We start from the raw sequence: 112500 nt of genomic DNA, 5'->3' as shown, positions 1-112500 counted from the left end.
CTGTCTAGATGTCTGACCAATGTAAAAAGCTTGACAGGTACATGTTGCAAGATAATCAGTCCAATCTGTACTGCAATTACCAAAACAACGGATATTGTATAGCTGTCCAGTATTCCTACTGGTGAATGTTTTAGTTTTGAATACATAATTGCAAAAACTGCAGTATCCACAAGGGTATGATCCAACTAGTTTTTCACCTGTTAAAGTCCTCTGATGAGGGGTATCATCCCTTGATGTTATTCTCTTATAGTGAGAGAAATGAGATCCCAGTGTCTTACCCTTTCTGTATGAAAAAGAGCACCTATCCCCCAAGTGGTCCTCTAATAAAGTATGAGATTTGAGTATGTTCCAATGTTTATTCACAATGTCTATAAGATGCATGGTATTTCTGCCGTATGTAGTAACAAATCTCAAGATCTCCTGATTGGTCTGCCTATGATATTTACAATATTCCAATAGTGTATCCCTGGTCTGATTTTTGCTCCATTGCATAGCTGAACAAACCGTATGTCTGGAATAGCCCCCAGTAAGAAACCTATTGGCAAGTTCCTCATGATGTTGTCTCAAATCCTGTTCAGTTGAACATATCCTTTTAACCCATAAGAACTGGGATTTAGGAATATTGTTTATAGTATGCTTAGGATGTAAACTGTTGGCATGTAGCAAGGTGTTGTACTCCGGAAATTTACGGTATACAGAAGTTTTGAGAGTATTATCTGATTGACGTTGTAAAAAAACGTCAAGAAAATGTATTTCATTATGATGGTAATCTACCGTAAATTCCGCGCCCCATATGTTTCCATTAAGATGTTCAACAAACTCCTGTAGATAATCACTTCCCCCTTTCCAAACAAGCCAACAATCATCCAAGTACCTTCTCCAGATGTCAATTTCAGGTATATATATATTGTGAAGCTCATCATAGATGATATGTTCCTCCACATACCCCATGTAGAGGTCAGCATAAATAGGTGCAAATGAAGCACCCATAGCTGTACCCTGTATCTGCCAATAGCAATCCTGTTTAAAATAAAAAACATTCTTTGTGAGAATGTGTTCAGCCATACAGATCAATAATGTATTAAAGCCAGGGGGATAAATACTGGCTTTATTCAGCCAAAAGTCCAATGCAGCTAATCCCGCCCAGTGTGGCTTGTTTGGAAAGGGGGAAGTGATTATCTACAGGAGTTTTTTTACATTAAGAAGATTCGTGGTCTGCACTCTTGTAAGAGGAGAGGCTGGACTCTGCCCTTCTGAGCTGGGAATTTCTGGTTAAAGGCTTATAGTGCCTGCATATTTCAACTGTTTCTTACTGAAATTAGGTACACCTTGTTTGCTGTAGCATAGACTAGATCCAGGCCTACTGAATCTAGCTTTGTTTGTATGCTTGTTGGTTGTTTGCTTGTTATTTCCCTGAAATGCTAATACCACCTAAAATGCGGCTTTTCAGTGCTTCTGTGGATCCCTAGTGATATCTGCATTGCTTACTGTATTTATTTCCTTGTTTCACTTAAAAGAAAGTTACTGTTTATCATTTTTGTATTTAAGTTACCTGTAATACATTGCATTTAAGTTACCTGGCACTTGCTCACTAAAGCAATTATGTAAGTCAGCACTAAAAAATTAAAAGCATGACACCCTCACAAACTCCCCTTGAGTACCTTGTTCCCCATTGGCCCTTTTTTTTCAATTATAAAGGAATTCCCAATACTATTCTAGTATGTCCAAAGGTCAGTTGTCAATCTCCTCTCCGGTCCAGCTGGTGAATCTGGGAATCTTGAGGCAATGTTACAACTGCCTCATGTACACAGACAACCCTCTCCTCCTCCCAACAAACTCCAACACGTGAGAGATGCATCCATATAGACAAACTGGAGGCTAAGCTCTCTCAACTCAGTACTGGCGTAACCAGTCAGGAGGAGAAGGAAACCACACTCATTACAATTCCAGTCTCACATAGACCTACCAGGACAGCAAACCAAACATATAAACACACAAAAACATACTCGGAGGCTCTAAATAAAAATCTGCCTAAGCAGCAGAGACCTCCAAAGCAGACACCCAAGCAACTGCTACCCCAAAACAAAACACGTGCAACACATAGCTCACAAAGCCAGTGTGCCGAACAGTCACAGCCCTTAAGGCTAAACAACCCACCTGATACACTTGTAATAGGTGACTCTATCGTCAGGCACACTGACGTCCCGCTCACCAGGCTGAACAAGGAGAAGGTCACGGTGAGCTGCCTGTCGGGCGCTAGGATCCACCACATAACACAAGCTCTCAGGTCACCTCAAGGCAAGTACAAATATGACTCAGTCATTGTCCATGCTGGTGTGAATGACCTGAGATGTACCTCCCTGGACTACATGAAAAGAGACATAGAGGAGCTCTCTGAGCATGTGGCCCAGGCCGGTATGACCCTGACCTTGAGTAGCATCTTACCCTCACCAAGAATGAAGCCACAATATGAAGACAAGATGATCAATTTCAACAATTGGCTTAAGTATTGGTGTCATTCAAAGGGGATCCAATGTCTGTCAGCCTGGGATGACATGCTCAACAAGCCACGATGCTTCACTAGGGACGGCTTGCACCTGTCACCCCTGGGTTTTTGGATATTGGCAAAGGCTCTTGCTACCCCCATAGTGCCTTTTTTAGGCAAGGCTCAAAAGACAAACCCACCTCCATAGGTATCACAAGGGATAAGAAACTAAGAGTAATGCTACTCAACGCCAGAAGTCTAAACCTCAAGATGCATGCACTCGAAACTCTTCTTAGCATGGAGAACATCGATATCTGTACAGTAACAGAAACCTGGTTCAAGGCTTCCAAGAGCACCCCAGCACTACCAGGTTATACCTCATACCATGCTTTTCGGCCCCAAAACTTGGACCGAACCACAAAAGGAGGGTGAGTATCAATATTCATCAAAGATACCCACACCTCGAGGTTGGTGGCACAGCGCGAAGTATCAGAGACTATCCATGTGCAACTAACAGTGGGTAAAACTGCCTTCCAGTTTATAGCCTGCTACAGACCACCCTCCCAAACTCAGGAACCCCACTCAGCCTTCCTGAGAACACTGAAAAATATGAAGGTCTCTCCAAACACCATTATATTGGGTGACTTCAACTACCCAAACATAGACTGGGAGCATTACTCTAGCTCCAACACCCTAGCCCAAAGGTTCCTAGAATTTATAAACTCAAATGCTATGGAACAACTTGTTACCACTCCCACAAGAGGGGATAACATACTGGACCTGATCATCACCAACATGGGGACTCTATGCTCCAGACCAGAAGTGTATCCCTCACTGGTAAGATCGGACCATAAACTAATCTCACTGGATATTCACATCCTGACCCCACCTCCTGCCCAGAAAACCACAGTGAAAAACTTCTCTAAAGCAAATTTCACACTCCTCAAAACTGAGGTGGAATCCTTCAAAGCCCCCGGGCCTGTGGAAAATAAGGCCCAGACCGCAGAATCCTTTATAAATGCATTCTATGAACACCTTCAGGAATGCATGGATCATGCAATCTCAAATAAAACCAAGAACCAATCCTCCAAAGGCAGACGTCCTGTCTGGTGGACCCCAGCCATAAACAAACTATACAATAGAAGGAGGAAGCTACTAAATGATAGAGCAAAATCCCAAAAAGGGAAGGTATCTCTGATCAGTATTAGCAAAAAACTACAGGCACTCATAAAATCATCTAAGGCCAGCTTCAAGAGAAAAATTGCACAGGACACTAAGGATAATCACAAGGCTTTCTTTAGTTATGTTAGGAACCTGGGTGGGAATTCCCAGATATGCTCAGAATTAGTCCAAAATGACAAAAAATACACCGAACCCACAGACATTGCCAACATCCTAGCTGACAGGTTCAGCGCAAACCTCTCCCCCCCATCCCCACCAAAAGGGCAAATATCTATCCCAGCAGAGTGCTGCCCCCCTGACATCTCAGATGCTCAGGTAAGAGCTGCCCTCTCCAAAGCAAAAACACAGCATCAATGGGACCAGACGGTGTCCCGGGCTGCGTCCTACATGAACTCCAAGAAGAGCTAAACCCAAACATAAAACTACTGTTCAATCTCAGCCTTACTACAGGATATGTACCCAAAGAGTGGCGTACAGCAACGGTGGTCCCTCTCCACAAAGGTGGTGCCTCAACGGATCCTGGAAACTATCACCCCATAAGCCTGACTAGCTTGGTCTGCAAAGCTATGGAAAGGATCATCATGGACCTCATAAATATAGATATTGGGGACCTACAGACACTGGATCCTACCCAGTTCGGCTTTGTTAAGGGCAGATCCTGCCTCTTAAACCTGGTCAATTTCTTTGAAACAGTCACCAAGGCCATTGACGAGGGGAAGGTGGTCCACACAGCCTACCTGGACCTCACAAAAGCCTTCGATACAGTATCCCACTTGGGCATTATAGATAAGCTTACCAGCTTAAATATAAACCCCTATGTCACTAGATGGGTTGCAAACTGGCTCAAGGACAGAACCCACATGGTTAGAATTGCTGGAGCCATGTCAGACTCCAAACCAGTTACAAGTGGCGTCCCACAAGGCTCAGTCCTGGGACCTCTCTTGTTCAGTATATATTTCTTAGAGGTACAGGCCAACATGGAAGGACTGTGGCTGACCAAGTTCGCAGATGACTGCAAACTGGGCGCCATAATCGACTCTCCAGCCGACACAAGCATCCTCCAAAAGGGCCTCATAGAAACAGACAACTGGTGCCAGAGCCATGGCCTCAAGCTAAATGCCAAAAAGTGTATAGTCATCCCCTTTGGCAAAACAAAGTGCCCACAAATTACCACATAGGTGGTAATCCATTAAGTACAGAAGAAGTAAATAGTGACCTGGGGACCCAAGTTGATAGCAGTCTCTCATTTGACAACCACGTGGCCAAAGTGGTTAGAAAAACATTTTATATAGCCCACCTAATCATGAAGGGATTCACATCTAGATCATGGGAGGTCATCGTGCCTCTTTACTCATCCCTCATCAGGCCCATAATTGAGTACAATGCCCCTTTTGGGATGTAGCTTACCAGACACCTGCAGCAACTGGAAAGACCCCAAAAGTACCTCACCAAGAGGATCAAAGGGCTCAAACAGATGCCATATGCTGCCCGGTTAAAGAAACTCCAGCTCTACTCAGTGGCATACCGCCTGTTCAGGGGCGATCTGTGCCTGACATATAAAGCCATGTCCAACCTGGAATTAATGGACATGCTGCACCTCAGAAAATCCAAATCCCATCGAGCTATGCACTCGAGAGACTTGAACCTCAGCACTGAAATAAATAGGACATGCTGGAGGGACAGATTCATAACCCAGAGGCTCCCTTCACTCTGGAATAAAATCCCAGTCCAGGTTAGGCAGAGTCCCTCATTGACTCTCTTCAAGAGGAATCTTGATGAGTGGATGGGAGATCGTAGGTTTAACCCGGGTATCACTTCTGTGTTACTGTTAGACAGAGGCACAGTATACTAACCTCGAAAAAGGGCATAGCAAAATTAATTTAAAATGGGTGGCGAAAGCCAAGCACATTCTGGCTAGGCTTATAAATGCGAAAACCAAAAAGGAACCAGGAGCAGTACAACTTTCACCAATGAAACCAAAACGCCACAGGATACTGAACTTTAATACACTGAACTTAAATACACGTAAAGCGCTTTTCGTCTGCTCAAAAAGCAGACTTCATCAGACGAAATATAAAACATAATGATGTGCTTTTATAGTGAAAATGACATCACCAAATACATCAATTAAACAATATACACCTTAAATTCAATTATTTAAAGGAAACTTATTTCATCTATACGTAGTAGCTTAACCCCACTAAGCTCCATGTTAATTTAAAATACATACAAGTGTAAGTAATTAATTTAAAAATACCTAACATTTATAAAATAAATAGACTATAAAAATGTGTTTAAATCTAACTAGAATTAATATCTTAATCGTGTACAATATAAATATATATATAAATAATGTCCATACATATGTAAATAACAGAATACCCACATAAACTATTCTTCAATAATATTCTGTATTATTGTATATGGACTATTATGACTATTAGGCTTATAAATGCCCTAGGGCAGATAGCCTAGTATGAACCTATGAACCTATAAAAAAAGCATTATGAGCCAGTTTTGTGTCTTTTGAAGATAAAAATAAAAGTAATAGCTGTAAACTATGTACCCACACAAAAATTGGCTCAGCAATGCACATATTTATGGGGACATGATAAAATGAAGTTCTTAGAAGCATTGTTTAAAATGATTCTGTTATGGCAGCTAAGAATATGTGGGAAGAGACTAAACAAAAGATAAAAATCCTGAGAAACTGGAGGGTGTGTTTTTTGGATATGGATAGCAAGATACAAGCAGTGAAAATGTTTTTCCTCCCAGGTTAGGCATGTTTTTATCAACCAGAAGAGAAGTTGTGGATAGCAATTAATAAAGAGTTGAAATATTTTATCAATAGGAAGAGGGCAAGAGTCAAGTGGGATAAGTTAATCCTTCCAATAGAACATGGTGGGGGTATTTCTGAGCTACCCAGTTAAAGGTTCTATACACAGCACAAGCAGAAAGCTAGGATTTAAAGTGGAAAGGGATGATGATGAAACAGGAGGGAAGCTCAAGAAATAAGGAGAGAGTGGGATTTTCGATGCAGATCCTAAGGGAGAATAACAATAATCATACAGAATATTATATTCATAAAGCAGCAGAAAGTATTCTAAGAACTAAGCTAACACAAGAATTGAGAAAGACTATTGATTCTGCTGATAGGCGTGACTGCAATTATGGTTGCAGAGAATAAATAAGAGGAGGGTGGAATTTGCAGGAGAAAACTGGCAAAGGAAACAAGGTTTTGGGAGCAAATAATTAGAGAGGAAAAGGTAATAGAATAGGAAGAGGCTAAGGATACATCTAGACTGCTGCTGCTATCAAGGACTGATGTCAGAGTATAAGCAAAGAGAAAGAAATCCTAAGTGAAAGGCCAGCACTGGTGTCAGAACAATGGACTACAATTAAATGACAAGAAATGCATAATGCTAGCCTTTGGGAAGTCATCCACCCCTGGTAATTATCATATTGACAACATAACCCTAAGAGTTGACTGAGTAGTCGGTGAAGGGCATCCACATTGGGAAGTATAACAAGTACACACACTGTAAAGTACAATTTCACTTAAGAGCACACAGAGAAAACAGTCAGTCTGGGGCTGGTTTCTCCCTTTCTCTCCATATCCCCAGTAAGACTCCCCACTGGCACAGCTATAGAATCCAGATCTCAGCGTAGTGGTCAAGCTAAAACCTCCAGCACCCTCTCTGTCCAACCAGTGCTTCATGTCCCTGCCAACGTAGCTGACACATACACACTTTGAGATAAGAGTTATATACAACCACACAGAGACTCCTGGGGAAGGCTGGCACAGGTTCTCCGGCTATGCCCCTTCCTGCTAGTCTATAAGGTAGCCACTAACCATTAATATCAGCTACTAAAAAGGCCCTTACCACAGAGTGTCCAATTATTACTGTGCAATATTATTATCCAAATAGTAAGTGTGACCCAGGGCTAAAGCTACTGAAGTGGCTTGGACAGTATCACTATATACATGCAATGTACTCTAGAGCTTAAATTATCTCTACATAAAACAGCCACAATTGAAATGTTTAAAAATATGTAATAATAAATAATAAAACACAAGACAGTACTTTTTACTACACAGTGCTAGTCAACAGTTCAGAGATCACAGGAAAATGCTTAAAATAATACAGTAGAATATTTCTGACATAAATACAGAAAACAGCTAGACTAAACTTACTATTTTCTATCTATATCTAAGAGCAATCACAGTTCTAAATAAACTTACATATAGAGCAAAAGCAGAGTACTGGTGTGTTGTTGTCAGATTTAGAAAAAATCCAAAATGCTCTCTCTCTGTTTCTGAGAAAGTCCTTTAAATTAATAATACATCCTGCTGACTCATTTTAGATAACATCATTCTTAACAATTCTGTGCTCTTCCAGGCTAACAGAAACTCTACATTTACATTTCTTAGTAAGCTTCAACCTGGTCAGGAGACCACAGCAATTAAAGACATTATATATGTGAAATCTAGCAACTAACTCTCGTCTCAAAACAATAGAAAGAATCTGGTGGTTCAGACAGCACGGCTCTGAGTCCTGAGATCAAACAGTCATAAAATGCTTGACTTATCATCTTTCTTACAGTAGAGTGCACTGTTACATTTTTGCAGTTCAACATCCAATACAGTCTTCTCACATTTAACAGAACAAGCCTATGGCTTTTATTAATATTTACAAAGACATATAATTATCTAAAAAATTCTATCTAGCTAGGCTAGCAGCCTTCACCCCCCCCCCCGAGAACTCAAGCTAGTTTTTCAAGTGTCCCTTGAGAAACGTTGCTTGAGAGGGTTAGGTCTCTCTGAGTATACCTTACCCCAATCCCTGTCTTGAGAGCCCATCTGCAGTGGCGCTGCTACTCCCACTGCGGTACTTCACTGACATATCATATGCTAGGCTCCATCTTAGCAACTTGGCATTTTGCTGGTTGGCTCTGTTTAGCCATGTTACGGGATTGTGATCTGTCACTACAGTGAATTTTCTTCCATACAGATAAGGCTGAAGTTTCTGAAGTTCCCACACTATGGCTAGACATTCCTTTTCTACAGCTGCATAGCATTCCCCCCTGGGTTGAAGCCTATGACTGAGATAAACCACTGGGTGTTCTTCTCCCTCTGAAGAAATCTGGCTAAGTACAGCCCCTACCAAATGGTTTGAAGCATCCACCTGCACAACAAATTATTTGCTGTAATCTGGACTGGCTAACACATGGGGTCCTCCCAAAGCTTCTTTAAGCTGTGGTCCACACTACCTTATCTGGCCTGTTCTTCCTTGTCAGGTCTGTGAGGGGAGCAGCTATGGTACTATAATTGGGAACAAACTTTCTGTAGTACTCTGCTGTCCCTAAGAATGCCCTCACCTGCTTTTTGGTAACAGGTTCAGGTCAAGCCTGAATGGCTTCTACTTTGGCAGCTTCTGGCCTGATCTTACCACTCCCCACTCTATGTCCCAGGTAGGATACCTGTGCCATACCCACTTGCCATTTGCTGGGGTTAATGATCAGCCCTGACCACTGTAGTCTGCCCAGCACCTCCCTGACATTTTGAAGGTGCTCTTGCCAGGAATGGCTGCAGATGGCAATATCATTTAGGTAAGCAAGGGCAAACCCTCCTGCTCCTTCTAGGATATGATCTACCAGCCTCTGGAAAGTTGTTGGGGCATTTTTCATCCCAAAGTGCATCTTTGTGAACTCATACAAGCCAAAAGGAGTCACAAAGGCTGACCTCTCTCTAGCACTGGGAGTCAAGGGCACCTGCCAGTAACCCTTTGTAAGATCAATGGTGGTAAGATACTTAGCCCCACCCAGCTGTTCTAGGGCCTCATCTGTCCTAGGCATGGGGTAAGCATCTCACTCTGTGTGACTATTTAATTTCCTGTAGTCCACACAGAACCTGGTGCTGCCATCCTTCTTTGGCACCAGCACCACTGGGGAGGCCCAGGGACTGTTGGACTCTTAAATTACCTCTAGTTCCAACATTTCCTGTATATCCTCCCTTAGAGTCTGTTTGACTCTCTCAGGCACCCTATAAGGGCCCTGCCTAATAGGCCTTTGGGGTCCTGTATCCATCTGGTGCTGCACCAGGTGGGTGCACACTAGTTTCACAGTGAACATGTCCCCAAACTCCTGTAACACTGCTCGGATTTCTCACACTTATGTAGGGGATTGCTGCTGGGACATTGCTACCCCTTCCACTGAGGTGTCAGTCCAATCCGCAGTGAGGAGATCAGTCCTCAGAGCTCCCTCAGACTCCTCCTGCCATCCACTGCAACCACTCAGCACAAGGGCCTCCCTAACATGGTAAGATTTCATCATGTTAACAAGGTACAATTTGTGCCCCTGCCTCCTGCCTAGATGTTCCACCATGTAGTTAACATCACTTACCTTTCATACCACCTTGTAGGGTCCCTCCCAAGCTGCTTGCAGCTTGTTGTGTTGGACAGCAATGAGAACCACTACCTGCTGCCCTATAGCAAACTCTTTAGCTCAAGCATTCCTGTCATACCATACCTTTTTCTGTTGTTGGGATTCTGCCAAGTTCTCCTGGGCCAAGCCCATGAGTTCCCTGAGCCTTGCCCTGAGATTTAGGACATATGCCACAACAGACTCCTTGTGAGATTCCCACTCACCCTCCCACTCATCACAAATTAAGTCTAGAGGTCCCCTCACCCTATGCCCATACAGCAACACAAAGGGTGAAAAACCTGTTGATTCCTGGGGAACCTCTCTGTAAGCAAACAACAGATTGGGCAAATATTTGTCCCACTCCCTCTTAAACTGGCATGCAAATGCCAGTAGCATGGACTTGATTGTAGAGTTTAACCTCTCAACAAGACCATTTGTCTGGGGATGGTAGGGGGTGGTCTTTAGGTGCTTCACCCCACAGTAATTCCACAGACAAGCCATCAGGTCTGACATGAAATTGGCACCTCTGTCAGTCAGTATTTCTTTTGGGAAACCTACCCTGCTGAAAATCTCTAACAAAGCATTTGCCACATTTTCTGCCTTAATGGAGGACAAAGCCACTGCCTCAGGGTATCTTGTAGCATAATCTACTACCACTAGGATATACTTTTTCCCTGTGGAACTTGGGGTACTCAGAGGCCCCACAATATCCATAGCTACCCTCTGAAATGGCTCCTCAATCACAGGCAAAGGCATCAAAGGAGCTATCACCTTGTCTCCTGCCTTGCCTACCTTTTGGCACTGCTCACAGGTCCTGCAGTACCCTGTTACATCTCTGGAAATTCCAGGCCAATAGAAGTTCTGCATAATACATCTCTTTGTACGTTTTATGCTCATAGGACCTGCAAAGGGAAAATCATGGGCTATGGCTAGAAGTACCAGATGGTAGGCTCTGGGCACTACCAACTGCTGTATCCTCTCATCTTCTAGCCCTCCATCGTTGGTCCACTCTCTATACAGTAACGCTTTGTCCCAGTATACAGATTCCCCCTTCCCTTGAGAATCAGGTGCCTCACAAGCTACCTGCCTCAGGCCTTGCAACGTAGGATCTGAGAGCTGAGCCTGTCTCAACTCTCTCTTTGTAACCTTTCCCAGCTGCCCTTCCACAGGACGTCTAGCATCCTCTGACAGTGATGCCTCACTGTCAGCCTGGGTACTACTACTACTCACCTCTGCCTTTGCAGTCACTCTGTCCAAGGGAACATCAGTACTCACAAGCAGCTGTGGCTCACCTTCAGTCTCATTGCTACAGAATAGCACCCTCCCTGAAGTAACCACCTCACCAGTCCTGGCTGCAAGTATGCGATCTGACTGGGTCTCCCCCAGGCTACCAGACCACATGCCTGTCTCGAAGCCTGACTGCATGTATTTGCATTAACACATAGTACTGCCTCATCAAAATCCTTCCCTATCAGGACATGTGCAGGATGGTAGTTTGGCACCCCTGTTGTCTCAAGACAACCTACTATTTGGCATTTTGTCTTTCCCACTTACTGGCTCTCTCACCTTTTGTTCCCCACCTTGCCTCCATGGACATCTGTATGCCACATGGCCCCACTGGTTGCATTCAGAACATTTAACCTTAGGTCCTGAATGTGTACCTGGACTAGTGGCTTCCCCTGCTATTGGCAGATTTTGTTGGGGCAGTCTAGGCTACCCACCATGGGTTCCTTTAGACCCATGAGCAGTACTGGGGGTCCCTTTCCTCTGCAGGGATGCCCTGCTTGCTAGGGATAGGTCTCCCTTCTTCCCCAACTCATCTGAAGTAGCACATTGTCTATCAGCTAACCAGATCCTCATGTCCTTAGGCAAAGTGCTAAGGGCTTGTTCCCTCACCAAAAGGTCTGCCAGCCCTTCAAAAATGGTGACCTGACATCCACTCACCCACCTATGAAAATAAGTGCTCAGTTCAGCAACACATTCACACACACTTTCATCTGCCTTGCGTCTATGCTCACAAAACCTTTTCCTATAAGTTTCAGGTGTTAGCTTAAATATTTTAACAGACAATTCTTAACAGCAGTATAATCAAAACATTTTGATCAGAATGGTTAGACAACAAACTTACACTTTACCATGAAGTAAGAGGGTCAGGAACCGTACCCAGAGCCTTTGATCAACATCATACTGTTTACATACCCTCTCAAACATATGAATGTATCAAAATTATCTCCCTCTGTAAACTGCAGAAGAATTTTACTGATGTTTGTGCTTCTGGGGTCCAGTTACTCCCTTCCCCATTACCTCCATGACTCTGGTGAAGAGTCAGCATCTCCTTTTCGTGCTGCCTCTGCCTCTCCTTCTCCTCAGTTTCCAGGCATAGCGGTTTCTCATTCTCCTCAGCTTGTAGATGTCTCAGTCTCTCTGCTGCTTCTGTTTCCAAAGGCCTGGCCTCCAACTCAAGTCTCTTTAGCTCCAGATGGATTTTTAAGTTGTCTGCAGAAAGGTTGAGTTGTCCATTCTCTGAGTGTTGTACATCTCTGCGTCCAGTCTGATCACCCTCCTGATTGCTGTTTTCTGATGCAGCTGTGCCCAGAGCTGCAATTATTTCTGCCTTAGTCAGGTTTCCATGCATCAGTCCCTTAGCCTGGCACATCTCAGCCAACTGGCTCTTTGACAGCTTGCCATACTCCTCTGCTGACATGCTTGCCTGCTCTCCCTGACTAACTAAGTTAACAAAAGAAATAAAACAATTGTGATCTGAACTCTGAATATTCACTGCGTGGCTGATTTACACTGCAAAAACACCTTCAGAGATCACTGTACACAAGCTACAGGAATTCACTATCCACACCACTACAAGCCAATTGCTAACCAATTAATATATGGTGTGGAAATCCCACCACTGCCAAACAATTGATATGTGATGGTGATGCCCGTGCACTGGCCCACTAATCAAGGAGCCTCAATTCTCACCACTAAAACCAGTGAGGGGCGTCCACATTGAGAAGGATAACAAATGCACACACAGTAAAGTACAAATTCCCTTAAGAGCACACAGACGTCACAGTCAGTCTGGGGCTGGTTTCTCCCTTTCTCTCCAGATCCCCAGAAAGACTCACTGCTGGCACAGCTATAGGGTCCAGATCTCAGCATAGTGGTCAAGCTAAAACCTCCAGCACCCTCTCTGTCCAACCAGTGCTTTGTGTCCCTGACCAAGTAGCTGACACACACACACTTTGAGATAAGAGTTATATACAACTATACAGACACTCCTGGAGAATTCTGGCACAGGTTCTCCAGCTATGCCCTTTCCTGCCAGTCTATAAGGTAGTATCAGCTACCACCAGCCACTAATAAAAGGCTACAAAAAAGGCCCTTACCAAAGGGTGTAAAAATTAGTACTGTGCAATATTATTATCCAAATAATGTGTGACCCAAGGCTAAAGCTATTGGAGTGACTTGGACAGTATCACTATATACATGCAATGTACTTTAGAGCTTAAATTATCTGTACACAAAACAGCCACAATTGAAAGGTTTAAAAATATTTAATAATAAATAATGAAAACACAAGACAATACTTCTTAATACACAGTGCTGCTCAAGAGTTCAGAGATCACAGGAAAATTCTTAAAATAATACAGTAGAATAGTTCTGACGTCAGTACAGAAAACAGCTAGACTAAACTTATTGTTTTCTATCTATATCTAAGAGCAATCACAGTTCTAAATAAACTTACATATAGAGCAAAAGCAGAGTACTGGTGTGTTGTTGTCAGCTTTAGACAAAATCCAAAATGCTCTCTCTCTCTGTTTCTGAGAAAGTCCTTTAAATTAATAATAACATCCTGCTGACTCTTTTTAGATTACATAATTCTTAAAAATTCTCTGGTTTCCCAGGCTAACAGAAACTCTACATTTACATTTCTTGGTAAGCTTGCACCTGGTCAGGAAACCACAGCAATTAAAGACATTTTATATGTAAAATCTAGCAATTAACTCTGGTCTCAAAACAATAGAAATAATCGGCTGGTTCAGACACCACCGCTCTGAGCCCTGTGGTCAGTCATAAAATGCTTGACTTATCAGTTTTCTTACAGCAGAGTGCACTGCTGTTACATTTTTGCAGTTCATCATCCAATACAGTATTCTCACATTTAAGAGAATAAGCCTATGGCTTTTATTAATATTTACAAAGACAAAATTATCTAAAAAATTCTATCTGGCTAGCTAGCAGCCTTCACATATCTTCAAATCAGAGTATAGGCAAAGAGAAAGAAATCCTAAGTGAAAGACCAGCACTGTTGTCAGAACAATGGACTAAAATTAAATGACAAGAAATGCATAATGATATCCTTTGGGAAGTCATCCACCCCGGTAACTATCATATTGACAATATAACCCTAAGAGGTGACCGAGTGGTCAGGGACTTGGGGATGCAAATAGTAATTTAGCCTTTTACTGTTGTGTATGTGTACAGCAGTGAGGAAATCATTCCATGTTGTGCAACTTATAAACAAAGGTATAGCATCTAGGTCCAAGGAAGTCATTATTCCACTGTATTCTTTATTCGTCAGACCTATCATTGATTACAATGCCCTCTATGGTATGTACCTAGCCAGGCACATCCAATAATTAGAATGTCTACAGAGGTTACTCATTAAAAAATTAAAAGAATACATGGCGTAAACAACATGTCCTGTGCAGGATCTATCTCTGTATTCTGTCTTCTACAGGTTGTTGAGAGGAGATCTACGCCTGCTATACAAGGCATTGTCAGACTCTGCCCTGTATCTCTACAAAACAAATTACACCAAAATTACCAGTTCTAAAGACTTAACCCTTGCCTCTGATATAAATAGGACCTGCTGGAGAGACATGTATGTATCCCAAAGAATACTGCTTCTCTGGAACAGGCTCCCCATCTATGTGAAGCAGAGATCCTCTCTAACCCATTTCAAGTGTAACTTGGACAATTGGATGGGGGAACAGGAAATTCACCACTGGTTTGGCATCTGTGTCTCTAATGGAAACAGGGAGCCATGGTTCATCTCCAAGGCCACTACTTGTAAATGTTTCATCTCCCATACCCCTGCTTACACTTATCAAGGGTACAAGAAAATGTCCACGGTTTAGGATGCATGGGTAGGCATAAAAAGGCCCTTGTGGTCATTAGCCTAATAAACACCTATAAACTCTGACATACTAACAATGATATGTGGTAAGTATTTTAGGAGACAGAGAAGAGATACAACTATTGAAGTGAACATTTCTGAATATTTTTAATAACTACTGCATAAGACAGAAGTACTATAATTCTGGCAAACTCCCAGATGGAGACAATATTAAAGCCAAAGTGTAGAAAAAAGAAATTAATAAATTAAGCTTGGCAGTTTCTTCAAAAATAGTGGCATAATTTTGGGTCCGGAACTGTCTCTCCAGTGAAAATGCCTTAGGCAAGGAAAGAAGTGGCAAAGCCATAATAACTGAATACTGGCATGCTAAAATACAAAATATGATGTACGGTACAAATAACAAAAGTTTATACAGGACATAAGATAAAGTCAGTCCAATCAGGATGGGGAGGGTGACAATTCCTGCCTTGCGGTCAGTCTGCATATCTCTGGTGTTGTTGCTGTGCATCATAGCCTCTCCACTTAGGGCAAGAGGAACTGAATATAGAATTGGTGCAACAGACAGATGTCCCACTTGGGCAGAATAAGCAAATGTCACTAACAGCGGTCCGCACATGGTTACCATGACAACATCACCAAGAGCCAAGTATTTCAAGCCAATACCTGTTAAAAGCAAAATAAATGGTTAGTGTTAGTACAATAATTCAAATAAATATTCAAGCACACTTGCTCTCCTCTGAAAAATACAAAAAATTATTTTTTTTAAAAGTCATGGCTACAATTTTTAACATAAAATATGTCTTTAAAATACAGCCATTGACAGAATAGATGCTGTCATTGATATAAGGAATATCTGAGAAGTAAGAACTCTGCCATACTGACATTAAATTTAACTTATTTTAGTCTGCAGGATTGTATCCAACCCATCCTCCTTTTTTATTTAATCCCCTTTTTCTATAAATTTTTTAATCCTTTGTTAAATGTATTAGTTCCAGTAGACTAGTATTCTCCTTTTAGGAAATACCTGAGATGGTATTTATTGTACTAGGGGAAATTTTGCCAGCGCATCGGTGATCTTTCTGGGAGAATAGGTGCCCTGACATATTTTACATCTACCAGAGCTAACACCACCTCACGCAGATGGTGCCACGGTTTAATGTCTCATCCAAAGGACAGCACACTCAGGAGTGTAGCACACCTGTTATACCGCAGCATCAGTAATCCTTCTATCCGGTGTGGGAATAGAACTCACAGCTTTCTTCTCCAAAGGCAAGTGCACTACCTGTTGTGACAGTGCCACTGCAAAGCTACATTAAAACTGTTTGTTAAATGTTATACAGACTGTACAGCACACTCAAACATAATACCATACAGTGGTGTGTGTGTGTGTGTGTGTGTGTGTGTGTGTGTGTGTGTGTGTGCGCGTGTGTGTGTGTGTGTGCGTGTGTGTGTGTGTGTGCGTGTGTGCGTGTGTGCGTGTGTGTGTGTGTATGGGTCTACTTCAGTAGACCGAAAATCCATTAAATAGAAACTTACTTGATCAAGACGACAACACAGAAAACTTACTTTAACATACTTTTACATCATCGGAATATTAATCCAGGAGAAGAGGCATGGGCAAATTTGCCCTTTTCCCCACTATAGTGCAATCTCAGACTTGGCATATTTTGTTAGAGGGATGTGGGGGTGAAGCCCCCCACTTGGGTATATTTGCCATGCTTCTGTGTGTTTTTTTAAATGTTAGCCAACTGCCTCTTTTCCCGGATTAAAATTCTGGTGATTTGAACATTCGTTGAATAGAACGTTCTGTGTTGTCGTCTTGAGTAAATCAAATTCTGGTAAGTGAAACTTTGTTCACCTGACATAGACACATGTGTATATGTATCTATCTATATCTCTATACCTATATCTATATGTGTGTTTGTGTGTGTTTACAAAGATCTATCTCCATATAAATCCACAGTTCAATGAGCATGCTCTGAGACATAACCTGAAAGCTTGCAAAATAAAGAGAATATTTTTTATAGGGGACAAGTCTCCCTGCCCCCCAGGTGAGGGCTGTACGGCTGTACCCTCCACACCCCTTGCTAATTAAATATGCAGTCTCAGAGTTCACACTATACTGAGGGAAGGGGTATATTCCCCACCCTATTGATTTCACACAAAAGTCAATCAGATTTCCCATCAACCAAATTAAACAGGTAGGAAAGTTGACAACCTTTTTACTAGCTGTTCAGTTTATTTATTTACAAAGTTGCTCAATTCAAGTGTGTGTGTGTGTGTGTGTGTGTGTGTGTGTGTGTGTGTGTGTGTGTGTGTGTGTGTGTGTGTGTGTGTATGTGCGTAGAGGAGTAGGTAGGTCATTGGACCCCAGGGCAGGAATCTCATTTTAACCCCACCCCACCACCACCATCTACAGGACAATTTTTTTTTTGAACAGGTGTTGGAAAAATGCCTTGGCAACAACTTTTCACAGAAACATAGACCAAGAGGTACAAAATCATTTAAAGAAACCACACAAATATTAAAAATAAAGCAGAATTCACCACAATCCACCTGTCTTTGCAGGTACAGTCCAAATGCCAAGAGCAACATAACAAATTATACTATTAATAGCTTAGTACGTATGAATTCAACACAAGAAACCATGAACTAACTGTGGCTGTGGCAGAGACAGAAAAATCAAAGACATGCCAAAGACATGCATCTGGAGCATTTCGGCTCCCGGCCTCCTCAAACAAAACAGGCTCTATGGAACCTTGACATTCCCAGTCAACAACAAAAATAAATAAATAAAATAAATCATGACCCAAGGGAGAAGTAAGTATACATCCTGACCCTTCAAAATATATCTATAATGTACACTGCATAAAACGTTTAGTGTGCATTGTGACACCATTTGTACCTAAAGTATACATCAACAGCTACATTAGCTCTGGAGATGTGCTATATAGTAGTTCAGTGGCTAAAAAATGGAACTCTGTCCCCACTAGCATTCAAAACACATCATCCAAAGCCTCCTTTAAAGACCTCATCTGGCAACATCTCAAGCAAAGATGGCAGTGCCATGATTGCTCCCCAGGCTAGTGAAAGCGGATAACATATACATACTAAATCTAGAGCACTTGATAATAGTTTTCAGTCTTACTCACAAACACTGACTAATCTACAATGTATGTACTGTACCTGTGTACTATGTATGTATTATACCTGTGTTCCAAATTTCAGCTGTACACCACAAATCTATTAATTACCTTTATTTTTAAAATTAATATTTTTTGTTTGTTTCTCTCCACTGTAACTGTTTATGTGCTGCATACCACTGTAAAAACATGTCTCTTGTAATTTGTGTGTATACTGATCATGTCTAAATAACTAAATGTGTCTGTAATTTTTCTTTGTGGAGCTTTTCTCCCCAGGCCTCTGCTGAAATAGGGCCTTTTTGGCTCAGACAGACACCCCCGGTTAACAAATGTAAAATAAATAAATAAATAATACTGGCAGATAACCAGTGCTATTTCAATGACCACTGGATCGTCTAGAGAGCAGTGTGTGTTTTATTGTCTGATAACAGCATCCCCAGGGGCATAATGAGATGCTAGACATTTACACAGTGTGTGTTTACTGTTTAGCAACAGGGGTGTGATCTACTACACAATATAGACTGTACCTCTGAGTGCCTTTTCAGTTATAAAATGACTCCCAAACTTAACAAATAAAGATAAATCAAAGTGTAAGCAAGTAAGCAAAAGAAGAAATCAAAAATTATTGGGGAAAAGTGGCCCTTTGGATTAAACTGCTTCTGACAGTATGAGTCATACTGGGTTTATCTCATACACACAAGGTACAGGGTGTGATTCTTATTGGGATGAGAAATTTGGCAAGGCTTTAAATGGCCCACAAGGGTAGTTAGCCTAGTACTAATGTATGAACTTACACACACATACACACACACACACACACACACACACACACACACACACACACACACACACACACACACACATGATTATTCTGATACTGCACAAATCAAATCATGCAAGCAATATATATCCAACTCTCATGCTAGTCATCAATAAAGGAAGTATCTGAGCTAAAATTAACTTAATTTCACTGGCCCTCTTTAAGAGAAATCTTGACAAGTGGGTGGGCAATAAGAAGTTCACCCTGAGGATCACTTCAGTGGCCTTGCTTGATAGGGGTACTAGGAACTAACTTTGGGTGGCGTGATGCCAAGGAACCTTCTTGGGCTAGGCTTATATAGGCTCCAGGGCCATTGGCCTAGTACACACCTATTTATTTTAATTAAAACACAGATTTTATAAAAGCCCAGTAATAATCCTAAATATCTAATCCCATAACTATTTGTGTACTACATTACGTATCCCTCTGCTGTATTATGATACTCTTCAGCTGCTTAAACACCAAACAAAGAGGGAAGGTTTCCAAAGCCCTACACCAATCTCTGGCTCAAGCATACAGTGTAATACTTTGGGCAGCAAATCTGCAGTAATCATGATTAGTCCAAAGTACTCTAATGGAGATTTCAAGAAGGCTGTTCTCACTGAAAATGGTACACCTTGTTTGCTGTAGCATAGACTAGATCCAGGCCTGCTGAATCTAGCTTTATCTGTATAACTTGAGCATCCAGGCATTCTTTAAAGTATTCAATTGTATTTATTACTGCTTGGTAGTAACTTGATTAAAGTGTAGCTATCATTCTAAATCTTTTGGATTAAGCACTTGGGCTTCAGACCAGTTGTTTTACATTAGGAAGGTTTGTGGCCTGCACTGTGGTGGCAGGACAGGTAGCTTACATCCTTCTAAGTTGGGAACTGCTGATTGAGGGCTCAGTGTCTGTTATTCTAAAAGTGTATTAGTTCTGGTTTAAGCACTTGGGCTTCAGGCCAGTTATTTTACATTAAGAAGGTTCGTGGTCTGCACTGTTGTGGGAGGAGAGGCTGGATTCTGCCCTTCTGAGCTGGGAATTTCTGGTTAAAGGCTTATAGTGCCTGCATATTTGAACTGTTTCTTACTGAAATTGGTACACCTTGTTTAATGTAGTATTGACTAGATCCAGGCCTGCTGAATCTAGCTTTGTTTGTATGCTTGTTGTTTGTTTGCTTGTTATTTCCCTGAAACACTAATTTCACCTAAAATGCGGCTTTTCAGTGCTTCTGTGGATCCCTAGTGATATCTGCATTGCTTACTGTACTTATGTCCTTGTTTCACTTGAAAGAAAGTTACTGTTTGTCATTTTTGCATTTAAGTTACTTGTAACACATTGCATTTAAGTTACCTGGCAATTGCTCACTAAAGCAATTATATAAGTCAGCACTAAAAATTAAAAGCACTACACCCTCACAAACTCCCCTTGAGTACCTTGTTCCCCATTGGCCCTTTTTTCAATTATAAAGGAATTCCCAATACTATTCTAGCATGTCCAAAGGTCAGTTGTCAATCTCCTCTCTGGTCCAGCTGGTGAATCTGGGAATCTTGAGGCAATGTTACAACTGCCTCATGTACACAGACAACCCTCTCCTCCTCCCAACAAATTCCAACACATGTGAGAGATGCAACCATATAGCCAAACTGGAGGCTAAGCTCTCTCAACTCAGTACTGGCGTAACCAGTCAGGAAGAGAAGGAAACCACAATTACTACAATTCCAGTCTCACACAGACCTACCACTACAGCAAACCAAACACAAAAACACACAAAAACATACTTGGAGGCTCTAAATAAAAATCTGCCTAAGCAGCAGAGACCTCCAAAGCAGACACCCAAGCAACCACTACCCCAAAACAAAACACGTGCAACACATAGCTCACAAAGCCAGTGTGCCAAACAGTCACAGCCCTTAAGGGTAAACAACACACCTGGTACACTTGTAATAGGTGACTCTATCGTCAGGCACACTAACGTCCCGCTCACCAGGCTGAACAAGGAGAAGGTCATGGTGAGCTGCCTGTCGGGCGCTAGGATCTGCCACATAACACAAGCACTCAGGTCACTCCAAGGCAAGTACAAATATGACTCAGTCATTGTCCATGCTGGTGTGAATGACCTGAGACGTACCTCCCTGGACTACATGAAAAGAGACATAGAGGAGCTCTCTGAGTATGTAGCCCAGGCTGGTATGACCCTGACCTTGAGTAGCATCTTACCCTCACCAAGAATGATGCCACAATATGAAGACAAGATGATCAATTTCAACAACTGGCTTAAGTATTGGTGTCATTCAAAGGGGATCCAATGCCTGTCAGCCTGGGATGACATGCTCGACAAGCCACGATGCTTCGCTAGGGATGGCTTGCACCTGTCACCCCTGGGCTTTCAGATATTGGCAAAGGCTCTTGCCACCCCCATAGTGCCTTTTTTAGGCAAGGCTCAAAAGACAAACCCACCTCCATAGGTATCACAAGGTATAAGAAACTAAAAGTAATGCTACTCAACACCAGAAGTCTAAACTTCAAGATGCACGCACTCAAAACTCTCCTTAGCATGGAGAACATTGATATCTGTGCAGTAACAGAAACTTGGTTCAAGGCTCCCAAGAGTACCCCAGCACTACCAGGTTATACCTCATACCATGTTTTTCGGCCCCAAAATTTGGACCGAACCACAAAAGGAGGGGGAGTATCAATATTCGTCAAAGATACCCACACCTCCAGGTTGGTGGCACAGCACGAAGTATCAGAGACTATCCATGTGCAACTAACAGTGGGTAAAACTGCCTTCCAGTTTATAGCCTGCTACAGACCACCCTCCCAAGCCCAGGAACCCCACTCGGCCTTCCTGAGAACACTGGAAAATATGAAGGTCTCTCCAAACACCATTATATTGGGTGACTTCAACTACCCTAACATAGACTGGGAGCATTACTCTAGCTCCAACACCCTAGCCCAAAGATTCCTAAAATTTATAAACTCAAATGCTATGGAACAACTTGTTACCATTCCCACAAGAGGGGAAAACATACTGGACCTGATCATCACCAACATGGGGACTCTATGCTCCAGACCAGAAGTGTATCCCTCGCTGGTAAGATCAGACCATAAACTAATCTCACTAGATATTCACATCCCGACCCCAGCCCCTGCCCAGAAAACCACAGTGAAAAACTTCTCTAAAGCAAATTTCACTCTCCTCAAAACCGAGGTGGAATCATTCAAAGTCCCTGGGCCTGTGGAAAATAAGGCCCAGACTGCTGAATCTTTTATAAACGCATTCTATGAACACTTTCAGGAATGCATGGATCATGCAATCCCAAATAAAACCAAGACCCAATCCTCCAAGGTTAGGCATCCTGTCTGGTGGACCCCAGCCATAAACAAACTATACAATAGAAGGAGGAAGCTACTACATGATAGAGCAAAATCCCAAAAAGGGAAGGCATCTCTGATCAGTATTAGCAAAAAACTACGGGCACTCATAAAATCGTCTAAGGCCAGCTTCGAGAGAAAAATTGCACAGGACACTAAGGATAATCACAAGGCTTTCTTTAGTTATGTTAGGAACCTGGGTGGGAATTCCCAGATATGCTCAGAATTAGTCCAAAATGACAAAAAATACACCAAACCCACAGACATTGCAAACATCCTAGCTGACAGGTTCAGTGCAAACTTCTCCCCCCCTTCCCCACCAAAAGGGCAAATATCTATCCCAGCAGAGTGCTGCCCCCCTGACATCTCAGATGCTCAGGTAAGAGTCACCCTCTCCAAAGCAAAAAACACAGCATCAATGGGACCAGACGGTGTCCCGAGCTGCGTCCTATATGAACTCCAAGAAGAACTAAACCCAAACATAAAACTACTGCTCAATCTCAGCCTTACAACAGGATATGTACCCAAAGAGTGGCGTACAGCAACAGTGGTCCCTCTGTACAAAGGTGGTGCCTCAACGGATCCTGGAAACTATCGCCCTATAAGCCTGACTAGCTTGGTCTGCATAGCTATGTAAAGGATTATCATGGACCTCATAAATAAAGATATTGGGGACCTACAGACAGTGGATCCTACCCAGTTCGACTTTGTTAAGGGCAGATCCTGCCTCTTAAACCTGGTTGATTTATTTGAAACAGTCACCATAGGTTCATAGGTTCATACTAGGCTATCTGCCCTAGGGCATTTATAAGCCTAGCCAGAGTGTGTATGGCTTTCACCACCCATTTTAAATTAATTTTGCTATGCCCTTTTTCGAGGTTAGTATACTGTGCCTCTGTCTAACAGTGACACAGAAGTGATACCTGGGGTGCCAAGGCCATTGACGAGGGGAAGGTGGTCCTCACAGCCTACCTGGACCTTGCAAAAGCCTTCGATACAATACCCCACTTGGGCATTATAGATAAGCTCACCAGCTTAAATATAAACCCCTATGTCACTAGATGGGTTGCAAACTGGCTCAAGGACAGAATCCACATGGTTAGAATTGCTGGAGCCATGTCAGACTACAAACCAGTTACAAGTGGTGTCCCACAAGGCTCAGTCCTGGGACCTCTCTTGTTCGGTATATATTTCTCGGAGGTACAGGCTAACATGGAAGGACTGTGGCTGACCAAGTTCACAGATGACTGCAGACTGGGCGCCATAATCGACTCTCCAGCCGACACAAGCATCCTACAAAAGGGCCTCATAGAAACAGACAACTGGTGCCAGAGCCATGGCCTCAAGCTAAATGCAAAAAAGTGTATAGTCATCCCCTTTGGCAAAAACAAAGTGCCCACAAATTACCACATAGGTGGTAATCCATTAAGTATGGAAGAAGTAATTAGGGACCTGGGTACCCAAGTTGATAGCAATCTCTCATTTGACAACCACGTGGCCAAAGTGGTTAGAAAAATATTTTATATAGCCCACCTAATCATGAAGGGATTCACATCTAGATCAGGGGAGGTCATCGTGCCTCTTTACTCATCCCTCATCAGGCCCATAATTGAGTACAATGCCCCTTTGGGATGTACCTTACCAGACACCTGCAGCAATTGGAAAGACCCCAAAAGTACCTCACCAAGAGGATCAAAGGGCTCAAACAGATGCCATATGCTGCCCGGTTAAAGAAACTCCAGCTCTACTCAGTGGCATACCGCCTGCTCAGAGGCGATCTGTGCCTGACGTATAAAGCCATGTCCAACCCGGAATTAATGGACATGCTGCACCTCAGAAAATCCAAATCCCATCGAGCTACGCTCTTGAGAGACTTGAACCTCAGCACTGAAATAAATAGGACATGCTGGAGGGACAGATTCATAACCCAGAGGCTCCCTTCACTCTGGAATAAAATCTCAGTCCAGGTTAGGCAGAGTCCCTCATTGACTCTCTTCAAGAGGAATCTTGATGAGTGGATGGGAGATTGTAGGTTTACCCCGGGTATCACTTCTGTGTCACTGTTAGACAGAGGCAGAGTATACTAACCTTGAAAAAGGGCATAGCGAAATTCATTTAAAATGGGTGGCGAAAGCCAAATGCATTCTGGCTAGGCTTATAAATGCCCTAGGGCAGATAGCCTAGTATGCACCTATGAACCTATGAACCTATGAATACAGAGTACAGTCAGGCCTCATTTTTTATTGATTTTTCTTCTTAGTTCACCCAGGCAAAAAAATGGGCTTATACATTATAGAACAACATGTGCTGAATACTTAGGCCTGACCCCTGACCACACCTCTCAGCTTCCAGACTGTTGCAGAATTTCCAGATTTTCACCTAATACATTTTTGGCTTTTTGGCAAATCTGTGAGGATTGAACTCATTAAATATTGACATATATTTGTGTTTTGGACTTCATTCTTATTCAGAAAATGCATATTAATACAAATCCTATCATTCTAGCCTCTTTCTAAGTTTAAACTTTGTAAGAGCAATATTTAAAACCTGTCCATTTTGGGCCTGTAACCCCATTATTTTAGACTTTGTCCAGATTTCTTGTGATAAGAAGCTAAGAGGAACGCTCCCCTGTCCCTGCTTTCATAAGAGGCAGAGACATAATTACCTTTTTCAGTAACGAAGAAGAGACCGGTAATATAAATGTGGAGTGTGTGGGTGGCATACCCCAATATTGGGGATGTAGGAAGCCTGTCCCTCCCTGAAAAAGACACTTAAATTTCATTGAGATCTATATTCATGGGGTTTAATCTTCAGTGAGGGAAGGATTTACTATATCCTTGTTTTAAAATCAAGAAGAACATGCATTAAAATAATTCTTGGATTTGCTGCATTGCTGCCTATAAACAGTGTAGCTGCGTGTTTGCTTTCTTTCTTTAAATGTCATGGCGATTTCTTGAGTAGTTTGTCCGTGTACACAAATGACCCCTTCAGTACTTTGTCCAAGTAAGCACAAGAACAAAAATGAAACATTTCACCCCAACAACCCCTTCAGTAGTCTATCAGGGTAATCACAAGAACTCCACAAAAACACCAAAATGAAACATTTCCCCCAGTGACCCCTTCAGTAGTCTGTCTAAGTATGAAAATCACCAAAATAAAACATTTCCCCCAAAGACCCCTTCACTAGTATGTCCAAGTATGCAAAAGTACCAAAATGAAACATTTCCCCGAATAACCCCTTCAGTAGTCTGTCCAAGTATGCATATGCACCAAAATGAAATATTTCCCCCAAAGACCTCTTCACTAGTATGTCCAAGTATGCAAAAGTACCAAAAATGAACAAGTAAGTAACCTTACTTACTTCACAGACTTGATTTTTTCTTCCTAGTCTCTGTCCACACACACCAAATGGACCCACAGTGATCAATTTCAATTGATAAAATACTATATCCCTCAGCTCACTATGGGCACCAATGATACAGCCCAAGACACTATCTTTCTTGCACTGCAAGATCACTTATGCAAGTGGAGAAGGCACATAGAAGCATCTCAGACATCTATTTGGAAATAAAACAGCAAGTATTTGACTAAAATATATAAAATATATAAAACAGCAAGTACTTGACTAAAATTATATATTTTTTTCATTTTACATAGGCGAGTTGAGTCCCGGACAAGACACCGCCTAGGGCGCTTACCCCATTACTCCATCCCAGCTACTCTGGTATGTGAGTGTGTGTGTGTGTGTGTGTGTGTGTGTGTGTGTGTGTGTGTGTGTGTGTGTGTGTGTGTGTGTGTGTGTGTGTGTGTGTGTGTGTGTGTGTGTGTGTGTGTGTGTGTGTGCAGTCAAGGCATTTCAGTATTACTATACAACTACATTTCCTTATTTTAAATGCCCTTTCATGGTATATTCAAAAATCTTTCTAATTTTCAAAAAAAAATCTTTCCAATTGACTTCTAATACTCTGTTGTAACAGATATCTGTTAGAAACCATAATGTCATTTCTTACGTTGAAGTACAACTTTATCCTCTAGCTTTTTTCAGTATATATGCAGCCAGAATTTCACATAACTCTCACCTGTCGACAGAAGCATAGGTGGCTCAGCCAGCACCCCACCCCTCAAAAAAAAAAAAAAAAGTGCTTTACTGTATCTGTATTAAGCTGATCTACTGATTGGCTTATTACAGATCCACACCACCCCCCTGCCCCCCCCCCAAGATTTTCCAATGAAGGGCAACAAAAAAAACAGACATTACTTCTATTGCCACACCAACCAGGGGACAAGATGCAGAACACAGCCCCTCCCTCCTGCTCAGCCATGTAGGTACTGTTTCTATGCCCTGCCCAACTCTCCTCCTTTTATTAAATAAATAATTGTTCTTATAATTTGTAGCAAATTTCTTGTTACAAATATAGTAAACATTTATACCCTGCATGCACAGAGTGCTGCGTTGCTCAAGTTTTAGCAAAAAAATCTTGTTATAAATTGTAGCAAACAGTTGATCAATTTATACCCTGACTGTGTGGCGTGCCACAGTGCTCAGAGTTTAGTTAAAAAAATAGATTTTGTTCTACCTTTTAAACTGTAGTGACCTGTTTGCTACAATGTAGTAAGCAGTTGCTACAATTTAGACCACACACAGAGCACGACAGGGCTCAGGTGTGACTGCAAATGCAATACCAACTTCTTAAAGCTAGTATTGCATTAGATATCAGCATCAGCTGACTGTGCCCACCAATACTGTGTGCCTGGGGCAGTTGCCCCTCTCACCTTGCCCTAGCTACACTACTGCCTGTCAAGATTAATTCTGCCATTTCTGATATCAGCGAAGATCCTGTAGGCATAATCAGAGTCTGAAGCTGAAACTGTAAGCACTTGACTCCAGAGATTGCCAGAGACTAGCAGTTAAGGCAATAGATTAAGGCTATGCCCAGTTAAGAAGCTCCTGTTTGTAGTACAGAGTTTGATTCCTCCAGCCTTCATTTGCCTACTGTGCGACTCTGAGTAAGTTACTTAACAATACACTGATCTGGGGAAGTTCGGAAATTCATCTAGACTTTTCAATAGCCTCCTGGACTGCATGCCTATCAACTACTTCATTATCCATATCCTTTATTAAATGTAAAGAGTACATTCCTTCTATTCCAGGGATTTCCAGTGGCAACTTTGGTGGAATCTCCATATTTTTCAAGGAACATATTACCTCCGGGTAGATTCTAGGGACTCACAAACTTAATTTAGTGAACTTCAAATCACTCTAGGTAGGATTATTTATCAACTAAAAGCCTGTTACAGAGCACCCACTTTGTCCCCTAATGACCATGTAAGATTCCTCGGTGTTCTAAATTATCTCCCTATTAGCAAAAAGACTGTTATTCTGGGTGACTTTAACTACCATTCAATGAACTGGGACACGTATACCTCCAATAAAGGATATGCCCAAAAATTCCCTTGAGCAGTAGTTAAATAAACCAAATAAAGTATACAGTGTTCTTGACCCGATTCTTATAGATATGGCTGACCTATGCATTACTCCTCAGGTATCTCCCTCCGCAGTGAAGCCTGACTAAAAGCTTCAGACGTTCTCCTTTAAACTCCTAAAAGCTCCTAGAAAAAAAAAACACAGAATTTAAGGACTACAAGCATGCTAGCCTCAACCAACTCTAATAAACATGCTAGCCTCAACCAGCTCTATGACAAAATAATAAAATTCCCTTAAGACTGCAAATCACATGACCTTAACATAGTAACAAGTTTCTCTGAGGAACTGTCTACCATTTTAAAGCATGCACAGAGCTAGCACTCCCCACCAACACCAAGTATCATGAAAAATAAAAAAAAACACACACCTTGGTGGACCATGGCCATAAATAAACTACACAATAAAAGAAAGAAACTCCTTAAATTATTCAGTAGACCCAAAACCAGTGTTCTCAAGTTTAATATCAAAAGCATTACAAAGTACCAGGTAACAGTAATAGGTCTACTAAAGAAGCACAGCAGAAAAGCATATGGGCACAAAAGAAGACTACACAGTGAGCCAAAAGCCACAGTACGCCACAGTGAACCAAAAGCCATAGTTCTCCACAATGAACCAAAATCCACAGTGCAGTGGGTGATGCCATTCCATAATGGTGGCCTTACAAGTTACCCAGATAATTATAGACCTATGAAGCTAACAAGCCTCATCAAAGAGCCATGTGACATACTTTGACCTCATAAACTATTATATCAAAAGTCCTCTTAGACTTGACATCCAACAATTTAACTTTTCAAAGGGTAAATCCTGTTTATTTAATCTGATAAAGATCTTTGAAGAGGGTTACAGAGACTGTAGATCATGGCCATGCAGTGCACTTATTTTGTTTTGACCTGGCCAAGACCTTCAATGCCATTTCTCATACTGGCATTATATGAAATGGTTTTAAAATTGACCCCTGTGTAGTAATAAGGATAGCAAACTAGGTGAACACTAGAACCCAAATAATGAGACTTGTAGATGCCTCATCAGAAAGCATGAAAGTGACCAGTGGTGTCCTACAGGGCTTGGTTTGGTACTTCTCCTTTTGGGATTTACATTTTAGAGCTTCAGAGAGCCAAGCAATCTGGCTGACAAAGTTTACATACAACTGTAAACTGGGGGTTACTGTTAAATAACCCTCTGAGACCCAAACTTTTCATAATGGAGTCTCCCTAGTAAACTAAACATGGATTCAGGCTTACTTCTAAAAGTGTAGTATCATTAGTTTGGTAGAGAGCTCTACCCTCATCACACTATGTAGGCAACAAAAAAGTATGAAACGAAAATGTAGACAGAGAACTTGGAATTTGAGTTAATGGCTCCCTTTCTTTTTTCCATGATGTGACAACAGTTGCCAGGAAAATTTTTATATTAGCCCTGCTAATTCCTAAAGGAATATCATCAGGATCTAAAGAGGTAATCACTCCCTTATAGTTCTTCAGGCCAGTTATAGGTTCATAGGTTGGTACTAGGCTATCGGCCCTAGGGCCTATACAAGCCTAGCCATAACATTTCCCTGGCTATTTCTTCCCAGAATATTTACTTCCCCGGTCCCCTGTCTAGCAGGGTGATTGACGTGATCCCTGGGGTGAATTTCCTATCTCCCATCCAGTTGTCAAGGTTCCTTTTGAAGAGGCCAAAGAGGCGCTCAGCTTGATATGTATGGGCAGTCTATTCCAGAGTATGGGGAATCTCTGGGTCAGGAATCTATCCCTCCAGCATGTTTTGTTCATTGTGATGACCAGGTTTAGATCCCTGAAGCATGTGGCTCTGAGGGATTGGGATTTCTTTAAGTGTAGCATGTCCAACAGCACTAGGTTTGACATGGCCTTGTATGTTAAGCAGAGATCGCCTCTGAGTAGGCAATATGTGACAGAGTATATATGGAGTTTTTTTTTAGATGGTCAGCATAGGGCATCTGCTTTAGGCCTGTGATTCTTTTAGTGAGGTATTTCTGTGGCTTTTCCAGTTGTTACAGGTGTCTTGTGAGGTATATACCAAATGGGGCGTTGTACTCTATAATGGGTCTAATGAGGGATGAGTACAGTGGGACAATGACCTCCTTTTTTCTGGATGAAAAGCCCTTAGTGATGAGGTGTGCCACATAGAAAGATTTCCTGATTGTTGTGGCTATGTGATTGTCGAAGGTGAGACCACTGTCCACCTGTGTCCCTATGTCCCTTATCACACTTTCAGTGTTTGGTGTACTGCCACTTATGTGGTAATTCATGGATACTTGGATTTTCCCAAAGGAAATAACTAAAAATTTCTTGGCATTGAGCTTGAGCCCATGGCTCCGGCATCAAGCATCTGTTTCTGTAAGCCCTTTTGTAGAATAGCCACATCATTTCGGGATTCAATAATGGCTCCCAGTTTGCAGTCATCTGCGAAGTTTGTTAGCCAGAGTCCCTTACTGCTGGTCTGTACTTCAGAGAAGTAGATGCCAAACAAGAGCGATCCCAGGACTGAACCCTGAGGTACTCCGCTTGTCACTTGTCTGGAGCTGGATTTTGAGTCAGCTACTTTTACAGTGTGGGTTCTGTCAGTAAGCCAGTTGGCAACCCATCGAGTGACGTAGGGATTAATGGTCAGCTTAGTAAGTTTATCTATGATTCCAGAGTAGGGGGTGGTGTTGAAGGCCTTGGCAGGGTCCAGATAGGCTGTGTGGACCACCTTACCCTTGTCCACAGCTCTGGAGACTGATTCGAAGAAGTCAGTCAGGTTGAGGAGACAAGATCGGCCCTTTACAAAGCCAAACTGGGTGGGGTCCAGTGTTTGAAGGTTGCCAATGTCTTTGTTTATAAGTTCCATGATAATGCGTTCTATGGCTTTGCAGATCAGGCTCATCAGACTAATGGGACGATAGTTCCTGGGATCCAAGGTGGATCCCCCCTTGTGGAGTGGGATAACTGTAGCTGTGCGCCACTCATTGGGAACCAAGTCTGAGGTGAGGCTATGATTAAATATGACACTTAGGTGGGGTGCCAGTTCGTTTTGTAGTTCATGTATTACACAGCCCGGGATGTCATCTGGTCCCATGGATGCTGTATTCTTAGCTTTGTAGAGCGCATCTTTTACCTGTGTGGCCATGATTACCAGAATCTGGCAATCTTATGATATTGAGATGGGCCCTTTAGGGGGTGAGAGGGGGGTGAAGTTGGCACTGAATCGATCTGCCAGGATATTGGCAATATCCTTGGGATCACTATTTTCTATGCCATTCTGTGCTGCTCAGAGTAGATCTGAGCATTGCCATTTAGATTCTTGACATAACTATAGAATGCCTTGTGGTTGTCCTTGGAGCCATTGGCAATTTTATTTTTGTAACTAGCTTTGGAGGATTTTTATGAGGGATCTCAGCATCTTACTGAGGCAGGTAAGGGAGTTTTTTGCATCCTGGGATTTTCCTCTTTTCTGCAACAGTTTCTTCCTTCTGTTGTATAGTTTGTTTATGGCAGGAGACCACCAGGTTGGGTTCCTTTTTTTGGAGGAGACCATGTTGGTTCTGTTTGGAATGGCATGATTCATGCACGAGTGGATGTGCTCATACAGTGCCTTAGTGGAGGATTCGGCAGTCGAACTTTCAATTCCCATCTGCATGGGTGTCATGAAGTTTGTCACTTCTGACTTGAGTAGCATGAAGTTGGCTTTGGAGAAGTTTTTAATGGAGGTTTCCCTACTGGGGGGGTGGGGGTGGGATGTGGACGTCAAGGGTGATTAGCTTATGGTCAGACCTGACCAACTAGGGGGTGACTACTGGTTTGGTGCATCGATCTCCCATGTTGGTGATGACCAGGTCTAGTATATTTAAGCCCCTGTTGGGACTATGGATTAGTTGGTCCAGGGCATTGGAATTTATGAATTCCAAGAACCGTTGGGCAAAGATGTTGGTACCAGAGTAGTTTTCCCAATTAATGGCAGGGTAGTTGAAATCACCCAGTATTAGGGTGTTTGGTTGTATCTTAATATTTCCTAGTATGTTTAGAAAGGTGTAGTGAGAATCTTGGGGCATGGTGGGGGATCTGTAGCAAGCTGCAATTTGTATTGCAGTCTTACCTAGTGTTAGTTGCACCTGTAGGATTTCAGATGCATTGTGTTGGGCAACTAGCCTGGAGGTGTGAATATCTTTGGTGAATATGGATACTCCTCCACTTTTAGTGCTTCGGTCCTGGTTTGGTGGCCAAAACATGTGGTAAGAGTTCTAGCCTGGTATTACATGGGTGCTCTCTGGATCCTTGAACCAGGTCTCAGTTACTGCACAGATATCAATGTTCTCCATTTTTAGAAGTGCCTCGAGAGAGTGCATTTTGAGGTTTAGACTTCTAGCATTGAATAGCATTACCTTCATATTTTGCATGCTTGTATCTGCTACAGTGGTGGTTTTGTCCTTTGAGTTTTGCCTAAAAAGGCACTATAGGAGTGGCAAGAGCCTTAGCCAGTAACCTGAATCCCAGGGGTGACAGTTGCAGACCATCTCTGACAAAGCATCATGGTCTGTCGATCATGTCATCCCAGGCGGACAGATACTGGATCCCCTTTGAATGACACCAGAAACTTAGCCAATTGTTGAAGTCAATCATTTTGTCCTACTATCAAGTGCAATATCCCATTTAGGTTGCATCTCACTAAGCACATTATACAGTGAGGAAGACCCCAAAAGTCCTAACTAAAAAGATCTCAGACCTAAAGTCCCTGAGCTACTAAGAAGAGAGTTGGGATGCACCATACTTTTTATTCAGTGTCTTATAGACTTTTGAGGGGAGTTCTTTGTCTCACTTGCTGTACCATCAGAGACCCAATTGTCCTGGAACTCCTGCATCCTTGCAAGTCCAATATCACCAACACTACTAGAACCAGGGACCAAAATTTCACCATGAGATAAATAAAACATGATGGAGAGGCAGGTTTATAACTCAGCACCGCCTACTCCTGGAATGAATTTTCCCTGCATTCTAAGTAGTGACTGGATAAAATATTCACAAAATTAACTTCTGGAATGGCTAGTATGAGTCCCTGCAGAAAGGAGGTGTGGCAGGGGGGAGGGAATTGGCAATGTGAACATGATCATATGACTCTATAATCTATGAATCTCTGCAGAGCTCCAGCTCTGAAAAATGTGATATAAGCTAACCATTGATTTGACAAATCCAGCACTCAGTGTCTTTTATAATCTATGTTTTGCCACTGTCCTCTGTGGCAAAAAGAGATAAACCCCTCACTGTAGCCCAGATGATCCACTGATCCAGGTTTAATTAGCAGTTTTGGTGTTTGAGGTGCTGGTAGGGAGAATAGACATTCTTATCATGGGGAAAGGGACTATACAGGGCATCTCTCTCTCCCTATTCTCTCTGTCTCTCTGTCTCTCTCTCTCTCTCTCTCTTTCATTCTCTATCTCTATTTTAGAGTTCTGGCATTGGCCAAAATTTAGACAGATTATGCCAGTTTGAATGGGTCGGAGAGCAGTTGTGGGTCATCCCTAAGAGCTCTGGCTACTCCATATTGCATGTCAAGCCTAACACCAGTTGTCACTGGCACATAGAAGGAGGGTTTTAGGGCTAAAGAACATCTCAGTACCATTCAGGATGATGAAACCTTTGGTAGTTCAACCATTCCTTCTGGCAATGAGAGAAATAATGAACTGTGAATTTGAGCCCTTACCCCAGGGGAACAAATAGGAAAGTTGAATAAGCCAGGATGAAGGCCAGGTACTGGACTGATATGTCATCTATGAAGAATCTTGACTTTGGCTTTGTATGCAAAGGATGAATTTGTTAACGTTTATGTTGTTTCCCAGGAATTCTCACATCAAGTCTTACTCGAAGACTTTGCCATCACCTTTCTCCATCGCTCACTAGTTGTAGCTATCAAACCAGTGATACTCCAAACATTCAGACAATAAGGTATATATCTCTTTGCCTACTCTTTGCTCCATATTGTTCTGTTCTAAGAGAGTTAGTATCATATATTCCATTTTTCCTTTCCCCTTCATTCTTCTAGGTTCATAGGTTTACATTTTTATTTATTTTATTTTTATTTTACATTTGTTGACCGGGCTAGTCCAGCTGGATATATGTCCATTTTCAGTAGAGGCCCGGGGAGAAAAGCTCCAATGGTTATTACAAGTTTAAACAGAAAATAGGCAATACAAGATTAAAATTTATAAACAGGGTTAGTTAATATATGTAATATATAACATGTATATATTTGGGTGACAACCACTAGGGCCTTTATAAGCCTAGTCATGCAACCCAACCCAGTTGTGTCCCTGTGTATCATGGAGGTTTATTTGGAGGGGATATATTAGTTAGGGAGTTTCAAGAGGTTATGGGGAGGTAAGTCAGTTTGGGCATTACTGTCTGCCTCTTTGCATCAGAGATGAGGGGCCAGACTCAGGGTGAATTTCCAATTTCCCATTCATTGGTCAAGGTTACACTTAAATAGAGTTAGGGATGGACTTTGCTTCACATGGAGGAGGAGACTGTTCCAAAGTATGGGAATCCTTTGAGACACATATCTATCTCTCTAATATTCCTACCCTTCCTACTGTATGGCGCCGTGATTCCCATCAACCTACAGTCCACCATCAGATTGAAAATGGAATGTTGCTACAACAAAGTGGCCAAGTTTGCCACTAACTCACAGACCAATACACATCATTGTAGAGCATTACATATGCTATTATGGCTCAAACCCCCTAACCATCTACATTACATCCAGTTCATAATCTTGCACAGCAACATTAATAAACCCTTTGCATGCCCAGCCATGAGTCGTATAGTAAATCCTTACACCCTAACAGAACCCTAAGATCTGAAGAGAAAAAGTTCCTAGTTGTTTACAAACCATCAAATGTACCAGGACAAAGCCTATATTCTTACTCCATAGCTAAACTCTGCAACTCTCTCCTCCTATCCACAAGGGCTATTTCTAACCTAGAAGCTTTTAAAACCTCCCTAAAACAACATCTAAACAATATATGGCTATGCTCATGCTCAACTCAAAGCTAAACGTACCTCACAGTTTCCATTTAACTAACCTACTTCTGGCAAACTTAACTTTTAGATTTCCTCTCTCACACAATTTCCAAAAAAAAAAAAACTGCTGACCTTCCAGCTAATCCCATCCCATACAGTTTTCCCTCATCCCTCTACTATGCTTCCTCTCTTCTTTTACATTATATTGACCACAGAACAGCTTATATCTCTATCAGTTTACAAGAAAGAACTATAGAATTCCAGGCATCACCCCATCCAAGAATGGTAATTTTCTGTCTTCCTTGATACTGAAGAAAATAATCTATTTGTATCTGCTCCTGGACAATTTACAAATATTACTCTATAGTTCACATGTTATGGATGTATGTCTTTCCGTTTGAATTTATGTGTTTTATGTCTATATATGGATATATAAATTGTATTCACTCTGTATAAGAAGTTAAACAATTTGGATGTCTGTGTCTCTTTATGAAGTTAAACTACTTATTCACTGTATAAAACAGGAATTTAGTAAAATGTAGATTATACATAATTTCTCTGTTAATTTTGAAGCTTTTCTTCCTGGGCCTCTGCTGAAAAGGGTTTCTTTTGGACCCAGACAGACTTTCTCAGCAAACAAATGTCAAATAAATAAATCCAGCCCACCTTATACTCCATTTATCTGCTTTTTGGAGGATTATGTTAGAGTAATAATTCTAACATTCTGGAGTATGTCAGCTGTCTAAATTATCTACTGAATAGGGCTTTACATAACTGGTGTAGGTTTTTATGAACGGAGTGTAATGGAGTGTATCACAAGTTGTTTCTTCTCTGTTACTTAAGTCTTAATCTTTTTTTTATAATGTAGTAGTATAGAGATGGTGATATCAGGGTTTGTTAGTTTTATCCTTTATTTTTGTTTTTGGGTTAGTTGCCATTCTTTTATTGGCAAGTTCTAATTAGTATTTTTTAATCTATTTTATTTTATTTTAACAATTTTTCATTCTGATAAGATCAAGTTTCATATGGATGGAGTTGATTTAGGCAAGCATTTTTTTCCCATTGTAGTGAAAGGAAATGTGTATAGTTTTAGTTAACTTTATTAAGTTAATGTAGGTTTCAGTTTAAGAAATTGTTTCACATGGGCTAGAGTGTTTTGAGTCTCAATGTCTAAATTTTGCATGTCTATGTCCAAAATCTTAAGAGAAACACTCAACAATGTGGTGAGTCTGCTGTAGATGGCATTACCTATACTCAGCCAGAAGAAATATCAAACCTGCTGGCCAATAAATTCAGCTTAAATTTCACCCCCTTATTACTTCCATTCACTTCCCATGAAACACCCCCTATGATTCCTTTGCTTGTCATCGCAAAAGAACAGGTTATCACTGTGCTCTCTAAAGCTAGAAACACGTCATCAGTGGGCCATGATGGAATCCCAGAGTGCCTATTAAATAGCTTGAAACATGACCTAGCATACCCACTCAGATCTGTATTTAACCACAGTCTCCAGAAAGCCTTTGTTCCAGTAGAGTGGAGGACACCAACAGATATCCCTCTGCACAAGGAAGGACCATCAACGAACCCAGGAAACTACCGACCCATAAGTCTGACTGGCCTCATATGCAAGGCTACAGAAAGGATAATCATGGACCTAATTAACAATGACATAGGAAATCTCCAGATTCTAAACTCAAGCCAGTCTGGCTTCATCAAGGGCAGGTCCTGCCTGCTTAGTCATGTGAACTTCTTTGAGGTCACCAAGGCCATGGATGAGAGTAAGAGTGCATACCGCCTACCTTGACCTCACTACACAGTACCCCACTTGGCTGTTATTAACAAAATTCACAAAAGTGGGCATAAACCTCTAAGGTACCACATGGATAGCCAAATGGCTCATGGATAGGACACATGTTATTAGATTGGGGGAATACACATCCAGCATGAGGCCATTCACAACAGGGCTCAGTGCCAGGCTCCCTCATGTTTGGGATATACTTCTCAGATGTGAAGGCAAATGTAGATGACCTTTGGCTGACCAAGTTTGCTGATGACTGCAAGTGGGGGGTGTAAGGATAATAGTATTCTGTTTTCATTTAGTATAGTCACTGTCTTTTCAAAACTGTTGCTAGCATGATTATTAGCTTGAATAAGAAGCTGCAAAAATAATATGAAATATAAAGGGTTAATTTAGAAATAGTATAAAATGCAGAAAAATAGTAAGTGTGCTGGCAAACATATATAGCTTAATTGCGACCCCTAACCGGGAAAAGCCGAAAGAGGAAGAAGAAGAAGATATTGGCATCCATGCATAAAGGAGTATGTTACTGAGAAACAAAATTTGTAAAAATAGCCAGGCAGATAGCGGTTGGAAAGACAGCAGCAAAATAAGAGATGTAACATCAAGCAAGATAAAGCTGGAACACTGACTTCAGATAAGGCAGGAACATCAAGTTTTGGATAATGCAAGACTGAGTTTCTCAGGACCACTGGACTTCAGAAAACCAAAGACAATCATAAATTAAGAGAACAAAGGAAGACTGTTCTACAACAGACTGAGAAAAATATCAGACTTTGTTATAAATATGAGTGTGTATAAACAAGCTTTGGGAACTTGCCATAGAGAGCTGACAGTATCTGTATAGCATGCTTGTAGATCCAAAAGAAGAATGTAATAGTAAAAGCATGTTAACTGAAGCAGTTTGCCTCAGTGTATTCATTGTACTTAGTACAATACAGTAATAAAGTAGTTGGTCACAATAAATGGTTAAGTACTGTGGTATGGCGTCTATGTCATATAATCGAAAGCTTACAAGTCCAAAGCACACAACTTCGAACTGCAAACCTCAAAAGCTTACAAAATCGAATCTACAAAAAAAAATACTAAATACCCCCCAAAAAATGCTCAATGCAGGGAGCCAAGCCCCCCTGCACCTCCCACACCCCCACTACTTAAATATACCAACTCGGAGATCGCACTACAGTGCAGTAAAGGAAAATCTTCCCTTCCCGCACTCTATGGCGATCTCCGTTCTACGGTTCAACGTTTTTGCACTTCGAGGTTTGAAGTTCTAAGTTGTGAGCTTCGGACTTATCAACCTTCGATGTTCTGATATAAACCCATGGTATGCATGCATGCAAATGCAAGTAACAAGAAACCAACAGAAGGCAACATATATTTTTTTCAAGGGACAATCATTGACTCCACAAATTATGCTGTTATCCTACTCAAAGGACTGACATAGACTAATGACTGGTGTCTGAGCCATGGCCTCAAACTAAATGTCAAGTAATGCATAAGAATACCCTTTGAGAAATCAAATACCAATGCAAATTACATTGATAGCACCCACTAAAAGTGGACCCAGTGGTAACAGATCTGAGTATTTAAATAGAACTGAATTCTGAATTTTGACTACCATGTATACACAGTGCTGAGGAAATCCTTCTATATGGCTCAACTTATGAGTAAGGGCATGGCATCCAAATCTAAGGATGTCATAGTACCACTGTACTCAGCCCTCATCAAACCAATAATCAAATACAACCCACCTTTTAGCATGTACCTCACCAGCGACCTGCAACAGCTGGACTATCCTCAGAGGTTTTTCACCAAAAAAATGCAGGGTTTAACCAACATGTCATATGCGGACTGATTAAAAGCCCTATAACTGTATTTAGTTTCTTACCGATTACTGATGGGGGTTCTATCCCTGACCTATAAGACAGTCCTTCACCCAGCCCTTATGGAAATGCTGCAAATTCACAAAACTAACTGCACAGAGTTACCCTCTCAAAGGTTATAACCCTGATCTCTCACACAAATGGATCATTCTGGAGAGATAGATATGTGTCAAAGATTGCCCCTATTCTGTAATAGGCTTCCTATTCTCCAGAAGCAGAGCCCTTCCTTGATCTGTAAAATTTGTCAAAACTCCGCTTGCTGAACCTTGTTATCTTCCCCTAGGGATAGAAAAATTGAATAAAATCTGGATAAAAATGGCAAGGCTTGTAAGGGCTGTTGGTCTAGTAATCTAGTAATCTCCTATGAACCTATTAACCTTCTGTCACATACTACACCTGAAAACCTGTGCCAGTTTGCTGCCGCTCCTGATTCTATCTTTGACCTCCTCATTCATATTTCCCTTCTCCTCAGCTACCCTTCCCAGATACTCGAAGCTGTTAACCTGTTCAGCTGTTTTCCTCTCTATCTAAATCTGCAGCTTCTTCTGATTTCCCCTATTAGCTGCCATTACAACTGTCCTATTTGTACTCAGTTTCATCCCATGTGCCTTTAGTTTCACATTCCATTCCTATATTCTTTGCTGAAGTTTTTTAGAGTCTGCCTGTAATGCTACATCAGCTGCATATATAGTAGTAGCTTTGTTGACCTATTCCCTTTGACCTGTTTGCTAATGTAGTCCATCACCAGTATGAACAGCAGTGGGCTCAGAGATGGCAATTGGTCTCTGGATTTAGTATTATATTATAGGTAAATAGATATGTAGATATACACACATATACATAAACACACATGCACACACACACACACACACACACACACACACACACACACACACATATACATAAAATGTATGTGTGTGAATGCTGGCAAGCCATGAAGGACCGCGAAGGTATGCTAATGAGCTTCATCTGATTTATATATTTATTTATTGATTGATTGATTGGTATTTGTGTACTGGGAATGTCCACTGGGCCAAGCACAGCCCATTTTCAGTGGAGGCCTGGGGAGAAAAGCTCCACAAGAAACACAAGCAGAATATATAGTACATCAAAAGGCACACATTAAAAGTATATATAGCATAGAAACATTTCTAAACAGTAGTACATTTAGAGTATATACACACATACCATGCACACTTATACCATGTATACCAATAAATAAATAAATATTCGTTAAAAACTGAAGTAAAAGTTAATACACTAGACATGTAAAACGTAGACATTGAGAATCCTAAAACACTATAGCCCATGTGAAACAATTTGCTAAGTTGAAACCTACATTTACCTCAATAAAAAAAACTGAAACTACACACATTTCCCTTTCACTACAATGGAAAAAATAAAATGCTTTGTGGTTATCCTTTGCTTGAGAAGCTATTTTTATCTCATATTTAGCTTTTGAAGACTTGATTAGTTCCCTGATTTGCCTGTTGAGACTAATGAGGGATTTATTTCTCTGTTGTGCACCCTGCCACTTACTTCTAGACAGGATTTTCTTCCTTCTGTTGTATAGTGTATCTATGCCAGGTGTCTACCAGGGTGACTTGTTTTTCCTGGACAAATCTGGGTTTAGTTTGGTCTGGTACTGCCATTTCAATGCAGGTGTTACGTGGTTGTACAAGGTAGTCATGTATACGTTTGCATAGGACTCCATGTTTTGGGGATTAGGGAGCTTTAAAATTACCTATGTTATCACTAATAAAATAGCTAATAAAAGATAATTTGCCTTGGAAAAATTCTTTAGGGTTTTACGGTTTGATGGGGGTTCTACAATTACATTTATTTCAAAGGAGATCGATTTATGATCCTATCTTACCAATAAGGACATTACACTTGGGTTGTGCAGCAATATCCCATGTTTGTGAGCAGTATGTCAAGGATATTTGAGCACCTAATGGGAGTGCAGACCAGCTGTTCCAGAGAATTTGCATTGACAAAGTCCAAGAATCTCTGAGCCTGCATGTTAGTGGTAGTGTAAGTTTCCCAGTTTAGGGAGAGGTACTTAAAATCGTCCATGAATAGTGTGTTTGGCTGAATGTGAAGTGATTCTAGTAACTTCAGTTATGCGTAGTGGTTTTCATGGTTCATGGTTAGGGACCTGTAGCTTGCAATGATACGGTGGGGGATTTTGCCTATGGTCAGCTGGATATGGAGTAACTTAAGTGAGTCATCCTGCTTGACCAAACTTCAGATGTGATTGTTTTTTATATACAAGGATATACCTCCTCCTTTCATTGTTTCCTTTTTGGAGGGTGGTCTGATTGTGTGATAGCCATTGTAGCTTTGCACTGCCAGGGTGCATTTTGTAGCCTGGAACCACATCTCTGTAACTGCACAGACATCAGCATTCTCCATGGTGAATAGAGCTTCCAGGGAGTGCAGCTTTTTGTTAAGACTCCTAGCACTGAGCAGTAGTACCTTCAGCTTGGCATTACCAGAATTTGTTATGCTGGTCTGGTAGGTCTGTTGGTTTGGCACTGCCTAAAAAGGCACTATGGGGTGGCTAATGCCTTGGCCAGTATTTAGTAGTATAATGAGGACTATGCCAGGATTTCAAAGTTTTTATCATTTAGCTGCCTTTTTAATTACTTTGATCTTATTTTATTAATACTGTGGCCCATTTTGCCATTAATGTTGTTTTCTAGTTGGTTATTTACTTTTTATTTGGTTGTTCGGGAGTATTGTTGAACGTGAGTACAGGCTCAACCCAGCTTGCGTACTGCACTTGTTAACAAGAAACAGAAAGAGCATAAAGTGCATATTGCATTCACAAAATATAATAGCGAGCAGAAGGATACAGGATGCAAGTTACACCATTACGATCTGAGAAAGCTATAGTACTATACAAATAAGAATAAATGCACTCTTAAGTAGTAGTAACTGTAGTGAAACTGTGCAGATGCATACACATTATTCCTTCAGACTGTAAGCACTTCAGATCCATATCTCCTGCATAAACTCTTAGCCTGTGTTGATAAATATGGCCTACTTTGCAATCAACAACACAGTTTTAGGTTCATGGGTTGTTACTAGGCTAATGACCACTAGGGCATTTATAAGTCTAGCCATGCACTCCGACCCAATTTTTCCCCTGAGTACCTTGGGCATCCGTTAAGAAGGGGGTATGTTAGTAAGGAGGTAGCTAAGTATTTGTATGTGTGTGTGTGTGGGGGTTAATTGCAGAACATTTTACTTACCAACAGCCTCTGACAATCAGAGACATGGGAGTCAGACAGGGGGTGCATTTGCGATGTTTTTTATCCAGTAGTAAAGGTTTTATTTGAATAGGAAAAGAGATGAACACAGCTTACCCAGATGGGGAGAGTATTCCATAGCACAGGTATTCTTTGAGTCACATATCTGTCCATCCAGCATGTTCTATTTATGTCACAAGTGAAGTTCAAATCCCTGGATTAGTGTTCCTAATGTTGTTTGGTTTGCACATGTGCAAAAGATCCATCAGGGATGGATCTCAGGATGCCATATAAACCAGGCATAGATCGCCTCTCAGCAGCCTGTAGGATACTGAGTACAGACATAGGGCCTTAACACGATCTGTGTACGACATAGTATTCATCTGGTAAGGAACTTTTGAGGGGGTTCCATCTGCTGCAAGTGCCTGGTTAGGTACATGTCAAAGGGGGCATTGTACTCAACAATGGGTCTGATAAGGGCTGAGTAGAGTGAAACTATAACTTCATTGGACCTGGGCGCCATACTCTTATCTATAAGTCAGGTGACATGGACAGACTTTCTTACTATCATAGACACTCAGTACTATTAGAGAATTAGCAACAGCTACAGACATTTTATACAACATGGGTAATGGCCTTATTTCTGCAAGAGCATGTATTATACTGACTAGGACATTTGAAACAGTGAGACATTCTCTCTTATGACAAAACCTTTACAAACTGATCTTTGGGAAAAATATCATTGCCGCCTAGTTCCAGTTATCTAAAAGAGAGAACATTCTAAATATGTACACCTTTTCTGGTAGTGTAAAGTTAAACATTGTAGTACCCCAAGACTCTGACCTTGTACCACAGCCTTTCTCCATGTTTGTTAATTAAATCTCATTTGGCATCCAAAATCTTAATTTTATAATGTACAGTGATGATATTCTTATGGCAGAGCCTTGCAAATCAACCCGATTTTTGAAACTCAAGCTTCAGTCATGTTTCCATAAGCTAGCCACTTGATTATTTACAGCAGACTATTATTTGACTCTAAAAAAAAAAAAAAACTAATGTGCTTTTTGCCACACCTCAGAAACTGTCAATGGGTCCCATTCTACTATTTACAGATAACAAGAGAAACTCTAGTCCCAGTGTTACTCAGCAAAAGTAACCAGACCCCATCCCTAAAGTAAAACATTGCCAACAAGGTAATTACTCAGCTAATGCTCTGCTATCCTATTTCTCACTTATTGTCCCTCAGTGTATGATCAGCCATAGCTAAAAGGTTCTGCCTTTCGCCTGCTTGCACTTCTCCCAAAATACACATTCATTCCAAATCACAAAAAATGAAATATTCCAGTGTGTTCATTGAGCAGGCATAAACAAACATCAGTTGTAACCTATTAAATTATGTTAACTGGCTATCTATCTCCAACAGGGAAAACAACCTCGACACTACTCTTATTTACAAAATCCTCCACGCTGGTTATTGTCCCTCTTAAAAGACTACTACCAGTCAGGGAAACAAATTACCTCTTAAGAAACAGCCAAGATAACAGACTCACCTTAACCAGGCCCATTTTCAAAAATGCAGATGGTAAAACAGTCCTCTCTAGAATAAATCCTGCTATCTGGAAAAACATTCCAAATGAAGTTAAAAATAACCAAACATTACAATCCTTCAAAACGTTAAGTGACATGCACACGATGAGGCAAGGTGTAACTGCTTTAATAATATGGGATAATGCAATACAATGCCCACCTGTTGCAGATATAGATAAAAGTGAAGCCAGTCTGCTATGTACTTGACCAATGAGTGCTCATGTTTTATAACTAATTTGTGCACGGCTAAATCTAATTTGTTTACTTTCTAGTTTAAGTTATCCATATTATATACAACGTTATTTGCCTGTATGTAAATTTGCTTTGATATTCCATATTCAGTGGTCAGCTGTACTTATTTCCCAATTTTGTATTTAGCCATTTATCTAATCACCCCAGGTCATGACTGAAAGGTCAACAGTCCAGCTCACATACCTAGTTAAACTGTAAAAATAAAAATAAAAAAATAAGTAAGTACAAATCAAAAAGATGACAGAGATCAGTGATAGAGCTTCAGAAAAACAAGAGACTGTGTTTGTATACACATGACTATGTATGGTATAGGTCAATAAGATACTTTTATTATTGGGCAGTACTGCCATTGTACCACAATACTCACGCGATATGGCATATGCAGCTGTTTTGTTTGAGTAGAGACTCTTTGTAGAGGGCTTTAAACTTGACATAGTTAGAGAGGTCTGTCAGCCTTGAGGGAAGTGCTCGCCTTAACTTCAGAGCAAGAACAGATAAGCTGGGATACATGCAGTGGAATTTAGTTTCGGGAGTTTGGAGAACTGGCTCTGAGTTAGCTGTGGTTAGTATTTTATTTTCAATTATTTTCTTTTATTTTAGGTTTTCATTTTAAAAAGGACAGTTTCCATTTATATGACTTTGATTCCTAATATCTGTTTTTCTTTTGGGGAAGTTGTGTATGTATTTGCGTTTGTAGTATGTGGGGTTACTTTTTATCTTGAGATGTTGGTGTAGATTTAGATTTCTGGCCCTAGTGTTAGCTGGACTGTTTAATTTATGGAGGTGCAAACTTTCTTGGGCTACTGGATCCCTTGTAGCCTTATAAGAAAGACTCAAGTTGCCGCTAAGGAGTCTATATGAAATTGAGTATAAAGATAAAGTTTCCAGTCTTTCTTGGTAGTTCAGTTGTTTTAAGCCCTCAGCAGCCCCAAATGCACTCTTTCAAAACAACACCCACATCAACACATAGAGGTACATCTCATGGAGCCTCTACCTCTAAGCCCATAAGGTAAGCCACCACACAATCCAACATTCTACTCATTCAGGACTCCATCATGAGACACACTGATGTCCCCTCTCTCCAGGCTGGGTAAGGAGAAAGTCACAGTCAGTCGCTTATTAGGGGCTTGGATCTGCCACATTATGCATGCACTCAGATCATTGGACCACAATTACTAATATGACTCAGTCATAGTCCATGTGGGAGTAAAAGACCTGAGACATACCTCCCTAGAATATATGAAGAGAGACATCATGGAGCTCTCAGAATATGTGTCTTATGCTGGTATGAGCCTAGCATTAACAGTATTTTACCTTCTCCAAGGATGATGCCACAATACGAACAAAAGATGACTGACTTTAATAATTGGCTTAGTTTTTGGTGTCATTCTAAGGGGTGAAATATTTGTCAGCATGGAAGGAGATAATCAACAGACCACACTGCTTTGCCAGGGATGGTCTGCACATCTCCCCTCTAGGCTTTCGAATATTAGCTAAAACATTGTCTTCCCTCATAGTGCCTTTTTTTAGGCAATGCCAATCTGAAAGTACTTCTGACATAGTAAATCAAGCAAAAAAAACTCCACTCCCTAGAAGCTCTCTTTACCCTAGAGAATGCTGACATCTGTGCAGTCACTGAGATGTGGTTTAAAGCCAGGGAGAACACACTAACAGTGCTAGGTTATAATGCCTTCCACACGTTTAGGCCAGCTACTTCACAGGCAGGAACTAAAAGTGGAGAAGTCTCTATTTACATCAAAGATAAATATACTTCAAGGCTTTTCAAACAGGACAATGCACTTGAGCTGCTCCATGTTCAAATCACCCTAGGCAAAATCCAACACCATTCCTTGCAACCTATAGGTCCCCCTCTATGACCCAGGAAACCCATACCTTGTATTTAAACGTATTAGAAACACTAACCATCCAAACCAATACCATATTCATAGGCAACTTTAATTACCCCACTATTAACTGGGAATAATATATGACAACAAACTTACATTCACAGAGATTCCTGGAGTTTGTAAACACAAACTGTCTGGACCAGAATGACAATACACCAACCAGGGGTGTAACCATACTGGATCTGGTCCTCAGTAATATGGGAGAGTGCTGCACATACCCCTACTATAATGCCTTCTCTGGTAAGCTCAGAACACAAAATGGTCTCCTTTGAAGTAAAAATAAAACCTGGACCCCCAGCTAAACCTGGAATATTCAGGAATGATTCTAAGCCTAACCTCCTGCTATTAACCGCGAACCTGGCAAAATTTCAAGCCCCCATAAACCCTGAGTACATGGCTGCCTATACAGAGCTGTTCACAGAAACCCTCTACAAGCATGTTAATATCTGCATAGTGCTTGCTGCAAAATATCTGCATAGAGGCAGCTGTACCCACCAGGAAGAAGTACAGAACTACCTCAAAAATCAAGCCACCCTGGTAGAATTACAGAACCAATAGGCTGTATAAAAGGAGGAAAAAAATCATGGCAAAAATTAGGAGGTGCAGCACCCAGCAGGATAAAAGCACTCTCATCAAACTAAACAAACAACTCAGAGGACAAATAAAGTCTATCAAAGCCAAATTTAAAGTAAGTTTGGCCTCCCACAAAGCATTCTTTACCTATGTCTGCAACCTCAAAGGCAATACACAATTGTGTGCAGAACTCATTGTAAATGGAACCACCTATACTGAACCGGAAGACATAGCGAGCCTCCTGGCTGATAAATTCAGCTCCAACTTTACCCCTCTCTCCCCTTCAACCTTTCCTCGGGAAATATCATCAAATATAACTCCCCCTACTATCACTAGGGAACAGGTCCTTAATGCTTTCTCTAAAATCAAGAACACTGCATCAATGAGCCCAGACAATATCCTAGGATGCCTTCTAAACAATATGAAACACGACCTATCAAGGCCTCTGGAATTGCTATTTAACTGTAGCCTCTAAACAGGTTTCATCCCTCTCCACAAAGGTGGGTCATCTACAGACCCTGGAAACTACAGACCCATAAGTTTCACTACTCTTATATGTAAACCCATGGAAAGAATTATCATGTAGATGATCAAAAGAGATATAGTAAATCTCCAGACACTGAACCCAGCCCAGTTTGGTTTCCTCAAGGACAGGTCATGCCTACTCAACCTGGATGACTTCTTTGAGAAGGTCACCAAAGCAATGGATGAGAGCAAAATTGTTCACACTGCATAACTTGACCTGGTCAAGGCATTTGACACAATACCTCAATCAGGCACTGTAGACAAACTCAAGAGGTTAGGTACAAACCTGTATGTCACCTGGTGGATAGCTGACTGGCTCACAGACAGGACCCAGGAAGTTAAAATTGGGGAGTTCACCTCTACAAAGAGGCCAGTTTCAAGTGGAGTCCATCAAGGTCAGTGGTCTCTGGCTGACTAAATTTGCAGATGATTGCAAATTAGGAGCTGTCATTAAATCTCACACTGACACAAATGTTCTCCAGGAGGGGCTGACACAGACAAACAGCTGGTGTCAGAGATATGGATTAAAACAAAATGCCAAGAAATGCATAATAGTATCCTTTGGGAAGTCATCCATCCCTGGTAACTATCATATTAACAACACACCCCTTAGAGTTGACCCAGTAGTCAGGGAGTTAGGGACACACATACATAGTAATCTAGCCTTTGACCATCATGTGTCTACAGTGGTGAGGAAATCATTCTACGTTGCACAACTTATAAACAAAGGTATAGCATCTAAGTCCAAGGAAGTCATTGTTCCACTGTCTTTGGCATTCATCAGACCTATCACTGAGTACAATGCCCCCTTTGGTATGTACCTAACCAGGAATATCCAACAACTGGAATGTCAATAGAGGTTCCTCGCTAAAAGAATACAGGGTGTAAGTAAAATGGCCTATGCAGACCGCCTCAAAGCCCTATCCATGTATTCTGTCTCCTACAGGCTTTTGAGGGGAGATCTATGCCTGGCATACAGGGCATTGTCAGACCCCACTCTGATGGACCTCCTGCATATTCACAAAATAAACAGCACCAGAATTACCCATTCTAAAGACTTAAACATTGCCTGTGATATAAATAGGACCTGCTGGAGAGATAGGTATGTATCCCGGAGACTACCCTGTCTCTAGAGCAGGCTCCCCATTCATGTGAAACCATAACCCAATCCAAGTGCAACTTGGACAATCGGATGGGAAACCGGAAATTCATCCCTGGTTTGGCACCTATGTCTCTAATGGACACAGGTAACCTGTAAATGGTTCATCTCCCAGGCCCATGCTTACACTTATCAAGGGTATCAGAACTTGTCAGAGATTTGGAATGCATAGCTAGGCTTAAAAAGGCCCTCATATTTGTTAGCCTAGTAAATACCTATGAACCTATGATCATTTTAGTTACAAGGAGTCTTTCCAACTGCTTAATATGCTTGGTGAGGTACATCCTAAAGGGAACATTGAACTCAATGATGGGTCTACTCAGTGTGTGGAGTACAAGGAGGTGAGGACTTCTTTTGCCCTGGAAGAAATAACCTTTTCTACATTCTTTGCAAATTAAAAGGATTTTCTAGCCACTGTGGCAATGTAATGGTGAAATATGAAGGAGTTATCCATCCAAGTTCCTAGTTCACTCACTACTTTTTTATTTTGAAGTGGCATATTATCTTTGCTACAAGTTGTAGCTAAGGTGTGAGTGCCAAATGCTACAATGTTGCAATTTTTGGCAATAAGTCTGACACCATTTGTTTTTTTGACATGTAAGTTACTATTGTAGTGTCTGCATGTCAGCAGGGGACTTGGTGACTCCTACCTTTCAAAGAGATGATATACTAAGGCAGCAGATATTCCCCCTTTGCTCAGACAACTTGCTAGAAGTAATATGTTCCACTGTAACAATGGACTATTTCAAAACAAATTTATCCCTTTAGGAGTTCTGAATCTAAAATGGAAAGGTGAAAAATCTCAAGACCTTGGAAAAGAACATCTCTGCCAACAATGTATCACAGTTATTTAAAATCTACACTACCCTTGTATAAGTCTGCAGAATGGCAGAGGCTATGTGTTATCCTAACTAACAGGCCACAGCTGATTCAGAAAATCAACGAAGTACCCACGTCATTGATTGGCCATTGTCTGGTGGTGTCACAATGGTCTTTCACCAGTAGGAAGGGGGCCACAAACTCTGTAGTAACAGTATACCTCAATAACTCATAGGATAACCAAATTGCTATTTACTAGTTGTTCCCCTTACTCTCCCCTTTCTGACCTTCCTTAAGGTGTAATACTTGTACCACCTCCACTCTCATACTTACCTGTGCTCTCTCTACTCTTTGATTTTTTTCCAGGGAGACACCTCAGACAAACCAGACTGTCTTCTAAGCGCTGTTGTGTCCTTTTACAGACACCTGAACATCTGATTCCACTTAGCCATAATCAGCCCTACCAGCAACAGCATACCTTTCAAACTTGTATGTTGACCCTAAGTTACTCTGAAACAGTTTATTAGATACATGACAGGTGTATTGTACATCGCTGAGCTGTGCCGACTGCACTAATTCCCCCCAACACCTGCTTCAGCTTCCATACTTACTTGCTCTCACCCCCTTCCCTGCTGTTCTGCACATTCTACTCCTTAATTAAACCCACCTATATCTCTAACAGCATATAACGTAACACACTTCCTGGTAGATCTCTCTCTTCTCTTCTTTTCTCTTGCCTCCTCAATATTGTCCCTTTGCTACAACATCCATTCTATAGTGAATATACTCACATTTCTGGGCTTCTTTGATTGTTTTTTTTTTCTTGCACTGCCCTTCCTGTTCAACCTTTCTTTAGATGAAGCCATTTTCCAATTATCCCCTTATCTCTAGGGAGCAAGCCTTCACTGCTCTCTCAAAGGCAAAAAATATGGCCTCCATGGGACCAGATAACATCCCAGGCTGCATCCTACATGAACTCAGACAGGAAATTGCAGCAACATTAAGCACCCTATTAAAACAAAGCCTGAGTACTGGCTTTGTGCCAGCCGAATGGAGGACAGCCATTGTCATCCCTTTGCACAAAGTTGGAGCAACCACCAATCCAGGAAATTATAGATCCATCAGCCTAACTAGTCTGATCTGCATGGCCATGGAGCAAATTTTCATAGACCTCATTAACAAGGACATTGGCAACCTCCTAACACTTGATCCCACACAGTCTGGTTTTGTCAAGGGGATGTCATGCATGTTAAATTTGCTTGACTTTTTGAGACGGTCACCAAAGCCATGGACAAGGGGCAGACAGTGCACACCACCTGCCTTGACGTGGCCAAAGCCTTCAATACTATTCCCCACTCAGGTATAACAGATAAACTATCTCAACTGGGCATCAATCTGTCTGTTACTAGATGAGTAGCAAACTGGCTCACTGATAGAACCCACGTCAAGCAGTTGACCCTTAACGAGTGGTATATCCCATTGATCGGTCTTGGGCCTTTGTTGTCTGAGATATACTTTTCTGAGATGCAGGCCAAAACCAGTCAGCTATGGCTGAACATGTTTGCAGATGAATGCAAGCTGGGTTTTGTCATCAGTTCCACTAGTGATGTGGGTACCCTCCAAGAGGGTCTCACCCAAACATATGAATGGTGCCAGAAACATGGCCTCAAACCGAATGCCAAAAAATGCATCATCATCCCCTTTGGGGAGAGTGATGTCCCCACAAATTATCACATTAATAACAAGGTCCTAAGTACGCAACCAATTTTGAGGGACTTGGGCACCCAGGTTGATAGCAAACTGACTTTCAACCACCATATTGCCTCTGTTGTAAGGAAAGCTTGCTACATGGCCTACCTCATTAGTAAGGGTATCTCATCCAGGGACAAGGTAGTCATAACAGCCCTGTATTCTTCCCTTATTAGAACTATTATTGAGTACAATGCCCCTTTCTGCATGTACCTCACAAAGCAGGTGCAGCAGCTGGAGAGACCACAGAGGTTCCTCACCAGGAGAATCCAGAACCTCAAACATCTACCCTACACAGGCTAAAGGCCCTGTCCCTCTACTCAGTTTCCTACAGACTCCTCAGAGGTGACCTCTGTCTGGCATGCAAAGCAATCTCAGACCCTGCCTCGATGGGACTGCTACATATCCGCAGATTAATCTCCACACGAGTAACCCACATGGGAAACCTCAACTTTGTCTGTGACATCAATAGGACTTGTTAGCAGGACAGATTTGTGCCAGAGACTCCCCCTTCTGTGGAATAGACTTCTGCTCCATATTAAGCAGAGTACCTCATTAACCCTGTTTAAGCACAACCTGGATAACTGGATGGGGAACAGAAAATACACTCCTAGGATTCCACCTGTGTCCCTACTGGACAGTGGCGTTGGGTGCTGACTTGTCAAGACAAGAGCTAAAGTCTAGCCTAGGCTTGTAATGGCCTCAGGGTCAATAGGTCAACAGGGTCACCAGATCGTCTTCTGTTTTTCTACACATGTGCCCATACCATCATAATCTGTTTTCTTTGATCTTTTCTGCAATTGGAGCTACTTTGGCTTCTGCTCTTATGTCCTCATTTCTTCGCCTGTCCCGCAGTGTACATCGGATGCGAACCTGAGTACGAGTGCAGGCTGGAGAAGTTGTTTGACCGCAACTGAGCTACAAAATATAAGTATCTTTTGATTATTTTTACAGATTACTGTTTTTATAATTTAATATATATAAAGCACTTTGTCTATTCAGAATCTTCACAAATCCTTATCTGTTTAAAAACTTTCATTTGAATCTGTAGTGCTTTGCTGTCTTAGGCTATTGTATAAACTGAAACATTTACTCTGTGTAATTATCTCTTGGCTAGTGGGGGCTGATTCTTTTGTGTTCTTGTAAAAAAAAGTTGTTGATCTGGTCTTGCCCTAACTTTGGTGTCTTTGCACACAGTGCAGGCTGGAGAAGTTGTTTGACCGCAACTGAGCTACAAAATATAAGTATCTTTTGATTATTTTTACAGATTACTGTTTTTATAATTTAATATATATAAAACACTTTGTCTATTCAGAATCTTCACAAATCCTAGGCTATTTTGCTATAACTGATTTAAGTATTTTTTTCTGGCTTTTTGAATATTTACTTTCAGAATCTTCACAAATCCTAGGCTATTTTGCTATAACTGATTTAAGTATTTTTTTCTGGCTTTTTGAATATTTACTGCTTAGCGACTGCATGCATCTAGCCTGTTTATACAGCTGCATTCTATTTAAACTGTTTTTGTGTTGATTAACTGTTTTGCACTCTAAAAAGTTATTTGTTTGCTTATTTTTACTGTAGGCTAACACACTTATAGCTTTTACTGTCTGTTTTTTTCCTTGTCTCTGTAAAATCTCTTGTTTTCCCACCTTACTGAACTAGAGTAGTCCAGTTTCAGAGTTGCTGATCCCTGGGCTTTGTTTTTAGTTCCTGTTACTGATCCATTGCCTTATTAGGAGGAGGGAAGTTTCTTTGCTTACCAGTGGGAGTGGGAAGCACTGAGCTTTTTTTTGTCCAAATTGGTGAAGTTTCAGCCAGAAACTAGTAGTCCATTGGTCGCTTTGGGCCAATTCTAGCTCCTTTCAGCCCCTGCTATAAAACACGCTAAACACGCGTTTTCCAGCTTGTACCAACTCAGCACAGTTCCTCGTGGTGTCCTGCAGGGTGGTCCAGGCAGCAGTGAGCTAAAAGAGTGACTTTCTACCAGATATAAGTATTTTTTGTGGCTTTCCCACTGTTATTAAGCTAGCGACTGCATTTTTTACTGCTACTTAAAGTGATTTCTGCATTTTACACTGTTTATTGCACTTTAAGTTACTAATTGTTGCAAATTGTTTCTGTAGGCTACACACTAAAGTGCGCTTAGCGATTTTACAGCATTATAGCATTTACTGTCTGTTTTTTCCTTATCTCTGTAATAAAACAAAAAATCTCTTGTTTTCCCCTTACTGAACTAGTAGGTCCCGCTTTACTGAACTAGAGTAGTCCAGTTTCAGAGTTGCTGATCCCTGGGCTTTGTTTTTAGTTCCTGTTACTGATCCATTGCCTTATTAGGAAGGAGGGACGTTTTTTGCTTACCAGTGGGAGTGGGAAGCACTGGGCGCTTTTTTGTCCCGATTTGGTGAAGTTTCAGCCAGAAACTGGTAGTCCATTGGTCGTTTTTGGGCCCAATTCCTAGCTCCCTTCAGCCCTGCTATAAAACAGTTGCCACTGTTGCACACAAGAGCAGCCGGTTAAACTATTCGGGACATCTAAATTCCACTCTTCAAATTTTCCCTTAGAACTACCTTCCTCGAGCTGTACTGCTGATCTAACCAGCATATCCTATAACTGAAAAGTTAATCTCTACTTGATTCCCAAGTAGACTATTCTCTATCTGTAAAGCCTAGCACTTACTCCTACAGTACTTGCACCTTGATAAAGTACTCTTATTATAGATAGTACCCCACCAGCCTAAAACCCACTTCCCCCGGAGTCCTTTGAAAGTCAATTTATCTACTACTTCTAGTATGTCGAGGGATCAGTTGCTAGTGTCCTCTCCAGCTCAACTGGTGAACCTGGGAATATTGAGGCAATGTTACAATTGCCTCATGTACACAGACAATCCTCTCCTTCTCCCACAAAACACAAATACATGCGAGAAATGCAACTATACGGCCAAACTGGAGGCTGAGCTCTCTCAACATAGGACTGGCAAGACCAGACAGGAGGAGAAGGTAACCACACACAATACATACCCAGTCACACATGGTACCATCACAACTTCAAATCATACACATACTCACACAAAGACATACTGAGGCTCTGATCAAAAATTTACCAAAACAGCAGAGGCCACCAAAGCAGACACCCAAACAACTACCACCTCCGACCCCAACACAAACACAACATAGACCACACAGTCAGAGTGTCAAACAGTCACAGCCCTTAAGGCCAAACAAAATGCCAGACACACTTGTCATTGGTGATTCCATAGTCAGACACACTGACGTCACCAGACTGAGTAAGGAGAAGGTCACAGTAGCTGCCTGTGGGGCGCTAGAATCCGCCACATAGCACAAGCACTCTCCTCTCTCAACAGCAGGTACACATCGACTCAGTCATTGTCCATGCTGGTGTCAACGACCTGAGACGCACCTCCTTGGACTACATGAAAGGGACATCGAGGCTCTCTGATTATGTAGCCCAGGCAGGTATGACCCTGACCTTGAGCAGTATCCTACCTTCACCTAGAATGATGCCACAATACAGTGATAAGATGATCAGCTTTAATAATTGGCTTAAATTCTGGTGTCATTCAAAGGGATCAATGTCTGTCCTGCGTGGGATGACATGCTGGACAAGCCACGCTGCTTCAAGAAGACGCTTTTGCACCTGTCACCCTGGCTTCGGATTGGCAAAGGCTCTCCACCCCATAGTGCCTTTTTAGGCAAGGCTCAAATTCTAAACCTACCACCCTAGAACACCAAAAGGAAAAAACTAAGGGTAATGCTGCTCAATGCCAGAAGTCTCAATCTCAAGATGCACTCGAGGCCCTTCTCAATATGGAGAACATCGATGTCTGTGCTGTGACAGAAACCTGGTTCAAGGCTCCTGAGAGCACCACAGCACTAACAGGTTTCACCTCATATCATGCGTTCGGCCCCAAAATCCGGACAACACCAAGAAAGGAGGGTGCCCATATTCATAAAGGACACCCACACCTCAAGGTTGAGACCATCCAGGTGCAATTAACCATAGGCAAGACTGCTCTGCAATTTGTAGCATGTTACAGGCCACCCTCTCAAACTCAGGAACCTCACATGGCCTTCCTGAAAACATTGGAGGGGATAAATGTATCTCCAAACACCATCATACTAGGTGACTTCAACTACCCTAATATAGACTGGGAACACTACTCAAGCCCGAACACTCTAACCCAAAGATTCCTGGAGTTCATAAACTCAAATGCCATGGAACAACTAGATACCATCCCCACATGAGGAGAAAAAATACTTGATCTCATCATCACGAACATGGGATCAAAATGTTCAACTTACGAGTACCCCTCACTGGTGAGATCAGATCATAAACTAATCTCGCTGGAGGTCCTCATCCCGCCCCCACCTGAAACAAAAAAGACCACAGTGAAAAACTTCTCAAAAGCCGATTTCACACTTCTAAAAACTAGTGTGGTCTCCTTTAAGGCCCCTGAGCCAGTGGTAAACATTACTCAAACCGCTGAATCACTTACAAATGCCTTCTACCAGCACCTACAGGACTGCATGGATCAGGCAATCCCAAACAAAACTAAGACTCTCTGTACCAAAGGCAAGCATCCAGTCTGGTGGACCCCAGCCATAAACAAGCTCTACAACAAAAGGAGGAAGCTACTACAAGATAGAGCAAAATCCTTGAAAGGTAAGACACCTTTGATCATTATAAGTAAAAACTAAGAGCTCTCATAAAATCATCCAAGGCAAATTTTGAGAGAAAAATCGCCAAGGACTCTAAAGACAATCATAAGACCTTCTTTAGCTATGTTAGAAACCTAGGAGGAAACTCCCAGATATGCTCAGAATTAGTTCAAAATGATGTGAAAATTACTGAACCTACACACATTGCTAACATACTGGCTGACAGGTTCAGTGCAAACTTCTCCCCTCCCCAAAAGGAGAGATATCTATTCCAGAGGATTGTAGCCCCAAACATCTCCAACGCCCAGGTGAGAACTGCCCTCACTAAGGCAAAAACACAGCATCCATGGGACCGGATGGTGTCCCTGTGTCCCCGGCTTTTCATGAACTCAACGAGGAATTAAACCCACAGTTAGGACAGCTGTTTAATCTTAGCCTCACCTCAGGATACATACCCAAGGAGTGGCCTGTGGTCCCACTTCATAAGGGCGGTGCCTCCACAGACCCTGGAAATTACCGCCCATTAGCTTGACAAGCCTTATCTGCAAAGCCATGGAGAGGATCATAATGGAACTCATAAATAAAGACATAGGGAACTTGCAGACTTTGGATCCAACCCAGTTTGGCTTTGTCAAAGGCAGATCCTGCCTCTTAAACTTGGTTGACTTTTTCGAGACAGTCACCAAGGCCATTGATGAGGAAAGGCAGTCCATACAGCCTACCTCGACCTGGCAAAGGCCTTGACACAATACCCCACTCAGGTATCATCGAAAAACTCATCAGCTTGAATGTAAACCCATACATCACAAGATGGGTTGCAAACTGGCTAAGTGACAGAACCCACAGGGTCAGAGTTGCTGGAGCCATGTCAGACTCAAAGCCTGTCACAAGTGGTGTCCCACAGGGCTCAGTCCTGGGTCCACTCTTGTTCGGCATCTACTTTTCTGAAGTACAAGCAAACACAGGAGGGTTATGGCTGACAAAGTTTGCAGATGACTGCAAACTGGGCGCCATAGTCGAAAACACATCTGACACAGATATCCTCCAGAAGGGCCTCACAGAAACGGATAACTGGTGCCAGAGCCATGGCCTGAAGTTGAACGCCAAAAAATGCATAGTCATACCCTTTGGGAAAAACAAGGTTACCCCTAGCTACCATATAGGTGGCAATCCACTGAGCACAGAAAAAGTCATCAGGGATCTGGGGACCCAAGTTGACAGCAGCCTTTCGTTTGACACTCATGTTGCTAAAGTAGTTAGGAAAACCTTCTATATCGCCCACCTGATCATGAAGGGATTCACATCTAGATCAAGGGAGGTCATCGTCCTGTACTCATCACTCATTAGACCTATGATTGAGTACAATGCCCCGTTCGGAATGTATCTGACCAGACACCTGCTGCAGCTTGAAAGGCCCCAAAAGTTCCTCACCAAAAGGATAAAGGGTCTCAAAAATATGTCTTGTGCTGCCCGACTGAAAGAACTCCAGCTCTATTCAGTCTCATACCGCTTGCTCAGAGGTGACCTGTGCCTGACATATAAGGCCATGTCAAACACAGATTTGATGAATATGCTAGACCTCAAAAAATCTAGATCCCTCAGAACCACAAGGGCGGGAGACTTAAACCTTGACAAGGTTATAAATAGAACGTGCTGGAGGGACAGATTCATCACCCAGAGACTCCCTATGCTGTGGAACAAAATCCCGGTACATGTGAGGCAGAGCACCTCGCTGGCCTTGTTCAAGAGGAATCTTGACCAATGGATGGGAGATCGCAGATATACCCCAGGGATTACTTCAGTGTCACTGCTTGACAGAGGCACAGAAAAATGATAGGCATAGTTTTTATTCAAACTAAAGGGGTGGCGAAAGCCACATAACTATGGGCTAGGCTTATAAATGCCCTTGGGCAGATAGCCTAGTATGAACCTTTTAACCTATGAACTTCCTACGATCTTATGATCCTATGAATTCAACTCCATCTTCTTAAACACTTTAAACTCCCTGGTTCCCCCCAGAATTGTCAAAGTCAAATCTCGATGTTCACCCTGGCTCACTAATTCAACCCGTTCTTTCATCCAAAACAGAGATTCTGCATGCAAACTCTGGACAAAAACAAAATCACTCATTCATTTCCAAAAATATATACCATAAGCATTTCCCAGAATTCATATACAACTGACAATAAACCAATTAGTACCTATTAATTGCATTATTAAAAATAAAAACCTCTAAAAGAACCATGCACATATACTAACACTATATATATATATATATGTATATATATATATATATATATATATATATATATATATATATATATATATATATATATAATCATCATCATCCCCTTTTTCCCATTTACATGGGGTCGGGGTATCGTATTAACTGTTGCCAACTCTCTCGATTCAGTGCCACTCTCCTGCCTTCTTCAACACTCATGCCTGACTGTCACAGATATTCTTTCACACAATCCATCCACCTCTTTGCTGGATGCCCTCACTTCCTCTTACCTTCTTCCTGTCTGTCCCAAATCTCCCTCACCAGATCGTCTTCTGTTTTTCTACACATGTGCCCATACCATCATAATCTGTTTTCTTTGATCTTTTCTGCAATTGGAGCTACTTTGGCTTCTGCTCTTATGTCCTCATTTCTTCGCCTGTCCCGCAGTGTACATCCTACCACCTTTCTCAGGCACTTCATTTCCATCACCTCCAGCTTCTTCAACTGTTCTGCCTTTACTGCCCAGGTTTCTGTACCATACAGTAGTACTGGTCGCACCACTGTCTTGTACACCTTACTTTTCAGCTTCTTTGGCATTCTTCTGTCATATACGACACCTGTTACTCTATGCCAGTTGGCTGCAGCCCCTCTGATTCTAGCTTTGACCTCTTCATTCAGACTACCCTTCTCCTCAACCACCCCTCCCAGATACTTGAAGCTGTTTACCTGTTCCACTATCTTCCCATCTATCTCTATTTTCAGCTTCTTCTGATTTCCCTAATCTGCTGCCATTACCACTGTCTTATCTGTGCTTAGTTTCATCCCATGTGCCTTCAGATTTGCATTCCATTCTCCTATCTTTTGCTGAAGTTCTAGATCAGAGTCTGCCTGTACTGCCACATCGTCTGCATACAGCAGCTTTGTCGCTCTGGCCCCTCCAACCTGTTTGCTGATGTAGTCCATTACCAGTATGAACAGCAGTGGGCTCATAGCTGAACCCTGGTGTACACCCACTCCCACTGAGAACCCCTCAGTGAGGTTAAACACTGTTCATACTTGAGTCACTGGGTCCTTGTACATAGCCTGTACTAATTCTACCAGTGTTTCTGGGACTTCAAACCACCGCAGTACTGCCCAGATCAGCTTTCTTGTGACCTTGTCATATGCTTTCTCCAAGTCTAGGAATGTCCAGTTTGACTCTCTCCTCTTCTCTAGTTTCTTCTCAAGTATCTGTCACAATGTAAACATCGGGTCAATTGTGCTGCATCCTGATCTGAATCCAAACTGCTCATCTCCCATCTTACATTCTATTACTCTGCATATCTGTTTATCAATCACCCTCTCCAGAACTTTCATGTAATGTGATAGGTGTTTGATGCTTCCGTACTGCCCACAGTTGTGGATGTCCCTTTTGTTCTTGTACACTGGCACGAGTATGCTTTATTCTCCAGTCATCTGGGATATGCCTCTGTCCACACTGGTATGAGTACCCTCAGGAGCCATTTCTCCTTTATCTGCTGTGACCTCACCTGAGCCTGCTGCTTTTCCTGACTTCATTTTCCTTAGTGCTGTTCTTACTTCTTCTAGGGTAGGATCCTCTTCTCTCATCGTAGACTGTTTCTGGGGCAGTACCACTTCTGTGGGGTTTTCTTCATTCAGAAGCTGCTGGAAATACTCCTTCCATCTGCCTTTGATGTCCTGTGGGCTGGTAAGCAGGTTGTTGCTGGAATCCCTTATGAAGGGAGTCTGACTATCTTCTTTATCTTTCTCTCTTTGCCTTGTAACCTGGTATAGTTTCTTTGTGCCCCTTACTTCACACGCCCACTTTCCAGAAGCTGATAGAGTGCCTCTGATGCCCTATTCTTTGCTATTGCAACTTCTTTCTTAGTTTCTTTGTTAGCCAACCAGTAGTCCTTCCTAGCTTGGTCAGTCTTTTCGATCTCCCACTTCTTCCTGCACTCCTTCTTTCTTTTGATTACTTCCTGCACTTCTATATTCCACCACCAGCTTTCCTTATGTACCTTATTTCCATACCTGGCTCGGCCACATATCTTTTCTGTAGTCCTAACACACGCTGTTTTTAGGCATATATATATATATATATATATATATATATATATATATATATATATATATTATACATTAATGTTATTACACTGTACATCCTTGTTGAATAAAGTTAACCCAGAATATGGTTTGTTTTTAAAAATTCACCATTTCATTTATACCTGGAAACCTGGTGGCATCCAGGGCCAAGTGCCATTTTAATTCACGAACATCTAGGAACTCATTTAATGCCCCCCCCCTCTTGTTGGTCCACTTTAATTTGTTGTATTATTAAAAACTTAAATGAATGGCCTACATTTTCCATAAGGTGCCTTACTCAATGCATTTGTGTTCTTACCATGTCTTATGTCTAATAAATGCTCATAAATCCTATTCCTAAACCATCTGCAAGTTTTTCCTACGTAGAATGCTGGACACAGGTAACACTTTGCAATATACACTACATTCTTGGTTTGACAATTATAATGAGCTCTTCTCTGTATTTTCTTACTATTTAATTTAAAATTATCACCTGTAACAAATATATATGAGCACTGGGAGCACATCCCCACATTTAAAGTTTCCAACCTTTTCAACCATACCACCATTACTCAACCTACTCCCATGTTCCAAACTTTCCTTAAAGCATCTATCTCTCTTGAAAACAAATTTTGTTTTTTTACTAAAATATTTTGACATGTTCTTGTCCACTGACAATAATTCCCAGTTTTTTCTATTAACTGACATACCCTGTGGGCATCCTCTTTATAAGTAGTAATAAAACTCGAATGTGCATATACATTGTTGTCAATATCAGACGTTTTTCTTGGTGCCATAACTGTTGCATCTAAGGAACTTAACATGGGTAAATAAAATCCATTTTTTCATTTATTTATAACTTCTTCCCTAATAGCAGTTAACATTTACATTGGATAACTTCTAATATGAAATTCACCTCTTCCATAAATTCATTTTTGCAGCACGAACTAACTGCCCTTTTACTATAAATTTCCTTTGAAAATCAGGGTGCCAATTATTAAACTCCAGGTATGAATTTGAGAAAGTAGGCTTTCTATATATTTTTGAAATCAAAATTTTTTTTCTCTTTGTCTATTTTTAATTCCGCATCCAGATACGTTATTTGTGTTTGACTATATTCGTGGGTGAATTTAAAACAACTCTAAGTGTTGTTGATGTATTCCAAAAACTGCATTAGAGTGTCATTTGTCCAAATCCAAATTAAAAACATATCATCTAAAAATCGTGTAATTTTTGATATAATTCATGTAACCAGATTTGAAAATAAAACAGTTCTCCCAGTATGACATAACATAATTAGCAAATATGGGGGCACAAGCTTCCCCCATAGCCACACTGGTGCTCTGACAAAAATACTGGCCTTCAATCCTAATGAAATTGTGTTTCAACACCATCTCCATTAGGGTCACAAATACATTAATTTCATCTTGATCATATGTAGCTGTTATTTGTAATTGGGTTTCAAACCATGCTAAGCCCTCTTCATGTGGTATTACCAAAAATAGGTTGCAAACATCTACAGTCATCAAAAACATATTTTCCATATATTGAAAATTATTCAAATTCACCAGAAACTGTCAAGAGTCTTTGCATATGTGTTTAAAGTATTGCAAACCTCTCTTTAAAATCCAAATATTTACCTATAAAACAAGTTTTACTTCTTTTTGTATCTACAATAAGTCTAAATTTTGGATTTGCTAACCCTTTATGAATTTTTAGCAATCCAAAAATGTTTGCTACTGCTGGATGTTTGAAGCACCTGAAGCCACGAACCACTCAAACACACTTATTACAAAAAATAGTTAAAACCACAATAGCAAAGATAAACACTTAACTTGTTCACCGCGTTTTTCGTTATCAGTGTAACTTCCTCAGCATAACAATTACATACAGCCTCTTAATATATACGGACTTGCCTCCTTAATCATCCAATCAGTTTAAACATTGCATTAACAGGGTTATTCATTGCATATTATAACAGCTTAAATATCAAGGTTAAAAAACTGATCTAAAACTTTTAAAATTATTAAAATTATAAATCTTTTATAATGCAATAAATTATTTCTATAAATGTGAAATATAATTAAGGTATACAGACAGTTATACTAAAATAAATATGTACAAATTATATACACTTAAAAATGTGCAACTAATTCAGCTCAATAGCACCATCTTGTGACAAACTAAGAAATACTCATGTTTGTGTCTTTCAACTTTTCCCGGTTAGGGGTCGCCACAGCGGAACTCCGGTTCGCTAATCGGCAGTTGATTTTTACGTACCGGCTTGCCAGGCCTGACGCACAATCTTCAACGAAGGTACGCCCATTCACGCATGTCTCCACGCAGAAGATGCTCTAGCTGAGAATTGTACCAGACAGCGTCTTACTGTGAGACGACAACGCCACCGCAGCACCACCACCGCGGTATTAAATACTCATGTTCCTTTTAAAAAAACTTTTCAAAACAAGTTTCTGCAATTTAATCAGTCTTTTTACACTAACTAAAAGCTCATCAATAATTCAGATGTGAAAACCATTTCCTATGTATGTATTCACACAAATTTACTTTCATACTTCATAGTTAATATAAACATAAAATTGTGCACCTTTCATAATCTAGCAGCTCTTAACATTAAAACAGGTACCATAGATACATGTTCATTAATCCCTGGCTTTCTGCTAGCTTCTAGAACCAGTTGCCAGTAAAGTTCCCTCACTTCTATCTTATTCTCCCAGTCACCTCCCCTAATATCTTGTGGAATGACTTCTAAAACAAAGAACATAAAGGAAGCATCCTTCCTTGGATGATTAAGGATACATACTATTTGTGGTCTAGTTCGTTTTGTGGGGCACCCCTTCTTCATTTATTGTGGTCGAGTACTACTGGATGTTCATTTTCCATAAAATTATGACCATCTAAATCTATTTGTCCCTGTAATAACATGTCTTCCAATGCCAGATCCAACTTTTTATATAAAATATTGATCTCATTTAAAGATATTTCACGGTAGGTATCTTCCATCAAGAGGGCTGACATACAATTTAAATAATCACTTTTGTCCATCACTACCACTCCATTGCCTTTATCTGGCTTCATTATACATTTTCTTTTCTCTCTCTCGAGATAGCAGACAGTAATATCTTCTCTTTTTCTGTCAAATTATCCCCTGGGACTTCACAAGGACATTTATAAACTTCCCTTATGTCCATTTCACAAACTTTTTCAAAAAACCCAACCAAATTACACATGGGTGGGTTGAAAATACGGGTCTATATTAGAACACCGAACGTTCAAAATTTCGAGTGTTCTAATATCGAAGAAACAGAAAACCGAATTTTTTCCTAGGGAAAGAATTTGGTTGTCCATTTCTGTTGCTTCGGTATTTTCAGTGCTGTGGTGGAAAGTTACAGGTCAGGTTCAGGTAAGTGTGCAATTGTGTGGACATCAGGGTTAGGGTGAGTTAGGTGAGTTAGGGTTAGGGCGCGAGTCAGGTAAGTGTATGATTGTGTGGACATGAGGGTTAGGGCGGGGTAGGTGAGTTAGGGTTAGGGCGCGGGTCAGGTAAGTGTGTGATTGTGTGGACATGAGGGTTAGGGTGAGTTAGGTGAGTTAGGGTTAGGGCACGGGTCAGGTAAGTGTGCGATTGTGTGGACATAAGGGTTAGGGCGGGGTAGGTGAGTTAGGGTTAGGGCGCAGGAGAGGTGACTGTGCGATAGTGATGGACCTTAGGATTAGGGTTTGGGTTAAGGTAAGTGGATAGTTAGTGGTGTATGTATAGTTTAGTGTAGGGTTAGGTGTAAGAGTTTAGGTGTATGTGTGTGGATTGCTGTTTGTTTCATGTGCTTGTGTTGTGTGTATGTGTTTTGGAACAGCAAATTTTTTCCCTTGGAAAAAATTCACTGTTCTGTATGTTCGATGTTTTAAATTTTCGATTAATAGGGTTCGATATAAGAACACTCGAAATTTTGAAAGTTCGGTGTTCTAATATAGACCTGAAAATACTTGGGTTACATCATCTTGTGTTCATTTGATTACTGTTACAATTAGTATCTTCAAATCATGCTTGTAAGTTCAACTTCCTTGTAAATAGTTTCAGGTCTATTAGGGTATCAGCAACCCTACCCCCCCTACTCAGAACATAAGTGAAGCCCTTTGCTAACAAATTTGCATGGGTGGTCTGAATGTCTTTATATGAATAATTATAAATCTTAAAGTCCCCTGTTGTATTGACAATAATTTTTGGCAAATTTTCCATTACCTCTAAAGCATGTAACATGTCCTCCGTAAACACACATTCATTATTAACTTCAACATTTTGTTCATTGTTTTCTAACATTTCATTAAAAGGAATACTTTTATCCATTCCATAAAATTCTAAAACCTCATCAGCATCTTACACTGAATATCCAGGACAGTTTCCTTCGACTTCCGTGTTATTGCTATAAGTATCTAAATTTTGTGAAAACAAAACTTCATTCAAAAACATTTCATTTCTACTCACATTATTTGATGAACCCATGTCAGCATCCATATAAATACAATGAATGCTATTTCTGCAAACATGCATATCAACAAACCTCACTGAAAACTGCTACAGACTGTGCAGACTCATTACTTTCAATTCTGAAACTATTTAAACATGTCCAATGCATTTGTAACCAGTCACCAGAAAGTGATTCTTTCTTTTCATTACCATTGATAAGGTTTATGGCGGCATCCATCATCTCTTCCTCTGATAGGGAGCATGATACAAGTTTATTGGTCTTGCTCCCTATGCTGTATAATCTCTATTGTCGTTTTCCCCATAATTGTAAATCCGATTGTTTAAACGAGGCCCTCTGTTCTTCAGCCTCTCTGAGCGCCTTGTTCCTTATTCTAAAGGGGCATTTCCCCTTTCAGTACTTGATGACATTGCTGCTGATCTCATCTCATCATCTCTTCTAAGTTCATTCTGATTGGAAGGGACATCTGCGTTGTTATGGCAACTCACTGACACTGAATATGCCCTCCCTTTTGCATATTCGGTAGTGTCTCTTTTAATTTTATTCATTATTCTGGTGAAAATATTATTACAAACATTTTCTATATGTATGAATAAATTATCATAATTCGTTCTATACTGTTCAAATAATAAGTCCGACTGAATAATTATATTTTAAAGGTCCAACTCCACAGCCATGGCTTCCAGTTTTTTTGTTATATTTAATCATTAACTTGAGAATATCAAAGTCTGCTTTATCAAAAACTGTGTGCAGCTTCTTTATGAAGTCAGGATTCCCCTCTACTTCATTTGGATATCGCCACAGACGTAAACCACATGGAACCTGCTCAAGCTCCAAATTCGTCTGCAGGCATCCATTTTCCAACTGTAGTTTCTTGAGTGATAGCATAGTTTTTTTCAAAAGCACTCAGTCTTTCTGGTAATGTGAGGGTTTGTACCCTCTCTACAGGCTCCATATTCACTGAATTAAAATTGTAGTTATTATTTCTCCATGAAAGAAAAGGGCGATTTTCACCATCATTTCCGCTGCCCTCTTCATTAACATTGCCAGTTCTCGATACTTGAGTGGGTTATGTTAATGGAAGCCCCAAACGGCTGCCTGAAATGCTGCTGATATTTTCTATATCCAATAAATTTTTGATTTCTATCGAATGCTGGGAAAGTTGCTAGTTGATTTTATTCAGCAACTCCATAATGTCACTGTTGGAATTAACATTCGTGTTTTCCATGAGACCACACTGTCCATACCTCTCTATGCAGCACAAACAAAATAAAAACCTCTAAAAGAACCATGCACATATACTAACACTATTTGTTGTTGTTCTTCTTCTTCTTTCGGCTGCTCCCATTAGGGGTCGCCACAGCAGATCATCTGTTTCCATTTCTTCCTGTCCTCTGCATCTTGCTCTGTCACACCCCACCTGCCTGCTCTCCTCTCCACACATCCATTGGCTTTGTCTCCAACTCTTCCAACCTGAAGAGAAATACTTCGAAAGAACAGCTAGGTACCCGAGAAAGGAGAACTAAACTAATGTCGTCAAATCTCTCTTTTGTTTCATACACACCCCCTTCTCTGAAGGCCAATAGTAGTGTGATTCCAAAAATGTTCAGCTTCTTTTGTTAGGCAGCTAATCAGGCGGTATTTCTCATGGCTTTTAGTATGGGTTTTAAAGCCACCACTATTTTTAAGCCGAGGGCTTTCGTTCATTCGCATACAAATAATACTTTTACTTCACTCAGTGCGATTATGAACATCTCCTGCTCTTATTGCATACTCTGTCTGTGTAAATAGTGATTCGTCCAGGTCGAGTTCCTAAAGACACTGGTGCTTATTCCTTTTTGTGGATCAATATGGATCTTAACATCTAGGAAATCAATTTCTTCTTTGGAGTACTTGGACTTGAATTTCAAGAAATCAGTACTTTGATTGATATAATTTATGAAGAAAGTTAGTTGTTCAGTGTTTCCTTTCCGTAAAAGGAAGATGTCGTCCACAAAATGACCATAATAAATTAGATGTTTTTTCCATGGATTTATATCACTTAAGATTTCTATATTCTCCCATTGAGCTAGTACCAGGTTCGAGTAGCTGTTTGCGCATGGGGTGCCCATGGCCACCCCCCATGTCTGTAGATAGAAGTTGTCACCATACACAAAGATATTATTTTCCAGAACAAGTTCCAAAAGTGAGCACAATAGATTTGGATTGACTTTATTGTTCTTCATAAAAGAATCTATAGCTTGTAAGCCAAATTCATTTGGTATTATAGTGAAGAGACTAGAGCTATCCATAGTCACAAGTATAATATCATCAAAGTTAACCAATTGACTGGTTTTAGTATATAAATCCTTAAGGAAACTCCCAGTGTCCTTTAGGACAGTATTTGCTATAGGTAAGATTCTTTTTAGTTCATGTTCTATATAAACTGATAGAGGTTCGGTTATCCAGTCCCTACCAGCTACTGTAGGACACAGTGGTGGATCAGTGCGGTCTTTGTGTATCTTTGGTAGACCGCTTATGCCTGGAATCATAGGATAAGAAAGATCAAAAAAATCATAAAGTTCTTTAGTTAAATGTTGATCCATTAGTAATTTATACAAAGCATTTTGAAAATCATTAATCTTGGTATCAACTTCTTGTTTATTCATTTTCCTATAGGTATGTTCATCTCCAAGCATGGTCTGCATTTTGTTCCTGTACCATTCCGTATCCATAACAACTATGCATCCTCCCTTTTCTGCTGGTTTAATAACCAGCTGAGACATTGATCTTAATTGTTTAAGTGCTTCTTTCTCTTTATAATAATAATAATTGGTTTATTGTCAGTTGTATATGAATGCTGGGAAATACTGATGGTATTGTTCTGAAGAAGTCCCTATGATAGGGATGAAAGCACTTAACCACCGTGTTTTTATTCAATAAAGGAGTGTTTTTCTACAGTGGACTTTGCTGTTCTTCCTCCCTTTGGGTTACCTGGTTTGTGGATATTTTCAGTTGATTGTCTCTATTCAATCTCCCTTTCTCCCTATAAAAATGAGAGTCCCACAAGGCTCTATTCTAGGCCACCTTCTATTTAACATTTTTACTAACAAGCTCCACACATCCAGTCCTCAGTCATCCCTCATACAGTATGAGGATGACTCCACTATCATCATCATCATTGTAGACACCCCTTCTGACCTGTTCACCCTAACTCAAACCTCTTTTAACCTCATGGAATCTTGGCTTACTAACAACCAACTCATACTGATTCCTAAAAAGACAAAGCTCCTCCTATTCCTACCCAAATCTCTCAATCATCATAAGTCCTCTTTCACCATCTCTTCCCTTAATAACAGTATTGTCTCAAGTGAACCACACACAAAGCTCCTTGGAGTAATCATTGACAACCAACTTAAATTTGATCTTAATGTACACCACTGTATAAAGAAAACCCACCAAAAACTTGGCCTACTCTGTAGAAACCAAAGGTTCCTCACCCCCAGCTCCAGAACCTCACTTACCCAGGCTTAACTTCTCCCTAACCTCTTCTACTGCTCTCAAATCCTTGCTAACTTACAGTCCTTCTACTATCCAAACTCGAAATCACATACAGCAAAGTCGCTAGATTTGCAGCTAATATGCCACCAAAATCATACCACTGCCTTGCTCTACACTCAGTTGGTTAGAGTTTCCTAACCAACTCTTACTTATTCAACTTCTTATCATCCACTCTATCCTAAACAAGTCATCCTCCTGCCCTAGCATATTCTCGCTTGTTTCACTCTATAACCCAATACACTCCCTCAGAAGGTCAGACCAATGTCTCTTACAGATTCATAAATGCAAGAAATCACTACAAAAAAACTCTATAGCTCCCATCCTTCTCTAACATGGAATAAGCTTCCCATGTTTCTCAGAGATATCACCCATGCCCAAGAAAACTCTCAGAAATCACCAGTTTAGAGCTTGGAAATGTAACTGCAATCACCCCACCTAAATCTTCCCTTCCTTCTTCACTACCGCCCCATTTTTCCTTACCACTTCTTCCTTTCCAGTATATATGCTACCTATTCTAATTTTCTGTGGTATTACAACTATAATAAACCATTGCTCCCCATACCCCCAAATTCCTGTCCCCTGAATTATGATACTAATTTTCTCTCTGTCTTGTATCTATCTCTCTTATCCCTCCTCACACAGTTGCTTGTCAAACTTACTTCTATGAATCTAACTCTAGACCTTCAATACTGTTTCTTCTGCTATTTGCCACTTTGTTTTTACTGACCTCCTCAATACTCACTTCTAATTAGTTTGGCCCACTTGCACAGTTCTTTAACATGCTCTACTATTGTTCACCTGTTTTAATTTTTGTATATACTTTTTACTGTACTTTCAAAAGCTGTACTGTGATTTTTTATTTTCAAAATTTAAACTGTGAATTTCTGTATTACTTGTATAATTTGTACTGTGGAGCTTTTCTCCCCGAGTCTCCACTGAAAAAGGGTGCAACCTCAGATAGGCTAACCCCATCAACAAATGTCAAGTAAATAAATAATAAATACAAAATCTGGCCCACTACCAAGAATTTCTAGATATTAGAAGGAATATGAGGATTGCTACCAAATCAGCAAAAGACACTTGTGTAAGAACACAGCAATGGGAACTGAAAAAACAAACAAACCCTAAATTGCCTTAGGAATGCATTAAATAACTAACTAGAGATTAATTAAAAAAACAAAGTTTATATGGCTTAAACTTGGTGCATAGGTTCATAGGTGTGTACTAGGCTAATCGCCCTGGAGCTTTTACAAGCCTAGCCCATAGAAGTGCCCTAGCATCATGCCACCCGAAGTTAGTTCCCAGTGCCTCTATCAAGTAGAGCCACTGCAGTGATCCCCATGGTGAACTTTGTTTTTCCCATCCACTCATCAAGATTTTTCTTGAAGAGAGCCAGTGAGGTGCTCTGCTTGACATGTATGGAAAGTCTATTCCAGAGCATGGGCAGTCTCTAGGTTATGAACCTGTCCCTCCAGCATGTTCTGTTGATTGCGGTAATGAGGTTGACGTCTCTGGAGCATGTGGTGTGGAGGGATTTGGATTTCTTTAGATGTAGCATTTCTAACAGAGCTGGGTCAGACATGGCTTTGTAAGTCAAGCAGAGATCACCTCTTTTTAGATGATATGAGACAGAGAATAGCTGGAGTTTTTTGAGTCTGTCCATGTAGGACATGTGTTTAAGGCCCAGGATCCTCTTTGTGAGGTATTTTTGTGGCCTTTCCAGCTGTTGCATGTGTCTAGTGAGGTACATGCCAAATGGGGCATTTTACTCGATGATTGTCCTAATGAGGGAAGAGCAGAGAGCAAGAGATGATGACCTCTTTTTTCCTGGATGCAAAACCCTTGGTAATGAGATGTGCCACATAGAAGGACTTTCTGATCACAGTGGCAATGTGGTGATCGAAGGAGAGGGTGCTGTCAACCTGTGTCCCCAGATCTCTTACAATGCCTTCAGTGTTCAGTGGGCTCCCATCAATGTGGTAATTAGTGGGGACTGAGTTTTTCCCAGAGGAGATAACGGCACACTTTTTGGCATTAAGGTTAAGGCCATGGTTTCGACACCAGTCAATGGTCTCAGTGAGACCTTTCTGTAAGATGTCTACATCACTTGGGGAGTTAATAATGGCTCCCAGCTTGCAGTTGTCTGCAAACCTGGTCAGCCAGATTTCCTCCATGTTGGCCTGGACTTCTAAGAAGTAGATGCCAAACAGGAGAGGACCCAGGACCAATCCCTGTGGGACTCCACTCATGACTGGTTGGCAGTCTGACTTGGAGTCTGCTACTTTCACACTGTGAGTTCTATCTGTGAGCCAATTTGCAACCCACCTAGTGATATAGGGGTTGATGCCTTGCTTGGTGAGTTTATCAATAATTCCTGAGTGGGGAATGGTATTAAAGGCCTTGGCCAGACTGAGGTAGGCTGTATGAACTGTCTTGTCCTCATCCACAGCTCTGGTGACTGACTCAAAGAAGTCAACCAGGTTAAGCAGACATGATCTACCTTTCACAAAACCAAATTGTGTGGGATCTAGAGTTTGGAGCTTCCCTATATCCTTGTTAATTATGACCATGACGATGTGCTCCATAGCCTTACATAACAGACTTGTCAGGCTAATGGGGCGATAATTCCCAGAGTCTGTAATCGCTCCCCCTTTATGGTGAGGGATGACTGTAGCAGTGCACCATTCAGTAGGGACAAAGCTTAAGGTGAGGCTGCAATTGAACAGGGCACACAGATGTGGTGCAAGTTCACTTTGTAGTTCATGTAGAACACATCCAAGGATATTGTTGGGTCCCATGGAAGCTGTATTCTTCACCTTGGACAATGCAGCTTTAACCTGTGCTGGGGTAATGCTGGGTGCCTGGCATTCCTCTGGTATTGTGATTGGTCCTTTAGGGGGGAAGAGAGGGGTACAGTTGGCACTGAATCTGCTGGCCAATATGTTGGCAATATCTGTTGGCTCAGTATAGGAGGTACCATTGTGCAGTAACTCAGAGCAAACCTGGGTATTACTGTGGAGATTCTTGATATAACTATAGAAGGCTTTGTGGCTGTTTTTAGTGTCTGATGCAATTCTGCCTGCTAGCTGGCTTTAGAGGTTTTAGTGAGGGATCTCAACTTTTTGTTGAGGCTAATAAGGGAGTTTTTCCAGTCTTGGGACTTCACGTTTTTCTGCAACAGTTTCTTCCTTCTGTTGTAGAGTTTATTAATGGCAGGGGACAACCAGATTGGCTTCCTTTTTTTGGAGAAGAGCTTCTTGGTTCCATTGGGTATGGCTATTTCCATGCATTTACGTACATGTTCATACAGTGCATTGGTATATGATTCGGCAATCATGCATCTATTTTCCATTGACATGGAAGCACTGAAGTTAGCCAACTCTGTTTTTAGAAGCCCAAAGTCAGCTTTGGAGAAGTTTTTCATGGTGGTTACCTTTGTGGGGGGTGTGGGTGAGATGTGGATTTCCATGGTGATTAGTTTGTGCCGGATCTAACCAGGGAGGAATTGACTATTGGTGTAGAGCAATGGTTGCCCATGTTAGTAATAACCAGGTCAAGGATGTTACTTCCTCTAGTAGGGAAAGAATGAGCTGGTCCAGGCCATTAGAACTGATGAATTCCAGGAAGCGTTGGGCCAGTGTATTGGTGCATGAGTAGTTTTCCCAGTTGATGGAGGGGTAGTTGAAGTCACCTAATATCTGAGTGTTGGGTTGGACCCTAATAGTTTCCAGGGTGCTTATTAACTTGGAGTGAGAGTCTTGGGACATGGTTCAGGACCCATAGCAGGCTACAATGTGAATCGCCATCTTACCCAATGTTAGTTGTACCTGAAGTATCTCAGTTGCGTTATGCTGGGCTACTAGTCTGGAGGTGTGCATATCCTTTATGAATATGGAGACACCACCGCCTTTGGAGCTTCGGTCCATGTTCTGGGACCCAAAGGTGTGGAATGACTTATAGCCTGGTAGAAAAGTGGTGCTTTCTGCTGCTTTAAACCAGGTCTTCATTACAGCACAAATGCCAATGTTCTCCATTTTGAGCAGTGCTTTGAGCAAGTGCATCTTGAGATTTAGACTTCTAGCATTGAGCAGCATGACCCTCAAATTGCATTTATTTATAGCTGTTACAGTGGTAATTTGATCTTTGGAACATCGCCTAAAAAGACACTATAGGGGTGGCAAAAGCCTTGGCCAGTATCCAGAAACCCAGGGGTGACAGATGCAGGCCATCTCTGGCAAAGCATCGGGGTCTGTCAGTCATGTCATACCAAGCAGACAGATACTGGATCCCCTTAGAATGGCACCAGAAACTTAGCCAATTGTTGAAGTCAATCATTTTCTGCTTGTACTGCAGTATCATTCTGGGCGATGGTAGGATGCTGCTCAGGGCTAGAGTCATACCTGCCTGGGCCACATAATCCAAGAGCTTCTCCATGTCTCTTTTCATGTAGTCCAGGGAGGTGCATCTCAGGTCATTCACACCCACATGGACAGTGACAGAGTCATACTTGTACTTGTTGTGGAGTGACCTGAATGCATGTGTTATGTGTCAGATTCTGGCACCTTATAGACAGATGACTGTTACCGTCTCCTTATTCAACCTAGTGAGTGGGACATCAGTGTGCCTCACTATTGTGTTACCTATGATTAGTGTAATGGGAAAGCTGTTTTGCCTTATGGGCTTAGGTTGTGAGGCACACTGTGTAGGTGAGCTATGTGTCTTATGGTTTGTGCTGTGTTGTGGTGGTTGAGTGCGTTTCTGTCTTGGAGATCTCTGCTGTTTGGGTAGATATCTGAGAGCCTCTGCAAAGGTGGGTGTGTGGCTTGTGTTTTTATTTGAGAGCTGTGATGATGGGTGTTCTGGAGGGCTATGTGTTGCATGTAATGTGGTGCAGGTGATAACCTGCACCACATCACATGCAACACATAGCATGTGATGTGGTGCAGGTGTTGACCTTCTCCTCTTCACCAGCTATTCCGGTCTTGGCTTGAGAGTGCATGGCTTCCAGTCTGGATATATAAGTGCATCCCTCACAAGTCTGAGTGTTGGGATGTCAGAGGAGAGGGTTGTCTATGTACATGAGGGAGTTGCTTCATTGCCTCAGAATGCCCAAGTTCACCAGGTTAATAGGAGAAAGCACAGGAAACTGACCTTTAGACATGCCAGGAGGGATTGTCATTATTACTAAGTACTGGTGCTGTTTCCTTATATATTGCTTTTACAGGAAAAATGTCACTCAAGGTGTCTGAGTCTGTATAGAGCAATGCCAAACACTTGAGGGGAAACTAATATGTAGACCCTGAAAATTTAAGGATGAAGTATTTAGGCAGATATTCTGATGTTAGGAAGAAATCAAGCAGTACTTACTGAAAAATAAAGAATTAGCTTGTCAAGAATGATGAAAAGAGGGGCGTCGCATGAATGGCTACTGCCTGGCAACTACTAATGCTGGTCTCAGCACAGCTTTACTTTGTTGGGATACAATACTCCTTTGCTTCTTCTCTCACCAGAAGCAAAATGTTATCACCAATCCCAAGAAAAGAAGCAGCTCACGGCCTGTTTGGTGACCCACAGTCTTGACCCAGATGATGCAAGGGTCTAAAGGCTTGCAGCCTTTTTCTGGTAAATGCCTCGAATAGCAACCAGACCAATCAGGTACGTTAAGCTTAGATACTCACTCGCCAACCAGAAAGAGTCAGGAATCAATGCCCTCTGCTCCTACTTTCACCAGGATCAGAATATAAGCACAAATTCCAAGTTGTCACCTATAAAGCAGTTATTAAGCTTTCTGGTCTCCAGGAAATAATGTAACTGCACTCCTTCGCTCACCAGGAGAAAACAGAAGCACTAATCCCAAGATGACTACTGAGAGGCAGAATGTGGGCTCTCCAATACCTGGTGGTTTTGCAATAGATGCTTAAATGTAAAATGAAAAAAAATGGTTTATCCTAAACACTGCAGTGTGTACTAGAGGAGTTAGATGTGAAAGTAGGTAACGTAAGTTTTACCTGTCTAAAAAGTTAAGTTTTAGTGGAGAGTCACTATTTTTAAAACGGCAAGATAGATTGAAAGGGGATGGTCACTTTTGTATTCTGGTACTATGGAATACAGTAGGATGGCCAATAAATTTAAATAGTTGAAGGGGGAGTGATTTCACAAAACGACAATTTTGTGTTTACTCACACCAGCCAGTAAAAGAAGAGAGGAAATTAGATATATGGTCAAATTAACATAAGGGGCAGGCAAATAGAAAGACAGTGGTGTTTAAGAACACAACAACATTCAGGTGGGAGGTTGGGAAAAATTTCTGTCTGACTCACAAGAGACAGAGCTGTGGTCTCTTTTCAAGTTTTAATATGCAGTTAAAAGTAGAATACAAGTAAAACACAGTGTAAAGAAATCAAATCACAGTATACAAACTAGAAAAAGGCAAAAAAGTAATACAGAATACAACATATAAAAAGCAAACTAATATTTCCCTCACAGCAAACTGTAGCAGAGTCTGGGTGAGCCTTTCCAGTAAAGTTGGATATTACAAGTTAGATAAATTAAAGATCTCTTAATTAATATGCCACCTGCACATACTCACCAAAGCACAGGTATTGATAAGACAGTCTCCTGTTTTATGAAGATGTCAGTACAATCTGTCAGAAATTTTTCAAAATAGCTTACAGCAGGTGCAGCAGTTAGCATTGTCACCTCACAGCAAGAGGTTCTTCAGTTCAATTCTCAGCTAGCGCCTTCTGTGTGGAGTCTCCATGTCCTCCCCACGGTCAAGTAAATTGAAAGACATGCAGGTAAGTGCGATCATGTGTGGGTTTGCCTTCTTTGAAGGTTGGGCACCGGGTGGGCAACTGGACACAGTAAAAATTCACTACCAATCATTAGCAAACCGGAGTTCCGCTGTGGAAACCCCTAACCGGGAAAAGACAAAAGAGATTTTAGCCTACAGCACAAGAGCAATCAAAACCTGGCAACCCTTCATCTCTTTTCTGAGAATGGCTACCAGTATAACAGTAAAGCTGCTGTCCTACATTTATAAGCTATGCCTTATATTTGGAGCAGTAATACTGACTGTAAAACATGGCACAAGATCCCACTCTCCAAAGAAACAACTTCTTAAGTAGCCTTAGACTACACATCTATCATTAATCTTAGAGGATACTAGCACCCTTCGCTGGTGGAGTCTGTATCCCAAGCCTCCCTAAGTAATTGGAAAGGCAGAAAATAAAGACCTAAATAGAGATATGTCAGTAGTCCTGAAAAGGGCTTTTGATATTTGCAGATGGCAAGTGTTTAAAGTCCTTTTCAGGATTACTAGTGTATGTTGGGGTTGGGAGGATGGCCTAATGGTTAAGGTGTTTGCCTTACATACACAAGATGCAGGGTTTGAGTCTCACAAGGGATAATTGGCTAGGCTTAAAATGGCTCGCAAGGGCAGTTAGCTTAGTACTAATCTATGAACCTATCTATGAACCTATGTCTATTTAGGTCTTTATCATAAATCATAGGCTACTGGAAAAGTAATCAAGAAACTGACCTATAAACAACTAATAGAACTTAAAGAACTGTTAGTATTGCACATTCAGAAATGGGGGTTCAGCATCCTAAACATTACTTACTGAGTGACAAATGCAATCTTCAGTAAGAATCTAGCAGCAGATCACATTTTCTAGGCCTGAAAATGGCATCTCAGTCAATCAGTCATTATTGGCAGCTCCGAATATTGCAGAAACTGGGGTTTGTTATTGGGCCAATCAGACTGGTTTAATAACTACCTGAAGGTCATTGTTAGACCATTTTGTTAAGTCTGACCCAACCGGCAGCAAAAATGTTCAGACTGAAGTTCAAATATATTTAAGTGCTCCTTCCCTAAGTATTTTACAAAGGGGGGTCACCAGCTTTGGATGATGAAGATAGTGGGTAAAACCTCCACCCCTTGCCACAACAATTTTGATGACTAAATGTGCACTGCTTTTCTTCCACAAGTAGTTGGTATAGTTGTAGCAGCCTTAAAAAGACAGGCAGTACTTTGCTTATTGCAATATTTAAGCAAATATATAAATATGCTGCATACATTCACAGTTATAAGACTAATATGCTTTTAATTAATTAATATAGGAAGTGATAAACACGTGAAGTCAGAGCAATAAATAAATATCTGTATGCAATTTCCTGCAATATGTTACTTAAGGTTATAATTAATCCTGATCGTGCTCATACCTGCATTATTATTTTGTAATCAGAATTATTCATTCACACACAAATACGCACATGCGCACGTACACACACACACACACACACACACACACACACACACACACACACACACACACACACTCTCTCTCATACAGCAATGTTTTATCTCTGATTATGTTGCAAACAAAAACCATGAAAGTACTAATCAAAACTTACCTCCGGTATAATGAAATAAAACAAAGGCATAACAAATGTACATTAATGCCAAGTATTCCAGTCGGAGTGGAGACAACAGACATAAAACTATACAGCACAAGCAGCTCAGGATGTACAGAAAATATCCAAATCTGACCACATCCTGTGGCTCAAGAATTCTGTCTACAAGTGTTTTGTCATAAGTATTTTTATCATCAATCCCATTGAGAAAATCATAATATGTATTGAACAAGTGACAGCCACCATTGACAGCTACTGCAATGACAGTGCAGAGAGTTAAGATGAAAACATCAACAGTTGTGTCCACCTGGTAGGCCAATGCAGTTCCTACTGCTGTAGCAGTTAGAGATGGAGCTAAGCCCAAAGGCCGAAGTGCTATGATGTAGGCAACATATTTATGTCGAACATTAACCATGTATCCTGTGCTTTTGGTTGAAATGTGCTGATTTGCTCTTTGTGTAAGAGGTATTTTCACTTTTCTGTCTTTGTCTTTTGGAAGAAATGTATTCATTGCCTCTTCTGCTGTAACTGCTTTGTTCATTTGCTTCTCTTCCTCGTTGCCTAGGTTTTGTCACGGGCCAACAGTGAATGGGAAGTGTTGCAACACGTTTCAGAAAATATCTACAATTGAAACTAACATAAAGTGGGATCAGAAATTATGTAACAGATAAGATGAAATAACTATTTAAGCAGACTGACCAAAATGAACCATTTCCACTTTCAACATAAGCCACAGCCTAAAAGGCCATATGTTGAAAACAGAAGTCATAACTATTACATCATATTACATTTACTTTTGGAAACAATACACATATAATCAGACCAATCACACTAAGGTTACACTGAGTTTATAAAGCTGAGTAACAAATGTTACTACATCCTACTAAATGGAGAAGAAATAGGACTACTAAAACAGGGAAGTTATTATGCAAATAGGAATAATACTTCTAGATTAAGTAATACAGATAAATTTAAAGCAGGTAATCAAGCATCACTTTAGCTTGTTAACATGCAAACTTTTATCAAGTGTTGTTTTATGGAGTCAGTCTGTCCATCCACTACTTCACATACTTCATCTGGTAAGCATTCTTTCCTTGATTAGATCTGTATCTACAGTCATAAGTGTTGTTTACTCAGCTATAACCAGAAAACCATCTATCTTCTGTCACCCCAGCGGTGTTTCTATGCATTTCCCTTTTCTTATCTGATAAATCGTGGTACCATCTTATGATGTATGGCTTTCAAAGAATTCTGTCTCTCCCGACTATTGAATGAACTAGAAGCCAGAGCCTTCTATTCTGTAACCTCTTGGTCAGATTGTGAAACAGCCTTGCAGTTCTTTTCAACATGCTGCATCCTTTGCAGGATAAACACTATCCTTATAAACACAGTTTCAAAGATAGTGTGCTCAAAAAAGCCAAAATCAAGTAAAGAAAGGCACACAAGTGGAGAGGCAGCACAATGTATTTGAAAAAGACTTTATTCCACACAAAAATTAACGCCAATAAAATAGAAGAGTCGTTGTCATCCAAAACAAGTCAGACTTTATCAGATAACACCCTATCTGTAACCCTGTTATCTGATGAAGTCTGACTTGGTTTGGACAAAAACGACTCTTCCATTTTATTGACGTTAATTTTTGTGTGGAATAAAGCCTTTTTCGAATACATTGTGCTGTCTCTCCACTTGTGTGCCTTTCTTTACTATCCTTATAAAACCAAACAAATCTTGGATCCCAGCCATCTACTCATTAAATGCATGCATTTGCCAATTGCAAATATGCCTGGAAAATGTACAAGTGCAACAAGGAACCAAGTACCTTCCAGGACTATTAGAGGCACAGGGAACTAATCTAAGGGGGGCGGTGAAAGCCAGCACATTCCAGCTAGGCTTATAAATGCCTTTGGGCAGATAGCCTAGTACCCACCTATGAACCTATGAAACCAATGCAAGAAGAGGTTTTTCCCACATAGAATGATTCACACTTTATAAATATAGATACAAAAGGTACAGCTATAACAAGAAATATTCTTTTGTGATACTGATTTCTTTTTTATTCTCATATATTTGTAAAGATTATTCACTGTTCATCCAATAACAAAGACTGAGTATAGGTTTCATAGTTTTGTAACTTGTAATACCACTAATGTGATTTACATTGCTGTCTATATGAAGTGTGAATCTTTCTGTGAGGGAAGGACTAATAGAAAATTAAAAGGAAGGATTTGTTGGCATCTATCTGACATAAAAAGAGAAGTAAAAACTAATGTATTAGTGTAACATAGATCAGATAATGGTCAAATGCATTATTTTAGGTTTGTAGTATTGCAAGTAATAGAAGGGAGTGTTGGGGTGGGGACTTAAAAAAGTAAGACAGAAGTTTGTGAGGATAAATGAATGAACATGTTGATATCTTATCAAGCACCTGGCTTAAATGACATTCGTAGCTTAAAGCCAGTTTTAAAGGTGCATTTGTTGAAGTGATTATTATTAGGTTTTATAGATACTGATTTAGTGTTTATCTTTAAGATATTATTCATTATGTAAACTAGTTGGATGATGTCATTGCATTAATTTCTTTAAATGATTGCACTTCTGTTATCATTCTTAAACCTGATGAAGTACAAAGTGTGAAAGCTTTTGAGCTATTTTTTTTAAGTTTTTGTATTTTATTACATTTGTGGAGTTCCTTGATGTTCTTTGAGACATTATTTTGAGTGTGTTAGGCCCAGATCAAGTAACAGTCTTGCAGGCAGGTTTAGCACCAGATTCTCAACTGTACAGATTTTTGCAGAATGTTCAGATTTTTGCCTTACATATTTCGTCCATTTTTCAAAAAACTGTAGTTTTCAGGCAAACTAGTGGCAAATCATTAAAGATTAAAGTTAGAAAATAATGACAGATGTTTGAGCTTCAGACTTCATACCCTTCAGAAAATTCATGTCAATGCAAAACCTGTTATTCTATCAACTTTCTAAGGTTGAAAGAGCAATGTTTAAAAATTGTCCCTATTTTTGGGCCTCTGTCCCACTTTTATTTATGTCTTTATCCAGATTTCTTGCTCTAACAAGTTGAGAAGTATGCCCTTAGATATTTATAGAATAATATTTTCTGCATAAGTAAGGGCATTGCCTCCAAAAAAAAGAGGTTATAATCCCCCTGTACTCTTCCCGCATCAGGCCAATAATAGAGTACAATGCTCCCTTTGGTATGTGCCTTTCCAAACACCTGCAGCAATTGGAGAGACCACAAAAGTTCCTTACAAAGAAAATTCAGGGTCTGTAAGATCTGTGTTATGCAGACAGACTGAAATCATTGTCACTTTACTCTGTGACATACAGACTGCTCAGAGGTAACCTGTGTCTTGCATATAGACCAATCTCTGATCCAGCTGTAATGGAAATGCTGCACATTCACAAGTAAAATGGCACCTGGGTCACTCTCTCAAAGGACCTTAACCTGCTATGTAATATCAACAGATTTGCTGAAAAGACAGATATGTTTCACAAAAGTTGCCCCACCTTTGGAACAAGCTTCCTAGTTATATTAAACAAAGCCCCTTGTTGGCCTTATTTAACTGTAATTTGGAAGACTGGATGGGTAACCAAAAATTCACCCCAGGGTTTCCACCTTTGTCCCTCTTGGACAGGGGCAACAGGTGCTGATTTTAGTGTCTGCTTGAACCAGACATCTTTGGAAACATGGGTCAAACGTGGCTACGCTTGTAAGGGCCCTGGGGCCATTAACCTAGCAACCTCCTACAATCCTATAAGCATTCAAAAAAAATTAATTTTAGAATTCAAAAATTGATCTGAAAAATGTAAAAATGTTGTGGTTGATTTTAAATATGTAACAAATTGAGCCAATCTATCATAGCCATTCCCCAAACAAAAAAATGTCATCCAAAAATGCAAACACACTTTTATACCCTAAAAAAAATCACTTTTGAAAATTAATTCCTTCTCCAATCTACCAATAACTAAATTAGCAAAAACAAGGGAAGCATCTACACTATTGCTACTCCAGACCTCTATTTAAACAATATATAAAAAAGTACAATAAAACATATTCCATCAACTCACAAATTAAATCAATGTGTTTATCGACCTTCCTAGTATCCAACAAAATATCATGAAACCAGGCCATGCCCAGTTTTTACAGAATCATAGGGTACAAATCCTCAAAATCAGCAGTAACTAAAATAAGTTAATTGGGAAGAACTAGATCACACATGATATCTAAAAAATGCAAGGTTTCTTTCAATATTTTGGAAAAAATAGTTCAGTATAGCTTTTAAATTTGAATCCACAAGGACACCAAATGGCTATGTAATACTACCTTCTGTGGTGATCAAATGCCCAAAGTGGGATAATTATGATCTTTGTGAATTTTAGGAATATCACACATATATAAGGAACCACAGGATATTCCACAGAAAGTCAAAACAATTCTTATCAATTGTACCCTCTAAATCAGTAAGCCACATTTGAATAGACTTACATGTGATATTGTTTATTACTCAAAACAGTTTCATAAAATTAATCATTGTATAAGATCTCTAACATTTTACTAGAATATGTGAAGTTTTCATCAATACTTTTCCTCCACCCTAATCTGCTTTTATAACACAGATAGAAGGCTCACACGACAATTGATTTAACACTGTAAATTTTTCTTTACCAAGACTGTAAAAATATTTTGAAAGTTTTACATTTCAAAAAAGAAAAAAATATCCTGCTCCAACAATTTTTCAAACAATTGAAGTAGAGCTTGAATAGGAAAATTAAAAAGACTACATTGACCCAGAGGATTATAAAAATGAGATGTTCTTAAATATCACATTAACACTGAGTTTTCTTAAAAAACAAGGTCTCTAAAGGTTCAAGCTGCTGGACTAACAATTTGTTATTGTAAGAATGCTGGTTTGAGGGGCCATTCAAATCTTTTTCTCTGTGTTCGACAGGAAAATGTTTACTCTTAGAATAAGTGGTAGGTGGTTATCAGTAAACATGAAGCAATTGTTACATTGTCTCAAGATGCCCATTTCAACCAAGCTAGCTGCAGCGATGATTAGAAAATTCCAGTCCATTCTTTCAGATGCTTACTAACATGGGCTAAATGGGGAATTGTACCTATGATGTTTGGAATTGATTTACTGGAGTGCTATCTGCCAAAAAAAATTATTTAAGTCTACACACAAAGCGTAACAGATGTCTTAGCAAAAAACAGATCTTCTCCGTGCAACTACTGAGAAAAGCGTTTCAGCTCACACTTAAGATATTGATTTGGGGTATATTAATAAGTGTACCAACTTCAAAAATAAAAAAATAGCCATGGCAATTAACTGCTCTGTATTCAGTCAAAAAAAGGCAAATATGTAAGTTATACAAGAGCAAATACACAGCTGGGGAAAACATACACCAAATCCAATGTATAAAACATAAAAAATGTTAATAAAAAGATAAGCACTTTCACAATGAAATTGCTTCTTGAGATCACATTTAGCAAACTAAAACATAACTACTATATAGCAAACACACTAACAAGTCATCAATAATCCCTAAGGGCATTTTCTGTCTCTAGGCAACTTATTGAATAACAATTGTTGAATTGCAATTCATCATTAACTGAATACTACAAGCTCTTATTCTTCAGGAACATCTCTGATGCTAAAAAATATATAATTGCAAAAATAATCACATAAAATATCAAAACTGTATAAACATTACTGGACTAACTACTAAGAACAATTATTTTCTTAATCTATGTTCTGTAAGAACAGGCTTAATGGAAATATGGTCATTAAGACCTGAACCAGAGTTTACTAGGTCACCCTTCCTATCACCCTGATGTATCACCTCCAAAACTAAAAACTTGAAAACATGATCACTACCTGTGGTATTCATGTGCTTAGCTATAGCAGGTAACTATCACAAGCTTTCAGCAGAAAGGGTGACCTAGTAAACAGAACTGAGGAGGTAGAATTGAGATGGATTCTGACACTGAGAGCATACTCTGGCTCAGGTCTCAATGACCATATTTCGATTAAGCCTGTTCTTACAGAACACAGATTAAGAAAATAATTGTTCTTAGTAGTTAGTCCAGTAATGTTTATACATTTTTGATTTTTTATCTGATTATTTATACAATTATAAATCCAAACTTAAACATCACTTTTTCTTACAAATATTTTATTTTACAGGAAGACGAATTGGACCAAAAGGCTCATTATCAGTTATGACTCGGTACAGTGAACAGCACAAAATTTAACATGTATTCTGTGTATTTCTATATGCAGTTTTAAGAAAAAACGTGTATTGCCACATGGGAGATCACCTTGTATTTTGTAAACTGGATACATTAACAGCAGAGTAACAATGACATATGGATTCAGGAAAACAATCACACCTTAGTTTTAATATTCTTCATCTACGGCACCAGGAACTAAATTCCAGATTTTTGGCCCCATGCCAGAAAATGAATGGCTGTTAAACATAGGTGATATCCCAGGAGGATTTAATATATGTGACAATGAAGAAGCGCACCATTCTGGAACAAGTTCTGTGGAAAAACTAATTACAAAGCAATGTGGGTGATGGATGGATGGATAGATGGATGGATGGATGGATGGATGGATGGATGGATGGAAGGATGGATGGATGGATTGTGCCATTATGACTCTAGCTATTTGAAAGGTACTTTATACAATCTACTGTTCTCTACCCTATCAATGTCTGAACAGTCTAGAAGCTTATTTCCATGCTGTTAACATATAAGAATTAAGTTCCTGCCAATTTTTCATTTTTCCACAAACAATGGGTATGAAGTTTGGAAATAAAAATACAGGAATTGCTTACTGACTTATCAGTCCAGGTTTATAGAATCAAATCTGGGTGACCTTACATAATTATTCTGAAGTTTTGCCCAAAATGTTTACAAGACAAACCTACTTATAGGTTCTGCGCATGTAATATTGTTTCCATGTTTAGCTGAAGAAAATATTGTAATTAAGTATGGAGCCTCATAGGTAAAGAAAATTTCCTCAAACTTTGCAGTTCAGTTTACAAAAGAATTAATCTGAAATTAAAAATGATGCCAAAAACTTATCCAGATCCTAAGAACTACTGCTGGAGTTGCACTAAAAATAAATTCATTTTATACAGTTGTAGAGTTACTGACGTAACTACTAAAAATCTTACAAAATATATTTTTTATCTTTTCTAAATGTAATCAGTGTTTTTTTTTTTTTTTCATTTACTTTGGATTCATTAACTCAAGCGACAGTAGACTTCTTGGTAAAACAGCAAATTAAGGAATAAATCTGTGGAATCTGAAATAAATTGAAAATAATTATGCACATTCTGCTTAGAATAGTTGCATAAATATAAACTTACTTGAATGACAAGCTCAGTCCGTGCAGTTATCTAGCCATTTGTCATAATGCAGTGGAGGTAGAGATGTTCTTTTAAATTTATAGAAATGCTCAACCCTCTTATCCAAATATGATTTATTGACAGTCATGAGTTAGCTCTTGCAACCATTTATTTACTAAGAAACTCCTGCAGGTATTGGCGTCTTCTTCTTTTTTTAAGCACCTTTATTGAATTAACACTTGTGACATAGGCAAATTTACATTTACGCAACAAAAAGAATTCACACAAGGAATTAACTGTGCTGAATACAAAAACAAATATGAAGTCCCAAAACAAGAATGTTTGCTGAATGGCAATGGTTATTAGGCTTATGTGGTATTTTATAGGAGATTTGTAGACGAAATGTATTTATTGTGGATGGGCAGTGAGGAGCAGTTACATCAGTTCATAGCATATCTACATACTACAACCTCCTTTCTGAAGTTTACCAGACATTATTCAAGAGAAAGCATAGTGTTTCTTCATGTTTGTGTTTCCCAAGATAGAAATGGAACATTTACTCTTTATATATATATATATATATATATATATATATATATATATATATATATATATATATGTAAATATAAATATTTGGGTCTATATTACCTGATTGAAAAACCTACACATTGAATGCCTTTTCACCGACCACTAAACATCGAACTTCCATTCCTGGAAACAACCACTTCAGCAATTTTTTTCCTAAGGGAAAAAAATTGCTTGGCCAACCAGAAATGACACACAATTTCAAACTTTTCAAAGTGGGGGGCTTTACTCCCCACACCCCCCAATGGGTGTAGCTGTGTTCCCCACCCCCCTAACTAAATATACCAGCTCCAAGATCACACTACGGTGGGGAAAAGGGCAAATTCACGATGATGGCCAAGTAACTTTTTTCCCCTAGGAAAAAAATGCTGAAGTGGCCGTTCGCAGAAATGGAAGTTTGATGTTTAGTGGTCGGCAAAAAGGCATTCGATGTGTAGGTTTTTCTATCAGGTAATATAGACACGGAATATTCTTAACAGTTAGGGGATGCATGTCTCAATAAGGATTTAATGGAGAGTTGACATTGTTGAGTGTTGATCTTTTAGATAGGGGATATAGACGTAGGGAAGTGGACAATTTGTGCAGTGAGGTATTAGATCTTAGATCCAGTTGAGCAAGACATTACTTTTCTGAAGCCGATCAAAATATTCATTTTATAGGTACAGCTGCCAATAGTGGGAGCAGAGGGTAGTAGTTTGGTCCCCATTATGCTCTTTTATGCTACTGATATAGGGGCTGTACAGAACATCTTTGAATCTAATTGGTAAATTTTATTAGCTGATGACCATATTAAAGGTGTTGTGGGAGAGAAACCACTGTTTAGGTATAAAAAAGTCCCTTAAACATTAGCTATGCTATAAGGTTAATCATGTACCCATTAGGCATTGTAATGTGGCTTTTGGAACACGTTGTTGTAATAGATGCAGCTTTTTGCATCTATATAGACATGTCCAATAGATTTGTCCATCCGACTACAGGTGTTATTTACATTTAATATTATACCTGATTGTTGGACTCTCAGTGTGGTTTATCTTGCTGTTTGTAAGTCATGTGTCAGTTTTTATGTGGGCAAGACTAATCACCCATTTTTTGAAACAATAAGGGAGCATCTCTGTAATTATGCATGTTGGTGATATCAGGAATGCCTTAGCAAAACACCTAGTGGATTGTGACTGTACACAAGCCTTTAATTTTATGGCCATTGAAACTATTGAAAATCATGTAAGCATGCGAGATTTGGGAAATGTTTACAGAGACTAGAGAACTACACTGGATCATAGGATAATAGGAAGATACTAAGCTATTGGCCCTGAGGCCCTTATAATCCTAGCCAAGAGTTTAGTCCATGCAGAGACAAATCAGCACCCGATGCACCTGTCCAGCACGGAGATGGGTGGAATCCCAGGGATGTGTTTTCTATTTCCCATCCAGTTATCCAGGTTGCGCTTAAAAAGGGGTAAAGAAGTACTCTGATTGATGTGGAGAGAGAGTCCATTCCATAGATGGGGGAGTCTCTGGTTCACAAATCTGTCCCACCAGCAAATCCTGTTGATGTCACAGACCAGGTTGAGGCTGCATGTGCAGGTTACTCAAGTAGAGCTTGACTTGAGCATATGCAGCAGTCCCATCAAGGTGAGGTCTGAGATCGCCTTGTATGTCAGACAGAAGTCAGCTCTGAGGCGTCTGTATGAAACTGAGTAGAGGGATAGGACCTTTAGCCTATCTGTGTATGGTAGATTTTTGAGGCCCTGGATTCCCTTGGTGAGGAACCTCCGTGGTCTCTCCAGCTGCTGCATGTGCTTTGCAAGGTACATGTCGAATTGGGCATTGTACTCAATAATGGGCCTTATAAGGGAAGAATACAGGGATGTTATGACCTCCTTGTTCCTGGATGAGATACCCTTATTTATGAGGTGGGCCATGTAGAAAGCTTTCCATACAATGGAAGCAACATGGTGGTCAAAAGTCAGGCTGCTATCAATCTGGGTGCCCAAATCCCTCATGACTGACTGCATGCTTAGGGCGTTTTTATTAATGTGATAATTTGTGGGGACATCTCTCTCCCCAAAGGGAATGATGATGCATTTTAAGCTCCAGGCAGATAAGTCACCTGGATTGAATGATAGGGTGTCTTTAAGGCTGATTTTGAAGTTATGTTCATAGGTTCATAGGTTCATACTAGGCTATCTGCCCTAGGGCATTTATAAGCCTAGCCAGAGTGTGTTTGGCTTTCGCCACCCATTTTAAATTAATTTTGCTATGCCCTTTTTAGAGGTTAGTATACTCTGCCTCTGTCTAACAGTGACACAGAAGTGATATCCGGGGTAAACCTACGATCCCCCATCCACTCATCAAGATTCCTCTTGAAGAGAGTCAATGAGGGACTCTGCCTAACCTGGACTGGGATTTTATTCCAAAGTGAAGGGAGCCTCTGGGTTATGAATCTGTCCCTCCAGCATGTCCTATTTATTTCAGTGCTGAGGTCCAAGTCTCTCGAGCGCGTAGCTCGATGGGATTTGGATTTTCTGAGGTGCAGCATGTCCATTAATTCCGGGTTGGTCATGGCTTTATACGTCAGGCACAGATCGCCTCTGAGCAGGCGGTATGCCACTGAGTAGAGCTGGAGTTTCTTTAACCGGGCAGCATATGGCATCTGTTTGAGCCCTTTGATCCTCTTGGTGAGGTACTTTTGGGGTCTTTCCAGTTGCTGCAGGTGTCTGGTAAGGTACATCCCAAAAGGGACATTGTTCTCAATTATGGGCCTGATGAGGGATGAGTAAAGAGGCACGATGACCTCCCCTGATTTAGATGTGAATCCCTTCATGATTAGGTGGGCTATATAAAATGTTTTTCTAACCACTTTGGCAACATGGTTGTCAAATGAGAGATTGCTATCAACTTGGTCCCCAGGTCCCTAATTACTTCTTCCGTACTTAATGGATTACCACCTATGTGGTAATTTGTGGGCACTTTGTTTTTGCCAAAGGGGATGACTATACACTTTTTGGCATTTAGCTTGAGGCCATGGCTCTGGCACCAGTTGTCTGTTTCTATGAGGCCCTTTTGGAGGATGCTTGTGTCGGCTGGAGAGTCGATTATAGCATCCAGTTTGCAATCATCTGCGAACTTGGTCAGCCACAGTCCTTCCGTGTTGGCCTGTACCTCCGAGAAATATATACTGAACAGGAGAGGTCCCAGGACTGAGCCTTGTGGGACGCCACTTGTAACTGGTTTGGAGTCTGACATGGCTCCAGCAATTCTAACCATGTGGGTTCTGTCCTTGAGCCAGTTTGCAACCCATCTAGTGACATAGGGGTTTATATTTAAGCTGGTGAGCTTATCTATAATGCCCGAGTGGGGTATTGTATCGAAGGCTTTTGCGAGGTCTAGGTAGGCTGTGTGGACCACCTTCCCCTCGTCAATGGCCTTGGTGACTGTTTCAAAGAAATCAACCACGTTTAAGAGGCAGGATCTGCCCTTAACAAAGCCGAATTGGGTAGGTTCCAGTGTCTGTTAGTCCCCAATATCTTTTTTTATGAGGTCCATGATGATCCTTTCCATAGCTTTGCAGTCCAAGCTAGTCAGGCTTATGGGGCGATAGTTTCCAGGATCCGTTGAGGCACCACTTTTGTGGAGAGGGACCACTGTTGCTGTACGCCACTCTTTGGGTACATATCCTGTGGTAAGGCTGAGACTGAACAGTAGTTTTATGTTTGGGTTTAACTCTTCTTGGAGTTCATGTAGGACGCAGCCCGGGACACCGTCTGGTCCCATCGATGCTGTGTTTTTTGCTTTGGAGAGGGCAGCTCTTATCTGAGCATCTGAGATGTCAGGGGGGCAGCACTCTGCTGGGATAGATATTTGCCCTTTTGGTGGGGAGGGGGGGAGAAGTTTGTGCTGAACCTGTCAGCTAGGATGTTGGCAATGTCTGTGGGTTCGGTGTATTTTTTGTCATTTTGGACTAATTCTGAGCATATCTGGGAATTCCCACCCAGGTTCCTAACATAACTAAAGAAAGCCTTGTGATTATCCTTAGTGTCCTGTGCAATTTTTCTCTCGAAGCTGGCCTTAGACGATTTTATGAGTGCCCGTTATTTTTTGCTAACACTGATCAGAGATGCCTTCCCTTTTTGGGATTTTGCTCTATCATGTAGTAGCTACCTCCTTCTATTGTATAGTTTGTTTATGGCTGGGGTCCACCAGACAGGACATCTGCCTTTGGAGGATTGGGTCTTGGTTTTATTTGGGATTGCATGATCCATGCATTCCTGAAGGTGTTCATAGAATGCGTTTATAAAGGATTCTGCGGTCTGGGCCGTATTTTCCACAGGCCCGGGGCTTTGAAGGATTCCACCTCGGTTTTGAGGAGTGTGAAATTTGCTTTAGAGAAGTTTTTCACTGTGGTTTTCTGGGCAGGGGGTGGGGTCGGGATGTGAATATCCAGTGAGATTAGTTTATGGTCTGATCTTACCAGTGAGGGATACACTTCTGGTCTGGAGCATAGAGTCTCCATGTTGGTGATGATCAGGTCCAGTATGTTTTCCCCTCTTGTGGGAGTGGTAACAAGTTGTTCCATAGCATTTGAGTTTATAAATTCTAGGAACCTTTGAGCTAGGGTGTTGGAGCTAGAGTAATGCTCCCAGTCTATATTTGGGTAGTTGAAGTCACCCAATATAATGGTGTTTGGAGAGACCTTCATAATACTTAAGCCAATTGTTGAAATTGATCATCTTGTCTTCATATTGTGGCATCATTCTTGGTGAGGGTAAGATGCTACTCAAGGTCAGGGTCATACCAGCCTGGGCTACATGCTCAGAGAGCTCCTCTATGTCTCTTTTCATGTAGTCCAGGGAGGTACGTCTCAGTTCATTCACACCAGCATGGACAATGACCGAGTCATATTTGTACTTGCCTTGGAGTGACCTGAGTGCTTGTGTTATGTGGCGGATCCTAGCACCTGACAGGCAGCTCACCGTGACCTTCTCCTTTTTCAGCCTGGTGAGCGGGACGTCAGTGTGCCCGACGATAGAGTCACCTATTACAAGTGTATCAGGTGTGTTGTTTAGCCTTAAGGGCTGTGACTGCTCGGCACACTGGCTTTGTGAGCTATGTGTTGCACGTGTTTTGTTTTGGGGTAGCGGTTGCTTGGGTGTCTGCTTTGGAGGTCTCTGCTGCTTAGGCAGATTTTTATTTAGAGCCTCTGAGTATGTTTTTGTGTGTTTATGTGCTTGGTTTGCTGTCGTGGTAGGTCTATGTGAGACTGGAATTGTAGTGAGTGTGGTTTCCTTCTCCTCCTGACAGGTTTTGTCAGTACTGAGTTGAGAGAGCTTAGCCTCCAGTTTGGCTATATGGTTGCATCTCTCACATGTGTTGGAATTTGTTGGGAGGAGGAGAGGGTTGTCTGTGTACATGAGGCAGTTGTAACATTGCCTCAAGATTCCCAGATTCACCAGCTGGACCGGAGAGGAGATTGACAACTGACCTTTGGACATGCTAGAATAGTATTGGGAATTCCTTTATAATTGAAAAAAAGGGCCAATGGGGAACAAGGTACTCAAGGGGAGTTTGTTAGGGTGTAGTGCTTTTAATTTTTTAGTGCTGACTTATATAATTGCTTTAGTGAGCAAGTGCCAGGTAACTTAAATGCAATGTGTTACAGGTAACTTAAATGCAAAAATGACAAACAGTAACTTTCTTTCAAGTGGAACAAGGAAATAAGTACAGTAAGTAATGCAGATGTCACTAGGGATCCACAGAAGTGCTGAAAAGCCGCATTTTAGGTGGAATTAGCTTTTCAGGGAAATAACAAGCAAACAAGCACACAAACAAAGCTAGATTCAGCAGGCCTGGATCTAGTCTATGCTACAGCAAACAAGGTGTACCAATTCCAGTAAGAAACAGTTCAAATATGCAGGCACTAGAAGCCTTTAACCAGAAATTCCCAGCTCAGAAGGGCGGAGTCCAGCCTCTCCTCCCACAAGAGTGCAGACCACGAACCTTCTTAATGTAAAATAACTGGCCTGAAGCCCAAGTGCTTAATCCAGAACTAATACACTTTTAGAATAACAGACACTGAGCCCTCAATCAGCAGTTCCCAACTTAGAAGGATGTAAGCTACCTGTCCTGCCACCACAGTGCAGGCCACAAACCTTCCTAATGTAAAACAACTGGTCTGAGCCCAAGTGCTTAATCCAAAAGACTTTGAATGATAGCTACACTTTAATCAAGTTACTACCAAGCAGTAATAAATACAATTGAATACTTTAAAGAATGCCTGGATTAGTGCTCAAGTTATATAAACAAAACTAGATTCAGCAGGCCTGGATCTAGTCTATGCTACAGCAAACAAGGTGTACCAATTTAGTAAGAAACAGTTCAAATATGCAGGCACTATAAGCCTCTAACCAGAAATTCCCAGCTCAGAAGGGCAGAGTCCAGCCTGTCCTCCCACAAGAGTGCAGACCACGAACCTTCTTAATGTAAAATAACTGGCCTGAAGCCCAAGTGCTTAAACCAGAACTAATACACTTTTAGAATAACAGACACTGAGCCCTCAATCAGCAGTTCCCAGCTTAGAAGGATGTAAGCTACCTGTCCTGCCACCACAGTGCAGGCCACAAACCTTCCTAATGTAAAACAACTGGTCTGAGCCCAAGTGCTTAATCCAAAAGACTTTGAATGATAGCTACACTTTAATCAAGTTACTACCAAGCAGTAATAAATACAATTGAATACTTTAAAGAATGCCTGGATTAGTGCTCAAGTTATATAAACAAAACTAGATTCAGCAGGCCTGGATCTAGTCTATGATACAGCAAACAAGGTGTACCAGTTTAGTAAGAAGCAGTACAAATATGCAGGCACTATAAGCCTTTAAGTTAACGGATCTTTTTAGATGATGCAGTTGGATTTGATCGTTTAGTTATTTTGATGTGATATTTTTAATCAGAAGTAATTCATCATTGGTTGTTTTAGTTTTGAATCCCTTTATATGCTTTTTGCAATTTGTTTTGTTTTAGTATTGTCTGAAGAAGCACCTTATGGTGAGAAAGTGCTTATCCTTTTGTTTCTATTGTTAAAAGTTTTTTTTTTTTTTACATTTAGCCTCTACCGTGTTTCTCTTGCTGAAATGTACATTTATATAAAAGTAATCAAACTGTATTAACAAGTTCATGTTTACAAACATTACACTTCACATATATTGCTACATATCATATAATCTAAGCAACATTATATAAATTATTAAATTCCTGACCTTTTTTAAATAAGAAACATCTTTATTAAACAAGTTCATGTGTGGGTACATAATTTACCACTATTGCTTTTGTTTTACTTTCATTAAATTTGTATCCTGAAAAGATTTGTAACTATCTCAAAATGCTCCACAACACTGAAATGTCCCTTTCTAGTTTTATTAGGCATAAAGTGGTATTCATGTGTTTAGCTATAGCAGGTAACTATCACAAGCTTTCAGTAGGAAGGGTGACCTAGTAAACAGAACTGAGGAGGTAGAATTGAGATGGATTCTGACACTGAGAGCATACTCTGGCTCAGGTCTCAAAGACCATATTTCCATTAAGCCTGTTCTTACAGAACACAGATTAAGAAAATAATTGTTCTTAGTAGTTATACAATTTTTGATTTTTTACCTGATTATTTATACAATTATAAATCCAAACTTAAACATCACTTTTTCTTACAAATACTTTATTTTACAGGAAGACGAACTGGACCAAAAGGCTCATTATCAGTTATGACTCGGTACAGTGAACAGCACAAAATTTAACATGTATTCTGCATAGTATTTCTATATGCAGTTGTAAGAAAAACGTGTATTGTCACATGGGAGATCACCTTGTATTTTGTAAACTGGGTAAAGTAACAGCAGAGTAACACTGACATATGGATTTAGGAAAAAATCACACCTTAGTTTTAATATTCTTCATCTATGGCACCAGGAACTAAATTCCAGATTTTTGGCCCCATGCCAGAAAATGAATGGCTGTTAAAAATAGGCGATATCCGAGGAGGATTCAATATATGTGACAAGGAAGAAGCGCACCATTCTGGAACAAGTTCTGTGGAAAAACTAATTACAAAGCAATGTGGGTGATGGATGGATGGATGGATGGATGGATGGATGGATGGAAGGATAGATGGATGAATTGCGCCATTATGACTCTAGCTGTTTGAAAGGTACTTTATACAATCTACTGTTCTCTACCCTGTCAATGTCTGAACAGTCTAGAAGCTTATTTCCATGCTGTTAACATATAAGAATTAAGTTCCTGACAATTTTTCATTTTTCCACAAACAATGGGTATGAAGTTTGGAAATAAAAGTACAGGAATTGCTTACTGACTTATCAGTCCAGGTTTATAGAATCAAATCTGGGTGACCTTACATAATTATTCTGAAGTTTTGCCCAAAATGTTTACAAGACAAACCTACTTATAGATTCTGCATGTAATATTGTTTTCATGTTTAGCTGAAGAAAATATTGTAATTAAGTATGGAGCCTCATAGGTAAAGAAAATCCCCTCAAACTTTGCAGTTCAGTTTACAAAAGAACTAATCTGCAATTAAAATCATGCCAAAAACTTATCCAGATCCTAAGAACTACTGCTGGAGTTGGACTAAAAATAAATTCATTTTATACAGTTGTAGAGTTACTGACGTAACTACTAAAAATCTTACAAAATATATTTTTTATCTTTTCTAAATGTAATCAGTGTTTTGTTTTTTTTTTCATTTACTTTGGATTCAGTAACTTAAGTGACTGTAGACTTCTTGGTAAAACAGCAAATTAAGGAATAAATCTGTGGAATCTGAAATAAATTGAAAATAATTATGCACATTCTGCTTAGAATAGTTGCATAAATATAAATTTACTTGAATGACAGGCTCAGTCCGTGCAGTTATCTAGCCATTTGTCATAATGCAGTGGAGGTAGAGATGTTCTTTTAAATTTATAGAAATGCTCAACCCTCTTATCCAAATATGATTTATTGACAGTCATGAGTTAGCTCTTGCAACCATTTATTTACTAAGAAACTCTTGCAGGTATTGGCATCTTCTTCTTTTTTTAAGCACCTTTATTGAATTAACACTTGTGACACAGGCACATTTACATTTACGCAACAAAAAGAATTCACACAAGGAATTAACTGTGCTGAATACAAAAACAAATATGAAGTCCCAAAACAAGAATGTTTGCTGAATGGCAATGATTATTAGGCTTATGTGGTATTTTATAGGAAATTTGTAGACAAAATGTATTTATTGTGGACGGGCAGTGAGGAGCAGTTACATCAGTTCATAGCATATTTACATACTACAACCTCCTTTCTGAAGTTTACCAGCCATTATTCTAGAGAAAGCATAGTGTTTCTTCATGTTTGTGTTTCCCAAGATAGAAATGGAAAATTCACTCTTGATATATATATATATATATATATATATATATATATATATATATATTTGGGTCTGTATTACCTGATTGAAAAACCTACACATTGAATGCCTTTTCACCGACCACTAAACATCGAACTTCCATTCCTGGAAACAACCACTTCAACAATTTTTTTCCTAAGGGAAAAAAATTGCTTGGCCAACCAGAAGTGACACACAATTTCAAACTTTTCAAAGTAGGGGGCTTCACTCCCCACACCCCCCCCCCTAATGTGGGTAGCTGTGCACCCCACCCCCCTAACTAAATATACCAACTCCAAGATCACACTATAGTGGGGAAAAGGGCAAATCCACGATGATGGCCAAGTAACTTTTTTCCCCTAGGAAAAAAATGCTGAAGTGGCCGTTCGCAGAAATGAAAGTTTGATGTTTAGTGGTCGGCAAAAAGGCGTTCGATGTGTAGGTTTTTCTATCAGGTAATATAGACCCGGAATATTCTTAACAGTTAGGGGATGCATGTCTCAATAAGGATTTAATGGAGATTTGACATTGTTGAGTGTTGATCTTTTAGATAGGGGATATAGACGTAGAGAAGTGGACAATTTGTGCAGTGAGGTGTTAGATCTTAGATCCAGTTGAGCAAGACATTACTTTTCCGAAGTCGATCAAGATATTCATTTTATAGGTACAGCTGACAATAGTGGGAGCAGAGGGTAGTAGTTTAGTCCCCATTATGCTCTTTTATGCTACTGATATAGGGGCTATACAGAACATCTTTGAATCTAATTGGTAAATTTTATTAGCTGATGACCATATTAAAGGTGTTGTGGGAGAGAAACCACTGTTTAGGTATAAAAAAGTCCCTTAAACATTAGCTATGCTATAAAGTTAATCATGTACCCATTAGGCATTGTAATGTGGCTTTTAGAACACGTTGTTATAATAGATGCAGTTTTTTGCATCTATACAGACATGTCCAATAGGTTTGTCCATCCGACTACAGGTGTTATTTACATTTAATATTATAGCTGATTGCTGGACTCTCAGTGTGGTTTACCTTGCTGTTTGTAAGTCATGTGTCAGTTTTTATATGGGCAAGACAAATCACCCATTTTTTGAAACAATAAGGGAGCATCTCTATAATATGCATGTTGGTGATATCAGGAATGCCTTAGCAAAACACCAAGTGGATTGTGACTATACACAAGCCTTTAATTGTATGGCCACTGAGACTATTGAACATCATGTAAGCATGCGAGATTTGGGAAATTTTTACAGAGACTAGAGAACTACACTAGATCATAGGAAGATACTAGGCTATTGGCCCTGAGGCCCTTATAAGCCTAGCCAAGAGTTTAGTCCATGCATAGACAAATCAGTATCCGATGCCCCTGTCCAGCACACAGACAGGTGGAATCCCAGGGATGTGTTTTCTATTTCCCATCCAGTTATCCAGGTTGCGCTTAAAAAGGGGTAAAATAGTACTCTGATTGACGTGGAGAGAGAGTATATTCCATAGATGGGGGAGTCTCTGGGACACAAATCTGTCCCACCAGCAAATCCTGTTGATGTCACAGACCAGGTTGAGGCTGCATGTGCGGGTTACTCAAGTAGAGCTTTACTTGAGCATATGCAGCAGTCCCATCAAGGTGAGGTCTGAGATTGCCTTGTATGCCAGACAGAAGTCAGCTCTGAGGAGTCTGTATGAAACTGAGTAGAGGGATAGGACTTTTAGCCTATCTGTGTGTGGTAGATTTTTGAGGCCCTGGATTCTCTTGGTGAGGAACCTCTGTGGTCTCTCCAGCTGCTGCATGTGCTTTGCAAGGTACATGCCAAATTGGGCATTGTACTCAATAATGGGCCTTATAAGGGAAGAACACAGGGATGTTATAACCTCCTTGTTCCTGGATGAGATACCCTTATTTATGAGGTGGGCCATGTAGAAAGCTTTCCATACAATGGAAGCAACATGGGGGTCAAAAGTCAGGCTGCTATCAATCTGGGTGTCCAAATCCCTCATGACTGACTGCATGCTTAGGGCGTTTTTATTAATGTAATAATTTGTGGGGACATCTGTCTCCCCAAAGGGAATGATGATGCATTTTAAGCTCCAGGCAGATAAGTCACCTGGATTGAATGATAGGGTGTCTTTAAGGCCAGTTTTGAAGTCAAGGGATCTATTTAGATGATGCAGTTGGATTTGATAGTTTAGTTATTTTGATGTGATATTTTTAATCAGAAATAATTCATCATTGGTTGTTTTAGTTTTGAATCCCTTTATATGCTTTTTGCAATTTGTTTTGTTTTAGTATTGTGTGAAGAAGCACCTTATGGTGAGAAAGTGCTTATCCTTTTGTTTCTATTGTTAAAAGTGTGGGTTTTTTTACATTTAACCTCTACCGTGTTTTTCTTGCTGAAATGTACATTTATATAAAAGTAATCAAACTGTATTAACAAGTTCATGTTTACAAACATTGCACTTCACATATATTGCTACATATCATATAATCTAAGCAACATTATATAAATTATTCAATTCCTGACCTTTTTTTAAATAAGAAACATCTTTATTAAACAAGTTCATGTGTGGGTACATAATTTACCACTATTGCCTTTGTTTTACTTTCATTAAATTTGTATCCTGAAAAGATATGTAACTATCTCAAAATGCTCCACAACACTGAAATGTCCCTTTCTAGTTTTATCAGTCATAAAGTAATATGATCTGCAAATAGAGCCAGCTTTTCTTGACTACCTTTCCTTGAATTTCTGAGTCCCTTATTTTCTTTGCCAATGGTTCTAAATTTAATGCAAATAACAAAGGTAACTTTGTTACTTTGTAACTGGTTTGGAGTCTGACATGGCTCTAGCAATTCTAACCATGTGGGTTCTGTCCTTGAGCCAGTTTGCAACCCATCTAGTGACATAGGGGTTTATATTTAAGCTGGTGAGCTTATCTATAATGCCCGAGTGGGGTATTGTATCGAAGGCTTTTGCGAGGTCCAGGTAGGCTGTGTGGACCACCTTCCCCTCGTCAATGGCCTTGGTGACTGTTTCAAAGAAATCAACCACGTTTAAGAGGCAGGATCTGCCCTTAACAAAGCCGAATTGGGTAGGTTCCAGTGTCTGTAGGTCCCCAATATCTTTTTTTATGAGGTCCATGATGATCCTTTCCATAGCTTTGCAGTCCAAGCTAGTCAGGCTTATGGGGCGATAGTTTCCAGGATCCGTTGAGGCACCACTTTTGTGGAGAGGGACCACTGTTGCTGTACGCCACTCTTTGGGTACATATCCTGTGGTAAGGCTGAGATTGAACAGTAGTTTTATGTTTGGGTTTAACTCTTCTTGGAGTTCATGTAGGACGCAGCCCGGGACACCGTCTGGTCCCATCGATGCTGTGTTTTTTGCTTCGGAGAGGGCGGCTCTTACCTGAGCATCTGAGATGTCAGGGGGGGCAGCACTCTGCTGGGATAGATATTTGCCCTTTTGGTGGGGAGGGGGGGGGAGAAGTTTGCGCTGAACCTGTCAGCTAGGATGTTGGCAATGTCTGTGGGTTCGGTGTATTTTTTGTCATTTTGGACTAATTCTGAGCATATCTGGGAATTCCCACCCAGGTTCCTAACATAACTAAAGAAAGCCTTGTGATTATCCTTAGTGTCCTGTGCAATTTTTCTCTCGAAGCTGGCCTTAGACGATTTTATGAGTGCCCGTTATTTTTTGCTAACACTGATCAGAGATGCCTTCCCTTTTTGGGATTTTGCTCTATCATGTAGTAGCTACCTCCTTCTATTGTATAGTTTGTTTATGGCTGGGGTCCACCAGACAGGACATCTGCCTTTGGAGGATTGGGTCTTGGTTTTATTTGGGATTGCATGATCCATGCATTCCTGAAGGTGTTCATAGAATGCGTTTATAAAGGATTCTCCCGGTCTGGGCCGTATTTTCCACAGGCCCGGGGGCTTTGAAGGATTCCACCTCGGTTTTGAGGAGTGTGAAATTTGCTTTATAGAAGTTTTTCACTGTGGTTTTCTGGGCAGGGGGTGGGGTCGGGATGTGAATATCCAGTGAGATTAGTTTATGGTCTGATCTTACCAGTGAGGGATACACTTCTGGTCTGGAGCATAGAGTCCCCATGTTGGTGATGATCAGGTCCAGTATGTTTTCCCCTCTTGTGGGAGTGGTAACAAGTTGTTCCATAGCATTTGAGTTTATAAATTCTAGGAACCTTTGAGCTAGGGTGTTGGAGCTAGAGTAATGCTCCCAGTCTATATTTGGGTAGTTGAAGTCGCCCAATATAATGGTGTTTGGAGAGACCTTCATAATACTTAAGCCAATTGTTGAAATTGATCATCTTGTCTTCATATTGTGGCATCATTCTTGGTGAGGGTAAGATGCTACTCAAGGTCAGGGTCATACCAGCCTGGGCTACATGCTCAGAGAGCTCCTCTATGTCTCTTTTCATGTAGTCCAGGGAGGTACATCTCAGGTCATTCACACCAGCATGGACAATGACCGAGTCATATTTGTACTTGCCTTGGAGTGACCTGAGTGCTTGTGTTATGTGGCGGATCCTAGCACCTGACAGGCAGCTCACCGTGACCTTCTCCTTTTTCAGCCTGGTGAGCGGGACGTCAGTGTGCCCAACGATAGAGTCACCTATTACAAGTGTATCAGGTGTGTTGTTTAGCCTTAAGGGCTGTGACTGCTCGGCACACTGGCTTTGTGAGCTATGTGTTGCACGTGTTTTGTTTTGGGGTAGCGGTTGCTTGGGTGTCTGCTTTGGAGGTCTCTGCTGCTTAGGCAGATTTTTATTTAGAGCCTCTGAGTATGTTTTTGTGTGTTTATGTGCTTGGTTTGCTGTCGTGGTAGGTCTATGTGAGACTGGAATTGTAGTGAGTGTGGTTTCCTTCTCCTCCTGACAGGTTTCGTCAGTACTGAGTTGAGAGAGCTTAGCCTCCAGTTTGGCTATATGGTTGCATCTCTCACATGTGTTGGAATTTGTTGGGAGGAGGAGAGGGTTGTCTGTGTACATGAGGCAGTTGTAACATTGCCTCAAGATTCCCAGATTCACCAGCTGGACCGGAGAGGAGATTGACAACTGACCTTTGGACATGCTAGAATAGTATTGGGAATTCCTTTATAATTGAAAAAAAAGGGCCAGTGGAGAACAAGGTACTCAAGGGGAGTTTGTTAGGGTGTAGTGCTTTTAATTTTTTAGTGCTGACTTATATAATTGCTTTAGTGAGCAAGTGCCAGGTAACTTAAATGCAATGTGTTACAGGTAACTTAAATGCAAAAATGACAAACAGTAACTTTCTTTCAAGTGGAACAAGGAAATAAGTACAGTAAGAAATGCAGATGTCACTAGGGATCCACAGAAGTGCTGAAAAGCCGCATTTTAGGTGGAATTAGCTTTTCAGGGAAATAACAAGCAAACAAGCACACAAACAAAGCTAGATTCAGCAGGCCTGGATCTAGTCTATGCTACAGCAAACAAGGTGTACCAATTCCAGTAAGAAACAGTTCAAATATGCAGGCACTATAAGCCTTTAACCAGAAATTCCCAGCTCAGAAGGGCGGAGTCCAGCCTCTCCTCCCACAAGAGTGCAGACCACGAACCTTCTTAATGTAAAATAACTGGTCTGAAGCCCAAGTGCTTAATCCAGAACTAATACACTTTTAGAATAACAGACACTGAGCCCTCAATCAGCAGTTCCCAACTTAGAAGGATGTAAGCTACCTGTCCTGCCACCACAGTGCAGGCCACAAACCTTCCTAATGTAAAACAACTGGTCTGAGCCCAAGTGCTTAATCCAAAAGACTTTGAATGATAGCTACACTTTAATCAAGTTACTACCAAGCAGTAATAAATACAATTGAATACTTTAAAGAATGCCTGGATTAGTGCTCAAGTTATATAAACAAAACTAGATTCAGCAGGCCTGGATCTAGTCTATGCTACAGCAAACAAGGTGTACCAATTTAGTAAGAAACAGTTCAAATATGCTGGCACTATAAGCCTCTAACCAGAAATTCCCAGCTCAGAAGGGCAGAGTCCAGCCTGTCCTCCCACAAGAGTGCAGACCACGAACCTTCTTAATGTAAAATAACTGGCCTGAAGCCCAAGTGCTTAAACCAGAACTAATACACTTTTAGAATAACAGACACTGAGCCCTCAATCAGCAGTTCCCAACTTAGAAGGATGTAAGCTACCTGTCCTGCCACCACAGTGCAGGCCACAAACCTTCCTAATGTAAAACAACTTGTCTGAGCACAAGTGCTTAATCCAAAAGACTTTGAATGATAGCTACACTTTAATCAAGTTACTACCAAGCAGTAATAAATACAATTGAATACTTTAAAGAATGCCTGGATTAGTGCTCAAGTTATATAAACAAAACTAGATTCAGCAGGCCTGGATCTAGTCTATGATACAGCAAACAAGGTGTACCAATTTAGTAAGAAGCAGTACAAATATGCAGGCACTATAAGCCTTTAAGTTAACGGATCTTTTTAGATGATGCAGTTGGATTTGATCGTTTAGTTATTTTGATGTGATATTTTTAATCAGAAGTAATTCATCATTGGTTGTTTTAGTTTTGAATCCCTTCATATGCTTTTTGCAATTTGTTTTGTTTTAGTATTGTCTGAAGAAGCACCTTATGGTGAGAAAGTGCTTATCCTTTTGTTTCTATTGTTAAAAGTTTTTTTTTTTTTTACATTTAGCCTCTACCGTGTTTCTCTTGCTGAAATGTACATTTATATAAAAGTAATCAAACTGTATTAACAAGTTCATGTTTACAAACATTACACTTCACATATATTGCTACATATCATATAATCTAAGCAACATTATATAAATTATTAAATTCCTGACCTTTTTTAAATAAGAAACATCTTTATTAAACAAGTTCATGTGTGGGTACATAATTTACCACTATTGCTTTTGTTTTACTTTCATTAAATTTGTATCCTGAAAAGATTTGTAACTATCTCAAAATGCTCCACAACACTGAAATGTCCCTTTCTAGTTTTATTAGGCATAAAGTGGTATTCATGTGTTTAGCTATAGCAGGTAACTATCACAAGCTTTCAGTAGGAAGGGTGACCTAGTAAACAGAACTGAGGAGGTAGAATTGAGATGGATTCTGACACTGAGAGCATACTCTGGCTCAGGTCTCAATGACCATATTTCCATTAAGCCTGTTCTTACAGAACACAGATTAAGAAAATAATTGTTCTTAGTAGTTATACAATTTTTGATTTTTTTATCTGATTATTTATACAATTATAAATCCAAACTTAAACATCACTTTTTCTTACAAATACTTTATTTTACAGGAAGACGAACTGGACCAAAAGGCTCATTATCAGTTATGACTCGGTACAGTGAACAGCACAAAATTTAACATGTATTCTGCATAGTATTTCTATATGCAGTTGTAAGAAAAAACGTGTATTGTCACATGGGAGATCACCTTGTATTTTGTAAACTGGGTAAAGTAACAGCAGAGTAACACTGACATATGGATTTAGGAAAAAATCACACCTTAGTTTTAATATTCTTCATCTATGGCACCAGGAACTAAATTCCAGATTTTTGGCCCCATGCCAGAAAATGAATGGCTGTTAAAAATAGGCGATATCCGAGGAGGATTCAATATATGTGACAAGGAAGAAGCGCACCATTCTGGAACAAGTTCTGTGGAAAAACTAATTACAAAGCAATGTGGGTGATGGATGGATGGATGGCTGGATGGATGGATGGATGGATGGATGGAAGGATGGATGGATGAATTGCGCCATTATGACTCTAGCTGTTTGAAAGGTACTTTATACAATCTACTGTTCTCTACCCTGTCAATGTCTGAACAGTCTAGAAGCTTATTTCCATGCTGTTAACATATAAGAATTAAGTTCCTGACAATTTTTCATTTTTCCACAAACAATGGGTATGAAGTTTGGAAATAAAAGTACAGGAATTGCTTACTGACTTATCAGTCCAGGTTTATAGAATCAAATCTGGGTGACCTTACATAATTATTCTGAAGTTTTGCCCAAAATGTTTACAAGACAAACCTACTTATAGATTCTGCGCATGTAATATTGTTTCCATGTTTAGCTGAAGAAAATATTGTAATTAAGTATGGAGCCTCATAGGTAAAGAAAATTCCCTCAAACTTTGCAGTTCAGTTTACAAAAGAACTAATCTGCAATTAAAATCATGCCAAAAACTTATCCAGATCCTAAGAACTACTGCTGGAGTTGCACTAAAAATAAATTCATTTTATACAGTTGTAGAGTTACTGACGTAACTACTAAAAATCTTACAAAATATATTTTTTATCTTTTCTAAATGTAATCAGTGTTTTGTTTTTTTTTCATTTACTTTGGATTCAGTAACTTAAGTGACTGTAGACTTCTTGGTAAAACAGCAAATTAAGGAATAAATCTGTGGAATCTGAAATAAATTGAAAATAATTATGCACATTCTGCTTAGAATAGTTGCATAAATATAAATTTACTTGAATGACAGGCTCAGTCCGTGCAGTTATCTAGCCATTTGTCATAATGCAGTGGAGGTAGAGATGTTCTTTTAAATTTATAGAAATGCTCAACCCTCTTATCCAAATATGATTTATTGACAGTCATGAGTTAGCTCTTGCAACCATTTATTTACTAAGAAACTCTTGCAGGTATTGGCATCTTCTTCTTTTTTTAAGCACCTTTATTGAATTAACACTTGTGACACAGGCACATTTACATTTACGCAACAAAAAGAATTCACACAAGGAATTAACTGTGCTGAATACAAAAACAAATATGAAGTCCCAAAACAAGAATGTTTGCTGAATGGCAATGATTATTAGGCTTATGTGGTATTTTATAGGAAATTTGTAGACAAAATGTATTTATTGTGGACGGGCAGTGAGGAGCAGTTACATCAGTTCATAGCATATTTACATACTACAACCTCCTTTCTGAAGTTTACCAGCCATTATTCTAGAGAAAGCATAGTGTTTCTTCATGTTTGTGTTTCCCAAGATAGAAATGGAAAATTCACTCTTTATATATATATATATATATATATATATATATATATATATATATATATTTGGGTCTATATTACCTGATTGAAAAACCTACACATTGAATGCCTTTTCACCGACCACTAAACATCGAACTTCCATTCCTGGAAACAACCACTTCAACAATTTTTTTCCTAAGGGAAAAAAATTGCTTGGCCAACCAGAAGTGACACACAATTTCAAACTTTTCAAAGTAGGGGGCTTCACTCCCCACACCCCCCCTAATGTGGGTAGCTGTGCACCCCACCCCACCCTAACTAAATATACCAACTCCAAGATCACACTATAGTGGGGAAAAGGGCAAATCCACGATGATGGCCAAGTAACTTTTTTCCCCTAGGAAAAAAATGCTGAAGTGGCCGTTCGCAGAAATGAAAGTTTGATGTTTAGTGGTCGGCAAAAAGGCGTTCGATGTGTAGGTTTTTCTATCCGGTAATATAGACCCGGAATATTCTTAACAGTTAGGGGATGCATGTCTCAATAAGGATTTAATGGAGATTTGACATTGTTGAGTGTTGATCTTTTAGATAGGGGATATAGACGTAGAGAAGTGGACAATTTGTGCAGTGAGGTGTTAGATCTTAGATCCAGTTGAGCAAGACATTACTTTTCCGAAGTCGATCAAGATATTCATTTTATAGGTACAGCTGACAATAGTGGGAGCAGAGGGTAGTAGTTTAGTCCCCATTATGCTCTTTTATGCTACTGATATAGGGGCTATACAGAACATCTTTGAATCTAATTGGTAAATTTTATTAGCTGATGACCATATTAAAGGTGTTGTGGGAGAGAAACCACTGTTTAGGTATAAAAAAGTCCCTTAAACATTAGCTATGCTATAAAGTTAATCATGTGCCCATTAGGCATTGTAATGTGGCTTTTAGAACACGTTGTTATAATAGATGCAGTTTTTTGCATCTATACAGACATGTCCAATAGGTTTGTCCATCCGACTACAGGTGTTATTTACATTTAATATTATAGCTGATTGCTGGACTCTCAGTGTGGTTTACCTTGCTGTTTGTAAGTCATGTGTCAGTTTTTATATGGGCAAGACTAATCACCCATTTTTTGAAACAATAAGGGAGCATCTCTATAATATGCATGTTGGTGATATCAGGAATGCCTTAGCAAAACACCAAGTGGATTGTGACTACACACAAGCCTTTAATTTTATGGCCACTGAGACTATTGAACATCATGTAAGCATGCGAGATTTGGGAAATTTTTACAGAGACTAGAGAACTACACTAGATCATAGGAAGATACTAGGCTATTGGCCCTGAGGCCCTTATAAGCCTAGCCAAGAGTTTAGTCCATGCATAGACAAATCAGTATCCGATGCCCCTGTCCAGCACGCAGACAGGTGGAATCCCAGGGATGTGTTTTCTATTTCCCATCCAGTTATCCAGGTTGCGCTTAAAAAGGGGTAAAATAGTACTCTGATTGACGTGGAGAGAGAGTATATTCCATAGATGGGGGAGTCTCTGGGACACAAATCTGTCCCACCAGCAAATCCTGTTGATGTCACAGACCAGGTTGAGGCTGCATGTTCGGGTTACTCAAGTAGAGCTTTACTTGAGCATATGCAGCAGTCCCATCAAGGTGAGGTCTGAGATTGCCTTGTATGCCAGACAGAAGTCAGCTCTGAGGAGTCTGTATGAAACTGAGTAGAGGGATAGGACTTTTAGCCTATCTGTGTGTAGTAGATTTTTGAGGCCCTGGATTCTCTTGGTGAGGAACCTCTGTGGTCTCTTCAGCTGCTGCATGTGCTTTGCAAGGTACATGCCAAATTGGGCATTGTACTCAATAATGGGCCTTATAAGGGAAGACCACAGGGATGTTATAACCTCCTTGTTCCTGGATGAGATACCCTTATTTATGAGGTGGGCCATGTAGAAAGCTTTCCATACAATGGAAGCAACATGGGGGTCAAAAGTCAGGCTGCTATCAATCTGGGTGTCCAAATCCCTCATGACTGACTGCATGCTTAGGGCGTTTTTATTAATGTAATAATTTGTGGGGACATCTGTCTCCCCAAAGGGAATGATGATGCATTTTAAGCTCCAGACAGATAAGTCACCTGGATTGAATGATAGGGTGTCTTTAAGGCCAGTTTTGAAGTCAAGGGATCTATTTAGATGATGCAGTTGGATTTGATAGTTTAGTTATTTTGATGTGATATTTTTAATCAGAAATAATTCATCATTGGTTGTTTTAGTTTTGAATCCCTTTATATGCTTTTTGCAATTTGTTTTGTTTTAGTATTGTCTGAAGAAGCACCTTATGGTGAGAAAGTGCTTATCCTTTTGTTTCTATTGTTAAAAGTGTGGGTTTTTTTACATTTAACCTCTACCGTGTTTTTCTTGCTGAAATGTACATTTATATAAAAGTAATCAAACTGTATTAACAAGTTCATGTTTACAAACATTGCACTTCACATATATTGCTACATATCATATAATCTAAGCAACATTATATAAATTATTCAATTCCTGACCTTTTTTTAAATAAGAAACATCTTTATTAAACAAGTTCATGTGTGGGTACATAATTTACCACTATTGCCTTTGTTTTACTTTCATTAAATTTGTATCCTGAAAAGATATGTAACTATCTCAAAATGCTCCACAACACTGAAATGTCCCTTTCTAGTTTTATCAGTCATAAAGTAATATGATCTGCAAATAGAGCCAGCTTTTCTTGACTACCTTTCCTTGAATTTCTGAGTCCCTTATTTTCTTTGCCAATGGTTCTAAATTTAATGCAAATAACAAAGGGAAAGAGGACACCCCCTGCCTGGTTCCTCTGCTCAAGCAGAAATTATCAGAGAGGACCCTACCCACTTTAATTTTTGCCTCCTTTTCCTCATATATCCTCCTAATCAACCTTATAATTTTTTCTCAGGAAATGCAAATGCTTCCAGTGCCCTGTTTATAAAGTCCCAGCTTAGTCTGTCAAATGCTTTCTCTGCATCAAGACCTACCAACAACAATTGTATTTTCTTACATTCTCCTTCCCTGTAGATCATGAATGTTCTGTTAATGTTGTCAAATGTTTGCTTCCCCTCCACAAAAACATAGTGATCCATGTCTATTAATTTTTGGCATTACTTTTGCCATTCTTTTAGCCATTATAGACATGAACATTTTATAATCATAGTTTAGTATTGAAATGGGCCTGTATGAAGCCGGGTCTGAGGGATCGTTACCCTCTTTAGGTATTATAGCTACCACTGCTTTCTTCTAGGATGTTGGTGCTTCTCCTCCACTTAAAATACAGTTAAACAAAACCTTCCAGATCTTTATCAGTTTTTCCCTCCTAGCTTACAAACCTCTACAGGAATACCATCTATTCCTGGGCACTTTCCTGCAGATTGGTTATACATCACAATTTTTATTTCATTTTCTCCTATGCTAACCATTAGTAATTGAGCCTTATCTACCTCTATCCTTGGCATATTTAATTCTTCCATAAACATTTCCATTTGTATCTTTTCTTGATTTGCATATTTATCTGCTTTATACAGACTTTCATAGAATTTCCAAAATACTTCTAATATATCTATAGGATCTCTTGTTACTTTTCTTGTTATAGGCTCCCTAAGCTTTGTGACAGCACTTTCTACTTTCTGTTGCCTGAGTCGTTGTGCTAAAAGTTTTTGTGCTCTAGTGTTATCAAATAACAGTTGCTTAACAGCAGTCTTTCTAAACCTGTGTATATTATCGAGGTAATCCCTTATTTTCTGCTTAGCTTTCTACAGTTGATCTTTTTCTTGTTCTGTGAGATTCAGTCTGTCCTGTACTTTAACATTTGTCAGTCTCTCTAAAAAAATCTTGTTACTTCTTAACAATAGCTCACTTTCTTTTATTTCCACCCTACTTCTAAACTCCACCTTCATTTTTTCCCATTCCCTAACTGTATTTTTCAGAAGTAATTTCTATCCTCTCACATAGCTCCTGAATAATCTCCAATACCCATTCCTTAAATTCCCGTCTTTTCAAGAGAAAGCACCAATGTCTCATTTTTATTGTTTTACTCTGTGTTTTTATTTTAGTTATTATTGGTGCATGATCTCACATATTTATTGGGTACATATCAAGACCTTCAATTAAATGCAGATGTTCCTGTGAAATGTAAATTCTGTCTAGCCTAGCCCAGTTTTTTATATCTTGGAAAATAAAATGTAAATTCACTCCAAACTCCTATTATTGAATTCATATCATCCATGCCAAATATTTTCATAAATTTCCTCTAAAAACTCTCCTTTGTTATTCTTTCCCTTCTGGACCCTCCCCCCCAAATACATCCTCACTGCTGCAAATCAAATTCCGTACTGAAAACTGATTATTTCTCCCAGAATTTTGTTAAGCTCCATTATAACATTTTTAGGTGGAATATAAAAATATGTCAGTGTAATCATCCTCCCTTGCCAATAGTCCCTTAGCACTACAAATCTGCCATTATTCACTTTTTATCATCTTCTATCACTATTGGAACTCCTCTTGCAATTAATATAAGTACTCCTCTTTTCCTTTGTCCCAGGTATTCTGCTGAATAACCATCCTGAGAATCTTTTTTTATCAAATTTACATTGTTATTTCCAAGTGTGTCTCCTGCAGCATAACTATTTGCACTTCATATTTTTAATATACTTCATTAGTCTTTATTTTTTGTATTGCTCTGTCAGACCATGACATTTAAAGACATTACAGAAAGCATCACTGTGTTAATAAAGTTATTATTCCCACCTTCTATGTATAACACCTTTTTTGTTACGTCACATCTTACGTAACTTTTTGTTTTACTGAAAGCCCTTAAAAATCAATATCCCCTAAAACCTATTAATTTAATACTAACACACAAAACTATGTACATCTTCAAATATTAAAGTTTTTCCCTTCTAATAGGAACAAATGCCCCAGACTGACAGCCATACTTATCTTTACAGCTCTCCCAGCTGGGAAAACCCCTGAATGCTTTCTCTTTATCAGATTGTCTCCATGGAGAAATGAGAACCAGACAGCCGGTTTCTCATTATCAGATTGTCTTCATGGAGATATGAGAACCAGGTACAGAATTGCTACTAAGCATAGATTCATTTGCCAGAAAAAAGCCTCATAATATTCAATATTCTTTTTCATTTACTTGCTTTCTCTTAAAACATGTTACTAAATCAATCTAAGGTCCTCAATCCAGTCATTTTCTCATGCAAGAATGAAAAAAGGCACATGAGTTTTTTTCTTTTGTAATGCTCTTTTAACCAGGTTTTCTTTTTACATTGCAGTGCCTACAATTCTTAAAATTAAAGAAAAAGGAGAAAGAAAGGGAAAAAAAGAACAGCAGCACATATTTACAATTACCATTACATTTAAAAATAACTGAGAAAACTTTACTTTATAGCATGCAAAGTTGGCTTATTCCTCTTGATCAACATTTAACTTCAGTCATATAAAATAGTCTGTTTCTCCACAAAGAATCGTCTCTTCAAAGTGTGCACATTTCCCTCTAAGAGCATTACAATGGGTCTTACTGTGTTTCTCATTTCCCTTCTCAGTTCCCATCCCCAAACGTGTCAGAAAATTGTAAATGCAGTACTTTTTCTTCACACTGACAATCATACTTAAAGGTTGGAGTGGGTAATGATGGGGTTTACTTAAAGGGAAGAATGTGCTGATTTTGTAAACTGTTTACTTATTTTGAGTTTGTAGTCGGGTTGTCCTACTAGACTGCCTTTCAGGGAAAATCCGGGAAGTACCACCCATTTTATGATGTTAGGGGAAATGGATTCTGGTAGGTTTGCAAATGAGGCAAAAATACACACATGAACACACTTCATTTCAATTAAATTAATACAACTGAATACTTCTGAATAAAATACTAAGCAAAATTGGTCAGTCTCAGCTCCATTTTGAAGGTGTTTCTTATCAGAGCACTTCTTCTTCTTCTTCTTCTTCTTTCAGCTTTTTCCCAGTTAGAGGTCGCCACAGCGGATCACCTGTCCGCTCATGATTGGCAGTGGAGTTTTACAGTGTCTAGTTGCCAGCCCGGTGCCCAACCTTCCACAGAAGGCACACACACACACACACACTCACACCTAGGGCCAATTTAGAGTGTCCAGTTCACCTACAGCATGTCTTTGGGATGTGGGAGGAAACCGGAGCACCCGGAGGAAACCCACGCAACTACAGGGAGGACATGCAGACTCCACACAGAAGGCAACCCAGACGAGGATCGTACCGGAGAACCTCTTGCTGTGAGGCGTGTTTCTTATCAGAGCACTACACAGTGACATCTAAAACACATTCAAAAATTAAAATATAACAAATGTCATTCTTATTAGTAAACAGTTGAGCTACTTAAAATAAATTGTATACTACTTTCAGTCTTAAAACAAGTTTTGGAGTGTCTTCCCTCCTCCCTTAAAGCACTCAATGTCTAGCAGTTAATATAGAGATATGAGGCTATAAGCTGCTAACAAGTTGCTTCCTGTAGTCCAGCATTTAATTCCTAAGCCTCCATGTGCCTACTGTGTGAGTCTGAGGAAGTCACTAAACCAGCCAGTGCTCTGGGGCAATTGGAAAACTATGCTAAGTTCATTAGTGGTCTCCTTAACAGCATGCCTAGTATTGATTTGAAGTAATCTTATAATCAACTAGTACAGTATATTACTGACCAATCCAGGTGCTGAATGGGATTCCAAAATCTCATGCACTACACTACTGCTTCAAATGCCAAGAGCTGTTAACAGGGTTCACAGAGTTGATAATGGTATTTGTAACTCTCCATCTGTGCACCAGATGAGCTGACAGCTTTTGTAGGTGTTCCAGCAAACAGTATTCATGTGTGATGTGCATGTTAATTGTAGCACTGACAATGCAGATTATTATCTTATGTACTAATGCAGTGTAATTTCACTTTGTTTACTTTATGCTTATCTGCACCCATAAAAAATGCATGACCACCACATTCAAATGTTTTCTTTCTCTCTTTCTAACATACACACACACACACACACACACACACACACACACACACACACACACACACACACACACACACACTACTTTTAGTCTAAGGTCTGCTCATCTTGAATTGGTATAACTCTTAAAAGGGTAACCTACTGGTGAACAAAAACTGAATGCTCAAGCTTTAGTTGCCCGAGGTTCAACTCACTGACAATCAGAGTTCCTCCAGAGGAAACCACTGTAGGTGAGTTATGCTGGAAGTGATTCTCTTTCTGGGAGAATCTATCCCTTCTTTGTTGGTGCAACTGTGGAGTGGGAATATATACATTTGGGGGTACGAGGGAGTTGTTCCCTTGCAAAAACATGTAAAAAAATTATTTTTTTAGCAGGATTTTTTCAGCAAATGCAGTTTAGGGATTCTGATCATTGGCATCTTTGCTTTTGTCCACTCATAGTTTAAGCATTTAATTTTAAAGATACACAATTTAATTACATAATGCAGCAGAGAAGGGCTTAACATTTTTGTGACTTCTTGAGTTTGTTGAATTTGCTAAATTTAGAGATGGGGACAGTGAAAACTCTACCTTTCCTTGATTTATTTATCAGTGCCATGAACTGTGACTTTAATTTAAGATTGTTATTTCAAATGGGTGCCTTCGGTGTGGAGTCTGCATGTCCTCCCTATGGTCACGTGGGTTTCCTCCAGGTGCTCCGGTTTATTCCCACATCCCAAATATATGCTGTAGGTGGATTGGACACTCTAAATTGGCCCTAGGCATGAGTGCGTGTGTGTGTGTGTGTGTGTGTGTGTGTGTGTGTGTGTGTGTGTGTGTGTGTGTGTGTGTGTGTGTGTGTGTGTGTGTGTGTGTGTGCGTGTGTGTGTGTGTGTGTGTGTGCGTGTGTGCGTGTGTGCGTGTGTGCGTGTGTGTGTGTGTGTGTGTGTGTGTGCCTTCTGTGGAAGGTTGGGTGCCGGGCTGGCAACTCGACACCATAAAACTCCACTGACAATCATGAGCAGACAGGTGATCTGCTGTGGCAACCCCTAACCAGGAAAAGCCGAAAGAAGAAGAAGAATTTCAAATGACTTCTTTTTAGTCTTGATATAGCCTGAAATTAAGTTTTCCTTAAGTGGCTCTTCCATCCTAAAATGCTGTTGGTATTTTATTTTATTTTATATTTTTTCTATCTTACTTTTCTAAATTTTGACCTTGAAAGTCTATGAGAAAACAATTTGGATGCATTTATTATTTTTATTATTTTAATAATTTTGGTATATACTGTAGAGACCGTTTTCATTATTATTCCTCCAACTAACCCCAGTATGATTCAACAGCACACCTGGATGTTTGCACAGTTTGGGTATTCGTTGACTACAATTTGATCAGTTGTGCAACTCTCTTATTCCTGAAGTAGGACTGTCTCAGTACATATAATAGTGCCAAAAAGAGTTATATTTCAGGATGTAAAGAGAGTATTTCACCTTGGATTTAAATGTTTTGTAATGTCATCCACTTACTCAAGTGCATCATTTACATCTGTGGTAATATTTGCTGCATGTTTCAAGGTCAAGAATGAAAATTTATGGTATGTAAAATTAAACTGAAAATCTGGGACCTATGCTTATGACATTTAAGTGTAATTTTCATCTTTAGAAAGAGAACAGATTACAATGTTTTTTGCACATGTGCAGAAAATCAGAAAACAATCTGCTGAAGAAGATTTGAGACCAACAGGAAGAAGGCAAGAGGAAATGTGGCAGCCAGGAAAGAGAAGACCTGCAACAGTCAGGCATGATTGTTGAAGAAGGTAGAAGAGTGGCAAAGAATTGAGAGAGACAGATGACATCAGTTAACAGAACGCCTCAACCCCATGTAGAAAATGGGAAAAGGGGGGAGAATTGATGGTGATAATGATGACTCGAGGCCCTCATCACTTGGTTAAGAAATCCTGTTTTAGAATGTAAAGGATGCAGCCACCTCCAACTCTTCTTGACTATAAAAGTTGGAGGGAAAGTAGATATAAAAATCCTAAAGATATTTTTCTTCAGGAGGGTCAATTTACGCACCAACATTATCTGTAATTAGGTAAGGGAAAGCAGTACACTCTGACTTATAATGCTGCTTATGAAATTGTAGGAGTATTCATTTCAGAAAAGAATACTCCTTCCAAAATATGAAGAAAGCATACTAATTTATGGTGGTTGTGAGGGTTTTAACAGAACGAAAATGGATCCTGCTTTGGACACTTCTTCAATTTAATCTATGGGTTTGTTCATTAAGGAAGGTATAGGGCAATTCTGGGGTTCTTGTTTCAAAGGCATGATGATTCTGTAAAAATTTGTTAAGTAAACAGAACAGCAATGTGACAGTCCCTACATTTTTAATCTACAAGGCTTTCCAGGTGCAAGACTGCAAATACACATAAAAATGTGACAGTTTCAGCACAGCACTCATTACTCAGTTGGACAGGACAACATATTCCCTCAGATTTCATATGTAGAGTAAGAGGCTCATCAAACGGTAAAGTCATAAAGCAAAAGGCTACTGTGAAGACATCATGTTTGTTTGTAAACGTGTACCATCTTCTAAATACATATTCCTACCACAGTAGAAGAACTGGAGGCGCACTTCAAATCCCTCCTTGCATCCACAAAAGCCAGTGCAAGAAACTCCCGTATAAAGAGCAAGGCAACTTTTGCAGATGTCCTTGGTGTAACATGAGTGCATAGATTCAAATACATTATATTCTGCTCCATGTTACAAAATACAGATTAGTTTTACAAACCCACTTTGAACATGGAATTTAGAAGCCCATTCTCAGTGTATGTGTTGTATCTGTGAGCTGGCAGGTAAAGATGAGTTTGACACACATTATTAATACTGTACCACAAACATGTATGTGTTTGGAAACTCAGAAGAAAATCTTATAGTGAAAATATGTCCAGGCATTCGTTCATAGAAGGAAAGTTCATAACAAATCAAAATTTGGTTTGTTCCTCACTGCCAGTGCAATAGATGAGAAACCTAAAAAGACACAGCATATGAAATCTGTGCACATTGCCAGTGAAAAAT

At 40.1% G+C, this 112500-nt stretch overlaps 1 protein-coding gene across 1 annotated transcript; it reads right to left on the bottom strand.

Annotated features, from left to right (window-relative positions):
• Positions 1-15402: 15402 nt before the first annotated feature.
• On the bottom strand, positions 15403-76544 carry LOC122795038 (ubiA prenyltransferase domain-containing protein 1-like). Its single transcript, XM_044063618.1, has 2 exons — positions 76004-76544; positions 15403-15890 (listed from the first exon to the last, which is right to left on the bottom strand). Exons 1-2 carry the CDS (start codon positions 76542-76544, stop codon positions 15403-15405), a joined length of 1029 nt encoding a protein of 342 aa, XP_043919553.1.
• Positions 76545-112500: the final 35956 nt, after the last annotated feature.

This window comes from Protopterus annectens, chromosome 2.part1 (assembly GCF_019279795.1).
Source record: "Protopterus annectens isolate FY-2018-M chromosome 2.part1, PAN1.0, whole genome shotgun sequence".
Lineage (NCBI taxonomy): Eukaryota > Metazoa > Chordata > Ceratodontiformes > Protopteridae > Protopterus > Protopterus annectens.
Note: the sequence above shows the minus strand (reverse complement) of the source record. Positions and strands in the feature narration are given on the sequence as shown.

Excerpts from the sequence above, each read along its gene's own strand:
- LOC122795038 (XM_044063618.1), bottom strand. The coding sequence starts at position 76,544 with ATGAACAAAGCAGTTACAGCAGAAGAGGCAATGAATACATTTCTTCCA. Across the intron at positions 15,891-76,003 it reads TTTATTTCATTATACCGGAG|GTATTGGCTTGAAATACTTG; the intron begins GTAAGTTTTGAT and ends TGCTTTTAACAG.